This window comes from Sander vitreus, chromosome 12 (assembly GCF_031162955.1).
Source record: "Sander vitreus isolate 19-12246 chromosome 12, sanVit1, whole genome shotgun sequence".
In the NCBI taxonomy this organism is placed as follows: Eukaryota; Metazoa; Chordata; class Actinopteri; order Perciformes; family Percidae; genus Sander; species Sander vitreus.
Window position 1 is genome coordinate 7,346,197 of NC_135866.1, and position 144,179 is coordinate 7,490,375.

A 144,179-nucleotide genomic window follows, 5' to 3' on the forward strand; every position below is an offset into this window, starting at 1 on the left:
TTCATATTCAGATTCAAATTTCACATAAAAGCATATGATGATAAAATACAATACATTGAGATTAAACTGGTGGGAAACACCCTTACACTTACACTTACCTTCCCATTAGCAGTTTTACTAAACTACCGTAAGTAGTTAAAACTATTATCAAGCTACATTAAAATGCAACTTACATACTGAGTACTTTTACTTTTGATACGTTATGTACATATTGTTGATAGGTTCTTTACTTTTGCTTAAATCCAATTTTGAATTCTGTAATTGTACTTGTAATAAAGTATTTTTACATGTAAGGATGTCTTCCACCACTGTGACTAAGTATACATTTACTCAAGTACTTGGACCTTACTTGAGTATTTCCATTTTGGGAGACACCAACCACATGTCAGATAACTATTGTACTTTAACTCAATCATCCAATGCCTGCATTAATACTTACAGTGCAGATTAAATTAAAAATTGAAAAACTCTTAAAACACATGTACTGGAACTGTTTTGGTACTCTGTTATAACCTCATTTAATTCAAGAACATTTTGGGATATCTACAGTATGTAGTTTTTGGAACACATGGTTAACATGTGAAAGTTGGGACTTTTGTTTCAGAGTATTTTTCCATCAATGCTACCATAACTTAAGTCAAATCTTTCAATATTGTACTATTTGCATTAAATGATTGATCCCTGTAACTTCACCGTGAGGTAGGTGTGTATCAACCAGAATGAAGCACAAAACATCTTTGGGTCATAAAGGAATTTAAAGGTGCTGTAGGTAGGATTGCGAAGATCCAGGATTTAGCCAAAAATTGTGTACATCGACAACTTCTCCCAACCAACCTCCCTTTCTGCTAAAGCCCAAAACGTACTCCTAAGCCCCTCCCCCCACAAGGGAGAATGAATGTGTGTGCATGAGCAGCTAGACACTGCCCCCGGCCCTGATTGGTGCATCTGAACAGGGTGGATTTTTGCAAATCACACTACAGGCTGTAGGGGGTGCCAGAGGAGCTGGATTATTATTTTTTTTAATGACCTGCTTCATGTAGTTCTACTGGAACATAGGGTCAGTTTCAGCAAATATGACAGAAAGTTAGTTTTATAAGTCTTACCTTCTCCACCTTTTAAAGGGTCAGTTCACCCAATCGCAAAAACAGTATTTTCTTACTTCCTCTAATTAGTATCTAACCCTTTAAATGCTTTGTTTTATTTACCCAGGTTTTGAGATATCTAATCTCAGAGATACATATCGCAAAACCTGGACAATTTAAACCCAAACTGTGTATGGCTAAATACCACAAGAAGTCCCCCCCCCCCCTTAACCAATCCTTTAAAAATATACCGTGTTTTTCGTAAGGAAGTATTATACAGAAGTGTGCAGTAATGTTGTAATAGTGCAACTTGTGGACTGCACTAAGCCAATACCAACTGATGTTTGTGCATGACCTTTAATAACCGAGAGCTAAACAATGATCGACTGCTGCAGAAACATTAAATAAATCCCGATAAGGAATACACATCTTTATTACACCGTATTCACACAAACATAGTTCTCAATAAAAAAAAATAATAATATTCCACTGGCATAAAAGATTATACCACAAGAAAAAGTATAGTCAATACCAAATGTTATTCAGTCAAGGTACAAAAAACACCCATTCAAATCACAAATATGCATAAATAATAATCTTGGATTGATCAAATATAATTGCATGATTGGTTTGCATATCAATCAATATTTAAAACTGATTCACTTACACACTGACAATAACAGGAGTCCAGTATTCTTGCTTGGAATGTTAAAAACTTAACTTGTGTTATTGGATCCACTACCCCACCATCTTTACTCCAAAGAAAACAAGCTTAACTCTAATTGGACTGGTTATGCAAACAAAGGAAATATTTTCTCTTAAAAAAAGAAAAAAAAGAAAGTGAAATGAATGAGAAATGACAGAATATGAAAAGGTAAGACTAGTTTGTTCTAAAATTGTCATCTGTCCGAACAACCAAAAACGTTACTATTGTCCGTTACTGACCAATACTGAGGGGATGATACTGAAGTAACCACCAAATGTACATTCTCATTCACAGGAATTACATTGTTTATACAGATGATTCAGCAATTACAGATAAGATTTTTTTTAGTAACTTTTACTTTTAGTTTCATGTTGCCCTTACAAAAAATAGGAACCTCCCTTTACGAACGAGTGAGTTAAAAAAAAAAAAAAAAAAAAACACTGACAAAAGAAAGAATAGTAGGGCTTTGGCACATTAAAAGAAAATCCTTGGAATGAAAAAAACAAACAACAAAAAAAAAACTAGCTAAGCCAAATAGATAGGCTTTATGGTCACTTTAAATACAAAAATCACAGGAATGCAGTTCATCATGATATGTCTAACATTGGTTTCGCACAAACAGGGCTAAGAAAACAATTTCATACAATAGTAAAAAAAAAAATAAAAAAAAAAATAGATATGACCAAAACAAAAAGGTGCAACATCCTGTGGATATAAAAATAAGCCCTTAAGGAGTTTCAGCTTTCTGCAGAACATGCCTCCTTTAAACAATCTCTCTTTCCCTTCCTCAGCTCCGTCCTTCCTTCTAGTAATCTGTCCCATCGTCTTGGTACACCTGCTCTTCTTCCTGGTAACCTTGGTAACCCTCGTCGTGGAAATCTGGGAAGTCACGGGCGATGCCTGCCCCATTTTGATCATCGGCAACCTCTCCAGCTTTAGGACAGTACTTGGCGTCATAGATCTGCCGTCCCAGGCCAAAGTTCTGGCCTTTCTGGGTGGCTCCTTGGCTGTAGCCCATCTGTAGGGACATGGTGCTGTTGTCACACTTGTCTGTGCCCAGCTTCTGGTCGTAAATGGCACGCCTTGTCCCTGGAGCCGTCATCCCAGCCTGTAGTAGAGACAGGAGACAAAATAAATAAATAAGAAAAACATTTTGTGGTGCTATAACATTTAATTCTTCCTAGTAAAGGCATTAAACCAGGGGCTTTGGCTTGAATTGTGTACAGTGGTAGGAAGAGGAGCTGCGTTGTCCCATCTTTCTATACAGTCTATGCTCTAAACAAAGTGCTGATTTCACTGAGCCAACATGATAGGCCAAACCGATCAAGTGACAGTCTGGCCTTGCTCAAGACAATCCAGGAGTTTGCATCTTTCTACAAGACTAAACAGTTTACAGCAGTGGAAGGACAGTGAGGCCCGAGGCTCATTTCCACTCGAGTCTTATTTATGATTTCATGAGAAGTTGACTTATGTGTTGCATTACCTGGCTCGCTCCCTTGTTGGTTCCCATTTGCAGGCTGATGGTTGTGTTGTCCATTGGGGGCTGGATTTGAACTTTGGGGTCATATAAGTGCCTCCTGGTGCCATATGCGTTCATACCACTCTGACTGGCGCACTTGTTGGTCCCCATCTAAAGACCGAGAGCCACAATACATGGTAGTGAGACTTTCTAAACACTAAGTGAGTGAATCATGACACTAGGCAAACATACTTTCAGTCAAACTAAGTTCAGAAATGACTACCCTATACTGAAATGAAGACAGTAAGTCGTATTGCAAGTTTTTCTCATTGTGTTGGTAGCCCTCATATTTACCTGACATATCTTGGCAACGGAAACAACAAAAATACAAGCCTCAGAGGCCGTGAGAACAATGAGCAGCATTAATACTGAAGTATGCCAAGCTTGACGTGACATCATGACAAAGTCTGGGTTCGACACATGCAGTATTGTGCTCAGCTTTCCAAGCAGGTGAAGTGCCTCACCTCTGTCAGATGCAGCCAAAAAATATCAAATTAATAAGCTGCAACTGATTTTATGGAGTAATAATTCACAGTTATGTTATGGTTTTTCCCTTTGAAACTACAAATAAATAAGTAGTCTAAATGTAGAATGTGATAGGTATGGAGATGTTTGGCTGTGTGCACATAGCTGGAGTGAGTGGATGCAGAGTTCAGTTTTTTTGCTGGTGTGATCACAGTTAGAATTAGAATTATAGGTCTGAAAGTAACTGCTGCTGACTCTTCACATTTTAAACCCTGCAGGCAGCTCACCCAGGAATGTCCCAAAAAAAAAACTATACCTGTAGGCCAATGACGCACTGTCCAGCCTTCATCTTCTCATCATCAAACATCCTCTCCTGCTTGTCAGCGTACTTCACCCCAATGTCCACCCGTGGCTGGCAGCCCTTGGTTTTGGCCTGAGAGAGAAGACATGGTGGGACACTCTCAAATCTAATCACTCACCATAATAATTTAACATTACTCCCGCCACTTGGTGTCAGATTTTAAAGACTCACCATGCTAGCGAGTGCGAGCAGCGTTGTCTGGACCTGCGTCATGTTGCCGTTCTCAAACAGGTCGTTGGCCTCGAAGAGATCATGAGGCTTCAGGCCATACGCTGTGGTGGCTTTGATGAAGTTCGTCAGGTTCTCCAGCTAAAACCATACCAATTTATACAAGGTCAACAACAATGTGTGCACGATTTAGAATGCCAGAGGTGTGATTAGTTCTCTGTTTGCATATCATCTTAATTTCCTTTTAAACAAGGAGCAGTCCTGTCACTGTGAAAGCACTTTGTCAGCCAGTCTCAAATAAGGGAGTGGATTTGTTTACTGTGACTGGCTGTAACTCGGTAAAGGAACCAGTTTCAGAAATGCCTCTAAGCTGTGGCTGTAAAAGCAAAAGAAGCTGTCACTGCCTATCAACATGACCTAGCATGATTCAGTGCACTGACATCCTAACTGGTAGAAAACACTCAAAGCACAATATGACACCACAGAGAGCGTTTTTTTTTTTTTTATGTAGTATAAAGTATCCAACTATGTACAAAAGCAAGTCTCTAACCTAGGGTTGGGTATCGTTTTGATCTTTACGATTCCGAACCGGTACTTTTAAAACGATTCCTAAACCGATTCTTGAAAAACTGAAAAAAGTGTAATATGTTTCCTAGCGATCACGTGCAGTGAATGGTTAATATGCTTTTACGTCCGTTTTGGTGAGCCCAGAGAGGAAAATATGGCATTTTAAAAGTAGCCTACATTTACGATAGCTAGCTAACGGTAGACTACAGAGAAAGTGTGATATTTTTACATTCGTGTCGGAGCGACAGAGGGAAAATATTTCAGTCGACGCATTAAGTAGAACCGAAATGAGGAACAGAAATTTGCGTTATAATCTGGTCCGATTCCTACCGGTTGCGTAGGAAGGGTTTCGGTACCCAAACCTACTCTAACCATCTCTAACTATGTACAAAAGCAAGTCTCTAACTGCATGAAACATCATTGCTAATTAGTATAGTCAACTTTTATTGTATAGGGCCACATCTGTATGTATTATTTATAGCTAAATCCCTTTCTCTTTTTAGGGTAAGCTCTAATTCTGGCACATTTACTTGTATGTATTATTAGTGTACATTGTCTCTGATAAATAAATCTGTTTATAAATAAATGTAAATGAACTGGTGCTGCCAAAAGACACTAGTTTTGCACCCCCCTCAATTGGTTAAAAGCATGTTTCATCAACTAACTCACCTGATGCCAGTTCAGCGCTGACTGGTTGACCTTTTTCACAGAGCCTGGGGCAAGTTTGTTGATAAGGCTGTGAGAGAAAAGAGGCAAATACTTTCAGTTTTCCCCAACCACTGTACATCGTAAAACGGATGATCAAAGCCTTCGTAGTGTACCAGACAAGATTTGATCTCCGCTTACTCGCACAGAATGACTCCACTCTTCAGGCCTTTTTGGAAGTCGGGGCCGATAGAAGCACCGGTGGTGTCTTCGATCCAGACCCTCAGCTCCTCCTCTTTCTGGTTGTCGTACTTTAGTGCGATCTGGTTGGGCAGAGAGGTTAAAGGTCACATGTGTTCGGTTAGCAGCCACTAGGTGATTTCATTTTTAAACAGTAAATGCATTCATCACAGACTTCTTCTTTGTTACCAAGACACACACACACACACACACACACACACACACACACACACACACACACACACACACACACACACACACACACACACACACACACACACACACACACACACACACACACACACACACACACACACACACACACACACACACACACACACACACACACACACACACACACACACACACACCTCAGTGTAGTAGGCTACGTCTACAGAGGGGGTTTTGTCTTGTTAAGCACACACACACGTCCTGTTTGGTAAACTGCTAAATTCTCCCCTGAAAACACAGGAAGGCAGTGGCTGAAAGTGGAATGGTGGGGGGCAGATTTAAGGGCCTTAACATGGCACAAAGATTGACTTTCTTGTAAGGGTGTCACATTGAGGTGTTACTTTGGTTTACAAGATTAGTTTTTTGACCGATGACATAAGTGTGAGAAACACGTTATGGTGGCTTTCGAAGAGGCCATTCAGGAAGAGCATTATGATTATGAACAAGTCGTTTGTCGTGTGACAAACTGGGGGAAAATGAGTGACGACTGAAAACAGGTATAGATGTCTTCCCTTCTAGTAAAGGGCAAGGTGTTCACCGAGCTTCGTGCAAACCCACGAGCAGCTACCAATCTCTCTCCGCCCCGAGGGCAACGAGAAGCTGAACCGCAGAGTTTAACCTACCATTTACATAGAAGCTGGCCGCACTTGGCTCACAGCTGGTTGTACTCTTAAGGAATGCCTGTCCTCTAATTACATTTCCTTCATTCAGTTATCCCCATATTAAAAAAAAAAGAAACAAAAAAAAACAACAAAAAAAACACACTAGCCATTTTAATTGCCCACAAAGAATCCTACAAATGTAATTTATAGAGACAAGCTGAACGCAAGGAATTTACCCCACACTGGTTGGATGAAAAGAGCTGCTAAAGCAGAGAGAGGGAGCACAACTCTGTGTTGATCCAATGAATGAATATAGACCATTGCTTATTGCAGCTGGTCAACTTTGAGTTCATGGTTTTCTAGATCTCTGGGGGGGGGGGCTAGGAGGAGTGCAAATCCTTTAAATGCCTCACATTTCACGGAGGAGGCTACGTCACGCTGACAGGAAACATCACTCAAGTCAGCATCTCTTTACCCCCCCTCCCCTTCAAGGACATCAGTGGTAACAGACAGAGGAAATCCATGTGTTTTCTTTATGTCCAGCCCATGTTGTTCTGTAGAGATTTGAGGAGGAGACTTGACTCTTTCTCTTCCATACAAGGGCACAGCCAAGGAATGCAGATACATAGAATAAAAATCAGCTAAAAAAGGTGAGTTCAATGGTAGGTGTGTGCCGGACCCCGGAGAGCTGAGTGAGCAAAACCTTTGTCCATATGCAACTCATACTATCCCCCCCCGCCCTTTAAGTAACAAAGGGGAACCATGCAGGCAAGAAAATGATGGCCAAGATTTAAAAAAAAAATTTAAAAAAAAAAGTCAGTCACCTTGTGGTGTCACTAGTAATAAGAGGAATTAACAGTATTACACAGTAACAACACAATTACAAGGTTAAGTTTCCACGGTCGTTCCGTTACAGCTCAGTGTGATACACACGGCCAGAAAAGTAATCTCCAGCATCAGCTACGGTATTTTAAGTGGATCCGGGTGTGCAGAGGTCCAAATAAACAAGGTGCTTTCCCTCATCAAGGCCGCACTCAACAAGTTATACATTACCACTAAGTGGGTCATTTTAGAGACCGTTTTGTTTATTTGCCTTCGGTGTACACAAGGACTTACTCTGCAGAGTGAAAACTAAGAAGAAAACAAAAATCTTTCTGATCTGACATGATTTGAGCGAAGAAAAGTTGTAGCCTATCACGAGAAGCGGAACGACACCTTACCACAAGGGGGGAAGTAACGGTAGGAAACTATTCTTGCCGTTTGAAGAAGCAATTAAAAAAAAATTTAAAAAAAATAAAGAAAAAAAAAAGACACAGGGAAGGGGAATAATGGATGACATCCAATCCCGGGACTAATTACATTATCTACTAATGCGGGTCACAACGCCGGAAGCTGCACGGGGAATAGAAAATGCTGGAAAACGGGGATAACAGTTTTGCCACAACGACGCTTCTTTGCCAGAGGGACAACGCCCATAGTCTGTTGTGTGTGTTTTTTTTTTTTTTAAACTTTGTCTAAAATACTTATTCTGTTTAAATTTGAGATGTAAGCTAAAACTCAAAAGATTAATATACACTTTAAAAAGTTCACACTCAACGAAAGTTTTGTGAACATTCTAAATTCCGCTCATCTTTCGATAAACACGTTTAAATCTCTGTAGACACGCATGTACCAACCGACCTCTGAATAACGTTACCTGACCTGAGCACGCATATCAAAATGGAGGCCAGGTGCCTCCGATGCTCGCGGTCCGAGAAAAGCACAATGAGTGGATGATGGGAAGAAAAGTTAAAAAAAACTTTATATGATAAAAAAAACAACTATTAACACCTACCTTGTTTTTGACTTCCGCTGATAACCCGTAGGAAGGACCCTTGGTAAAAGCCATTGTCAAAGAGTTGAGGTTTTTCTGTTTGGGTCAAAAAAAAAAGACAGCTACTTGAGAATAAACACTGATCTAGCTAAACAATCTTCGACTTTCTCTTCCAATGAAACCTCGGAGTGAACTAAATACTTCCTTTCTCTTTTACGGCCGCCAATTAGAGCGAGCCCACAGTTTCTACCAAAGAGCGTCAATTCAAGAATCGAGATAGTTCACTGCTGATGTGTCACTGAACGGAGCAATACAAGGGCGCGAAAACATAGTGGAGACCGGACGTCTCTTTACAGCGAGGCAATCTATCAGTGGTATTGAATGGAACAAACTCTTAAAGAAACACCCCTGATTGATATTACGTCAGAAGTTAATTATTTGATGACATAGCATACCATGGGAACACATTTTCAGTATTTAAAACACAATGTGTTTATATTAGACTATTTTTTGTCCAACAAAATGACAACTAGAAAAAAAGGATTTAGCTATTTCTCGCCCTCATATTTTTAATCCTGGCAGGGTTGTTAGAGAAGGCTTGGAAACAGTAGTTAGACCTTTATGTTGGAAAATAAAATGCATAGGCTATGTGAATGTCTATTCCATTATATTTGTTTTAAATTAGGCTAATCAAGTGCAACACACACCAGCTGCATTATAGAAAGTTGTATCACTTGTTCAATGAATTTATGCAAGTAGCGCATAGAGTAGGCCTAATACCATATATATTACAGGGTTTATAAGCCTACACTCAAAACAAAAACTACCCATTCCTCCCCAGTATAAACATTGTAGAGAACAGTTTCAGAAATCACGGTGGTACGCCGATAGGACTTCTCTTGCTTCTCCTGTATACTCTTTGGTTATACGCTTCGTTAATCGATAGACTCCACCTTTCTCCTTCTCTTCTTTAGATCGCGATTGACATCAAAAACTCCTTATATGGAAGGAAACTTCCCAAATTCCTGAATGGTGGGAGTGATCCACCGTTCCCACCCTGCATACCGTAACCAGACTCGCAGCTACCAAAAACTGTCGCACTCTTTTGAGTCAGCGTCGAAAAGAAAGAAAAAAAGTTTTGAGGAACTAAACTAAGCACTATTAGCTACTGAGGTGACGTAATGTCGGGGCTATGGGGTGTTAGATAACAGATGCAGCTTCCCTTCACACGCCAGAAACGGCAAATGTCTGATCTCAACAGGATTGCTTCCTTCTTTACATATTAATGAAAGTAAACATCTTGCTACATTACAGTGTATTATTTATCGTTCCTCCGAACGTGAACATCTGGAGAAAACATATTAATCATATAGTAAAGAAAGAGTTACACCAACATATATTTTCTAAAAGGAAGAACTGTCCCAGTGACCTCCTCACTGGGACACACACCCTGTTGTTTCCCCAGACCAGACATAATCTAGTTATGGACAATAGGGCTATTTGTAAAGATAGAGCTATTGACTATAATTGGCCAGTCAGGAAAATGAAATTGGCCAACAATTCAGCTATTTACCTTAAAAATTGACATTTGTTTCAGCTAGTCTGGTTCCGTGGTGCATTTACTTTTCCAGCAACACCTGAATTAATTTGTGTTGGACGTGAAGTTGGGTGTCATCAGGAGCAAAAGCATGTTTGAGTTTAAGGAGTTTATGACGGAGAGGTTTCATACTGAAAACAAATATAGATTAAACACTGAAAGGGTGTCTGTAATATACACACACACACACACACATATATATATATATATATATATATATATATATATATATATATATACATATATATATATATATATATATAAGCTCCATTTTTGTCTCATCAGACCACATGACCTTCTCCCATTCCTCCTCTGGATCATCCAGATGGTCATTGCCAAACTTCAGATGGGCCTGGACATGCGCTGGCTTGAGCAGGGGGACCTTGCGTGCGCTGCAGGATTTTAATCCATGACGGCGTAGTGTGTTACTAATGGTTTTCTTTGAGACTGTGGTCCCAGCTCTCTTCAGGTCATTGACCAGGTCCTGCCGTGTAGTTCTGGGCTGATCCTCATGATCATTGATGCCCCACGAGGTGAGATCTTGCATGGAGCCCCAGACTGAAGGGAGATTGACCGTCATCTTGAACTTCTTCCATTTTCTAATAATTGCGCCAACAGTTGTTGCCTTCTCACCAAGCTGCTTGCCTATTGTCCTGTAGCCCATCCCAGCCTTGTGCAGGTCTACAATTTTATCCCTGATGTCCTTACACAACTCTCTGGTCTTGGCCATTGTGGAGAGGTTGGAGTCTGTTTGATTGAGTGTGTGGACAGGTGTCTTTTATACAGGTGACAAGTTCAAACAGGTGCAGTTAATACAGGTAATGAGTGGAGAACAGGAAGGCTTCTTAAAGAAAAACTAACAGGTCTGTGAGAGCCGGAATTCTTACTGGCTGGTAGGTGATCAAATACTTAAGTCACGCAATAAAATGCAAATGAATTATTTAAAAATCATACAATGTGATTTTCTGGATTTTTGTTTTAGATTCCGTCTCTCACAGTTGAAGTGTACCTATGATAAAAATGATAGACTTCTACATGCTTTGTAAGTAGGAAAACCTGCAAAATTGGCAGTGTATCAAATACTTGTTTTCCCCACTGTGTATATACACACAAATGATGAAAAGCATTTTTTGTGGTCAATCTGCCAGCAGAAGTGTGTTGCATATAACTAGAGCTGAAATGATTAGTTGATTAATTGATTGACAGAAAATGTTTCAACAATTATTTGGACAATCAATCTTTTCAGGCATTTTTCCAAGCAAAGAAGTCAAACATTTGCTGGTTGTAGCTTCTCAAACATGAGCTTTTGCTGCTTTTCTTCATCATATGTGATAGTACATTTGGATTTTGTATTGTTCGGTTGAAAAAAAAAAAATCAAGCAAGAGGACATCTTATAGACAAAACAATTAAATCGAGTTAGCGAGAAAATCAGCACATTAATACAAAATAAGCTCTAATAACCAATGACATCATTTTGATTTCATGGACATGCACATCTTCAGCGTGACGTAGGTGGTGCCTGTCTCAACAGATTCTGATGACACAAGGATGTCAAATGTTGGAAACTATTAGTGACGTAAGCCCAGGTGTCTCTCCTCCATATCTGGTCATAAATACATCTGGATTTCAGAGGGTGCATGTGGCAGGGGATTACATCATACAGGTGTGCAGAGGACTGACTCAGAGTCTGAGAGAACACACCCGAGGGGGGGCAGTTAGTCATCCTGATATCTGTGATGAGATTACGTCAGCACGGAGTGTCGTAGTTATGATTCCCCTGAGTATATCAAACAAGGGACCCATAAAAATTTTACTTTTGCGCACACACACACACACGGCTATTTCTTTACTGTTAGTGTTGTCAATTCCAGGCTTCCACTGATGGAGAACAAACTAAATCTTGAGTATGATTATTTTATTTAAAAAAAGAAAAAAAAGAAAAGAAAATAGGGGGCCATATATTCTTTGTTGGCCTTGAAATCAAAACAAATCTGACCAATTAATTCCCAGTGAACTGAAACCAATCAGCCCACACTGATGCAGACAAAAGAAGACAAATTGACAATGTGCACCCCCACATGGACGAACTGCGCAAGTACAACAAATTACAGCATAATGCAACTTCCGACAGTGAATCGCAAAACAAAAGGCAGAAGTATACAGCACTCCCAACTGACCATTTAACTTCAACAGGGCAAAAAATATTCAAGGATGTTGAACACAACGGCACCGTAAAAGACCCACGAGTCAGTTGACGGAGCTGAAGATTTAGATCATTTTTATTTTTCAAACAATTGAGAGATGTTAAACACTGAACAAATAAAGAGCCCCCCCCCCCCCAGTCAAAACTCCAGAAAACAGATTCTTATCAACCAGTTTAGCATTTTTCCTTTATTGCCAGCTGCGTTGTGCAGTTACTCATTGTCTGCAGCTTCAGTCTCTCTAGATCAGTGTACAAAAAGCAACAGAAACGGTGCATATACCAGCGTCATATTGATCATGGGATTTGCAATTCTCGTACATAACACCCAGCTCCACGGACAGGCGTGTTTTTTTTTTTTTATTCTGAAGCAAATCCAGATTAACCATTTTACCAAGGCACATTGGTAGGGATGAGTGACTGAAAGAACGAATGGAAAGAGGCTGCGCAGAAGCCAATCTCAATTTAAGTTGGGAGAAAGAGTGGTAGTGATTTGTGAGTATAAAAGGGAAATACATTTTAAGTATTAGATGTCACATGGAAAATGCCAAAACTATCTGATGCACACAGCTTTCTCTCTCGCTCTCCCTTTGCTGTATTGAAAAATGGAAGCAAAAGAAATGCTCCTCAAACTAAATACTTTCTAAACTCTCAAAAGCAGCTGCAAAAACATTGAATGCGTCTTAAACTCTGAATAAACTGTGGGCACAGATTGTGGGAGCATCAGTCACTATTCACATTTGAATTAAGTCAGTGATAAAATGACCAACAAGATGTAAATTTATGAACAAGTGCATTAGAGGTCTCAATCCTGTACATTCGTCGTTAAGGCGGTTTAACTCCGAAAAACATTGTGATGGAATTCCAGAAGGCCAACATTATCTAAAGGAATAGGAAACAAAGCGAGTCCCAGTATTCAAACATTTCATTGTTTTTGTCTCTAAAAGTGCAATTATTGATCAGCACCGTCCGATTTGACATTCTTTAATATTTTACGCTTGGGAGAGAATCAGTGTGAGACGCAAACATTTTTTAACTTTTAATTTTTTAACTTTAGGTGAATTAACTTTAAATTAGCACCACACTATTTTTGATGAAACCATTTTTTTTTATTTTTATTTTTTAAACCAAATGATTTTTCTGAAGAAAAAAAAAAAATTCTTGAGAGTTGCGTTGGGATTGGGCATAAAGGAGCTGTGTGATGAGATGGAGTATGGAATGTCAATGACCAAATGCATTGGCCAGTCTTAAAGAAAGACCATGCAAAAACACTTGTACGCGCCTTCAATATTGGAGATTAGGCTGACAGTATTGTGATGTAAACAGGGGGGAAAAAAAAACAAAACAGAAAAAAAACTGTCTCAGAACGTCCCATAAATGAACTGGTCAAAATAAATACATGTATACATGATAAGAAATTTATAATTTACTCTTTTATATCTCACATAAAGCTTCTTGTAATGGCCTAATACGACCCAGTATTTCTTAATCTGGACATGTTCGGCTCTACCTGTGCTAGATTTATCAACACCTTTCTGGGCACCAACATGGCGGCCTGGACAGGACAGCTAAACCCCAGTCTTCCCTCAAATGTAACCCTAGATTGGAATTCCTCATTAGAAACTAGAAGGTAAGAAAAGAAAACGGTATCATCCCAGTGAGCCTGAAATAGAGGTACAATTCAGAACATCATAAATTGACATAACGCCATTTCTGGTCGTCTGGGATAAGTCTGTCCTCTACTTCTAAGCCTTCAGGGTTAGTAGCAGCATTCTGCAACTAGGGCCTCATCATTCCTGTGGCTTTCAGTTTGAAAAATAAAACAGAAACAGCCCTTGGTATTACAAACTCAACTATTCTTTTAATCTTTACTCTTACCAACATCTTATTAGAATAACACAGAAAGAGTAGGAGGCGGGGGGGGGGAGGGGGAGTTTAGCAGTCCTGGCTTTTGCCGAACTCACAGTGGACAAACAAAATCACAAAGTATCTTGTCTCTGTGGGGAGACGAAGAAAGGAGTGGAAAAGGAACAGCAACCTTCCCAAACCCCTCAGTCTAGGCAAATATATGGCAGGATGTTCAATTTGCTTTCATCCCCATGAGGGTCCAATGATATGCACTCTGTCCAATCATACCAGGTGCCCTCTGTGTCATAACAACCGTTGACACCCGGCCAGTGCTGTGTGTGTACCCTGTCCAGGTCCCCGTCTGTCACCTCCCGGCTCAAGCCCGGTAAATCCCCTACTGAGCTGTCCTTCTGCAGAACATGTCTCTTCCGTGAGTCCTTGATCTCCTGTTCTTCTCTTTTCAGATACTCTGACATGAAGAAGTGTGCACTAGGGGCCTGGACACCAGAGGAGGTGAGCACATTACTCTGAAGGTTCAAGTAGGACTGGATGATTTCATTTCTGGACAGCTCTTTCCAGTTTGTTTGACAGAAAGGGTTAGGGCTGGGACCTGGGGCTGGGGCCGGGGCTGGGGCCAGGGCTGGGACTGGGACTGGGGTAGGGACAGCGGGCTGTTGTACAGTGCTTTCAGTTCTCTGCCTAGACTCAGCAGGGTCAGGAGTGGGGGCTTCCTCTGTTTGAGAAGGTTCTTTATGTACCAGGTGTTTAATCTGACCTGTGACGGGGTCAAATGTTAATCTGCGTTCTTTTAACCGTACAGGTTTAGTCGTGTCCTCTATTTTCTGGCCATCTAGGTTGACAGAGTAGTCTCTTGACCTGTACTTCCTCCTTTTATGCTCCGAGTTGGGAACTGTTGTCCCTTCTGTGTCATCAGACACAGACATGGCTCCCTCAGATGTCGGTCTTTGTAGTTCTGAGTTGTGTTGGGGTTGAGAGGGAGAAGGGGAGACTGATGGGGATTCCAGTGTTGCGGATACGTCTTGTGGTGGGCAATGAGAAGGGACTTCTGACGAACTGACCCAGTGCATTGAAGACCTATGAGAAGAATGTGGCAGCTTGTCAGCGTAAGATGCTTGAGCTGGGGAGGATACAGGCTGGGCCAAAGAAAAGGTAGAGTCCCTAGAGGAAGGGCTTGGGATAGGTGTTCCTTTAGGTGCATATGCTGAAGAGCGCTTGGTCACTGTGTCTTGCTTCAGGCTCCTTGGACTGGTAGTGAGGCCACGGGGACTTTTGGCTTGATAAAAGCCCGCTCCTCCACCTCCTTCGTCCAATCTGGCCTGTTGCTGCATCACAGCAACCTTGATCATAGAGGAAGTGCTAGGTAGTTTGGCAACTCCAGGGGAGCTGGGGCGAGGCTTGACAGCATTTACCGGAATTCTGTTGATTTTATCATTATCAAGGTGCTCTATCCGGGATCTGTCAGGAGACGGGACGACTTGCTGGTCAGGCAGGGCATCAGGACTGCCTGTAATCCCATTGGTGAGTGGTGGGCGAAACCGAGTTATCAAACGAAGACATCTTGGAGATTTTCTCTGGCAAGTGCACCCCACTGTCTCTGTGCTCTGCTCGGCGTTTGCGGCTGCTTGATTTCTCAGCTTTCGGTGAGTATGTGTTGTGAACATCGTTTCGGATTTTGACTTCAGGGACACCCTTCCCTGACACAGAAATGTCAAGAGGGGAGGCATCCGTTCTGCAGGGATGAGAACTGCCATTGGTAGACCCAGGGGCACTGGCAGCCACAGCTGGCCCAGGTTCGATCAGCTTTTGCCAGGCCCGTAAGAGTTTTTTAGCACGCTTAGCAAGGTCTTCATTCTTGGTCTTCTTCCTTACATCATTGATCAATTTTCCTAGTCGAGTTTCCTACATAAATAATGTGTGAGAGTTAGAAACAAATTAAGCAACACAATTTCTACATGAAGTTCTAGTTCACATATAATCAACTGTCTTACCTCAAGTGCTTCTTTGGTGATAGGGTATTTTTCAAGACAGGAAATTACCTCCAATACAGCCACCATATTGCTTATCTGCAGCGAGGACATAACAAACATTTTGTATTAGGCTACTTCGCCTGCACCGGTGTGCAAATATTTAGCAGTAGCCACTATTAAATGAAAATTGTAATGACAGTCCTGATATATAAAAGATACATATATCAGAATCAGATTAATGACCAAGCAGATTTACACTTGCACAGACTTTGCCTTGGTGTAGTAGGTGCATAGAGTAAACAATAAACATTAAGATTCAATTATTTATTGCCATACAACTTAGTTGTTAGGAATTTCCCTTAGTGTGCTTATGACAAAATACCAGACAATCGCAGTATAACGGTGAAGATGCATAAGAAATAAAAACACTTAATACATAACGTCCACCCCATAAAACATGACATGCATCCATGGATGAAAGATACAGAATACAGTACAGAATCAAGTGTCAGGTGCTTTAAAAACAGTATAAGTTGGAGCAAGCATATTAAAAAAAGGGAGTAAACTATACATTAGAAGACAATGATACTCACATGCCTAAACAAGTCTCCTATATTAATGTTATGGCTAGAAATGCTATTGAATCGTGGCAATCGTGCAACGTGTGTGAGTATGGGGGAAAGTTAGCTTGTAAGTTAGCCAGCTTCTGAAACATTAGCTTAACTGTACGCTTCAGATCGACGTTGAAAAGTAACAATGGCAAAGTGTCAACTCCAAAAAACTTCCTCATTGTAAACGTTTTAACAAAAGTGTGGCACTGGATCAAAAATTAGAAGCAAAAAGCGTTAAACTTTAATTTGAGCGAGGTTCTTATCCTGTCGTGGAAGTCAATCAGCTTTTGAGTCTCGGCAGACTTAGCAAACCCGTGTTAGCTCATTTGGCTACTGCTAGCATTTAACAAACTTGAGAAGGAAGGGTCCGACTATTTCCTAAAACGTAGCTATTCAAGCTAAAAGTTAGCTAGCTGGCTACCTCTCGCACTTCGGTAACGAGGGCTTATTGGCGTGAAACGGTTTACAAGGAGGCCAATTAGTAGAACATACAGTTCATTTCGGAGTTAAATGCGTATTTCCAGGGCACATGTAACGTTATGTATTATATTCCCTCAAGCCATGTAATACTCTAAACCCGCTTTAGCATTACGGCTAGGCTAGCAGCTAGCAAGCTATCTACATAAACCAGCTAACCATGTCTAACCAAGGTATAGCGCTTGTGCTAAGTTAGCTAGCTTGCAAGCTGTCAAATCAAGAGCTCAGCGTCTCTCCATCTTTGGCAGTTACTCGACAGGTCGGTGCCAACCCAAATCGTATACCACACATAAAAAAAATAAAAAATAATTAAATAGTAAATGTACAACTGTTGTGTGAACTGCCTTGTTGAGTTTGCCAGAGTGCAGGTAAACAAGCTAGCGTTAGCTTCCTAGCTTGCTAGCTTCACTCACATTGCTGTTGGTGTCGATGGCCTGCAGCAGCCGGTCCCTCAAATGCTGCGGGGTTGCTGAGACCGTTGTCATTGCCTGTTCGGTGCGATCCGGAGGATGGAGGGAGGAATCCTCCAAAATGAAAACCGGGTGACAATGATGACTCAAAAGCCGCTGCGGTAACACGACAGGCGTCCGAACATCATCTTTTTCTGTCGCCTGTAAGGTAGACGGTTCAGTTTTTCTCTCATCGAGTGGGAAATGTGTGTGCTGTGTTGACCGTTGGTTGCTGCCTGCTGGGCGCTCTAGCAACTCACTACCAGCTGCTGGATCTCTCGTCGGCCTCCTGTTGCATGCTGGGATATGATGAATGCGCTTTGACGTCTGCACGTAACCAAGTAAACATGCCTGCTGTCCACCTACACTCCTGGGTTTATCCATTAGTCTATTTGTGTTGAGTAACCCAAAGTTTTATGTTGGGAATGTACAAAATGGGTCCCCAGCATAAGAAACTGCATGAAATTAGCATAATTAGCAATAATGAGCATAATCGTATATATATATATTTGGACAAAATTGGAGTGGGTAAAAAATGTTAAATTCAAAATGCCGTTGGGCCGATTTTGATGGCTTTCGAGTCGATTTTCGGAGTTTTAGATGACACTGAACCGATTGGATTAAACAGTTATGTTTTTGAAATAATTGAAATAACTTCAACTCGTTTATAAATTGTAGGATATAGCCTATTTCTGAACACAATTATCCACATGACGCAGAGAATGTAATAAAAAAAAAAGAAAATTATAATTCACAGATCTTTACACTCAGAGGTGACTCACAATGGGGTATTGGAACAAAGACAAGTACCATACCAAACTAGAATAATATAACTATGGTTAAATAATATCCTCATGAAAAGCAGAAAAAGGGATTATAACATAAGAAACAGGTACTTCTTGGTTAATGTCCTCCTGATCTGTTATCATATCATATATGGGTCGTTTGTTACCGAATTTCAAACAATGAATTAAAATATAAGGATAATTTGAAGAAACGTTCATTATAGCAATTCATTTGTGGTTTTATTTAATTATTCAATTATCACTTAGTCTAATGTATGAAAAAAAAAATAAAAAAATAAAAAAATAATATATATATATATATAAATAAAGGCAAATGTAATTGAAAAGGTCCGTCACAGTCTCCCAGAGCCCAAGTGATGTTTTCAAATTACTTATTTAGTCTGACCAAGAATCCAAAACCCAAAGGTATTTCATTTACAGGGATATAAAAAGTAGAGAAAAAATTCTCACAATTTACAAGCTGGGACCAGATCACGTTCGATGGCATTATTCCTTGATTAACAACTTAAACAATTCTTCAGCAATCAAAATGGCTGGTAATTAATTTTCTGTCGATCAGCTAATCGCTGAATAGACTAATCATTTTAGCTCTAAAGTGAACCACAGACAAAAGAAATAGAAAACACATAAGTCACATGCCAACCTCAAGAGAAACAGTACAAAAGAGAGCACATTACTCATTTTCAATCATCTCTCAGTTAGAGGTCTACAGGTTTCACTTTCCCTATTCCTAGAGGAGAAAATCATATTAAAATATGTTGAATTATTGTCAGTTATTAGATCAACTTTGGCCAAAGGTTCCCCCCCCCCATTATTGTATCAGTAACCACACACACATTCCCACACACAGCTTGCACAATCTCTCAGCTATCAGACATCCCTAGTACATTTAGAACATTACCAAAGGTCACCCTCGAGGCAGATATTCAAATAAAAGTGTGATATAGATGATTTTACCACAAAATGGAAGTTACTTTGAATGATTGATATTGTGAGCTTTATATTGCAGCATTCCACCAGTAGATGGAGTCCTTCAGTTTCCTAAAGAGCAGCTGCTGTATCACTGACCCAGATTGGTTGTAAGGTTTTAAAAAAAAATGAAAACAAGTGAAATTAATAATGAATGTAATGTTTTATTTAGCAGAATCACATTGTGCTGTTCTATCCTATCCAATATTTCCAAGCAGGCTTTCTATGCTGTATTCTGACAAAAAGTCCACCTCGGACAGACCCAGGCTCTTGGTAAGCGGTGTCTGACGGTGCTGGTTGGGGGTGTGACGAACCCTGGCAATAATAGTCATAGTAAAGATAATGGATCAGTGACTAGAAATAGTAGTTGTAGTAGTTCATGGTGTAGCAGGGCACTGCAGGGCATAACAGGACGTAGCAGGGCACAGCAGAGCATAGCAGGGCGTAGCAGGATGTAGCAGGGCACAGCAGGACAACCATGATTTAGGTGCCACCCTAATCCAAGGAAACATGCTGGGCGAAAAAAAAAACATAGGGACTCCAGGGAATAAGCTCCCCAGAGCTAGGTTAGTAACAAGCATTTCTGGGACATGGATGCACACAGATGGAAAGAGAGAGGAGGGAGGAGCTCAGTGTATCAAAGGAAGTCCCCCGGCAGTCTAAAACTATAACAGCATAATTAAGAGAGACAGGTTAAGGAGAGGAGCCTGGTCGGGCTAGAACTCTCCCCCGCCGGATCGGGCCGTACTGGCCTGCCTCCCTCTACTCTGATTATGTTATTGATTATATGGTAAATGAATCTGACGACTATGAAGAGAAGCAGAGAAGAGAAGGGGTGCCGCGTCTGCAAGCACACATTCTCCCCCACCGGTCTGGCTGAACGCTGCAACTCCTCACTCCCTAACTATAAGCTTTAATCGAAGAGGAGAGTTTTATGTTTACTCTTAAATGTGGTGACGGTGTCTGCCAGCTGTTTCCTAAGCTAAAAGTCATTGTCTATATTAGTATTAGTATTGGGGAAGCAAAACGGGGAGAGACATACACATGACAACATAATCATGAACCTTACATAGTCAGTGTAGAAAATACAGAAATCGTTCCACCAGTCATCTTGGCCATTACTTTTGTCATACCCATCCCACATGCAAAATGTCATTGTCAGCTCAATAAAATTGTTAGTGTGGACAGAGTGGGAGAGGCAGGGCAAATGCTGGGCGTGAAGCTGTGGAGTGGGTGAGAAAGCCTAAGTTATGCCAGTTATGGGGGCTGTAATCATCACGTAACTGCCGTTTTAGTTAAAAACGTAATAGTGCTTTTTTGTAGTCCACCCAATGACAAAAATAAGATTAAAGACATGTCGTCGCTTAGTCAGATATATTTATTTTCATTTCATTTACAAATAATAATGCAAAGATACAAAGACAGAAGCCTTCACACAAGAAAGATACATCAGGTACAGTTCAAACAGAAGCGCATTACATCTTTAATATAGCACACACTTACAGTCAACTTGGATTCTTTTGGTCCGATTTGACAGTTAAAATAGAAAACACACATTTTGAAGAACAAGGTTTGAACCAGTCATTTTTAAAGGGTTAGCTAAAAAAAAACGTACCAACTTGCCAAGCTGTGCTGCAGAATGCTAGATTTTGCATATTCTATTCTGTTGCTGCGAGTGTACTGTAGGAGCATAGTGCACCCCTTCACGGCAGTAAAATGCATGTGCATTGTTTAGAATAGTATCACTGTACTCAGAAACAAAATACGTCGTATAACAATTTAGCTGCCATTGTATGAGGCTTGAACCAGCAGCAGGCTGTTCTCAAAATGCACACAAAGGATTCATAGATGTGGGTAACCCACTGAGTGACAGAACACGACTCGGTTTTCATCTTCCTGATTCAGATTATATATATATTATATATATATATATATATATATATATATAGAGAGAGAGAGAGAGAGAGAGAGAGAGAGAGAGAGAGATGGATATATAGATATATATAGCCTGACTGTACAGTATTTGTATTTGCTATTTCTTAGGTTGTTTCGCAGACAAGATGTATATAGTAATATTGACTACAAAATAGTGCTTGACAGCATATTTATAAAACGAGGCATAATTAAATACTTAATTTAAAGCAAAATACAATATGTCAAGGTATTTTCTGAGATATTTTGAAATGCAGCATCATGCAGAAAAGAGATTCCCCAGATTAGTGGAGAGAATATGTCAGTCGCATCTCTTTAAGTTATGCTGCGAGAATTTCTGTTATTATGTTCAATGTAAACAACGCATTGATACGTTCATAGGTTATATATAGGAAATAATTCGTACCCCAATAGAATATTTTGGAAAACAAAAAAGGGAGAGGATGTGTTTCAACAGAAGGATAAAATGTCTAAGTATTCTCACATGTATGGCTGTTTTGAACTTTGGCTTTCTGGTTCAACTGTTGGTTTAACACCAAAAGAGAGAGGAATATACAGTGCTCATGACAGATTTACTATAACATTAAATTCATAAAATCTAAATAGTACCTACTCTGTAAAAACACTTCTGATAGCATGTAGCTGCTCATAGCAAGTACATAGAAAGGGCAAATTCAAATTTATAAATTAAATAAAAAGTGCTTTGAAATGCACATGAAGTCCAAAGGAAATAGAATTCAGTCATAGAACTTCAAACCCTCATGAAATAGGATATATTAATATGGTCATCGTATTGAAATTGCATTACTGATTCACTGTTAACTTTAAAAAGCAAAGTCATTTTGCTATTCTACACTGCAAGTGGTTCATATGTAGTCCATTAGTCCTGACACAGTATATAACAGACATGTTATATGAAGAGAAAAACAAACATTGCTCTGTTGTAAACTCTTATCTCTGTAAACACTGGCATCATACCAATGCATACCTCAACGCTGTCGCTGATGCATAAAAAGGTGGGAGTAACAGGCGACACATCACTCAGAGCTATCTACAAGAGCACGACAAAAAGTTCAAAAGGAATACCGAAACAGAAAACGGACCGACAAAGATGTCAGGCTCACTCTTAAGTCTGAGGTCCAGCAGAGAACATAGAGCCACAATGACATATTGCAGCACAGTATTTCTCAGTGCATTTTTCTCACTTTGACATCATATCACATAAAGCACGAAAAACATTGTTCCTACCATACAGCAATATACAAAGCTAGTCTAGATTGTCCATGACATAGTAAAACTCTGTGGGCGTTGCACAGAAAATAAGCACACACAGTATATTGCAGTGTAAAACATAGTACCAAACAGCTCGTACATGTTCATAAAAGGCTGATTACCATATTTTCGATGTTTTTAGGCTTCACGTAGCAGATACATTAGCCGACACATGAGGCTGAATTAAAAAGAGACAAAGGGACAAATTACCAAAACAAAACACTCGACAAACAAAGCAGACCCCCCCCCTTTCAAAGGAAATAAAACCAAAGTCGTAAAGGGGGAAAACATGTCCAGATATTCATGCGGTCACATTACTAAAATAGGGGGGAAACAAAAAAAAAAACTGTATCAAAATTCAGAAAGCAAATGCATCCAAAACAATTAGAGTATTTTCTTTTAAATAATCTTCAAGCTTAACTTAATGCCAACTGATTCGATCCACATTTATCAGAACATTTTTGATTGACATTATGTTAGAAATGATGGTGGAATATGCTAACACAGGAGGACCTCGACACACATCAACAGGAATAATGTTGCAGCTACAGAATAGTCTTTTTAGGAATAGGAATATTTATATTTTTATATATATATATATATATATATATATAAAGTCTATATAGTGTCCTAGATATTAACTTATATTTCATTTTATGGTAATTTTAATAATAAATATACCTGGACTGGAATTACAATATATAAATTTCATAAAATAGTTTTCAGGGACTGGTTGATCCCATCTAGCACAATATTTTTTGTAATATGCAAATTTTAAAATGAGAAATCACACTGTACCTGCTTCTTTAAATATTTTAATAATAAACTTTGAATTTGCTAATCGGTATTTAATTTTACTTTTTTTTTTTTAGTTGATTTAGTTCCATTTTCTCAAACCTGCTTTCAAAAGCAGAAAGAGCTGCAGCATCAGGAACATGACCGACACGCCTCTGATCATCACTGTCCCGAAATACAAACGGTTTTCCAAAGTTTTTGGAAAAACTGTGTAACAGTAGACAGCTAACAAAATACTCACTCACTTTAATTGCGTAAAAACAGCTCTTTTAAATAGACCATCTGTATATGAAAAAATAACTATAATTTAATTTAGCTTTTTTCCATATATCTTTTCATTTTTTTATTTTATTTTATTTTTTTACAAGAAGGCAATTTTAATCAAAAACAGGGCAAACAAGTCCAGTGCACATAACAGTCAAGGGGGGGGGGGGGGGTGGGGGTGGTATATAAACTCTCATAAATCTGTTTTAAATAAATGCATAAAGTGCAATATGAGAGATGGGACACAGTTCTAATTGAATCCAGTGAATCACTGATTTTTACAGCAAATACACAAAGCCATATAAAAGCAGAACAAAAGCCCGGAGAGAAGACATTGAACAAATCGACAAGGGGCACAGACACACGAGCATGACGAGGAACGGATATATTAGTGTCACTGTAGTGCCAAGGAAACAAAAGTAATAATATATAAAACGTAAAACAGTATGCCCCATTTCCTTTGCAGGAGAAAAAAAAACAAACAGGTGACAACTATTTTGGTCCTACAGTCCATGAAGGCTAGATATGAGAGGCAATGAGGATGACAAGATGGCAACAACACAACTTTACAGATGTGACCTAAATACATTCTCATTGCATCAACAATGCTGTTCTATGTAGTATAGAGGCAGTTCAATTGTCTGGAAAAATATATATATTTCAACTACACTGAGGTCACATCTTTGGGAGTAATCCGGGAAAGTTTCTACTGTATGACACACGCACTGAGCATTTTTTTCTCTAGTCTGAAAGGAAAATGCAAAAAGTAGTAAAAAGAAATATAACATGGCACTGTGCATTCTATAAGAACCGTGCACACTGGCTTCCTTTAGTAAGGGTTCATTTTATCTGTTCCATTTTACAGTCCTCATCCAATCGCTGTAGTTTTGCATAGATACCATTTACGCAAAATCTAATCACATTCTGTACATGTAAAATATAAAACAAAACAAGCCTGTAAACATCTATTTCATAACAAAGGACTCGTATATCCATTTAGATTTGACTGATGAGTGACAAAATGACAAGGTCGTGACGATGGATGAAGTAATGAATAAAGATCAGCGCACCCCAAAAGTACAACTACAGTAATACAACGTTGAATTACGTAGGCCAAACCACCTGTAAAACAGTAAAAATGACATTTTTTTCCCCCTCTCATTTACATATTAGTCATCTTTGCATGAAAACCAAAATGTCAAGCTATTAAGGCAAAACAAGTATGCACAGTGATTTGTGATGTCATGCATAACTGATGACAATGCTATTTACCACGGTAAAAACCCCAAAGAAATCTGCATCGCCTGAAAATAACTTAGGTGGCAAAATAATGACCGTCATTCAAGACTTTAAAAGGAAATTTGGGCATAATCAAACCAGGCCTGACTTTGGCTTCTATGACACACTACACAGGGAATAGCACTAAATAAATATCCAAACTATATGCACTACTGAGAGCAACCAGCTTGGCACGGAGGGAGGTCAAACTTGACAGGTGTTTCCTCTGAGTCATAAAGCTACTCTGTATTAACAGGGGTGTGACAGGTAGATTGTTAACGGTATGCTCTGCAGACTTGGTTTAGTCAGTCACTGATGGAGAATAAGAGATCCGCCTCCTTCTGCCCTCATGATATTTTCATCAAGCTCCCTCGAAATGAAAACTAAGCATCTAAATAAATCAAAATCGAATGTGTCATTTGCGCACGCAAAAAGTAGTGACAGAAACACGAACATCATTCATACCATAACTTGAGTGTCATCAGTTGTAAACCATCTTTCCGGTTTTAAAAACATTACAACGCATGTTTCTTTTAAAAGCTCTCTTGTGGGGTTTGATTGGGTTGGTTGGTTGGTGTGGAGCCGATGCTCTGCCCAGACGAGGTCTCGACCAGCACCAACAAATCTGCTCCGTTTGGGTTTTATCCTCTCTGATGCGAACCCCCTCGCTCCCCCCCCTCCCCCACCCAGGGCAGCAGCGTTCACACACCTGTGCATGAGCATGTGGTGGTGTGGTTAGAGCCGGTCAAGGCGGAACGCGTCCTCTGTGGCGGCGTCAGCAAGGATCATGTCCGGGTCATTGAGCATGTGCAGGCCATCAAGCGTCAGCGGGTCGAATTTCAGATCGTCCAGTGGGAACGGAGAGTCGACATCGAAGCTGACATCTGTGGACAGCGAGCCAGTCAGGTCCTTGGGCAGGCTGGGGGGAGACTCTCCGCTCACTGAGCAGAAGTAAGACAGCAATTAAAAAAAAAAAGGATAGTAGTTAAAGGCATTAGTAGGCAAATATTAGTCTCGCATTGCCAGACCTTCCTCCACGGTGCTGCAAAGGAGGGTCTGGCTAGTCCACACAGCATTCCGGGATGGGAGAAAAAAACGTGCTCTGGTTTATTGGCATTTCTTTAAACCAATCACAATCGTCTTGGGAGATGCTAAGCGACGAGCGGAGCCACGGTGCCGCTGCAAAATAGCCTCGAGAAGGAACTTGTTTTGGTGGAACATGTGTATGTTCAAAAGTTGTTTTTGGCGTGCAACAGAAAACTCAGATTGGACAGATAGTCTAGCTAGCTGTCTGGATTTACCCTGCAGAGATCTGAGGAGCAGTTAACCATAGTCCTCAGAAATCCACCGGAGTATATCTCTGTGAGGTTTTTTACAGGACCGGTTCCCTGATTAAAATGAGAAAATAAATCAATGGCAGCAAGAGGAGACAGAATGCTGACATGTCTGAGTTATGATTTGATTCTGTAGGACGCCTGACATCTTAATGACACATTTCCATTAACAACAGACACTGCTAATTGTCACAAACAACTGAAGGGTAAACCGGGCGGGGCTGAAAAATCTAGTTACATATAATTTGAATAGGTTGATTTTTTTTGTTGTTGCTGTAACTGTCATTGACGATAAATTTGACAGTCCCACTCGTATAGATTCCCCCCCCCACACCAAAATTCTTTTTATACCGCGTCTTCTTTTCCGGCTTCTTGGGAAGGCAACTGTGTGGACTGTTGAAAGCTCTGTCAGGATGGTGAATCATATGTTATAAAGTTTAGTTCTTGTTGTCACAGTATCAGAGAAACTGTCACTATATCAAGATATACAAGCAAATATGAAGCACAAGCTTTATTCTGATATACATGAAGGGTTTTAACAAAAGCAGCAGGGCGCCACAGTCTGAAAGACTTAAAGGTGCAGTAGGTAAGACTTATAAAAACTAACTTTCTGTCATATTTGCTGAAACTGACCCTATGTTCGAGTAGAACTACATGGAGCAGGTCATTAAAAAAACAATCTGGCTCCTCTGGCACCTCCTACAGTCTGTAGTGTGATTTGCAAAAATCCACCGCTCCCTGTTTAGATGCACCAATCAGGGTCAGGGGGTGTGTCTAACACACACATTCATTCTCCCTTGTGGGGGGAGGGGCTTAGGAGACCGTTTTGGGCTTTAGCAGAAAAGGGGGGAGGGCTGAGAAGTTGTCGATGTTCACGTTTTTTTGGCTAAGTCCTGGATCTTCGCAATCCTACCTACAGCACCTTTAAAGTGAGCTAGATGATACGTGGAAGCAGCACCTGTGAGAATTATGTTAGGGATGTTGCCATGGCTACTGTAGCCCAGCTGCTGCGAGTCCTGAAGGTTGCAATGGCCAGTCAAACCCATCATAAGTGCCTGGGAGTAGTTGAGGGTGGAGGTCTGGTTATACAGGCTGTCAGAGCTGATGGGGATTTCCATCATGTTGAACTGCTCCAACTGGCAATCACAACAGAAAGAAACATCACAACTGCTGCATCGAACACGTAAAGGCTCCAAAGCAAGAGTAGGTTGAGAGCAGAACTAAACATGGACATTTAGGCTTTTGTCTGCCACAGACAGAGTCTGTACCTGTTGTGAGAGAGCACTGGCCTGAATGGACGGGAGCTGCTGGTCGTAGAAGTCTGCAAACACGCTGCCCAGTATGGAGTTATGCTGCAACAACAAACAGGCCACATCTGTTTATTAAGATTCTGCTAAAAAAATGAATAAAAAAAAAAAAAAAAACCCTAGTGCCGAACATCAACCATGAACATAATCTATCCAGGCTGCAGAACGTATACATTTAACATAAAATGTGAAATAAGAAAAAGACACAGTCAAAGCAGCTACAGTGCTGGAACAACAAAGTGCTTAATATCACCTCATAACATCTGGAAATGTATTTTTTGTGTGATGAGTTTGCTACTTTAAAATTCCCTATCTCACAAAGTTAACCAAAGTGAAAAAGAATTAGTGTATCCGCCCGTGATTTAGATTTGCTCAAAAATGTAATGGTTTCTGTCTTGGCAATTCAGGCCTGTAGTTTTTCCATAATCCTACTGTCAGACAAACAAACAAAACCAAAGCAAAAACATAACGTCCTTGGCGGAGGTAATAAATAACTGACTAAATGCATGAATGAATGAGGAAACAAATGAAAACATAAAAAGGGACTTGAAATTAATTACAGGAATGAGTACAAATCCATAACAAAAGGTAGCTCCTTCCATAGGAGCTTCCTGGGCTGCCTTCTGGCCTTGGTGTTTTAATTAACACGAACCAAATGGAATGAAATTCACATGAAATAAAGGGAATCGCTGAAAATATAATCCCCTTTGTGACTTTATTCTCCCTCCACTGACTCATCTAGTGCAAGCTAATTCTCTTCTGAGATTTTCATTTGAGTGTCCTCATTGAACCAGCGACAGAAATTCTCCTATTTCATCGTGGCCTCTTAATGTATAAGTAATTGGATCATATTCTCAGCCCGTGCTCCTCCTAGTTCAAAACCAAATTATCTGTGTGCGCTGCAGATGTCTCCACAGGGCAGAGCAGCATAATACAGCACACAGCCTGTCAGTTGCGTTTTAGTCCGTGGATAACCTCGGCACTACGAGTGAGCCACTTCAGCTCAGGACACACACTGAGTAAGCAAACAGTAGGACAGACATGTCAAAATAAATACATACATACATACATACACACACACACACACACACACACACACACACACACACTCACTTGCCACATTTCTCTGCATCTCAAAAACACACAAAGTCACACTTACAACTCAGTAGAAGCAAATGCGTATTTAAAATGCTACCCAACTCTTTGGTTGAATACTGAATCTAAAATAACATAGTGTACATTTAAACGTGTTTTCCAAAAAAAGCAGTTAACGACTTACAGTACCGCTGCCTTACCAGGGTTTCAAATCTCAAATGCTCATGCCGTGTCCGACGCAGATTAACAACCCTGATCCGTGTTTACCTAGGGTGTGTTTAGTTTATAAAGCACAACCCTGCAAGCAAGGTTCAGTTTGTTGAGATTCAACCGTGGGAGTGATTAGAACTCCAGGGTAATTACCATCTCCCCTTCCATGCTACCTTAAATGCCCATGCTGGTGCGGGACCACAATAAACAGAGATCTGATGAACATAAAAAACAACAACTCTGGTACAGAATCTGACATATAGCAAGACTGGGGAGGAAACAGTGGAGATGCGACGCAAATATCACAAAAGCATCAGAGAAGGAAAGTCAGGGACACAGCTATATAACAACACATCAATGACACGGCGTGTTTAAAGAGCCTGCTGGTCAGATCTGGGCAAAGAGGTACTACTTAATGTTACCATCTATTACTGTAATCATATTGCATACATTCCATGGTTTAAAAAAATATATTGTGATTCTATTTAGTTTGATTTTATCTTCAAGAATTTTTCCTGAAAGATTTGACAATGTTAAGCTTGACTTCCTTTTTATCATGTCATAGCATGAAAACCACAATCAGTTAAAGACCATAAACAAATAAACAAATGTTACTTACTTACAAGTGTAATCAATAACAATGATTATGGTGGCATGTATTAACTTCCCCTGAGAGAAAACACCTGTGAATTTCCTGCTATGACACATTCAAATGTCAGCTGTGAAAAAGTTCTACAGCCGCATATTGATATGAGGAGATCCTCTTGTCAACATGATCTTTGTCCTTTTTCCCCCATCCAGATTTGTAGAAGCAGAGTAAGTAAACAGGTAAATAACTATCGTATAACCTGTTTTGATATGTGTTGCTCAAGTGCCTGAGATAAACTGACAGACATACTGTACTTCATTTTTTTCTTTTTCTTTGCCCAGATCTGCTAATGTCAACACAATACAAGCAGCTGTGGGAGGGATGGGGGTGTGGGTGCAGCCACAGAGTCCTGCTCGGCAACGATAACCACAGGACTATGATGCAGGGAACGGTGACGTTTAAACAGAGCGAGCCAGCAGCTCGCTGGTTCACACGCCCTTACTTGAGGCGAGCCTCCAGGTGAGAAGCCTTGATTGGAGACGGGGGAGGTTGGAGACTGATTGGCAGAGGATCCGACCCTACTGCGGTACTGTTGGAGGGAGGAGGCCTGATACAAGAGGATACGTTGGAGTTATTCACATTCTCTCGTTCTTTATTGGCGTCTGTGTGTGTGTGTGTGTGTGTGTGTGTGTGTGTGTTTCAATGTGCTCATTCTGGATATTAAGCTTTGCTATTTGTATGCCTGGTGCTTGTATTCTGTGGGTTATCCAGTTTACCAGCAGCATCAGATCAGCTGGAAGTCATAAACAGCAGACACCCTGACTGAGGAATCACTAAAATATTGATTCACTGTTTTTAATGGCCAGCATACTAGCATCTAATGCTGAAATACAATTAAAAAATACATTACAGTCGTGCACACACCATGTACCACAGCATGTCACGTCAATGCATTAGTAATACTGAAAAGGATCTGGGAGAAACAGAGAAAACTACAGGGGATTAATTAGGAGAGGAAAAATGTTGCCAGCAATCCAAGCTAAGCTACTCAATACTGTAAAACTGGAGGATCAGAGAGAAGCGTCTCTCTTTTTGTTCTGTTCTGTCATATCTGCTCTTTTCAATCTGCTCAGCCAGCAAAATCAACAGAAGAATAGTTGCACACACTAATACAAAAACAGCAGTGTATATTCTGATCACAATATCAACTTGACTTGAGCGATCCACGACCATAACTGTGGGATACAAAATATCAAGGTTACTATCATAGTAAATAGATAAACTATCAAGTCACTCAGATTTAGAGGTGTATCAAACGAGACTGATAATCTCTTATCGCTCCAAAGCCAACCAGAGTTCAAACCACCACATTCCTAATCTATTCATAGATAGATAAGATATCAAAATATTGGTAGCATGAGATAGAGAAGTGATAAAGCAGTTTAAGGTCTCTAGACACAGATATAAACTAGTGCAATGATCATGTCTGGAACAGACCTGAAACTTTATGGAGTATTTTCCATTATCTTGCTATGTGTGTGTTTTTGCTTTAGACCTCAAGTCTACAGCTCAGGAATGGAGGCAAACATCTAAAACCATCTCTATATAGGCTAGAGAACTGTTCGATGAGTTTGGTATTTGTGGTTACGTTAACAGAAAGTTAGATCTAACCTCGCAATGTGTCACTTGACCCCACACACAGTGCAATAACTGGGACCAAGAGAGTGTAGGCCACTTCATTTCTTCTTCTGTTATCCAAACACATTCCCACTGAAGCAGAAGAAGAGCAGCGAGAGCCAAGATCTGCAGGATGTGCAGGGCCTTGTAAACGCATTCAGATTCCTTGATATTCTGCACATTTTGTTAATTTATTAATTCAGTAGTTTTTGCTAAGTAAAAAAGATAATAATTTTAAGACCGTAAAGTTTTGTGTTTAAGTATACATTTGAAATAAAAGAGAAAGCACAATTGCACGGTCATACACACTTTATAGACAGTATAGTTTTGTTTTCTTTTTTTATGTTAGTGATCGCTATACAACTTACATTGTCCACAATGACTGCACTTTGGGGGAAAAGACTTTTGGGGGAAAACTTTATATCACAACAAAATGAGCCCGAGTACTTCGACAAGGCAGTGTGTATATTGTCGAGATCAACACACACATCGAAGCATTTTCAGGAAAGACACGAGCAGCAGCCAGGAAGAACCAGTCATCACTGCGATACACTGATGTGAACAGACGCGCCCAATGCTCACCATGTTCATGTCCATGGTCATGTCATGTTGTGACGACGTCTGGTTGTCTGACGTGGAGCAGCAGTTCACGGAGGACTGCAGCTGGACCAGACCTGTCTGCTGGGAAATAAAGAGCGGGGTCATTAATGCATACAGACATCGTGCAGTCAAGTCATCAAGTATCACTTCTTTAGAGTTTCCACAGCACCAAGGCAAATTAATGGATTTGCAGATTCATATTTGCTTCTCTTTTTTTTTTTTTTTTACAAAAAATGTTTTCTGGTGGGAACTCTGCATGTGACTGTAACACAGTAGTGTCTGCTCAGGTTCAACCGAAACTCGACAAGAAACTCCTCAACAAGAAACATGACAGAGGTATGTGCCCTGCTGATAATTTGAAACTAAATTTAACATTTAATATTTAAAGGATTTTATTTTAGTAACAGACTTGTCTGCCCTTTCTTTGGATTAATACAATTATTATTGGGGTCAGGACACACCATCTTCATTGACAGCAGGGAGCCTGTTTTTGTTTTATTTATTTTAAATCAGATGTTTATTCACATCTGGATGTTGTCATTCTTACTCTTGTAAAGAATGTGCTGGTTGTTCATAAATGACTGAAATGAAGCAGATGTACAGGAAAATTGCAATGCACAGTGTTGGGGGTAATAAAACCCATTAAGCATAAATAGATGTGCAAAGAGGACATTTTTTTCATGTTTAAAACATTGTTTTTCAATTGGACTATTGTTTGCATTAAACAGCAGTGACTGGTGAAATCAAGCTTTCCAATGTAACCACTTTGGCTTTGCATAAATACTGCAATAATTGGACAAAATAAAAAACAATATTGCATGTAATTCACGGAGTAGTTAAACTGTATAGTTGTGAATGCGAGCATTAAGGAAGTGATGAATAGAGTGCTGCTGGGAAACTCACTTGCTGGCTCTGGTGGGTCTGGGACGACGGCTGCTGGTTGAAGAAGGCATACTGGGACAGCTGCTGCTCAAGGTTCATGGCGTTGATGGCCGCCTGGGGCGGAGTACAGCAACATACAAGACATGAGGTTCCAATGCTCTCTGGGAAATGCATGTATTCCTGCACAGTTGAGTGAGTTCCCCTCTATATGTTATACATCAATCTTTAAAATCAATTATTTTACACCTACCTAATGAGAAATGGCTTATTCTGGGCATTTCTTACACCAGAAACTTAACCTCATAACCCTAGCTCGCTAGGAATTGTCTCAGATAAATTCAATCAAACATTCAATAATCAAGTAAGTTTGAATGATTGATTCATTGATTCAGGTCAGGTCAGAGACCAGGCTGTACCTGAGAGAGGGTGAGAGGTGGAGATGTTGGGGAGAGCTGCAGGTTCTGGTGCTGGTGGGAGTCTCCTGCATTCAGGATGAGAGGAACCATGTCCTCCTGCTCAGGCTGCATTTCCATGGTTACTGTGGGCTGAGAGGTGTTCACTCCTACCCAGCACACAGAAAACGGCACACTTTTATAAAAGCACACACAGAGTCTTAGAGAAATTGGCACCGGAGAGTGCTTAATGTCGAAACAAAAAGTCGTTAATATCCTGCACATAACTATGGGAAAATCGGAAGTTTTCTAATTTGTTAAATGTGAGCAGACCACTGTCGGTGGTGTTACCTTGCGTGTTAGCCAGGGTCTGTGTGCTGTTGGAAGAGCTGAACGAGGCGGCCACTGCATCATCTGAGTCGAGCGGGGTGGGAAGCGGAGGAGGAAACTGGATGTTAGTCAGGTCAGGAAGAGAACCGCCAGTGTTGTGGGCTGCTGGCTTTAGTGAAGCGGTCAACTGCTGGTCCGGAGACGGGAATATGCTGCAGAAAACAGACGGCCACAGTGAACTCATTAACGACGACAAGCTATAATACACTCAGCTGGCTAATGTCAATGACGAAATGGAAGAACAGAAGCCCAAACACTGAGTATTTTATGCGATTTACTAAACTACACAAGGAAATGTTGTCCAATACAAACAACAGAGATATTTGGATATTGTGCATTTGGCCAGCGGTACTTTTGCAAATGCTTTGGCTCCGCACTCTTATTACTTTGTCAAAGTAAATGAAAATTATGTTTAATTACAGATGGCTTTAATTTTAAGCTATGTTGTATTCATACATCATCTGATGTGCGTAAATATGCACTTAGTTTGAAGCTGCCTGTGCAGACTTAATTGCCATTTATCACTTCACCATCCAAGATAGGAAATTAAGAAAACATTTCCTCACACCAGTTCCACACAGGAAAACCAGTAAAATACTTACTGGATCCCTGGAACTTTGCAGAGCTTGGACCTTGAAATGTTCTATAGAGAAGAAAAAAAAATTTTTTTTTACAACTAGAGTATTGTGCAAACCATGGATAAAAACTGATAGAAAAAAACATGTATGCATGTGTAGGAGTTCCACCTTTTTGCAATCCCAGTTCTGGTTTTGTCCATCTTCATCAACCTCTTGTTTAATTGCTTCAGCCTCTGGTACATTGAGCAGGAGAACTGGAGAGATGGAGAAATAACAACAACAACAAATAATCTCCTTAGTCTCTTGGGTTTCCAGATGTCCAGACCGTTTGAGCTTATAATAATCACAGCCCGCATGTCCTCGGTTAACGTGACCAAGTCATATTCGACTGCAAAACAAAAAGGACAAACAAGAAAATAGGAAGGAAGGAAGGAAAAAAGGAGGCAATAAATTAATAATAAGACATTAAAGGTGTAGTAGGTAAGATTTAAAAAACTAACTTTCTGTCATATTTGCTGAAACTGACCCTATCTAGGAGACCGTTTGGGATTTAGCAGAAAGGGGGGAGGGACTGAGACGTTGTCGATGTTCCAATTTTTTGGCTAAGTCCTGGATCTTCGAAATCCTACCTACGGCACCTTTAAGTTAAAAGATAAAAAGAAAAAAAAAATACTTGGATAAAAAAGAAGAGAAAAAAAATGTGTGAGATACAAATTCAATCAAAGTGCTCCTGTATTTGAAATAATCAGCCATTAGCAGTCAAATTCACCGGACACTTGGATGAACTTTGTCTTCTCTGCAGTGATTTTCCTCCTCTGCCTTCAAAGACACATTCAGACCCTTTCATCACAGACTGGAGGGCACTCGACTGGACCGCCAAGAGACAGCAGCAAAATACCCCGAAAAAGAAAAAGGCTGACAACAAAACAGTCCCACCCACAGATAATAAACAGCAAAACACCTGAGCGGTCTGGTTCAGAGCTGACTCATCAGAAGCAGACCTGTTTAACAGCTCAGTTTCTACAATATGAGCTTATTGTAATACAGTTTAACACTTATCTCAACCCACAGGTCTATATTTAATGAACAGCATGTTACTGAGCATGTTCTTACGTAGCCTGACTTCATGGAAGTTTGAAATTAACAACTTTAAAATGAAAATCCATTAAGATAATGGCTACCTCTTTTTGGCTGGAGCTCCTGTGATCCTCTGATGAAAGAGACCTGCTGTACAGGAGTCAACGTGCTCTGGTGCAGTGCTGAGTCAGAGTTTGCCCTGCAGCACAAGAATTAAAAATTTTAAAAAAATCACAGTGTATACATTGTATTGTAATATCGGACAAACAAATACTGTATCATGCTGACGGATTTTTAAGATAAGGTCATGTGCAGCTGTCACACAACTATATCAAATGTTGGATTTTTAACACAAGTATCCGGAATAATCTGAATGTGATCCTGTATTTTTTTTAATAGATTATGATTACAATCGAAATGCAGCCTTTAGATCTGTAAAAGTAGGTCGCTAACTGTTTATGATTATGCAATATGTTATCATAAATCAGCTAGGATTTAAACTGTCCTGTGTAGGGCTGGGTTTAAAACTAATCAATTTTCAGATTCAAATCAACCTCCATTTCAATGATCTGATATAGATTCATAAAAATCTCAAAAATGGATAATTTAACCCGCGTGACCGCTGGCGATCTCGGCCAACATTACGGTCTTTGAGACGTTCGGTTTTAAAGCGAGTGTAGATATTTTTGTATCATATCACATCAAACTAGATGGGAAAGGGGCTAACTAATGCTCCAAAGCAAGGCACTAGCATGGCAGGATGATTAGCTTTAGGTACAGTATATACAGTCTCTGCACCACACCCTCTGCACTAAAGAAGGCACTTACAATACCATTTTTTCCTGGTCACTCCAAACTCAATGACTTGCACTTTGTGTTGACTGCTGTAGTGTATTCATGTTAAACAGAAGTGCATTAATTGAACTGCTTTGGGATCAATTCTGTAGTTCTAATGTAAACTTTAATATTGTTTTTATTATTGTACCAGGTTAGGATACAGCATTAGTTCTCTGAGAATCTCTTTCATATCCAAGCAAAATTGGTTTTGTAAATGAAATATCCCAAATACAATCGATATTGAATCAAATGGCGTTACCCACCCCTAGTCTTGTGTTATGTTCCCAATTTGTCTTGTATTTCTCTGACCCTGCATCTTCACACTGCAATTCATAGCAGTGTGCATAGCAGTGTGGTACAAGTCAGAATGATCATGGCAGGCCGTGTGAGGGCTTTATTAGGATCATAATTAAAAGAGTAAACACTAAAGAAAACCAGCCATGCAGGGACAGGGTTTCATCCTGAGGGGCTGTCTTACCTCCTCCAGCTGGTATCGGGTGGTGGTGACAGATACACTGAACCATATGGACAGCTGTCAATGTGAGATCACAGGTTAAGAAAATACAGCTGGAGACTGGAAGTCTGCACATTCAAAGCATTAACCTTTCGCTACTAGAATAATAAAATGTAAAGTGAGATGAACAAACAGAGACGTTTATATTTTTTTTTAGATAAAACAGATGTTGACAAAGTTTTTTCCTCTGAGGATATAATTTGAATTTGGAAAAAAGGTAATAAATTGCAATGTATCGCAGAATATCGCAATATGTTTAAAATCGCAATAATACCATATGGTGATAATATCGAATCGTGGGTCCTCTAGTGATTCCCACCCCTAATGAACAGCCTAATAAACAGACAGTCCTGAAGGATATCTGGCGTCCATGTTTGTCAATAGACAGGGGTTTTTGGTGGGGGGATGTGATGCGGTTCCGGTCCCGGTAGACTCTGTCCACCAGCCCATGGTGTCGCGTCGCTCTGTTCGTGTCCAGTCCTGAATTCTGACAAACAAAGACAGAAAACAATATTATTAACTAGAGATGCACCGATAGACCGGCCGGTGACCGGAATTGGCCGGTTTTCACGTGCTCGGCCATGACCGGCGACCGGCAGGTCAGTCTGACATATGCCGATTTCATGCCGGTCAATGCTACAATTAACTGACAACATAAGTTATACGTGTTACAGTTTTCAAGGATGCATGCACACACGGACGCGACAGCACAGTCTCTTTTTCCTTTCTCTCAACTTTTCCGCCGTGTGTCGCGCGTACCCGCTCGCGGTGTGAAGCGCGAGTCGGCGCTATTCTCGCACATGTAGGGAACCTCGTGAATTAACCTGCAACATGTCAGCTGTTTGGAAATTCTTCAGCGTGTGTGCAGAAGATAACAAGTTTGCAATATGCAACACCTGCAAGTAAAAAGTAGGGCGTGGAGGGACGACACCAAAAACCAAAATCACATTTTTTTAGTTGGATATTGGATGTGAAAAGAAGGAATCGGAATCGGCTAAAATCAGTATCGGCTGGCCTAACTCAAAGAAAATTGGAAATCGGAATTGGCCTAGAAAATTGTAATCGGTGCATCTCTATTATTAACTGATTAAATTGTGAGCATTATATTCCAGTTCCAAGTCACCTTTTTTGTTGTTGTGTGTGAGGGTTTCTCTAATCAATCCACTGTATTAGACAGTACTGAATGTGAAATGCAAACACAACCTTCTTCTTCTTAAACTTTGAAGTCATTAATGAAAAAAAAAGTATTTTTAACAAGTATTGCACTAGTTCTGTAGCCCAGCACCAGTTACACTGTCCTTGTGTTGATGCTAGAGCTCTGCATACAGGGATGAAAGTCAATGGCGCTCAGGGCAAAAGTGACTATAGAAAATTGGAAAATACATGTGAAACAGATGAAGATCTGAGACGTGCCCGTTTCATTCTGTTGATAGGAGTATGTTCTTGAGTAATAATTGCACGGGCCATTACTCATCAGCTGATTCATGGAGGAACTGAGCCTTGACAGGGAAACAATAGTCCTAACTCCCACCATCCTCTGTCTGTAGAAAATTCTTGATTTTTTTTAGGTTGTCAATGGGAGGCTCTCAGTGAGATACGAATACGAATATGAATACGAAAAACGTTATTGTCCACAGATGTGAAAATTTGTCTTCGGTTTCACCAAGAATACAAGAATACAAGAGAGACAGGACATTACAAACAGTACACAGCCAAGACGGACAAAACAGACAATTCAACTTTATATCTCTGTTCCCCACAGAATCATATTTCTTCTACTGTACGTGAGTAAAATAAAAGGGCTTATCAAGCTGATGTCAATAAATTGATGTCATTAGATTTTACTTTGTCTCTTTCCACACATGTATCTCAAAGACAATACTGTATATGTATACATTTATTTTAATATGGAAACATAAAGATATATAGGACAAAGGTTTTCTGCCCTAGTGCACTGCAGTGCTAGATGAGCATTCCTGCTACACAAGGAACAATAAAAACGGTGAAATATAAAGGATAAATAAAACTTAGTTAGTGTGTTAGTTCCCAGCATTGGAAATAGCATGTGGAATGTGAATAGAATAGCTTGATTTCAACTGGCTCAACCACTTTTTTCACAATTTAGGTTGGCCATAACATTAAAAAAGTGTGGACATTATGCAGATACACTATAACAAGGATGATATTTTTTTTTAATTAAGGAAAGCCGGATGAAATAGGACCTGTTATTCACAAGCTTCAAATCTTCCTTCTTTTCATTTTTTAAAGATTAATTATTACGCAATTTCAAAGTTTCCCCCACATTTAGAGAATGCCAATAATAATTTGTCATTTTAACTTCATAAGCTTATTATTTTCCCTTCAAATAGTTTGCTGACAGTTGCTCTTAATAACATATGTGTACCGAGTCAAACGTTCTCTGGGATCTGTTTTCATGCTAATCGAATGTTTGAAATGCTTGAAACTAGCTACCGCAAACCGGTGTTTAGCTGCTAACGCTAGCTTTCGGGGCATAGCGTAAATCACTATTTCTACACCACTAACAAAGCTCAAAATAGCACTACACTTAAACGGTAGCATAATGAGGGTCCGTGCAACTTACAAAGTTCTCAATGCTTCGGTTTGCATGTAGGGACCCTCATTATGCTACCATTTAAGTGTGGTGCTATTTTGAGCCTTGTTAGTGGTGTAGAAATCCCTGTGCCCCGAAAGCTAGCGTTAGCAGCTAAACACCGGTTTGCGGTAGCTAGTTTCAAGCTACAGACACATTCGATTAGCATGAAAACATGTCCCAGAGAACATTCGACTCGGTACACAGCGGGTGGCGCTAATCTGTATTGTCGCCCAAAAAATGAAAACCGGCAGCTGATTGGATGAACCCGTCACGTGGGTCTGGCTGCTCCCGGATTTTACAACCGAGCATAATGGCGGCTCATTCGGAATACGATCTCATATTTTACAAAGATAGTTCACCGAAACGTGTTTCTGAAAACATTTTAAGCGAGAAATAGGCCATGCACTTTCTGAATCTGTCTTCATTTCAGATCAACAAAGGTCAGTTTAAAAGATTTTCGTCAGATTTTGAGAGGCGTTAGTCACGCTCATCCCGCTCGTCATTTCCGGGTGAGCGCTCCACCAATCAAATTGAGTCCCCCTGCCCGCCTTCCGATTCAACAAGTCAAACCGGCCCAAATGAAGGACGAAGGCTCCTCCGACTGACAACGGCACGGAACACACCAAACAGACTCGAGTCACTGACCTCGCCAGATTGTCCAACGGCCGATTATCGGGTTAGTGTGTCAGGGCCTTTAGAGACAAGGAACACAAACCTGAGGCTTATATAGCCTATTTACTTTTGCTGTAACACGGCACATCGTTGCTTTATCTCAGAAATAGCAATATCAGCAATGTATAAAGTTATGGTTGAATTGTCTTTCTCAAGACTTTGGACTGTTAATTAATTAAAAGATGCACTGTTATTTTGACAAAGAGCTATGTAGAGGAGAGTGTGGTCCACCAACAGACACCTACTGTAGACTGTGGGTTGGTATATTTACTCTGCCTTCTCACATTTATTCTATACAAAGTGCTCTTGTTGCTTGCATATGTAAACAGTAAGTATGTCACTCCCTGTGTAGCAGAGTATTTATCTCGGGAAACAAGGATCTCATTAACCAGCTGTTTAAAAAAGTGACTCAAATAGAAAAAAATTTATAGTGCGGCCACAGGTTGAATAAATATTGCAGGATATTACTTAGCCACGGATATGGGTGCAGTGGATATTAATTTATATGAAACAGTTGTGGATGATTACTGTAGAACAAATAAAATGTTCATTCGCCAACATTCAATGCAAAGGTACTCTTCATCCACACAGTATTTCAATTGTTGCTGAAAAGCTGCAAAATAATAAAGAAAACACAAATAATCCCTCACCTGGAAAGACATATCCATAGCGCTGTTTCCAAGCTGATTGACATTTGGCAAAGAACCTCCATAGTACTGCCCACGGTTGGGTCCCAGCTGCAAGTACTGAGTTTTCTGCAACTGTAACTAGAAGCACAACACCATGTTAAGACAAGACACCATCATGTGAACAAAGGAATACATATGGCTGTTTCTCAGACATGGAAAGTTCAGGCTCCAGTGACAGAAAAACAATAAACTGGCTATAAACACACCATTAGACTACAACTCACTCTCACTCTCACATCTCTCCATTAGTGTGTGTATATAGGTACTGAGCATGTGTGTGTAATTCAGGCCTGTGTGTAATGTGTATTATGATAACAACAGAGTGAAAACATTGTAATTTCCATGCGGGATTAATAAAGTATAAATTATTATTATTATTCAACAACAAGATGGAGTCAATAAAATCATTACTAATGACTGCAAAAACAAATGCAAAATACTGCACTTTTATGGTAATCCAACATGATTCCCATGTAAGTACATATAATTGTGTGGTTGTGTTCTACAGACGGCAACAGTGAAACCACTATGCTTATTGATGTTTTCTTTATTAACCACCAGTTTGAGATAAATGCTAGATGTCTTCTGCCAAAGTTTGACGCAGGATGCTACATTTCCAGCAGTCATCACAGCAATGTGAATTTAATGACTTTTACATGTGAAAACTTTCGTGGGAAGTAATGCACGTCAGAGATATGTCAACATTGACAGAACTTGCACATGGTTGAAATTACAAAAGCAAACTCCTCAAAGTCTTACAAATGTTTATTTCAAAACGACCTCCAGTTCCATGTCCCATTAGAGAACCCATGACCGCTCAATTACATTTTCTCATGCAAGCCCACTGCTCACTGTTGGCAGGGCAGAAAATCTAATAATAACAATTACTACGCTTGCATCACTGGTGTATTTTGATAAGCCTCCAACCTCAGAGTGCATCTATTTACCCACAATCATATCTACTCTGTTGACAAAAGGATTACTTATTGTAACATTTCAGGATCAGGAAGAGTACAATCCAAACTCTTTCAACCACAGCAAGACAGGTACAAAGAGAAGAGAGGCTGAAGGGGAGAGGGAGGGGACAGGGTGAAAAGGATGAAACTCTAAACCAGGGGCCCACTTTCCACACATCTAACTTTGGCTGAGACAAGAGCTTCCTACCATTTGTCAATGCATTCAATGAAAACATAATCCACAACAATATCACCCAAGCTGACTGACTAACCTGTCTAGACATGTATTCTGAAATACATATGTATAATGTATGGCAGGCGCTACAGATCCCTGCGCACAAAAACAACCAGACATAAGAACAGCTTCTTTCCCACTGCCATCACTCTACTGAACACTTGAGTAAGTGGGGTCATCCCCACTTTGGCCACTCACCCACTTCCCTACACATGACATGCTTATCATTCCAATATGCATCTTGCACACTACTTTTCACTATTACTTTTTGCACTTTACATCCCACTCCATGTGTACTTGTCTTGATATTATGTCTTATTTGTATTTTTATATATTATGTTGATATGTGCCTATATGTATATTGTTGTCTCTATTGTACAGTATGTTACTACTACATGTCTATTTATAGAGTTAACACCAACCGAAGTCAAATTCCTTGTGTATGTAAGTATACTTGGCCATCAAATCTGATTCTGATTCTGATAACATGTTAGTTTTGATGCAACTGAGACATCAATTAGTCTATAGAAAAATTCAACAAATAAATTACATTTTTGCAGTTTCATAAGTCGCGGTAGTTGTAAAAATAGTAAGAATCCACAAACCGGCTAAAGCTTCATAAACATGCCTTTTTCACAGCAGACATTTTGACTTGTCATAGTTGGGGAAGCACATGCGCTGCTAATAGAGATGTATCAGCTCCGATACTGCTTAAAACGCTGGTATCTGTATCGGGAAGTACTGGAGTTTATGCACTGATCCAATACCATGTAATAAAGCCCTAAAGAAAATCTACGTTAAAGTAGTTTATTTATGTTCTTTTTCCGTTATAACTGACTGTCAAACTGGATAATAAAAAAAAAAGTTCTGTGGCATTCACTGTTTGTGTTTGTTCATGTTTCACAAAGAGTTTAACCTGAGCCAGACCGACAACAAAGATAGAAATAATATCACATCCATACAAGGATAGTAGTATACAGTTGTTAAAACATAATAAATTATATGACACACTGGTATCGGATCAGTACTCGGGATCGGCCGATACGCAAGTTCGGGTATCAGAATCGGTATCGGGAAGCAAAAAATGGTATCGGGCCATCTCTAGCTGCTAATAACATGAACTAGCTATTACGCACAATTCCAGGACCTTGAAACCAAGCAAAAAAACATTCATTTGATTAATTACACCTGTGGCCTTCCTACTGTGACATGTCAAAATGTCTTTTGTGGAAAAGACCTATGGAAGAGTTGTTGCTTTTTTTGTTTTTGTTTTAGCCTGTTGGCCAGAGTAAATGTGCAGTTTTAAGACATCGAAGAAACACAAGCATACACAAACACTGCAGTAGCTGCTGTTTTGCTGTATAGTCTGTCTATGACAGTTAAAGCATATACACGCAATGCAGCAGCTGCATGTTTTCCCGTCTGTCTACCCATCATGCTTTCACCCAGCAGCAGTCACTACTGAAGCCCTGCCTCCGAAGGATTTATTTTGGAGGCCTGTGCTGCATGTGGCTTGAATGTCCACACAATCTGCGAGCCTTCAAAAGCCACGGAGCACGCACACATCACCATATGTCACTACCATACATAACACATACGCTACGAATTATGTAACATTACTAAATATACGTATATTTCTAAAATAGTAGGTCACATAGCATCGTTTTGTCTAATCGCCTCTTCTCAGAAAGCACGAGACGAGGAGAAAATCATCGCTGCAGTTGGGCGCGCGCTGTCAAATACGCATGCACGCCCCTTTGCCTTCCACTTGCGTGGGACAAAATATTTAACGTTAATAACTTTTTTTTTGGACGAGGGTCCCTGTCATTCATATCCACATTACAGGACTGTTACCTCCTGCCAACTCTGTTGGTTGTCAGTCGTGGTAGAAAAAGGCTACAGCTTGCAGGAAGCGTCGTTTGTTATTGTTTACCTACGCTGCCCTGGCTGCGTGCGGCTCGAGCTACAAATGCATATTTGACAGCTCGCCAAAGAGAGGTGGGGGGGGGAAAACAAGAAGCGGTGTCGTTACCCTCGCTGCCCGGGTAATGCTGAGGTCTTTCATCACTTCTTCAAACGCCGCTGTCTCCTCTGCCTGCTTCTGGTTATGCAAAGCGATTTTCTCGCTGAATTTCCGCGGATTGTTCGAAGTCGCCATGTTTCGCTCTTCTGCTCCGTTTTCCTTCAATGGTCAGTATCAAGAGACACGAAGTGAGGACACACAACTTCCGGTTAGAGGGTTGAAATAAGTAAAACAAAACAGCACAGAGTAAGTATGTACCATTTAAAGTTGTGTTAAGAGGTTTTTGACCACCACGGAACAAGTTGTGGTCACAGAATCACTATCCTGATATACCAACCATGGACTGTTAATATTTACAGTCTATGATACCAACAGATAATCAGGTTGTTGTAGCTAACATGCTACCAAACCAAACATTTAGCTACTTTGCTAGCTCTTTTTTGGTCTTCAACTCCTGACAAATATTTTTTTTTAACGTGCTCGATGTGAGAGGTGGAAGGAACAAATTGCATTCACTCTCGTTACTGTAACAAAGTTGTTTTTTTTAGTACTTTTTTTGAGTTTTAAAAAAAAAAGAAGCTTTTTTTTTACTTTTACTTAAGTAGCCTACTTTTTATCACAAGTACATTACTTTGCTACATTTCAAGTCACATCTGTTACACAGAGTGAAAATGAAAAGTTGTAAGTCAGCTGCAGCCGAGAAGAAGCTGCAGGAGTGTCTCCAGCTGCAGGAGGGCACAGCTTGATAGAGCTGACACTCCAGAAGAGATATACCTTGTAGCCTAAATGTTTACGTTCACCAGCTGAGTGAGTGCGAACGACGGGCCGAATGGGCCTAGTATTTAGTGAACATTGCACAACAATGCAATCAAATTAAGGATCACGTCCTTATGGGTTATGATTAGCATTGTTGTACCTCGGCATAGTTAAAATGAATGGACATGTACATTTTAAAGGTGCTGTAGGTAGGATTGCGAAGATCCAGGACTTAGCCAAAAAATGTGAACGACAACTTCTCAGTCCCTCCCCCCCTTTCTGCTAAAGCCCAAAACAGTCTCCTAAGCCCCTCCCCCCACAAGGGAGAATGAATGTTGTGCATGAGCAGTGATTGACACGCAGTTAGACCCCCCCCCCCCTGGCCCTGATTGGTGCATCTGAACAGGGAGCGGTGGATTTTTGCAAATCGCACTACAGGCTGTAGGTGGTGCCAGAGGAGCTGGATTTTTATTTAATTACCTGCTTCATGTAGTTTTAAGTACCAGTAACCTACTTTTACTTATAGCACAATAAAGTCCTCTTTCCACCTCTGCTCGTTGTGTACCATTGTGTTGTTTCCTGAATGGGAGAAAAACATGCTGTGGTTTATTGGCATTTCTTTAAACCGATCACATTTAGGGCGGAGCTAAGCACGGTACCGCTGCAAAATAGCCTCTGGAAGGAACTTGCTTTGGTGGAACATGTGGACGTTCAAAAGTTGTTTTAGTAATGCAACAGAAAACTCAGATTGGACAGATAGTCTAGCTAGCTGTCTGGATTTACCATACCAATACCAATTACTTACAAATCCACCAGAGTTTAAAATTACAACACAAACAAAACAGAAGGTAACCGACATCCGGCGGAAAAAAAGTGAAATCCGGCGGAAGTGGAAGGTCGTGGATATAGTATGTGCCTAGCAAATACATAGCCTGGCTCTGCCCTGCTACATACTTCCGCTCAATTTTCATTTCCCTTCAGTACTCCGTCTAGGTTTGCGGTATATTCTTGGGTTTTCTCCGGCCAAATATTTGGCAGTCCAATCAGCGAACAGAGGGAGTGGCTGAGAATGATGACGTTAGAACGTGCGCTAGAAAGATGCGAGCAAACAGACTGTCCCCGGTTTCGGTGACCTGTCCCCGGCAGGAGCTGTCCCCGGAAATGTCCCCGGTTTTCACTGTGACTGACAGACCCGAAATTGGAATGAAAGAAAGAAAACATTGACCAAACATATAGTCACCCTACACGCGCAAACTCAAGCCAGAGCAAGCGCTGCTCAGAGCTCAGATATGTTCTAGAATGTCCATATTTTACGATGCTAAAATTACTGTTTATTTACATGGAGTCTGGTGGGTTTAGCGAACGCAATTTTGCAGACTTTTTATCTTTAAAAAAAGGATCTTACTCTAACAGAAAGATCGACCTCCTTAGAAATCCTTTCCATAATGTTGTCAGACACTGTCAGCGGCAAAACGAGCACTTTTATGAACGTAAATACAAGCTGGACAATTGACGTCCATTAACTTACATTGTAGCTTAATTTCGCCGTTGTCGACTGCGATCTCGTTTAATACTGGACCAAAGGAAAATATTTCCTCAATAGTTTTAACTGTATCTGATACTCAATGAGCTGTTGCAGAAACAAGCCCAGCGTGAAGCAATAAAGCAAAAGCTGTCAGATAAATGTAGTGCAGTAAACATTACAACATTCCCCTCTGAGGTGTAGTGGAGTACAAGTATGAAGTAGCAGCAGGGGCGATTCTAGGATCAGACCTTTAGGGGGGCTCAGCCCCTGATGAGAATGTGACACGGATACAGTGCATGCAAAAGTGTTAATCTGCGCCATGAAATTACCAACTTCTTCACAACCGCACACCTGCTCTCCCTCTGACAGAGAGAGACTCAGCCAAAGGCGTGAGTCTGGCACAACCGCCTCAACAGGAATCTAAGCTTTCCAATGATATTAGTGCCAGGTTTGCAAGAAAATTAACATTGAACTTACATGAAATGTTATCATATTTGCATTCTGCATAAATCTCTGCACACCATTACTCTCTGTGAAATATTTCACAAACTCTTCACTCAGCACATGCATCGGTACACCAAGCGGTTCCCGGGTAATCTGGTTTTGAAATTGCAACAAAATTTCGACATGGGACAAAATTATAATGTATTCTCATGTAAACTATTTATGTCAGCACAGACATTTTTGTAAATTGCTTAGCCAGTGTATCCCACTATAATGGTTATTATATTGCCAGATTCAAGACAATCCCACTTACAAATATGAATATATATGTATACTGGTATGCTTCCTATTGACATTAATGCAGAAATATGAAGAAAAAACTATTCAACCTGTGTGTGCATGGTTAAAATTCTGAAGTGCAAAATAGTTCAGGCTACAGCACAAATACAGTATTTACATCCATTTTACCATTTACCAGATTGATGCATTTAAACGTTAAAATAGACTAAATGTTCTTACAAGGGAGCATGCCCATGGACCCCCCCCCCCCTAGGGGGGCTTGTGCCCCAGTGCAGCTCTAGGTCTTGTGATGCCCCTGGGGCAGTGTCCCCGTTTTAAGTTTTACAAAGATAAAAACATTACCTTTTTTGGAGGTATTTACGCTTCTGAGCCGAAAATGTCCCCGGATTTTGTCTCAGAAATCTGGTCACCTTACTCTTGTTGCACACGCGCATGACATACGTCACGACCAAACGTTAGCGATTGGTTATGGCAGATTCAGAGTGGCTCTGGGCAGATCCAATAGTTTTAAACTTTAACAGAGTACCCGCCTTCAAGGAAGTTAACACTTATTAATGAAGAGTGGCCAGACTCTCTGTACAAATGAAATGTACCAGAGTCTGGTAGGACCAGGCTAGCAAATACAGGTATTGGTAAAAGATTGAAATACGCCTATCAACACTGCAGCTGACCAGTTGTCTGTTGAATATGTTATTATTTAGTCAACCAATAGCTAATAGCATTTTTTGTTAAGCTAAAACTGAATTAGCTTAGTATGCCTTTTTTTTTGTCAAAAGGCATACTTTTATTTTGAAGCCAATATCTAGTTTCCGGTATCTACACAGTTGTCTCTGGCCGACTTGACGCAGCTGCCTCGGTGAAGCTTTTTACGTGCTCACGTCGCTGCGCGGGGGTGTAGTGGAGGCACACCGCACATCTGGCTTGCGGAACAACCGCAAATTTCACTTTTTTTTTAATTTTTTGTCACTGAAGGTGATAATCTCACCCAGTGTCTGTTAAAACACGATTATTAGTGGCACCAGATGGTGTATTCTGTCAACTTTTTATGCACCTAGGGGGGCTTGTGAGGAAATTGGGGATGTGTTTAATTATAAAGCTAAATTCAGCTCACTTGCCTTTTTTATTTTTGGAAAAGAATTTACCTTCCTTGTCTGGGTTCGCCTAAATGTTTGTGACATGAAGTCTTAGGCCAGAAAGTGGCAATGTCTGCCTCCTCTGGAGTTGTATGTGCACCCCTGCTGACTGAAGATAAAAACAGTCACAACAGCATCTCTCCTCTTCCACCCCCCCCCCCATCCACTTTACAGATGAATAGATTCAAAAGGTGAATAGACTTACTCATGTGGAGACAAAATGAGCTCGTAGGTGAGAGAGAAAGATGTATTTCTGTCACATATCTGTTAATACTTTCCTCCAAGGAATTATATGATAAATTAGTCCTAAAGACATTTGCGTGTACATTCTTGTTTCCTCACTGCAGTGGGAGTTTCACTTTCAGCAGCAGCAGACTGTCTGCCGTACAACAGCAAGAGGGAGGCCTGTGAGCTTTAAAATGGCTGTGATAATATATCAGGCTCTGTAAAAACATCACACGCATATTCAAAATCCTAACAACACATACAATATCCCAAGATTTTTGGTTTTCTGAGTCCGAACGCCACACCTACAATGATTGTTTCTTTTTTTTTTTTTTGCTTTTGTTTTTGCAGGCACTGAAGGTGCAGTGGAGCTGTTTCACCTGCCAGGCGAGTGTAATTTGGTTGTAAAGTAACCATGGTAACATAGAAAAGGGAGCGACTTCAGGGCAGGTGCAGGGAAGGAGTCTGTGGTGGGGGGGGGAGAGCCTTGAAGTTGAGGAAAATGTTATGTTATGCAGCTGTCCTTAACCATATCTTCTATTCAAACACGCTTTACTAACATTAGCAGCATCATCTCAGAGGCTTGAGTTTGCAGCATCAGAGAGGAAAACTTTCACTTCACTTTCTCAGTTAAACCTGAACGTCTCTCCTTTTTGGTTTTTTTCTTTTTGTGCACTAAACCACACTTTTCAGCCACTTTGGTTTTCATAAATCTTATTTGTGGTGTACAGGAGGTTGTTAGAACAAAAAAAAATGGATGTATTGCACTATGGAGTGAATGCATTTGAGCAACCAAAAGCCGAGAGTACAAAGCTCATTGTTGACTATTCTTCACTGTGAGCCCATAATGTTACCATTTCCATTTTCATGTGTATACAAACCTTGTTTCTGTGTTCAGAAAACCCAAATTCACGCTTTTCTCCTAAACGTAGCAACACTTCTGTGTCACCGACATTAGTCGAATTTGTTCCTCTGTCCCAAATCATAAAGTTAACCCTGTCTAGTCTATATAAAATATACAGTACAAGAGCCAGATATGAATTATCTTCTGATTAAATAAATATAGCCCTTTTTTTTTTTTTGCACAGCAGGCATTTGAACACCCAATGATCCAGTCAAAAACATAAAGCAATAGAGCAGGCACCTCTGTCATAGTATTGGCTTGATATGAAGGTTCAGTGAGGAGTTCAGCTGACAGATGGACCGACAATAGGATGCCTATCTATCCTGCTTCTTTTATTACTGTTGTGTGGTGTGAGATACAAGATCACCACCTGACACCCTCACGTGTGTGACTTTTGTTAACCAACAGTGAGAAAGCAACCAGACACCGATGGTTCAAGTCACCAATTTCTTGTTAGTTTACAGTTCAAATTCTGCAGATCATATACTGTATGGTGGGAATTGTAGTCCAAAAGTAATGTAACAATTTGAGCCTATAATCTGCATGTGGGGAGTGAAAGTAACAGCAGGGGGAGGTGAAAGTCCTGTTGAACCAGTGTGTGTGTGTGTGTGTGTGTGTGTGTGTGTGTGTGTGTGTGCGTGCGTGTGTGTGTGTGTGTGTGTGTGTGTGCGCGCGTGCACAAGCGTGATGGGGGTTGTGGCACTTTATCAGTGCCATGACATTATCTCGTATCATTTATTAATGTAGCTTGATTGGCATGCAGATGAGATATAACACTACTTAAACTTTGGATGAACTTGAGCTTGTTTTAATCCATGTGTGTTTATTGGGATAATAAACAAAACAACAAACATAAACTCTGCGACGTTTACAGCATTAACATCGCATCCAATAATAAAGCAAGAAACTATGACACACACGATGAATATAATTACAAAACTCTTAATAAAGTAACTCAGTTTTGGGGCCAATTTGAGACGTTTGAACCAAAGAAAAAAAAGTAAGAAATACTAATTTAGCCAAAACTTGTTTTACCGTTCACAATCAACTACACCCACATTTGTTTGCCAAATAATGCCATTGAATGAGCACTGTAGGGCAGTGGTTTCCAACCTGTAGGTTCACAAGATTAATCTGAGGGGTTGTGAAATGTCAGATACAAGTTAGAAAAAAAAAAAAAAACAGATACCAGATACTTTGATGTCTTCAGGCTCCACTCAAGCTACACTTAGAACTATTTCAGTGCTCTGATTGGAAATGTGTCTATTGAGTCACATGGTTTAATATATAACATTAATTTAGCTCCAGTCAGCAGCTGTTTATTTTCAGAAGGAGCTTTTACAGGAAATCTTTTAGTTTCAGCATATTCATTGTCCAGTTCCACAATTTCAATAAAAAGGGAACTTCACTGTTGCATGTGTGCGTTGTGAAAGACAAACGACATGACTTCACTCAAGACTCAGACCTTGACTCTACCAGCGTTGGACCCTTGTATGGTACGTTCACTGTTTTTATTGACCTACACTTTGACATAAAAATTGTAAAGTGTAATCATTTTGTTTTAAATTCAATTTGATTATTTTAAACCTTTTTCTTTTACCTTAACTTTGTTTTGTTTTTCTTAACCTATTTTAACCTTTTCTATTTTTTAGGTGATAAGACTTCTTGGATAACTGTTATCATGAAGCAAACTGTTTATGTTTTTATTTATGTAGAGACCTTTTTGAATAAGAATAAGCAATACTACACAACTAAAAACTTTTGAATAAATAATCCAGAAATGTGAATTGTTACAAATGACTATATATAGCCTATAGTAGCTTGAGCAATGCCATGCAGTCACTCACTTTCATTCGGTACCTTTCATACTTTCAGATCATGATTATCGATAACACTTGCGTCCCTGGAAATGACACGGCCCCATGTCCGGCCACCAGCTCCCCAGTAGGTCTGGCCGTTGGGCTGACGTTCTTCTTCCTACTGCTCGCGATCGTAGCTGGTGTAATCGTGTACAAATACCACAGTAAAATGAGGAATATGCTGCAGTTTGTACAAACGAGAAGCCAGAAAAAATGAGGACTATAGCGAGACATCACAAGAGAATTCCAATCAGTACACCGATATGATCAGAGAACAGTCAGCAGGAGAGGGGCCTATTTATGAAAACCTGACAGCTCGGACTACTGGACACAAGAGGCCTGCAGTGAACAAGAGAAAGTAAGCTGTACTTTGTGCTACTTTATTTTCATACTTTCAGCAGCTGTCCAGAAAGAAGCCACAACGGAAAGAGAGTGTGTGTGTGTGTGTGTGTGTGTGTGTGTGTGTGTGTGTGTGTGTGTGTGTGTGTGTGTGTGTGTGTGTGTGTGTGTGTGTGTGTATGTGTGTGCGTGCGTGCGTGCGTGAGTGTGATTTACATTTCCCCATTTTGCACACTCCTGATAAATATTGGCACACAATTCGGCTGGTGTCTGTTGGTGGTGATCTCTTCTGTTGTTTCTTACGATTTAAAGTCTATTAATCAAACGTGCCAGCTGATGACTCAGTGCAGGAGTTTTTTCTGCGAGCAAGAATAGAAACTGGGAAAGAGAAATCCACACAGTTTACATAATATGTACCTTGTGTCACAATGGTTTTTACATCAGAAAAAAAAGAAGTGCTTTCATTATCTGCTACACTTGATATATTATTGTTTCTGTGCAGGGCGTCCCCTGAACCTGAACCTGAACCTGAACCTGAACCTGAACCTGAAGAGGATGTGTACTTGCAGTGTGATTCACAAGATGATGCAATATACTGCAATGATCCGTCGTGCAACCTCTCCATCCTCCCAGAATGCCAGGAAGAAGACGTGTATATCGTGCCAGATTCATTATAGGATACTATCTCTCTCTATTCATTGCTCACCATATCAATTTTCATTTTTTTTGTTTTACAAAACTGCTGCTTTTGACACAGCTGAACTGTAAACAAAAACAAATACTGCCGTGTCTGTAGCATCTGGATATAAGTACACCCACATACAGTATATTTTATAGATATATCTTATTGGTGTACATCATCTGTAAAGTTAGGAATGGAATTATAAGCAAACAATCCAAGTTAATCCATTTTTTTAATTTTCTTATAAGATATGTTTGTTTCACTGTTTTCTCTTGATACGTCTGGAATTTCCGTTGAATCACTTTCCATTTTGACTTTTAGAGAGCAGAAGTGGCACCATTTCTTCACACTTAAGAAGGTTAAGTTGGAAGTTGTTAAAAGAAAGTTGTTAAAGACTGCATTTATGCATGCCAATACACATTTTGAATATTTATCAGCCTCAAAGTTTGTCATAGGAGGCCTCTGTTTACAACAGCTGCATCACTGATTTCCGCTCTGTATGGTCACCATAGAAATGTTTTATACATTTTTATTACATTAAACAAATGTAAATGTATCATGTACTAATTTGGAGGGTTTTATTATCTGGGTTAAGTTTATGAAGATGAAAAATAACACAATATTTAGAACATTTTGCAATTGTATTTTAATTTGAACTATGATGTTTCCTTATTAAAAGTCTTGAGCTAATAGCCACCTGTTCTGTGTCTTACGTTTTAGAAAAAAATGTGAGAATAGACAAAAAGAATTGCTCGAATATCCATAAAATACTGCAAATGCAGGCAAAACATATTCAAAAATGCACATGGGTGTACCAAAAGCCATTGCAAAGCATGGTTCTCACACACAGCACACAGTCAACAAGACTTGCAAAACATGCAAAAGTCAGCGCTTTATGGGTTTTGTGGTCCATTCGTTTTTCAGAAGAGACAAGCAGAGAGGATGTGAAGCCATTTCGCATAGATGAAACCAAGATTTATCGTCTTATTGCTTAAAAGAAGTATGGGGGTGGAGAGAGAAAGACATCAAGCTTTGTCCAAATGTAGAGGTGTGATTTGTGCTTCTCTGGGCGGCTAGTGACAAGAGACTGGCAGGGAGGTTTACAGACCGGACTCACTCTTTGCTAACATTTTTGTCATCCTGGAATTAAATTAAGTAATAGTTTTCCGGGAAAGGCTATACGTGAGAATTAAAACCAGGAGAAAGCCAAATACCAGAGGTTAATGAGTTCATGCTGTCTATCTTAGATTATACACACAGAAGGTCCTTGATAAATACTGTCCCTATTTCTTTTATACGTGTATACTTTGGGTGGTACTGCAACTCAGGACCTTTCAAAATCTAAGATTGAAGACCTTTACATCCACCCACAGTTATGTATCAACCGAGGATGTCATCCCTGAAACAAAGAGTTATAAAAACAAAGAGGTGAGTGAGCTGTTTCTGGGCACAGGTCTGAATTTATACCTTAAGAAAAGTAATTACAGTTAGCATTTGTGTCTGCAGCTCTGATTAATCGCCTATTTATTCATCTGCCTATTTATTCAGTCGCCCAGGGTCAATCAATACGCCCCACTCTTTAATACATCTACTTTATTAGATTGTACAACAACACATGCTCATATTCAGGTGACCTTTATCCACGCAAAGATAAAAAATAAAATAAAAACTATTAAGAACTCATTAGGGGTGGTGGTGTCACTGCTTAGAGTAATTAAACTATAAACATTTTAGGGGAACATACTACCAAATTCAGTTCACTTCAGGTGACTCACAGTTGAAACATGTCAGTGTTAATATCACACTTAATATTGTAATATCACAATTAATAGTGTAATATCACACTTCAACATAGTGCACTGTTTATTACCAAACCCTTAAGTTGCACTTTGCATGTTTTAAGCTCCACTCACGAGCTCTTTTTCTAATTTGAATAACTTTTTCTTGCCTATATACTTATTGTAGGATATCTCACATAATCGTTTGTTCTTTTTTTTCTAATAACTTATCTCAAGAGCACTTAAAAGTAAATATCACAAGCGTTGATAATCTATAATGAAAATGCATTTACAGTATCATCGTTGATATGCAATCTGAGCAGTCTGAGCAGTCTGTCAGAGTTTACACAGCAAGCTGCTTTTTTGTGATTCTTTTGCCTTTTTAAATGAAACTGGTGATTGTGTTGTTATGTTATGTTGGTTCCATATTAGCCGGTCAAGGCCAAGGTCAATAACTGGAGATTAGAAGTTATAGAAGATAGAAGTTATGTATCTTTATATGCTGATTCATCTGGCACACCGTGACCTTTGTGATCTACAGCGGGTGATAGATAGATCGCTTTGGATGAATGACACATACAGTATGATTATGCTGTTGTGTTTATTATGAAATGAACATGTTGATATATTCAAGTGCAACAGTTCAGTGTGAATACATCAGGACATTTATTTAGGTCTTCATATTTAATTATTGAAATGTGTAAGACGACAAACAAAATATATCTAAACCATGTGCCTCTTAAAACAATACAGTGCTTTAAATAAACAAGTGACGATGACATTGAATGGTACTAAAATATGCTGTAACATAAAACAACGATAATAAACCCCCAAAAAATGATAACTGTAGGACCATAAATAGAACTTTAAATAAATAAAACTATGAATGAACAGATTCACTGCTTGATCCACAATGCAATACACAACTCTGTACAGCAGTAACGTGTTTTTCTTTATTTAAATAAAAATTTATTTAATTGAGTTAACCAGTGAAAAACACCAATGTATGCAGCGGTGATACATGATCCTTTGAGAACATAATCAGCATGTAGCATTTTTTTTCAAGGACAGTTCCTCAGGCACAGTGACATTTACTGACAATAAAGTCGTTGAAAGGAGTCAGCTTCAACTTTCCCTTACTGTCATAGTGCATGAGGACCATGGGCTCATAGGCGGCCGGCACGCAGCAGGGGCGAGGTGACCCTCCTTTGGTAATCTGATGCAGCCGAGACTTCACCTGCGTGTGCATGCTTGCAGGCTTGTAGTTGTGGGGGCAGGTGCCGTCGCAGAAATGCATTGTGTACTCAGTTGGGGCCACAATCCAGTCCGTCCAGCCAATGTCTGTAAAGGACACAGTGACAGACTTCCGGCAGCACCATCCTCGCTCATCGCAGACGTCCTCCTTGTTGGAGCGAGGCAGCCTCGTCTTCCCGGCTGGTTTGGGCTGTGTGAGGCCTAACTCCAGAGAAATGCTCGGATTTGCCCTGAGGGCATCTTTGTCACCCACAGCTGTCCCAACATCCACTAACAGTGCCTCTCCACCATTAGTCGTCATCCACCTCTCCACCTCAGGACTGATGTCCAGCACCACGTCTTGAGTGCGTGACGCATTGGCACTCGCTGGAGAGTCTCCATGTGTCCATGCTGCAGAGTTCATCGGCTTCATCCAGTTGACTTTAACTTTAATTTCTCGTCTTGCCTCAGGCTGAAGTGAGGTGGGTTTATTTAAAATCTGCCTGGAAATCTTCAGCTCGGCCCGAGCTAGTGTCAGCTCAGTCTGGATATTGGGGTTCTTGTGGAAAACAGCTCTGTACCAATACATGCGTTGTGGGTGTGCTCCCCTCCCAACCACTTTCATTGGCTCCACTAAAACGGGAAAAAAGCTTAATTAGAACCAAAGTTGACAACATCCTACAGTGATTTGACCGAGTAGGGAACATCTGGAACGACTGAGAGCGGAAAAACAAAGATAACATTTTTAAAATCATGTACTTTTAATTTGAATTCCAATGCTCTCAAAGTCATAATTTGGCTTATCATTGATGGCATTGACAGATGTCAGAAAGTGCAACATCAAGTACGAGGTGTGTCTGCGTGTCTGTGTCACGCTCATGACTTCTAAAAGCTTGTAGGAATGTGTTTGCTTTGTTTACAGGACTGTTTGATTCTATTTCCAACCATTTGCATACGTTCAAACTCTGCACAGATACATTCCAGGTAGAAGAGTTATTTACAGCCACAACGGCACCAAAGCTTTTGTCTGCATCTCGTCATGTAACGTTCTTTCCTACTCCCACTCAAACTTTCCAAATTGGCTATTCACATCAGTCATTTAAGCGTGACAATGATTAAATTAGGCCTAAGTGTCTTCCTGATGTGTCCCTGTCTAACAAATACTGTATCTCACCTGTAGCTGGAAAGAGCACAGTAGACATGGTGGATTGCCAGGTTTCCCTCATCGGCTGGCTGGAATTTCCTCTCATCTCTCTCTGTTTTTCCCTGTAGAGCTGATACATCTTTCTCAGCTCTTCCTCCGGGGCTTTTTGAGTTAGCCTGGGCTCCCTGTCCATACCCAACGAGCCGAGGATCCCCGTCTTCACCGCCTCCAGAAGCAGGACCTTCTGGCTGTCTGTTCTGTCCACATCAGGTGTGCCTTGGTGGGCCACGTGAGGCCGGCTCTCCCCTGAGCTGGAGAGGGAGGCGAGGAGCAACAGCGTACAGGAGATGAGCTGCTGAAGTGTGCGTGGTCTGAGCATGGTGAGCCTGCCAGGTAGGTTTGGTTTGAGAGTGCTGCAGCTCAGTGGATGGGGTTTGTCCAAGTTATGAATGAAATTCTTGACATGCTTTTATTTATAGAGCTTCTGTGTTGCCACACCCCTGGTTAGTCAGGTGAGCCTTTGATGGGCTCAGCTAGAGCCATATGTCATGATGTGGCAACATTTTGCAGCATAGTATTATGTGTTAACAGCACGTGACTTATGAAATTAGAAATCTGTGCCATTAATGTAAACATTTACAGCTTTTTTTCCAGTTTTATTAGCACATCAATTAGAGGGTAGACACATTAGAGATAGGAGAGACATAAAATAAAGGGATTTCTGGGTGAGATTTGGTTTCGTCCCGAGTACATGGTGTGTACCTCAGCATTCTACGTCACCATGATTGTCCAGTTACGCGTCACTTAATCAAATAAATGGCCATATGTCTTACAGTTACTAGTTCTAAGGAGGCAGACAATGGGGAATTACATTAGTTCCCCCAGGGTTAATAATAATAATGTGATAGTTCATTGATCCATATAAGGCTGTACAGACCAAAGAGGCATTTAGAGTCTTGTTCACTCGCTGACTAGACACTGAAACCTGGGAAGGCCCATCTCCAAATGCTATAGACTACCTTCCTGCCAAAGACTGCAAGCCACTATGAGAACAGCCCAGCCTTGCCATGTACATTTCTATCAGCTGTCTGTGACAACATACAATAAACAAAGACAGAAAAAGTGGAAAGAGTGAAGTATCTGTATGTTACCCCTCCCTCCTTAGACAAAACCACAAAGGAAATGCCTCAAGGTAAAGAAAAACAAAAAAAGACTAGATAAGGAAGTTGTATGTTGAAAGAAGGAAACTGTCCGAGGCTTCAATGACAAAGTCAATTATCTCCGTCTTTTATTGCAGCAGCATCATGAATTTGATGGAAGGCAGTGGTTCCCAAACTTTAAGGACCACCCCACTTTGAAAACCACTGAAGCTTGTCAGCGTTCTCTCTTTATGATTAAAATAGACTGAAAAACAAGCGACGTACCTGCTCTTTTGTTTGTTGCAATTGTTGGGACGGAGCTAAAGAGCTAAAGATAGGCTACAGCTGTGTCTGCACTGTGGAGCGTTATCAGCACATGAAAGCCCTCGCTTCTATCAGTAAATAGGGTTAGTGTACCGCTTACTGTAATAGTTTCATGGGCGTCTGTGTCATTGACCCTATTATTTCCACATGAGGGTATTCCCTGACCGCAGAAGCGATTGCTGACTGATGAAGATTAGATTTTATGGAAAATGTCCATGAAAGTGCATTTATGACTAATTATGAGCTTGGAAGTGGAACATAACTTTTCAGCAGCCAGATAGTAAAACCGTTAAGCCATTAGAGGGTTACAGTAATTCAAATCTAATTAAATGATAACATGTACATCATAATATAATAAAACAATAAAAAATGATTACCACATAACCGTAAAACTTACTATGCGATGGCTTATGCAAATTTGAATGACATTACCGAAAAATGTCATAATTCCAAGCTCCTGTGATATGTGTAGGGGGTTTACAAGATAAATGTGACAGTTCTGTTGCACAAAGTGTTTGCTATTTTTACAGACTTTTCTCTCTTTACATGTGAAATGCTAGATACTTCCTATTTAGGTATTCAAATGAAACAAACTGAGAAGGGAACATCACTCTTTGGTGGAACCTCTCACAGCTCAGACAGACTGTATAAGTAACCTGTGATAGGTGGGTAAAACAAAGGGTCACAAGCATAAATGGTTAAGAACCAGAGCTTTAGATGGTCTTGCACCTGTCACAACATGAAGAATAATCTTTTTTCTCATTTCTGAGCACTGAGTCACTGAGGGGATGAAGCAGTCATGTGCTTTTCCAGGTGAGTCTACATTGCAAGTTGAAAGTGTGTGAAAGGTGTAAAGTGACTCACGCAAACGGTCGTTTAAACTGTCATGTGCGACTCGCGCTCTCTTCTTCTGGCTCTTTCTCCTTCTCTTTTCATATATTTTGTATTTCGTCGCATGGGAGGAACAGAGAGGAAACCTCTGACTTGATTTGTTTGAATTTCCAATGCCTGTTCCTAGAAGAGCTTTTATGAAACATAGTCACATTAAAAAACATACAAGCACATGAACCTACAAGGCACATACACCTGTACTGTACCTGTCCTCACCCCCACCCCTGTGACCACAGGTCTGATTATCAGACCCTCAAACAGATTATCAGTTACAAACGTCTTCAGTTTCATTTTCAAAAGCTTATGATTTTGTATTGCTTTGAGGTCAATGGGCAGCTCATTCCATGCTTTAGCTCTCCTAATTGAGTAGGATGTCTGGCCAAGAAGGGGGTTTTCTGTATATAGATGAATGTGTTAATGGCAAATAAACAGGTGGAGAAAGTAAGCTTAACTGCCATTCTACCATCACTGTTCATTCTTTCATGTAGTCATCCATTAATTAATTAATGTATGTTATTGTATGTTATTTTCTTTTCCCATTACCTTTAATCACACTGCATTGAGAGTGCCAAGGTACTGAACCATTCCCAGGGTGCACAGGGCAGAGGACCGGTATCCTCCCTACAGGGTTAACATAAATAGACCAATAGCTCCACTGCGCCCTCTAGTGGCCATAAAGCTACAGTACAGACTTCAATTGGCTAAGTACAGCTTTATTTGGAGTCAGAAGGAGCATACAACGTTACCGCTTCTCTTCACATTAAAGAAGCTTGGGTTAAAGACACAGGAGAGGAGATTTCAGATGGGCTATGGTCATTGGCATTAGAGAGAATCAAGGCATGTTCTATCAATGCAGACCGACTGCACTTTTCAAAAACTAAACTGAATAGGATTTTCCCCTCTGTCTCTGTTACTTGTGATAAATGCAAGTCCAGTGATGGGACTCTGGGTCCTCTTTTTTGGGCATGTCCCAAGCTCATAGTTTTTTGGGGGTGACATTTTTCAGCTGTACAGTGCTATATATAAAATCCCATTAAGATCTGACGGCCTCTTGGCAATACTGGGTTGCTCCCCTTATTCAGTGACTCTCTCTATAGAATTACAACAGGCCCTTATGTTTGGTATGGTCATAGCCAAAAGGGTTATTTTAAGGGAATGGAAATCAGCATCCCTACCTTGCTTTAAGATATGGTTGAACGATATGGCATCCTGTTTGTACCTGGAGGAGCTGCGCTGCACTTTCTCAGACGCAAATTCCGTAAGCTCTGGGGGCCTTTCACAGACCATATTAAGAGAGAACAGTCTCAGGATGGGGTTTAATGGTTTAAGATTGTGTTGTACTGTATGATGTGAATTGTTTTCCTATTCTCATGAGGTGAATTGCTGGCAAATGAACTGGCAGTTTATGTTATGTTTTGTTTTGATTTGTTTCATCCTGTATTTTTGGTGTTTGTCTGTTCATACTCCCTTTGTGACTGTTATGCAGAAAATGACCAGGTTGGTGATTTAACCCCTCAACTAAGAAACAGTGACTGTGCCAAACTGTCATGGATCATAGGTCATTTTAAACACTAGTTACCTTGATATTTCTTTCATCAGAGTTGGTTTCATTCATGATTTTATTTTTATTATATTGTATCTGTTTAATTTTATTCTGTTTTTTTTCAGTTGACAGAATTATTAAATCCCCAAATCCATGATATTTAAATATATGATAACTGATATTTCTAACTTTCAGCCTTGTAATGCAGGTAAGTCAGGTTCAGATCAGAGAAGATAAAGCAGGAACAAACAACTGTAAAAAGAGGAAGAGCTGACTTTCATGCCTGACTGGTTTCACTAACGAGCATTGACAATTTGAAGATGACCTACGCTGGATCACATGGAGAACATGACAAAAAGGACACATGAAAACTCCACAGTCTGTCCTTTTGTAGCTCCAAAATCATCAGTCTGTCTGGTGAAGAACAACATCTAGATGTTTCTAGACATTTCATTTAAAGAATGCTGTCTTAGTTTGTGATCATGTCTGTAGCAGTTACAGTGCAATGCTGACCCAGCACTGTGAAGGTCTGGCAATGCGTGACGGCAGTACAGTAGAAACATTTTCTTTGTCACCTGGGTGGAACTCTTGCAAAATCTCTTCATTGCATGAAGCTGACTTCTAACTCTAATCTTGTTTGGTGATGAGAAAGGATAAAGGCTTATATAGATTAATGGTGATCTGCAACAGTAAACTCATCGATTAAAAGAATGTTTGAACACACACAGAATTGCTGATTGTCTCTGCAATTGCAGACTCCTGCCGTTCCTAAGTGACAGGTTGCTGCTACAAATGGTAAACAGCCTTCAACAAGAAGATATTTTTTTGGGGGGGGCTTTTTTCCCTTTATTTCAGAGTGAGAGACAGCGGATAGACAGGAAAGGTGGGAGAGAGATGGGGAATGACACGCAGCAAAGGGCCGCAGGTCACATTCGAACCCGGGCCACTGCAAAGGACTCAGCCTACATGGGGGCGCACGCTCTTACTGGGTGAGCTAGAGGTCGCCCCAAGAATGCCAAATTTTAAACATGGGATAACAAATTGTGAATTCCTCAATTCAATTTTCAATCTTTCAAAATAAAAAGGCAGCACAGAAAATCATTGGCTGCCCTCTCCTGGAAGAACTTAAAAAGGCCAAAACCATCCTACAGGACTCATCACACCCTGGTCATACACTGTTAGAACTACTGCCGTCAGGCAGGAGATACAAGTCCATGAAAACGAGAACAAAGACTACAAAACAGCTTTCCAACAGCCATAAGTGCAATGAATAATGCTGCTAAAGTATAGCTCCCACCCAGTGTTGGGAAGGATACTTTCAAAACGTATTCCGTTACAGAATACAGAATACATGCCCAAAAATGTAATTTGTAACGTATCAATCTGAGTAATGTATTCTGACTACTTGGATTACTTCCACATTGAATTGCATTTTATAAGTGTAGGAATGCGGCCATCACATCCAGCTTACTAAACAGGCCTATTATGGTGTGTTCTTCTGTTCCAACTGGCTGAATGTGTACCTGAACAAGCAGATAGATTGTTGTATTTGTATTCGCGAACTGCATGGTTGCACTGCACAGTTATATTTTATTCTCCCTGTTCTTTCTTTAATGTGAAATGCTGTTTGAATTTCCAAAATAGAAACTCATTCCTGCCCTGGCTCTGTTGTGCCGGTTCCCGCTCTATCTCTACCTCTATCAGTGGAAAATGAAGCTTGTGGGAAATGCATGGAGTTGCCTTAATTTATTAAGTATTATTATTAGAGCATCATCTTCTACTCAAATACCACAAGATACAATAGGTCAAACATGCTTTATATACAAAGTAGTCCCTTGAAACAAATCTTGAAAACCAACTGGGCTGCTTGGTTAGATACACTTGCTCTGTAGATGCTTGATTTTCAACACTCAGAGTTTTCAGTGTTGGCAGTTTAGGATAAACAGTGAACTTCACAAGAGAACAATGAAGGATTCATGTCCCTCTGGCCCACAAAAATTGACAAGTGACATCCCAGGAGGACAAGAGACTACCCATTGTTGCGTATGGAAAACAAACACATCATGGTACCACTGGGTGATAGATCAATCACTGCTATTCAGCGTGACTTCAAAGCACACTTGTTCTGCATCCTCTCTGTTATTCCACCACACAGACACTGGGTTAGTTTACATGATGGGTGAATATGTATGTACCAAAACATATGGAGATGAGTGGATTGCATGTGTTTCTGGAGGGATTATTTACAATTGCAGATTATTGCTAAATGATGCAACATCATGGTGACCATAAAGGTTTGTAAAGAACAGGGGCAGAGCAAAGGGGTGGCTTATGGGGCTCCAGCTCCAAATGTTTTCTCAAAAGCCCTGAATCTTTTAGGCCGACTTTGCTGTCTTTCACAGGCTGTATAGTGGGCTCAAGTTAAACAGTTATAGAACAATTAGATACAAAATAGGATGAATGCTCTAAAGCACATGTGTCAAACTCAAGGCCCGAGGGCCAAATCCGGCCCCTCGCATATTTTGATCCGGCCCGCATATTTAGGTCCACAATAAATTTTGGCCCACTGAGTTTTTGTCACTTTTTTAAAATGTTTTGTTGCTTTTTTTCTACGTTTTTGCCACTCTTTCAGAGGTTTTTTTTGTGCTTCTCAAAAGGGGATCATGCCCCCCCTAGACCCCCACCCCCCCCATGTTTGGGCGTAACCCTGAATGTTTACAACATCTGGCTCCGCCCCTGGTTGAGAATATCCCAGAGGCTGGAGCTTTGCCAAAATAGGAACCAGAGATGGAGTATGGGGAGAACATGAAATGATGAGGAAGTGAGAGAATTTTTGTGTAGGCAACTGGTGTATCGATGGTCTGAAAAATGTCCATTACACCCAGTAAAACCAGTAGTTTGCATTTATCATTTTTATTATTATTATTATTATTATTGCTCAGTGACTGTCAACATGGTTTTCTGGCTAAGAGATCAACCATGTCGTCGTTACTACTCTTCACTGAACAATTACGTGACTCTCTCAACAAAGGTCACATCACTGGAGCTATTTTTATTGATTTTCGTAAAGCCTTCGATACAGTGAACCACCAGATTTTGCTAAACAAACTTCACTCGTCTCCATCTGTGATAGAAATGCTCTCTTCTTATTTGACGAACAGGTTGCAGACAGTCAAAATTAATCATGTCATTTCCCAACCTTTAGTTTGTGACATGGGTGTTCCACAAGACAACATTCTTGGACCCTTACTTTTTCTTTTATACATTAATGATTTCCCTCGAGTGTGTAAACACTCAAAATGCTTACTGTACGCTGATGATACTGTGATTTTTCTCTCTGATTCAAATCCTAATGTCATAAATTCCAAACTGTCATCTGTTCTTCACCTCTTACATGATTGGTTGAAAAAGAACCATCTGACCATCAATGTAAAGAAAACTGAATGTATGTATTTTCATTCACCCAGAAAAAGTCTTTCTTTTACTGATTTTATTACTTTTGCAAACCAAGATCTTGTTGTCACAAAGACCTACACCTACCTTGGTGTGCTACTTGATTCACACCTTACATATCGGGAACACATCTCTAAATTAACAAAAAAGTTGAATCAAAAACTCTATGTGTATAACAAGATTAGACCATATCTTTCTTTTTCAGTTTCTGAAACCTACTTACATGCCATTGTGTTTTCAACAATGTCCTACTGTCTCCCAATCTGGTCTTTTACCACTAAGGACATTACTGAACCAATAGCACGACTATACTACTGAGCACTTAAGATCTACAGTAATCTTCCAAAGTGGTCTCATCATTGCAGTGCGCTCACATGCACAAATGCTTTGACTTACCAGAACTACGTAAACAGCCATGCTATTGCATTTTATTTTCAGATTCAAAATAGCTCTTTACCAGCATTTGCAGTTCTTCTTCCGACAAACAATATGAGACCACTACACCTCACTAGATCAGTCTCACAGGCACTATGGTCTACAACTACGGTCAGAAATCCTTTTTCTATATTTACACTAAAATTTGGAATGACATTCCCCATCACATTCGAACACTCGAATCACTCATCACATATTTCAAAAAGTCATATAAACTGTTTCTTCTTGATAGTCATACTTGCACACACTGATTGTTCATGTATTGTTTTTAGTTTTGTTTTTCTGTATTTAATGTTTTATTTGTTTGCATCTGTTTAGTCAATAATAATGTCCTGTATAAATGTGCCGAAATTGTGTTCATTGTTCTATGTTGCTGCAGAACAGGAACCTGCTGTAAACCAGTTTTTAAACTGAGTCAGGCCCGTTTATTGTTGCTCTTAAATTTTCCTGTATAATAAATGAAATGAATTGTTATTATTATTATTATTATTATTATCTTTATTTCAGGCTCACAAGTAGGTCCATAGCAGGAAATACACAAAAGAAATATATAGAAAAATATATATATACATAGGCAACATACAAAATATTCATCATATTACAAATGTTAAAAATGTGTGTGCAAGGTGTCATGCCAGCGTTTTCTGAGTTCAGATGAGAATCGAAAGCAAGCTCTTCCTAGGACTTGTTAGAGCCTCTGTGATCCTAATTTGACAAGTGATCACAAAATATCAATAAGAGGGTGGGGTCAACACGCCTTCCCACTTCATTACTCGGTGGAGGATAACATAACCCTAAACCCCACCGCCTCCTCCCTCCCCTCCCGGCCAGGTGATCAGCTGACTGAGGTGGCCACCTTTTCGGGGCCGGTTGTACAGCTCGCTCCGGGGAGGAGGAGGCGTTGGTTGTGAAGCAGAAGCAGCAGAAGCAGCAGGAGCGAGGAGGACTGTGTTCATGCTGCATGGAGAGGACAGAGCGCAGTATGGGCTGACTGATCGGAGATCCGCTTTGGGCTTTTTATTGTCTTCAATAATGGACGAGCCCAATATCCTGAGACGCCGCGGTCTACAGGTAAATAGAGACATGTCATGACAGCTCGGATGTGGCTGTTTCCAGGCAAACGGGATAGTATGGTGATGAGGATGATGAAAATGAACAGTTGGCGATGATGCGAGGGATTTCAGTTCATTTTATACTAAAATAGCCTAAATGATATTTAGGCTATTCTTTGTTCTTTCTGATAATTAGCCTTTAAATCATCTTGGAAATATTATCTGTCTATTCATTCAAACAGGCGGTAGCCCCATGATGAATAGTAGCTCATGATGCAATTAATGAAAGTAGGTCTTATGTGTTTATTTTGGAGCTGTCCATTGGTACTTGTGTGAAGCTGGTTGCCTTGGTGATAGGAGCTTAAAACCCAAGGGTGCCCGCATGATTGGCAGAAACATCCCTTTAATCTTCTCCTGGGTGCCATGTTTATCACTATTAGGAATGTCCCGAATAGCAATTTGTTTCCCCTCCCTGTAGTTCATTCATGTGTATATTTTCTGCATAAATGAAGTAGTGAAAGCTGTATTGTTTCTACCCCTGGTGTGTTATGGAGGAGGTGTTGTTGTGATGAAAGACTCAAACTGGGTGTTCCCATTCAATTACTGTGATTGGTTTCTTTTTTCCGCCTAAAATTAATCTGCAATTTAAATGTAAGTGCAGTTACGACATGTTATGTTGAAATTAGTGTCCCTTGAATCAATTCTTTTTTGAAAAAATACACAACATATGTTAGTCCAAATTGATATGTTCTGATTAGTGATGACGCTTAAAGTACAGTAATAATTAAAAAGGTATTTCCCTGCAGAAATGACTTTGTTGTAGGTATGTTTTTACCCACCTTGTTTTTATATGTGGCTTACATTAACCAGTCACTTTCTGAGACGTGTCTTTAGAAAAATGGAGAGGATAAAATCAGTGAAAGTAGCCTCAGAATCATTTTTTGCCACCCTTCAAATCCCGATTGGCAAGAATATAGTTTTGCAGTTGCCTGAGCTCAAATGCAGTAGCCATGGGCTAGTGAGGATTTGTATCATTGCTGTTAAATGTCTGGAAGACCCACTTGTCGTGCAAGAAACTAGGCCATACTGCAGCTAATAAGATGTACACTGCATTAAAAAGACAATATGTGGGAGTGACAGAGAAGGGTAAGCATTGTAGGGAAATCCATCTGAAAAAATGTTGTAACCTACGTTTTTTAACGAACGTTATAGGTGCCTGTTATGACCGCAAAAAAACGTCACATTCCTCCCTGTTTATTCTAAGCAGTGTGCTTTCATAACAGCAGAAACATACAAAGATATTCAAAAATGAGAACAGTACCCTGAAAAGGAAATATATATTGATTTGTTAAGCCAAATAGTAAAAAATAAAAAAATAAAAATAAAAAAAACTCTGCTCAAAGAGCAATAGCTGTTAGCATAAAGACATGGAAAAGGGATTTATTTAAGAAGATATTGACATTTCTATATTTCCCATCTCTTCTGTTCTAGAAAGAACTGAGTCTTCCTCGCAGGGGAAATGTGTAAGTATAATAAATTTAATTATTCTGTGCGCTCTCTCTCTCTCTCTCTCTCTCTCTCTCTCTCTCTCTCTCTCTCTCTCTCTCCCCGCCTCCCTTTGCCCCCCTTTCTCCTCCTCAAACCAGACCAGCAGGTGCCTGTCACTTATCAGCTTTATTGTGCATGCATGCCACATGTCACACCAGTGAACTTTTACTTTACTCTCTCCTGAGAGACCAGAATTTTTGAAGATGTTAATGAGGATTGCCTGAAAGTCTGCAATGTCTCACCGCTCAGACAGGTTTAGAGAGGGAGAGCAGAGATAGAGATAAAAAAAAACAGTGGAAACAATGGTATTGCTAAAAAGGCATGCATATTGTGAATAAACAATGACTATCTGAACTAGTTGTCCCATTTAACCACAGTAGAACATGGGTGTATAATAAAACAGGATGTTCGTATTTTCTTAATCTTTTTCCTGTTCAGACTTCAGAGGCAATCACTTGATGATCTGTGAGTCAGAGGAAATATCATTCTAGATTACAGGTGACAGATGTAAATATTTTAGAGAGTTACGGTAAATATGTTTGTGCCGCTCACATCCTGCTTTTCCTCTGCCAGTCAAGGTGTCCGAAACAAAGAAGGAAATTGTCATTGTAGGTGTATCAAGGGCAGTATTTCTGCTTTCCACCCTGTATGTTTGAATCAATCTACAAATCTATTTAATTTAAATAGCTTACTTTATTGTAATACTAGTCTGGATAAACGGAAGTACACTTCCAGGATAATTGCCTGAGATCTGGAGCATGATGTCTATTACCTTCCGCCAGGAGCGTAGCACAAAATTCTGGGCCCTGTAGAAAGGCATTTTCTATGGGCCCCACCCCGCATCCACAGCTATTCATTCTAGCATCTTTTTGGGCCCTCCTCACATGAGGGCCCTGGGTACTCAGTCCCCTTCCCCCCCAGTCCGACTCCCTTGCCTTCCGCTCTCTGTGTGTTGCCGTTCTCAAACTCCTCATGTAATACGGCATGGCTGCTTGTTTCTTTCTGTGAATGATTGTAAAGATTTACAAAGAATATGTTTACGGCATTTACTCTCTAAACGGGACGTTTTGGGACCGATTGGTAGGGGTTGCTATGGACGGAATCAGCCTGGTCGCACAGAATTCCGTGAAATGATCACGAATTGTTAACAGCGCATTACGTGGTAGTGGCACGGAATATGTGAAAAATCGTGTGGCCACCACGGAAAACAATGCCAATGTAAAGAAGATGACGTAACATTAAGAGCGACTATGGTAGCCAGTACGATGTAAGGCCGAAATTCCGCGTAAGGAGGTTGGTTGGGGTGGTGGATGGGTCAAACAACACAGGACTTTCACCCAGGAGACCAGGGTTTGTGTCCCGCATGTCAAGTGTCAGAAAGTCGCTTTCTTCTTTTCCGTCCCCTTCTTCTCGCGTGTCACGGAACTGTAAGCCCACCCATTTAACGGAATTCTTCCGTGGGCCCATCACAAAATCTTCAGCGATCCTTGTTCATTTCACGGAATTCTTCCGTGGGCCCATCACGGAATGTTTTGCGATTCTGTGAAACTGCCACAGATTTTGATTTAGGGGGCCGTGTTCATTTCACGGAATTCTGTGAGATCAGCTTGGACGAAATACACTGGTGATACACTGGTAAGAGTAAATGAGGTTTAACCATGTATCCAGCTATTTTAAATAGCTCACGTTACTGGATTGTGTGAACAGTTAACTTAATTTAATATTGTATGTGGAGTTTTCTTCTGCGGGGTGCAACTGTTCCTTCCTGAGACTATGCTGCAGAGCCACCGTCGCTGCGTCCGGAGTTTAGCGCCGCCAAAGATGACCGTGATTGGTTTAAAGAAATGGAAACAAACCAAAGCGTCTTTTTCTCCTATCCCAGAATGTATGTGTGGTGTAGCCAGACCTTACTCCACAGTGCTGTGGAGATAGGTCTGGCAATATGCAATATGTGAGTCATAAAGGTAAGTGGTTTCTCTACAAACAAAACACTCAAATATTTCAGTCGGGACTTGTAGTGTGTCTGTGGAAAAGCTTAGTAGTAATCTAAGTGATTTGCTAGGACGGTGTATTTTTAACTGTTTAATAGTCTAGCAGGGCTGGATTAACTCACTAGGTGGCTAAATTAGCTGTGGGCCCCTTTTGACCTCCTGTTTGTTATTTAGTTTTAAAAAAGGAATATGCGTGTACATTTGGACTTAAGCACACAAGTCATTCCCAAACACATGTGCAAGTAATCAAACTGCCTGAAGGTCTGCATACATTATTATATAGTATAGCCCTGTTTTTGAAAAAGAGGCTCTGACACATTGTCGAACCTTAGATTCAGAAGGAACATTGCAGATTCTGTCCTGGTCATGAGGAGTGGACCAGCTCTTTATCTTTGCATGCAGGGTGCGATTTGCTGGGGGGGATGGGGGGGATTTCCCCCTTTCTGGTCTACATATCCCTGCCTCTGCTGGATTATTTTTATCCCCGGTTGGGGGATCCCCATCCCCCTCAAAGTGATCACTACAGTACTTCACCAATAGACCATTATATACCTAAAATAGAAGTATTTTAAGCTAAGTAAAGCGCTGTAACATAAACAGCCTATAGTGCCATAGAACGATAAAATCCAAGCGGCAGTTGCTAGTTGTATTTAGCCGCTACAGAGCTCCGGGACGCCGACTACCAGCAGCTGTTGTTTAGCCGCCAATAGGTGACTGTGAGCCGGCTGCAGGCATCACCAGATGGCGGCCCTTTCAGGGGCCATAGTAGCGGAGTTTAGCCAGAAAAAATGAGCATCATGCGGCGATGACGGTTAAGTTTAGGCACCAAAACGACTAGTTAAGTTTAGGAAAAAGATTGTGGTTTGGATTAAGACATTCCCGAGGAACGAACGAGTGTTTCCTGGGTGAAAGTATTTTGTTTTCGCCGCAAAGTCAACTCCACTCTCCGACTTGAAAGCGCTGTATTTTCCATTGAATATTGAAGTGCATATTTAAGTGTTTGGCATGCCTGGCCGAGTGGCACTATGTCCATGGTATTGAAAGGGGGATTTCATTCTTGCATATTTTTGTTGTTGTTGTGCAAGATCAAAAAACAAATTGCACCCAGGGTTACTAGAGGGGTAATGGCAGTTTGCCCGTCCAGTCTACACATGTTGTACTGTGGAAGTATGTGGTACCGAGGCCGTTGCTACGAGCCACTCGGTCCCATACAATCTGAGTGATAGCTGTGTCCATATTCTCGGCAGGAAGCCAAACGCGTTTTCAATGCGTGTTGGGCTCCGCAAGGGTTGTCCCTTGTAACCAATTTTGTTTGTGATTTTCATGGATAGGATGTCAAGGTGCAGCCGGGGGGAGGAGAGTGTCTGGTTTGGGGACCTCAGAATTGCTTCTCTGCGCTTTGCAGATGATGTGGTTCTGTTGGCTTGACTTTGAGTAGAGCCTCTGCTCCCTCACATTAAAAGTAGCCATTTAAGGTGGCATTCCTTTGGAAGTTACCAGGCATGTCCAATTGGTAGAAGACCCAGAACAAGCTGGAGAGATTATATATCTCATCTGGTTTGGGAATGCCTTCCAGGAGGAGCTGGAAAACATTGCTGGGGGGAGGGACATCTGAACTACCTACTTATCCTGCTGCAGTGGTGGATTCAAAACCTTACTTAAGTAAAAGTATGTTAGTATAATCAGCAAAATGCACTTAAAGTATCCCTACTTAAAGTACAAAAGTATTCATTGTGCAGTAAAATGTTTCCTGGCAGTGTTTTACTATTACGTATGATGCTGTTGCATTGATATTCCTGCTGCATTAATGTGTATGTTCAATTTTACTACTGCAGATGTTTAAGATTGTGCTAATTTTAACTCCTTGTTGGGTAGTTTAATCCACAGCAATGCATCATATTCAATAAGATCATCATATGTTTGTAGCGTTGCTCTCCTGTGAGAACCACGTATGTCAACTTTTCACGAGTTTAGCAAAACTGCCCTGTTTTCAGCTTTGTGACGATGCATTCAGAATGGGAAAAAAAAACTAGTTTAAAAGTCCCCAACCGTTTCACATACACAATTCCTCAGTTTTCTTTATGTTTTTCGCTGGGTGGTTAGTTTGTATTCGAGTCGTTATCGAGTTAGTATATTTCCGACAGTGCTTGAAGGCATCATTAGTCCCTCCTCCGTTTGGCACGCGCTGACGCGACTGCGCAGTGCGGCGTTGCTGGTGCTGTTGGAAAGTTTGTATCACTCTTTACATTTTGGCGAAGATATCACTCGATAATGTCACATCACACAGTAGACGGACTGTTTCGGACATTTTGCTGGTAATAGGGAGAAGGAGCAGAGCGGACATGGCCGTTGCAGTCGCTCATCATCACCGTGCTGCCGCCGGGTACCGTGGGTCTGGGGTCAGTTTGAACCGAATCTAAATGGAGTTTCTGCCGTTGGACACTGCGTACTGGCCTAACCGCCACCAATAACAACTCTTTAAGAGAGACTGTATACCATGATGCTCACCCTTTAACAAGAATACAATTCTCATACCTGGATTGGATTTATCGGTAAACACCATCACCATGTCTGACCAAAACTACTATTGGACCGTGTTGCCGAGCTACAAAACTAGTTTTGTGACTGGGGCCATGATGAAAAGATCAAAAAGGTAAAGACAGCCTGTTTTGATACTAGCTAACGTTAGCTAGTCTTTCTGAATATGTAGCTAGCTAGACAACAGTGACAACGGTACAGCCTTGACTGCCGCCGCCCGCAAAGCGAAAACGTCTGCTGTCCTGTAGTTATCATCAGCTCCCCACTGAGCTGTGCCATTCACTGTCTGGCTAACAGCAATTTGTTGAACGTTTATGTTGAGCTATTCGATTCACAGCACGTAAACGCAACCCCCACAGTGTTTGGTACGATTATCAGTGAACAACTCAGATTGATAATGTCACTGCTGTCTGTGATAGCAGACAGTGTGTAGCTGGATGTGTCGGCTAACGTTACATCCGCCCTAGTTTTTGTTTCCGACGGAGAAACGTGGCCATTGTATAGTGTAGTGTATGGGGGCAGACTGCATTGTCTGCTACCAGCTGTCGCATAAAGCGACATAGACTGAGTCCCAGTGCGGATCGATACACTGATGTTGTTAGTGGGACTGTAGTGTTGTTGATGTGCCTTTATCTGCGAGATAAATGTAATCAGCCCTGACAAAGTAAAGCAGTATCATTTGCCTTTCATGCCCCGCAAGCACTCAGTGTGGCTTTGGCAATCAGTGAGTTCAAAGTGCCCTAATCATTTATGGAATTTGTATTTCCCCTCCCTTGAATCGTGAAATGTTTTGTTGTGATTCTAGTACAGTATGCATCTAATATAGCTGCTGTCAATGGCATACACTGCAAGAACCATTACTAAGGATCGAAGTTCTGAAGGAAAACCTCATCTTTTAAATATATGTAATATACATTTATAACTATTAACAAGCTGCTAAAGGCATCCTGTGGAGCATTAAACTATCCACCTTTCCCGTGGAGCTAGGGAACATGCCTCAGTCATGTAACCCATAAATCACAGAGTGACTTTGAATGGAGCTCAGTGAATAAATGCAGCCCTTCATCATCAGCAGACATGTGAAACATGCATCTCAGTGGCCTACATTCATCTATAGCTAGATGGCTGCCTGCACAGTCCCTACAAACCACAGTTGTATGAGTAGCCTTATCACTGCCAAGTGATATAGTATATAGATAGTTAAAAAAGCTCTCTTGTGATCATGGTGTGATACAGTAATGCTTCCATGCCATCCAGGCTCTCTATAGTGTGAAAAGGGTGTCTGTTTATTTATTTTCTGATAAGAAGAAAATGGTGCACACTCACAGCGTCACTCTGTGATGACGATGTTGGAGCCAAAGTCAAGCATTTATTGGCTCTCCCTTCTCTCTGTTGCTGTGCCGTCTCTGCCACTTGAGGCTTTTTAGGTTGGGGGGGCCATATACTGTGTGAATCTGCCTCAGCACCGACCCAGAAACGTCAGGCTCTGTTGTCGTCTCAGCCCCCCCCCCATTATTTTAGATCATTGTCGGAGAGATGACATCGACATCATCTGGATGAAACGGAGAGCATGATGGGATGGATTACATCCAGTTTGGTGGGGAATGTAAAAGCCAAACTAAAAAGAAGCCCACATTCCATTCCGGGTGAAGACACATAGAATGAGCACCAGGCACCATATTTGCACAAATATACAGGAAGTGGACAAAATAACATTTAAACTTAACTGTGTCATAATAACACAGGCATTTATGAGTCATGCTTAGAGAAATGTCACCTAGTATTATCTGCCAGCTTTTAAACAACTCTGCCAGCCATCCCTTTTATTGTGGGACTTTTTCTTAGAAATAAGTTTCCTTAAAGGAGCTACAAAGAAGTTGACAAAATATGCCAAGTTTGAACAAAGCTTGTCCAACAAAGAGGAGCACTGGTTACAAGTTTAAGACAACCAGCATGGCAGAAGTAAACCCTCTTTCATCAAAACAACACAAACGAACAGGTTCGAAATAACAGTAGCTTTTTATATATATAGAAAAAGCTTGAATCCAAAGTTGCATCAGCTGCTGAACCTCTGACTCCGTACAATGGAAAAGCAATCTGATCGTTGATTTTCCCACCTATAGGTCAGTTTGTGTTGTGTACCAACAGATTGCGTTCATCCGTGGATCTGTAATGGTGTGGTCTCAGTATGTCATGGCCTGTGCCGTTATGTTATGGGAGTCATGAGGTCCACTCTTTGCGTCACTGTATAACAACCGGCCAAGGCTGCTTTTTATAGGATCAGGTGCTCCCACTGGTACGAGCACTGCTCTTCCCAGATGTTTCCCATATTCTCGCATGAAAATACTTCCAGACGCAGGAGACATTAGCGGATATTCATTGATACTTTAGTGCAGGGACAGCCACCTTAGGCACGCATGCCACCATTAGGGCTGGGGTATCGTTACATTTTCTTCCGGTACTGATACCAGTACCGTGTGTTCGATAATGGTTCCTGAATGTAACTTTTTTTTCAATACCAATGTTATCAAATTCATTTTAACAAAATAAATTACAAAATTACACATTACGGCGCATATCTTCTCATTTATTTTTCAGCTCCTACTAAGTGAGCCCCGTCTCTGTGTGTAACGTAGAGTTTTTCCTGCGTGTCTTTACAACGCGTTACGTTAGACAGCCAATCGCCAGCATCATTAGATCTTGTTAGAAGCATGCTGCATGCTTATTGGCTCACTGCTCTTGATGAGGTTTACTCCTTAGGTATTGAAATTTGGTATTGAATGACAAGGCATTTTTTCGATACTCGATACTAAGCAAGCAATTCGATCGGTGCCTAAAAAGTCGTCTCGAATTTGGTACCCAGCCCTAGCCACCATTGGCACGCAGTAGCTCGACCAATGGCACTCCAGCAATATGTTTGCAAGAGAGTTATTCGGAAATGTTCCAATCCGCATACCAAATGACCTCTTTACATCCATTGGCAGGAGCACAGCCTATTATTTACGGTAATTTGATTTACTTTTTCCCCATATGCATTCCACGAAGACCCACCCTACTCTGCCTCTGATTGGCTAGTACTTGGCCTTCTTCACAAAATGCATCAGGAAAGGGGGGAAAAAAACAACACTGCCTGAGCGGGCTCGGTAGATGATGGCAGGCTTAATGATGATACCAACAGATTACATGTTAACACTGATTAACATGAACATTTTAAAATGTCACCATATGTTAAAAAGGTTGTCGACCCCTGCTTTAGTGTAATACCTTACCACACAGTGCATACTCATTATTCACTGGGTGTTGATTTGTTATTTGTTATGTATTTCAGAAATACATAATGTCAATATTTCCATTATGTTGGTAACTCTTGTAGTCAGAAATACTTCTATTATTGTTACATATATTTACATACAAACATGTTTGTAGCTATGCATGTATGTGGATGTATAAACACCATTGGCCTACCTGTATCATAACAGTTATCAGTGTTTTCCTTATCACGATCAACAACTCCAGTTCACGGGTTGACTCTGTTTTATTTCACCCGACTGTTTACTGCACTGATAAAGCAGCATTGCTGAGTGGCCGTGTCTGTAATTGTCTTGCATAATCAAATGTTGTGTTTGTTTTTGTCCTCTCACAGTTCCCGTAACAACAAGAGAAGGAGTTTGGCAGTCGGGACCCCGTCGCCCACGCTCTCACGACCTCTTTCGCCTCTCCCGCTTGCCACAGGTACTTGTGTTGTTTTTTAGTTGCGTGTCTGCTCGGCTCAGTGTGCGATGTTGGCAATTAGACCGGAGGCTCATCACGCATACTTTACATAGACACGATCCCATGGAAAACACAGGCAAGCGGGTTAGGATAGAATGATGAGCCCACCACATTAGCTTTTCTGTTTAGTATATGTGCTCTCAGTCTAACTTTCTGTTCTGTTGATGTATGTCACAAGACTAGCACTGGTTTCCTTTATCAAGTTTCCATTGCCTTTGCACCATAATGTGCCCACAGTATAGTGCACAAGACACACAGAAGTTTTCCTTATGATGATATTTTTTGTATAGCCTCTTCTAGGTTAGTCATGTCTTCATCCAGCTGCCTGAAGTGCTAAATGGAGACTCATTGATTCTCTGCACTCAGGGTGCGTCAGTGCTTTGCTGGCATGAAAACCCTTTAGTGACCCTTTCAAGAATATGTGGTGTGATCAACAACAGGACTCTCTGCTGTCTGCACATTCTTTTTTGATTAGGCAGGGAACATGACTAGTTAACTTCTGTGGTGGTGTCGTTGTGATTTAAAAAACAAAAAAAAATGTTTTAGATTGTTTCAGGTTGAACTAAATCGGTTGCAGAGTGATCACTGAGTATATTTCTAACTGATAATGTAAAACAAGGGGACAGCTGCTGGCATGATTCATCATATAAATAGTCACATACATAGTATTCATATACATATTTCAGCTTGTACTAATTTTTAATGTCGTAACTGATTTAGTTTTTTGTCTCTCAGCTGGCAGCAGCCCTTCAGAAAGCCCCAGAAATGTCTCTGCAAGCACTTCTGCTAACTTTCAGTTTGCCCGCAGGTAAGAATGAACTTAACTGCTTTTTAATGTGGAGTTGTTCTAAGGCACTTGCAGCCACAATTGCAGCAGTGGTATTTCTCCTACCTAATATAAAAAAAACAACTGGAAAATTGTTAAGACTGATACATTGCAGTTCAAGATGCCTGGATTAAATGCATATTTTAACATTAGAGTAGGTTCATCTTTCTTCCTGCAAATATGACAAAACTGTAGAAAGCTTAAGTTCAAAACATAAGGAATAAACAGCAATATTTTCGCATAGAGGTTAATGCCCTACCGATCCAAAACAAAAACGTCAACATTTTTAACTTATTTTAAGCTAAATACAATAAAAACATGCTAAAAAAAAAAATAACCTAAGAAACTTGGTTTTGGAGGAAACTGAGTTGCATGAATAATGAACATGCCCTGGCTAGTTCCCTTTTGCCCCTGTGGTGGGAATGAGGCAATGGAGAAGCAAGTCCAACCAGCTGAAGGCCAGGGCCACTTGCTGGACATGGGTCTTGGCATTTGTCAAGCCAATTAAGGCGGAAAGTCGGTGCACACACTCATTACTCAGGGCTTCTGTGATTACGGGGAAAATTGCAGAGCTTGCCCTCTCATCACACTTCTCGCAGCTGTGTATACACTCACTGCAATTTAGAGGAATAGTAGCGGTAACTGGCACCCTCGTTCAGTAGCAGAAAATAGCATACTTTAAATGTACTGTAAATGTATGTGCTTATTTCAAATATCACGTGTTATGAATTTGCATTTGATGTTGCAGTGCAGTATGGCATATTGCACCATACGCTTGAGGATGGAGAGGGGAAGCCTCCTGATAGAATTGCCTCGCACGAGCCTGCATGACTCATCTAAATTTATGGAGACTATTTAAGCTGCAAGTGCGGAGACGGATGCTGTGACTGCACTTTTGAGTCTCCTCTGGGTGTATTTGTTATTCACACAAGCTGTGATGTCATTTATGAGCTGTGAATTACTCTGTCATGTAAACATGGAAAGAGTCAAACACACAATAGTTAGCATTCATTCACATGAAGAATAAATAAATCTTTTTTTTTTTTTTTATGCAAATGAAGGACTAACGTGATAAGGAACCACCTCAAGGGTGAGGCATAATCGTTTAGCTGCAAGCTCCCATTTCACCAGTCAAAATGCCAACATTTTGGTTCACAATAGTTTATTTCTAACATTGATTCAAAGCCTTGTTTTTAATCTTAAGCGTTTGTCCTCTTAGTCTTTGCAGGGCCTTAATAAAACAACCTAGCCTCAGTAGTAGGGCATTTAATAACACATAGCGGATGACATACATGTGGGATATGAACCAGATGGGAAAACAAAATCGTCCCCCCCGAGTAATCCTCAGATCTCAGTCACACTCAGAGCAGAACCATCCAATTTCATTGTGTCAGTCGTGGTTTAGCTGCGTGTCCCCAAGAGTTGGCTTGTGGGAGAAAAAGTTTGACCATCCTCGGCAACACAGATTGAATCAGTGAGGGAAATTGGGCCACGTCCTCAGAGTGCCATATTGGGTGGAAAAGTAGGGGGACAATGGACATAGAGACACTATTACACATGGAAATTTCACACATAAAGGTTGAGGTTTAGTGTGTGTGTGTGTATGTGTGTGTGTATGTATATATATATATATATATATATAATGAGTCATGAGTCAAGTGTCTGTGGGTCTCAGTGCTGCAGTATTATGGCAGCTTGGCAGATGCTCAGCAGCAGTGCTGTGAGAGACAAACAGTGCTATGACTCTGACAGCCAGACTTACACTGTCACTATCATTAAACACTGTTTATTTATTTATTTCTCACTTTGTCTCTCCGCCTGCCCTCTTCCTCTCTTTCTCACTCTTCTTCTCCATTTGTGTCTTCCTCTTCTTCTGTTGCATCGGTGTAGCCAACTGGCCCGCACTGAAAGGTAAGAAAACGGCCGTCTGGTATCTCTTTTTTTTTTTATTATCTCTTGCACACACAGTTTCAAGCATCAGATGTTATCACTTTCAACTTGCATGGGAAGATTTAGCATAAAATGAGAGTTGCAGGTGTAGAAAGGCGAAGCTTTGAAGATTGGAGTGAGTCAACAGGATGTGTAGATTTCGTATGTGGTGGGGAGCTACCACTGAGCAGTCTGTTTCTCTGTTTTGTTTCTTGCAGAGCGGATGGGCGAAGGTGGTCTGTGGCGTCCGTTCCCTCGTCTGGATACTGCACCAGTGCACCCAGTTCATCGGTATCTGTAAGCTGAATCTCTTTCTGTGTTTCTGAACTTTTCCTGCAATCGTCAGTGGCAAGTGAAGTCTGTCTCTTTCCTTCATCAGACATTCAACCTCTCTCCGAACCACTGCCATGGAACCGTTTACTTGTACGCCGCGCATCCATCAGTTTACAGGGCCCGTGGTGTCTCGTAAGCTTATGGTGTTGACGGACTGACCTGTAAATCCCATCAGATTAATACACACAGTGTAGGGAATACATCAACAACCTATAAATGCTTGTTGATTTACAGTAGACCCCAGTTTACAGAGTGAGTTCTTTTATAAAAGCGCTCTGCACCTGGGCCATATTTAAGATGAGCTGTGAAAGTGGTGTTTTATACCTTTTTGACAAACGCCTCACAGCAAAAGACGGCAAGCTTCTTTAATATCTTGAGTAACATGATTCAGCTTGTCATGTAAAAGCGCATATTTACTAGACTGGGTAAACCCCGCCCGATCTGCCGGTGATTTGATTTCGCCCTGCAGCTCAGGCTGGAAACCTGTTCGTTTATCTATCCTGCTTCCGTTCACAGTTTTGCGGGGACCAATCACAAACTGGCTTATCCACCTGGCGCGCTATCGGCGGGTTTAACACGATGGCGATAGAGAAGCGACGGCAAGCAGCTTTTTGTTTACATTCAACATGACGGCCACCGAAGCGCTGCAACCCGTTGATGCCGCTGTCGCTGCTACGTCACCCGGATCGTTGGTCTGATTGGTCGAAGGACTATCAAATTGCGTACATTGAGTCATTTGAACTGTGCCCGTTGATCACGCCTCTCGTGCAGTAGAAAATACAGAGCAGACTCCCCAGACTAATGTTCAATCTTAAAAGATTGAGCTTGGTCTGGTGATAGCCAGACTACATATTTACCATATTTTGGCAAAAAAAAATATAAGTGCTTCAAAATGACTGAGCATGCAATAGACAATGTTGCTCTTGGTGAAGAAACAACTTACTCTTTGAAAACCGCTTTATATTCAGCTTTGAGTATCACCGACTTTACAAAGGCCTTGTAGGATCTGCAGAGCTAACTGTACAGTTGAGATCGTTTGTTCAACCGATGCAATGTGGAGGCGCTGAACGCGTTCTCCGAGGCGGGTGAAAAACTTCACACCATCACAACACCGTTGCGTGACATTCTGGTCGACCATAGTCTCTGCAGACAGTTGATTTATCCGAAACAGCTGACTGGAAAGTGGATGTTGTGTACTTTAAAGACTCAGTCATAACAGGATATGTCTAACGATGATGCATCGCTCCATCAGCAGCCTTTTTATCCACAACAGACAGGAAATAGGAAGGAATCCTCAGATGCTTTTCCCAGAGTTATTCTAGAAGGTTTTATAGTATAGATGGACAGTTTTATACATACATGACAATTACAATACACAGCGTTATACTACATATGGTCTGTTTTTCTGCCTGAATTTAACAATAAACTTTTTTTTTTTTAGTAGAACCAAAGAGTGATTAGGTTATTGTTTTACCATATGACCACCGAAATGATTTACTCTGTGTAGCCGCTTTTGACCGAGGGAAAGTACAGGAGGTAGTCTTATCGCTAAAATAACACGGGTTTTGTTGAAATGCATGGCTTCTTTTTCCTGGATGACATCACACATGAGTAGGGACTGTACAGCGTTTCACATTTCCCTACTCTGCTTATCATTTCGGGGAAAGTCAAAAGGCAGGGAGCGCGACGTGCTGCCCAGCTACACCCATCAGCTATTTGTTGATGGTTTCTCTGTTCATCATCTTGAGAGAATTTGCCTAGAAAGTCATTACTGAAGCTGCAGTTGGCTGTAAAAACAATACCTGCTCTCCTCTGTCACGGCTGTAATTTTGTATGGCCAGCCACATGGCTTGGAGACGGTGAGGTCAGCCCTCCCCACACAATGCTCCTCTTTCAGGCTCGCTGTCAGTGAGGTCTTTATGCTGCTCTCGCTCGGTTCTGACACGTCTCTAGTTTCCTCCTCGGGATATCTTCCCCCCCCCCTCGTTCTATCCCTTATTTTTTTTCCTACTCCTGTGTGTTTTTCGCTCTGTTTTCCTTTCACTTTTTTTTTTTCTCTCTCTGTCCGGCTCGTCTCTTTCCTCCTGTGAGATGAGCTACTCTTCTCTTTGCTCTTCCTCCAGTGAAACACAAGAGCCCAGCCAGATGGGAGTTCTCCTAAATTCCAGGCTGCGTGTCACACATTTTGTCTTGGAAAGAGAAAACTGATGCATGCATTGCCAACACAACAGCCGTTGCTGCGTACCTCAGGGCATGCTGCAGCAGGGAAAGGGGGGAGCTTTAGGAGAGCAGAACACTAAAGCTCACTGAGTAATTTCCTAAAACTAAAGGGATTTATGATGTTCTACTTACTCAGCATGTCCTTGTTAAGTGTTACATCTAATTTAGATCTATAGTTGAGCAAGAAAGCCTGAGCATTACCAGATAATGACTGAATCTGAGAGAGCAGTGGTGTGACTCTCTTATTAGAGCATGCGTTTTAACACAGGATGTTGTATCATCAGAGCAGCAGAAGCACAACCTGACGTTGATACAAATGTGCAACTAAAAGAAGACAAAAGTGGGAAATAAGTTTGAGTATTCAGCCACTATTATTGTTTTTATTGCGTATTTACAGATTATAATACGCTGACCTTCTGTACAATATCCTTTCTCACTCTCTACTTCTCACATTCCCCATTTCTCTTTAGTCCTCTTCTTCCCAGGAGTTATTGCACCAGTTGCCCTTCCAGCCCACGCAAGATGATCTCCACTTCCTGTTCAAACATTTCCGGAGCACAGAGAGTGTGGCGGACGAAGAAGGAGCACACGCCTCGCCCCCTGTCAGGCTCCGCTCACGCAGTCTCAGGTAGCCTGGATTTGAATCATACAATAACTATACTGCGTGATGTATGGACTACACAGACATTTTTTGTAGCACTGCACTCCACTGGGAGAAGTGATAACCTTATCAGATTAGTTTGATTTGAATGGGAAGCAAAAAGCCACACCTCTGCTGGCTAATGCTGTAGCGTAAGGTTAAAAGGAATGAGAGAGGATCATGTCATGAGGCCTGGCAATGAAGTCCAACGCTGCTTACAGGGGCGAATATTTGTTAAAGGCTAAATTATGTGTGTCAAACCATTCTGAATGAAGTATTGTGGTGCTGCAGAGACGTCCCGGCCTACAACTCCTATCCTACAGACTAAAAGAAACAAATCTTTGTCTGGTACAGATCCTCGCAAAAAAATCACACTAGAATCATTTTAATGTTTTTCATTTTACAATGAAAATGAGAATAATGATAGAAAAATAACCATTCCCTCCAATATCACATGGTAATCATGTAATCAACATCACATCGCAATTGCATTATCTGTCAAAATAATCGCAATTAGATATTTTCCTAATATTGTGCAGCCCTAGCGTGATTACAGTTTTTTAAGTATGTCAGTATACTAGCGGTATGCTGAATGTTGTAGCCATTTAGACTGTGTGTGTGTGTGTGTGTGTGTGTGTGTGTGTGTGTGGATGAAGAAGAAGAAGTCTGTGATGAACTATGAATGCATTTACTGTTTAAAAATGAAACCACCCAGTGGCTGCTATCCACTTTGTTTGTTTGAATGGTTTTGATCACCACGTCACCTGCACACCTGTGTGTATGTGTGCTAATTACCACAATCAGAGGTTAGGAACAGGGAATCACAGGTGGGGGGGGAAGAGAATCAGGGAATTAGGATCTGGGAGGCCACACAGTTTGTCAACCTTAGCTGTGTGTGAGTGATGTTTTAGATCCAGACTGCTCATGAACAGAACAGTCAGTTGTTGTTTTTTTTGTAGGTGTTTTGAAATGCATTCATAAAAGTGAAGTGTTAAACTCAAGATGATGGCGGATCTCATCATTTGCACCAGCAAGCGTTGAAAATGCCTTCAAAATTCCCTCCAGTGGCATTTTTTTGTTGTCGCACCGAATGTTGTTGTTTTTTGTAAGCGCAGTGTCGATGGACACTGCAGCTGGTGTGGCTAAAATGCAGTCAAGCCCTTCTGTGTTACCTGGGTTGGTTAGCTAGTTAGTTAGCCAAACCAACCCTTCTAGTTTAAACAACTCATGGAAGCCTATAGTTCAATAGGTAACCTGTTGAACATCAATGCCCTGAGTGTGAACAGAGGGGAGAGTAAAAGCCACGACCGTGCCATTTTTAGTTTTCATTATGGAACCAAAGTTTCTCCTCTGCCATTATAATTTCCCTGTTGGCTTGGCTAACGTGTACTTGTCAGTTCTTTGGCCCAGCCAAGAGGTATGTCTAACCATAACTGCAATGTGATGCTGCGCTGTTTTTGCTCCACTGTGTTTGGAAACTTCTGCTGTACTAATTGAAGATGCTAGCTGTGGAGCTCATACTGTATAAAGCATTCCACCTCCAGAAGCTTTTAGGCAATACAATGAGCGGGGGTGACAGCCTCCTGTATATTTTCCTCCATTACACAGCTGCTTACCCAAACATGGATTTGAATTTTTCTTTTATGAGAGACAAACAAAATACTTATTAGTAGCAGAGCTCTAAACAGAAGTGGAAACAAGCACATTTTATAAGAAGGCAGCTTAGCCTCAAATCAACCAAAGTAGGGCAATTGTTCTGTGAAGTCTTTCATTTTATGATTCGAAAAAATGAAATACTAGCTGGAAGGATTTCAAAATGGCGTGATCATTATTTTATGTGGTTCTGGGGGGGAAAAAAAAGCCTCTGTGCTGGTTTCTAGTGGCCCCGTGGATTAGAATATAGCATTTCCTCATCATTTAGCATAGCTGCTCTCATTAAATGCTTACACAAGCCCTCTAAATTCTAAATAGCTCTTGTGGTGGAGAGTTTTGAGGTTGCTGGAGACTTTTATAATGGGCTGTGGAGGGTGTTGAGGAGAACATTTGAAATGGTCCAGTGTATAGTTAAGTCAAAAGTTTTTACAAGGATGTAGGCTTGTTAACATTGTAGTTTGGTCAGTTTGGTTGTATAAGCAAAACGACAAAGTTAACAAGCAAAGGTACTTCTCCATCCAGCAACGCTGTGTTTTCTGTTGTCTGTTAATTTGACCACTGATCAGTTGTTTACAGATGGAACAAACCCTCTAAAAATGCATCAGAAAAAGAAAAGAAACTCCACCAGGGTTATGCTTTTAAAAACACGAAATGACTGCACACATGACTGTGGATTGTAAAATGTCTGATAAGTGTCTACTATTGCTCTCAAATAGCTCCAGAGGGTGTGTAAAGCGTTTCTTATTGCCCTCAAATAGTTCCAAAGGGGTTAACTATTGCTATTGCCCTCAAATAAAACCACTGCTGTGCAACTGCAACTGTTGTGCTTACCCAGAAATAGTAAAGTCACATGTTGATATTGTTATTTGTAGTTATGTATACCCGGGGTTGCTATTTTTAACATGTGTAATGACAGTACATTGATTTGTAATGCGAATGGACAGTTTTAAAGGTGCCCTCTCGTAACTGAAGCCCTGTGCACACAACAGATGTGGCCATGGATCCTGCACATGAGAACCTGATCTGAACCACATTAGTGTTCTATTCAAACATGCTGTGTGTTTATAAGCCGGGACGGCAGCAAACACACAGACATTTTCAATTTACTCGTTAGAAAAATGTGTAGATCTTGTGTAGCTTTTAATAGGACAGTTTTGTGACATTGTTTTTTACGGCTTCAATATATCCGTGTTTAGTATTTAGCTGGTGCAAGTATTTCACTTTAAACATGCTTCTGTAATGTGAGGCCCGTCCCATCTGTCGCTACTCCATCCCCTGATCAGTTCCATTGTTTTTTTTTAATGATTCAATTTTAGCATTTATAAATTCTTAACTTTTTGGCTGATCTCTTTTTTTTCTTCTTCTCTTTTGCCTGGTTCTCATGCAGCCCTGGACGGACCTGTGGAACATTTGACAATGAAATTGTCATGATGAATCATGTCTACAAAGAACGCTTTCCTAAGGTATAGTCAGTGTGTGTTTTTCTCTTTCTTTCTTTCTTTCTTTCTTTCTTTCTTTCTTTCTTTCTTTCTCTCTCTGATCTGTATCTGCTAAACGGCTTTAGTTTGCTAATGCATCTCCGTGGGAAAAGACGATCTACTAACGTGTGAACAAGCTTTTTTCTTTTTTCTTTTTACACACATAAAACCAGGACAGGAGAGTATACAAAAAGAATACAAAAAGATGTTTATATGTCATTTTGACACAAATACATTTAATAAATGACATTTTGATGTTTGAAAGTCTCTAGGTTTTGACATAATTGCAGCTATAAATGTAATTTAAGAAAATAATAATAAATAATTATTGATTTTCAAATATTGCACCTGTCAATACAGAACGAAATATTCTGTAGCCTATTTTCCCGTCAATACTGCCGACGTTGTCTTTGCTGTAATCAAATCAGTATTCAATTGGATTCTGATAAAATAATAACAGATGGACTTTATTATCTCAGGAAAGGGAATTGGAATATAAAAATATGTACATCGAAATATGTGCAAACAAATGTACAAACACAAAAATATTGACAAAATAAAGTTGAAGAACATGCTATTATTTCATTTCATCAATGGGAAACATACATGTGTACAGACGAGGCTAGCAGCAGCGCCGCGTCAGACACGTTTCTGGTGCGCAAAGACAGAAAACGCCGCACAGCCGCCACGCAACAGAAACGCCACGCTCACGCCACGCAGCCAGTGTGCAGGCTGCCTAATGCTACTGTCACCATTTGAAATGAAGTATTACATCTTGGTTATCTAGGCGACAGCCCAGATGGAGGGTCGGCTGCTGGACGTCATCGCAGAGTGTTCCCCAGACACTGCTCTGCCCCTGGCTGATGGCGTGCTGGGATTCATCCAGCACCAGCTGGTGGAGCTCGCCAGAGACTGTCTGGACAAGTCCCAGAAAGGCCTGGTCACCTCCAGGTACTTTGTGGAGCTGCAGGAGAAACTGGAGAAGCTGCTGCACGAGGTGAGTGTTTTCTCGCCTTTTTAAAAGATGTTTTTCCCTCCGACTCTTGAAAACACGGACACCGTTTTGGTTTTGATTAGTATTCAGCCGTGCAACTGTCCAGCCGGTGTGTTTGTTCTTTCCAAGACATCATCAGTGGATTTGTGATTGTTGGTATAGCTCAGATTGCCCTCTGGGACATTGCATGCTGTGCTGTAGCTTCACTGGGAACATTGAATTGGATGTTTCCAGTTCATTGGACAGTAATTGTGTTGTCATTTTATATCATTACTTAGACCTGTGCAAGTGTTTGATTATATAATGATTTATTACATAACCTTTCCAGCTACAATGTTACTGCAGCACATGCTGCCTTCTGCAAAACAGATTACAGCTTCTTCTCTTTTTAATCAGAAAGTTGGATAAATTATCTTTTTTCAGCTACAGTTAGTACAGTCGATGCAGTGCTTTCTTGTGTTCATTCAGTCTCCTAGTAACTTAGTTTATCCTACAGTTATGACATTTTGTCTATATTTCCACTAAAGCCACATTTCTGTAATTATTTTTCCATCTTGCCAATGAAATGATTTTCCAGCTCAGAGAGAGAGAGAGAGAGAGAGTTTATTTTAAGCAAATTGTCCCTACTTGTCACATGTTCAACCGTTTGAATTAGTCCCTGTGCCCGCTGGTTCTTCTCTGGAATTAGAATAGCTGGTTTGTAATGCTGTTTCTCTTTACAACTTTTAGAAGACTATACCTTTTTTTTTTTTAAACAAATCTTGTAACAGGTTTGACAGGGTAAGACACAGAGCCGGTTACAAAATGGTCAGCTGTCTGACCCGAACTCTGACTGACGTCATCACTCTTACACCACCTTTGAAACACTGACTCTAAACCTGCTGTTTGACCATGGCACGGCAATGTTAGACTAAGAGATTTCATTTTTTTTATTGTTTATCTCAAACATAAACAATGCTGCAAAAACAAAAAAATTTAAATTCAAACGCAAACAATCAGAATTTACCAAAGACAAAAAAAATAAATAATAAAAAAGTATAAGTTCGAGAAGGAGCAGGCAGAAGCAAATAGCTTATTAGGTCCTGCCCCGACTTCACAATATCATACAAAAACAAATAGATTTGCATATCTATTTGTTTTTGTAATAATATGATACATACATAATACAGCATACAATCTTTCAGGTCTTACAATAACTTACAACAATACCTTTACATTACAATTCCATTCCTATGTTTCGGTCTATTCTTTTCTGTATTGGTCAAGTATTGATTTCTTCAATGTATTTTTGAACTTAATGATATTATGGCTCCGTTTTGATATCATTGTTCAGTCCATTCCAGAAGGTCACCCCACAAACTGAATGGAGACAGTAAATGTTAATAAAAGTGTATCCGCAAGTGTTTTCTATTATTTATAAATCTGGCAAGGCAGCAAACCGATACGAGTATTGATGCAAGATGTTGAAATAACAGCGCCGATCTATTGAATCACCAACAGATAATGTAAGAAGATGAAATGGATGCTAAAAATAAAACGGGCCAAAGTGCAGACAGCCTCTGTGGGCGAGATGCGCTGCCTCACGGCTCTCGTGCCAATTGGATTAAGGCGCAATAATAATCCATCATCCTTTTGTTCTTTCCCGATCAGGCGTATGAGCGTTCAGAGAGCGAGGACGTAACCATCATTACCAAACTGGTCAAGAAGATTCTCATCATCATCTCCCGACCTGCCAGGCTCCTGGAGTGTCTGGTAAGACACAGTACTGATCCTGGGTACAGGAGTGACACAATATCAACATGATGCTCATCATTCTTATCAGCTTAGAGCCTTATACAAAATATCTGTCCCTTTTTTAAATGCAGATGTCACAGCTCGGTGACTCGCACACATTCACATTGATGATATGGTGTAGTAATGACAGTTGTAGCAGTAATAATTAGACAGGTGCATGTGGACTAAACAACAGCAGGTTTACTTTGCTGGACAGGATGATGTCTGAAGTTGTAGTCCTTTTAATAAGCCATTAAATATTGACAGTAAGTGTGTAATTGATAATTAAAGTTTCCAAGTACTAGGAAAAACGAGCTGGATTTGCTTTTTCAACCTTCTTTCTTACCAACTCTGTCATCACATTGCAATTGTGTTTCCTTTTTTCCTGGCCTGTAGTTTGCAGCTTTTCTGTCAGGGGACTACGTGCATTTCTTTTGCAACACTTTCCTGCCCCATTGTCAGGGTTTTCCCTACCATTTTAAGGCTAACGGGCAGCACCCAAGTCGTTTTGGGCACCACCTAATCCGTATGAATGTAAAATCAATGTGAGCGTCAAAACTAACTAAAGGTCTTTTTCTCAAATCTAATGATTGTAGTCGGTCCCCAGTCGACTTCTCTAGCAAGTTTTGTCTTTAAGCCTTTTTGAGTTATTTATTTATTATCTGCTCTAGCTTTTCCAGTGTTTTAGACACAGATATAGTAATATTAAGGGTCCAAAATGCATTTTCTTTTTAATTATTGAAAAACGTAACATTTTCTTAAGGGAGGAGCCCTAAACCCCCCGCCAAATATGTGCACCTAAAGTCTTCCACAAACCCAGGGAAACACTGCTATTGTAGTTTTGTTTTGATTTACAAAAGCCAAGGCCAACTAAATGTTATTTTAAAATGCAATGCAACCACAGCACGTCTTTTCTTGCTTCTCTACAGGAGTTTGATCCGGAGGAGTTTTACCAACGTTTGGAGGTTGCAGAGGGTCAAGCCAAGGTGGGCCAGGGCATCAAGACTGATATTCCCAGATACATCATCAGCCAGCTCGGCCTCACCAGGGATCCCTTAGAAGGTGCAACGCTGATTTATTTATTTGATTACTTTATAATAACTGTATTATACATTGTAATAACAAAACAAACGCACTATTCATAAGCACCCAGTGCCATTACATTAGATAACAGGGGAATCATTTTACCTAGAAGTCCTGAAAACAGTTCCAAGCTGCCCATCGACTCGCAATATTGGCAAAACACGAGACTGTTCCCACCCGCCAACAGGGTCAAGGATTTTATAAAAAAAAAAAAAAAAAAAAAGCAAACCGAAAAAAACACACAGGTTGGGGACTGCCAGAATATCTGTCCGTATGCAGAAAAAAAAACAGAGTTTGCACAGAATAAAGATACAACATAGCAGCAGAGCTCCAGTTACAGTTAGGTCTCATCAAGCATTGTCAAAAACAGCATCCAAACCTTCAGGAAATAGTTTTGGTAATTCCGTTTGCTAAAACAAATCTGCTCCATCGTAGCAATAGAAAGCATTTCATTGCGGCACCTTGTGAAAAGAAGGGACAATGGAGACTTCCAGTTTGGTAATATAATTATTTTAGCTACCTGCCTTGAGAACCTGCTTTTGATGGGTCCTTTCAAAGCAGCTAAATGTTGCCAATATGCAGTCTGGCAGAATGTTTACTTTATGGTGTTTGGAAAATCAATTAAATATGTCACACATAAAAATGACTTAGTACTGGACAGTGCCAGCATAAGTGCGATAGTGATCCTTCAGCATTACCACATCTATCCCACATGGGAGAAAAGGATTGAAATATTTGACTAAGTTTAGTTTTAGAGTAGAGTGTGTGTCTGAGTCTGTGTAAGACTTAAGAACTGTATTAATCGATATCTAGAATTGATAGAAGAGCTCTGTAAACAGGACGCTGTTTACTGGACAGGCCCTCCTCCCACAGGTCATCTGACACTGGCACACCCAATTCTCGAGATGACTGGCATTTACTGGTACCGCCGAAGCAGTGATGTAGTGGGAGATCAAATGTTTAGAATTTGGCTGTGAAAATGCAGATTTCTTTTTTTAGATTGTAGTATTTCACCTGCTAAACTGTCTATTTAGGCATTTTAAAATACTTTGTTGTTGGATGAATTGTACTGCATGCTCCCTATTTTATCACAATTAAATCATGATTTTCAAAAGATCTGTTCTCTCAATACGAGATCTCTGTCAAGTTTAAATAACATGGGGAAACAGTAATGCTAATGGCACTGTTCCTGCTGCAGTTTCTATGTCAGGAATGCAGGAGTCATTGTTATTTTTACGTAGAATTTTATGCGTAGTATTGTTTTGAATGAAAACGAGGCACACCCTTATGTGTTACTGCACATAGCATTCATTGCACTTTACCCAACTTATTGCTAGCACTGTACTGTCTTTGTACTTTTCTTTTATATTGTATTTGTTCTTATTGTGTACACTATGAACGAATGTTGATTTTCGTCACGTCATTAGACCAATATTATAAACTAATCGCGTGAAATAGAAAATGCCAACAAAAATGCTTTGGATACAGTGACTGTTCAGTTCTGTTAAGCATCATAAGTCAGTTAGGAGGATGATTTGCAAACCGTTGTATAAGCAGTCATTGATGTACATTAAGGGCCCTATCTTGCACCCGGCGCAGCGCAAAGCCCGACCCAAGTGTCTTTGTTAGTTTAAGATCGACGTAATTGTCAGTTTCCTGTCCAGCGCCCGCGTCGTTTAAATAGCTGCGCCCATTTTTGCGACCGTGGGCGTGCTGGTCTTACAGGGAGGTGTGTTCAGGTGCATTCTTGGTGTATTGCTATCTTGAGGCAGCGGGAAGTGATCGTACCATTGACCAACAAAAACCTGGTCTAAAGTCAATAGCTCAGCATTTCATTGTTATTTTAAGAGCAAATTAGTAAAATGCGCCTAGGCTTACGCACAGTGCGCGCACACTATGCTTGTTACACACACAGGGAAGCGCAGCAGCACACAAACATGCAAAAGATTACAAATAAAAATATTACGGTTCAAATCCGCCATCATAATAGCAAAGCGCCGAGGTACAAACGCGCCTGGCTTTTAAAAGGGAATGGGAGATGACACTCTGATTGGTTTATTGCATGTTACACCCAAAGCACACCTATGAATTAATGAAGACACTAAGTACAACCCTTTTGAACCATGCGCCCGGCACACGGACCCTTTTTTCCGCCATCAAACTAGCAAAAGTGGATTTGGACACGCCCTAAACGCACCTACGCCATGCGCTTCACGTCGTGCGCTTAGATCGTTAAAATAGGGCCCGTAAAGTGAAAGGAGTTTGATCTGTGTGTCTGCTGCTGTTACAGAGATGGTCCACCTGGAGCAGACGAGTCCAAGTCACAGAGCCGCCAGCAGAGAGTCTGATGAGACGGGAGAGGCCACACCTATACAGGTACCAGCTTACATTAAACAGTTATTAAGTAGTTATAATGAATTGTAATGTGACTCTATTTGACCGAACAAACAGTGGTGGGTGAAGTACTGGCAGTTGTATTGAAGAAATGTAAAACCGTACTGAAGGGGTTGCTTAGATAGATACAGTTTAAATGGCGAGCATAGCACTTGTTAATACAGGCAGACACATTATCACAATAAAGTGTTGAAGTGCTTGGATTCACGCTTTCCAGATGTAATGCAGCAACTAAGTTCCTGTTATTTTCTGTGTGTGTGTGTGTGTGTGTGTGTGTGTGATTCAGAGCCGAGCAGCCTGCACCCCTCCTCGCAGGAAACCACTGGAGAGCGACTTTGAGACTATCAAGCTCATTAGTAATGGCGCCTATGGGTGAGTAAGACAGACTTCTTTTGTTGTGGCCGACTGGCTCAAGTCTTTGTGGACACCGCAGAGAGCCCAATAAAAGCAGGAAGGAAAGTAAAATAAGCATGTGTTTTGGTAGTATTTTTTGGTGTTTACACTTAGAATATGTCTGGGCAGTTTCATTTCAAGTCTGAACTGATGTTCACTAGTAAGTGAGGTGTATGTTTTCTAATCTTCTCATCCCTCCTTCTGTCGCTCAATGCATCTCTCTCCGTACCTGCCATTCCCTTCCAACTCTCCTATCCCCGTTTGTCCTGTCATCTTCCTTCTTTCTCTTCTTTTGTCCTCCTCCCTCCCTTACCCTGTCACGCAGGACTGTATTCCTGGTGCGCCACAAGGAGACCCGTCAACGTTTTGCCATGAAGAAGATCAACCGGCAGAACCTGATGCTTAGGAACCAAATCCAGCAGGTGTTTGTGGAGCGAGACATCCTCACCTTTGCTGAAAACCCATTTGTGGTTTCGATGTTCTGCTCTTTTGAGACGCGGAGGCACCTCTGCATGGTCATGGAGTATGTGGAAGGTAAGGTTGGTTTTGAATTGTTAATGCATGCATATTATGTCTCGTTAGTAAATGATTAATCGCCAGGAATAGGGCACACAAAACTATGTTTTATTTTATGCCTACTATAAATGCAAAAGGACACATTGTCACAAACATTCGGAAAGCCTAAACATTGCATCCGACCGTCTTTGTACTTAAAGGTGGGGATTGTGCCAACCTACTGAAGAACATTGGCCCCCTGCCTGTGGACATGGCTCGGATGTATTTTGCAGAGACTGTCCTAGCTTTGGAGTACCTTCATAACTATGGCATTGTACACAGAGACCTCAAACCTGACAAGTGAGTCCTCATTATCTTTTAATCTTTGTCTGCTTTGAGGCAGCACCTTATTACTTTCAAGCATTTGTCATTTTTATTAGACTTGCCAGCGTCTTTTAAAAGCCTGGTAATCTTTTTGAAGTTGGAACAGAATTTTAGCGTTGGATCTAATATGAAACATTTCTGTTTCTTTCTTTTGTAGTTTGTTAATTACCTCCATGGGACACATTAAGCTGACAGACTTTGGGCTGTCAAAGATTGGTCTGATGAACATGACCACCAACTTGTATGAAGGACATATTGAAAAGGATACCAGAGAGTTCATCGACAAACAGGTTTGTCTCAGATCTCATCTCTTCTTCTCTTCATCTCGTCTGTTGTGTTGATGACCTTCACCGACATCGGCCTTTGCTCTCGTTGTCTGTTTTTCCTCTCTACAGGTGTGTGGTACTCCAGAGTACATTGCCCCAGAGGTTATCCTGAGGCAGGGCTATGGGAAGCCAGTAGACTGGTGGGCTATGGGAATCATCCTCTATGAGTTCTTAGTGGGCTGTGTGCCTTTCTTTGGAGACACACCAGAACAGCTCTTTGGTCAGGTGGTCAACGGTAAGCGCACTGTTACCGAGTCATCACATGCAACTTCTCCACGCACAAATCTTGCATAATGCAGCTCTTAAGTTATTGGCCATTACTCAAATGTTATGCAATGTTTCCGTTTAATTAAATCCCTTCATTGGATCAATGGTAGATGACATCATCTGGCCAGAAGGGGAGGACGCACTGCCAGCTGATGCCCAGGACCTTATCACCAGGCTGCTGAGACAGAGCCCTCTGGAGCGCCTGGGAACAGGTTGGTTGGTGGCAGTGTGACTGATGATGAATGGGTGAACAAGGTCCGGAGTATAGCTCGCTAGGTCCCAGGTTGCACAGCACTGTGGCTGGCCAAGAAGAGGCACTTACAGATTTTCTTGTCACCTTTACTTGTACAATTTTTTAGAGGCAGCAATGACATTTTACTGGATTTTACTAGAGAGCGATAGTCGGTGCGAGTCATATGTGGAGAAATGTAAAGTTTTGAAAATATTTAAATTTGCTTAGATGGGCAGACATGAAAGCCAAATCTGTTTGTCTGATTTATTTATTTTTTGGTCTTCAGGTGGAACCACTGAGGTGAAAATGCACATGTTCTTCCTGGGTCTGGACTGGAACGGCCTCCTGAGACAGAAAGCTGAATTCATACCTCAACTAGAGACTGACGATGACACCAGTTACTTTGACAGTACGTGGCAGACCAGTTAGCTTCATGGACAGACCCACACAATGCCCGCCTTTCATGATCTAGAATGGACTCACCTAACTACAATACAAATATGGATCTCCGTCTGCACGCACACAGACAAGCCTAGGACTGTCAGAATGGAGATGCTTTTTGACCGGATTTTACAGCAATGCCTGGTGATCATTTTTAGTTTTCATTGTGTTTCCTACAGCCCGATCTGAGCGCTACTGTCACCTGGACTCAGATGACGATGATGAAACCAACGATGATGAATCCTCTCTGGAGCTCCGACAGTTCTCCTCTGTGGCCCACCGCTTCAGCAAGGTACTGCTCTGCTTTTTTTCTTCTTTTTTTTTGCTCTTCACCTATTGATTATTTCATGTACTACAGTGGCTTGCATAAGTTTACACACCCATGCTAAAGTTGACTAAAAAGAGGAATAACTAGAGACCTAGAGATTGGCATGGTTTTATTTCAGTTAGTCTAACAGCTAGTTTGATTTGCATTGAGAGATGATCTTATGGAAAGTAGCCCATGCCAATCTCTAGGTATGGTGAAGGGGATGTGATGATGTGGGGGGGGGGGGGCTATTTTAATTCCAAAGGCCATGGGAACTTTATCAGGATGCATAGTATCCTGGATCCATGAAATAACTGGCCTGTCTGCCTCTATGGGAATTTAACATAGGGGTGTACTGACTTATGCCCCCTGTATTTTAATGAAGAACATTTATTTATTTATTTATTTACGATACATTATTTTAATTAAGGCATTAAGATTCATTTCCAAAAGATGATTTTTTTATTCCTCTTTTTAGTCAACTTTAGCATTGGTGTATTACTTATGCTTAGCACTGTAGCTATATAATTAAAAGATATATCTTACGTTACAAAACATTGGTGTTAACTCTCTGAGGAAACAGTCCACCAGATATCTTGATTAAACATCTACACTTGACCCATTTCCTTCCTTCTTAAACTCTAGGTGTACAGCAGCACAGAGCACCTGTCCACCTCCACACCGTCCAACCAGAGTCTGTCGTCGTCGGAGCGGAGCCACAGCGAGGAGAAGGAGGAGCGATGGGAGGGCAGGGGAGTCCTCTCCCCTGGCGATGGACACAAACACTTTGCTAGTGGAGACAGAAGGGCAGATGGACACAGGGGGAGGTGAGAGCATGAAACGTGAGCGAGCGATGAGGAAAAGAATTACAGCCAGCCAGCCCTCGAGTAATATATAAAGTATAATATTCTCGCTCTCGTTGAATATGAAGCAGTTTATATTCAAAATTAGCCATTTTTATGAGATATTGTAATAAACCTTTGGAATACTATTTGTCATTCTAAATGGTTAACACTGTACCTCCAGGTAACCCAGGTTTGATTTCTATATCGAGTTTGTATGTGTGTTGATGTGAGTTTTCTTAGTCGATCTGTCTTCCTTAGGCTTTTGCATTGCTCTAAGGCATTTATTGCTGTGTCATGGTCTGTGCTTTCCATTAAGTGCACACTGGGAACGGCCCCAGGTCCCCCTGTGACCCTGAATAGAGTTGCCTGTTCAGACACGAAAGACTGGACTAATCTCTACTGACAAAATTGTGGTATTTTAGCTGATAAAAACTGCATTTTAAAACTAATGGGGGAAAAAAGGCTACAAGGTAATGTTTTTCCTCAAAATGACTGTGACCAAGGAACTACTGGTCGGGAAACATACCAGAGCTCATTTACCTGCACATATGGTAATGCAATGCAGACTAAAACGAATGGTGTAAAGCTGGATTTATGGATTTATTTATTTTTTATATCCAAAATTGCTCCGTAGTTCTTCACAGGAAAATGCTGGTTACTTCACTTATAGTTACATAGTATACATGTTTTACTGAAATCCTGCATGTTTCCCCTGCAGTCTGCGTCCCCGTGCTTCGTCCAGCTCGTCCCAGTCAGAGCGCAGCACCAGCCCACTGGTGATGAACAGCACCCAGAGCCTCGACATCATGCCTCGCTTCGCCATCTCTGCCGAGGAGGAAGGTAAGACTGACAAACGCGGACCACTGTGTATTCTCTTCTCCTGAAATGTTGCGAATTCAGAAACGCCAGTGCTCACGCTCCGTACCTCCCGATTCTAGACGGAATGGTGTCCAACCTGCGCCGCATTCGGCTCCGGAGCAACAGCACAGGCACACGGCCGTCCTTCCGAAGAGGGGCGTCCCGGCGCATCGCCCACCAGCTGGAGACCCCGGAGAAACCCAGATCCCCAGCTGTAAAGGTCCCCAAGTCTGCCTCTGTCTCTGGCCTGTCCCTCATCATCACCCCAGGTAGACAGGGTGATAATAATGTCTCCTATGATCTATAATACTTTTGTCACTTATCCTAGTTTCTATTGAAGCTGGTATATATTCAGCTGTTCAAATTCCAGCCATAATCATGTTTTTTTTAGAGGCACCGCTGTAGTCTGTCCGTTTGCTAAGACTATTTGTGTGTTTATAGTGCCCTCTGCAGTCTGATGCTGTGTAATTTACACAATAAACACAAACCACAAATATCAATACTGTGGCCAAGATAAGAAAATGTCTTTATAATGTTTACGCATTTCAATTCTAACTTTTTACTTTTTAGCATTGCTATCATGTTTTTTAGTAGTTTTATCAAATACCGAATGATGTACAAGTATAAGAAAATATCAGACATACTATCCATAAACACTCATCTGATGACCTTTTCTTACCACCTTCTTCTCTCTGATCCAGACGACTCAGCGGGTCCTCCCACGAGCCCCAAATCCTCCCTGTCCCTGTCGTCCAACCCCTCGTCCAGAGACTCGTCCCCCAGCAGGGACCTCTCTGTCAGCGTCAGCTGCCTCAGGCCTCCCGTGGTCATCCACAGCTCTGGGAAGAGGTTTGGCTTTGCGTTGCGAGCAATCCGAGTCTACATGGGAGACAGCGACGTCTACACTGTTCACCACATGGTCTGGGTACGTGTCCTCAGCTGTAGCTGGAGTGTAATTATGAAACACGCACATTTAGTTCTAAAAATGACGTTTTAAAACAACTTTCGTGATGGTCGGATTTAAAATAAAATCAAGACTATGAAGACTCACCTTATTGCGCCAAATTAACTCTGTATTTTGTAGTTTTCATGAATGCACTTTGACTTATCTGATGCTGTGCATACATGTGTTAGTGTTTATTTGTCATTTATTTTACTTCGTAGACATTGGTTGTAGTAATTGCATAGGTGAATCACTGTCAGTCATGGCAACAGCCGATTAGATGGTTGCGTGACTTGTAATTTGAATCTGAGGTTGTTTGTGCATTTGTGTCCACAGTGTGTTGAGGAAGGCAGTCCAGCCCACGAGGCAGGATTAAGGGCTGGCGACCTCATCACTCACGTCAACGGGGAGTCGGTCCAGGGACTCGTCCACACTGAGGTGGTGGAGCTCCTGCTCAAGGTACAAGAATAACTTTCATTTTTTAATTTTTTTCGCCATATATCTTATATATGTCGGTGATTACAATGTGTTTAAGTCGGGGAAAAGTGTATGCGAATGGTCATGTGAAAGGACAGAGATCATTTCTGATACGGAGCCTAAGAGCTTGTGAGGACGGAGATCATTTTTGGGTAACACTTTACTTGACGGTATCTACATAAGAGTGACATGACACTGTCATGAACACATGACACTGTCATGACACAGTCATGACACATGAACCCTAACCCTAACTTGTCATGACAAAAACCGAATGACCCTTACTAAAAGAAGCGTTATGTCATAAACGTTTATGACTTGTTTATGACACGTTGTCACTACCCGATGTGAGTCGAGTGCAGATGTGAGTTGCGCATGCGTCACTTTGCGACAATGACGATTTCATGCAGATCTGTTTTGCTGTTAGCCACAGAATAATGAGATAGGTACATTACATAGCAGTAATTTATTATTTAGCGTAAGGCGTCACATTTTCACGGCATGATCCCTGATGTCAGTTCTAGATTAGAGGCTGAAGTAGCCTACAAGAACCTGCTAACGAGAGACTTCTGTAATGTCAAAACAATAAAAATGGACCTACGTAACGAAGTTCGTTCACTGCTGGCTACAAGTTGGCAATCAAACACAACAAAGGCTGTCACTTGAATAGCGTTTTGAGCTAACGTTAGCAATCAAACAATCATAGATAGCTAAATGTGTAAAATGTGGTATTGTAGATGTAGCCTAAGAGAGAATGCCTTCTAGATAAGGTGTTTATGTTAATGATCTGTTCAACAGAGTGGCAACCGGGTGACCCTGCAGACTACTGCACTGGAGAACACTTCTATCAAGGTGGGCCCTGCCAGAAAAGCGAGCTACAAGGCCAAGATGGCCCGGCGCAGCAAGAAGAGCAAGAGGAAGGACGGACAAGACAGGTAAATGAGGGGAGAAGCCCAGGAAAGAAGTCCTACGAAGCAGCAGCATTACTGTTAGAAATGTGGAACTCCTGTCTGAAGCTCAATATTAGATTTCAGATAGACAACTAAAGCTTGATTTATACTTCTGCGTAAAATCTACGCCGTTGCCACGTACATAGGTACGTGGAGAAACGAACCTACGCCGGACCCTAACTACACGTTGCGGTGACGTACGTCGCTCGGCCGTGGCTTGGTAGCGTTGCATTTCCCCCCGACTCATTTCCTGGTTCTCCTTCTCCATACACAACATGAAATCAAGGAGAGGGTTAACTTTTCCTGCTACTGATTTCCCACCGTGGTCAGAAAGAACAGGGAGACACTTTGTTTCTCTCACTATGACTCTAGAGTCGCTACTCGCGTGGAGCCTCCGCAGAACCATAAATCAAGCTTTAGACATCATTTGCCAATGACTACAGTTAACAGTCATACATTCCCATTCTCCAAGTCTGTTTCTTCCAATTTGGTCTGTCTAAACTGCATCGGATTAAAATCACACCTATTTGTTGCTTCGACCTTAAATGGCTCATTCATGACTCAAAAGAGAGAGTTGCACTAATGAAGCTTTGATCAAAATTCCAGTTATATGAATTGCCATTTAATGGATCTTAGCTTCTGAAAGTTGTGTCTTTTTCTTTGGCTTTTTTGTTTTTACTTCTATTGTTTAACTTTGGCTCATTGAGACAGTGTCTTTATACTCAAGTAAGCATGCAAAGAAGAATATTTTAAACGGAACATTTACCTGACACCTCTCTCTTGCGCAGCCGACGTCGTAGCATCTTGAAGAAGCTGTCTAAGCACACACCTCCTCCGCCCATGCAGAGCAGTCGTAGCTTCTCTTCGGGTTTCCACCAGTCATCTAGTGACAGCCTCTCCGGCTCCCCCACGCAGAGTCTCTCTCCTGGGCCGTCTACGCCTTGTCGCTCACCTGCTCCTGATCACTCCGGAGGTGAGTGAGGATGCCAGGGCATCAGTTGCATCCCCAAAAGGGAGCTGTCACATGTTACGTCTTTTGAAAAATATCTAATGCCAAGCTGTTTCATTTCATTTCTCTTTTTGCCAGATTCAAGTTCTTCTCCTTGCTCCAGCTCCCCTAACTCGCCTGTACCACAGGCCCGTCCCAGTTCCCTACACGTCTTGGGCCGCTACACCAAAGCTGGCCGCTGCAAGTCCACCAGCAGTATTCCTCCTTCGCCGCTGGCTTGCATCCCACCTCCTCAGCCCCTCTCTCCCCAGTGCTCTCCATCCTGCCTCCCCTGTCACCCCAAGTCCCTACAGGGTTTCCACGGCAAGACATTGTCCCCTCCCACTATCACCCGCCATTCTGTGCGTCCCCGCAGCGCAGAACCGCCACGCTCCCCGCTCCTCAAGAGGGTCCAATCAGCAGAGAAGCTGACAGGAGACAAGATGACGGGGGGCTACCATGGAGATAGGAAGGCTTACAGCACCCGCCGTCACACCATGGAGGTGCCTCTGTCAGAAGGGGAGGGGCTGGAGGACTTGGAGGGGGACACCGCGACCGGGTTCGTCTGTGTGGGTGAGCACGGCCGTCAGGGTCTGTACATAGGAGGGCAGAGAGGCCACCAGGACGCAGCCAGCGGAGGCAGCGAGCACTACCGCTCCACTGCCTCGCCGCAACACCGCGGCGGCAACCACCACTCCAGTGAGGTGGTGGTGATGAGGAAGCTGGCGCTGTCGGACCGGAGGGACTCCTTCAAGAAACAGGAGGCCGTGCAGGAAGTGAGTTTCGACGATTTGGAGGAGAGAGAGGCGACGGCGAGCCCGGCGCTTCCTGTCACGCAGCCCAAGGCATTCAAGGCATCCTGGATCAACTCGGCCCAGTCGGAATCCGCCGTGAAGCTGGAAGGAACAGGATCGCAGGGTACAACAACACCGCAGAAAGCCAAGTCAAAAGACAAAGAGAGGTTTTAGTTCTGTCACTTTGCCAGGGATAACAGGTCAATAAAGAGACAAGAGACAAGAGAAAAGTGAAGTCTTTGACCTGCTACTGTACCTACATTTGAAGGCCTCGCACGTGCGTCTAGAAAACTGTGACCAAGTTCCCAAATCATCACAGGGAACCGCTTGAAAGACTGAAGAACAAATTAACATCGATGTTTCTCAGTAATATATATGCATCCTGCAACACTGTTAACAGTAATAATGACTGTCAAAACTATGTTTACTTCCTAGTTGCTTGTTTTCTCCATCGGTTCTCAAATCACTGTGGCACCTGCAACTGATGTATTTTGTAAATATCTTTTTGTTTTAAATGAAGAAACTTATTTATGACCTTTTTTTTTTTTTTTTTTATGCTCATCTTGTTTTTTTGTTTTTTTTGGTTGCTGAAAATGCCTCGGATGCTTCAGCTGTTCTTAGTTCAGGAATTACACAAAAGACGAGCCACGCAGTGTGGTTTTACAGCAGGTGCAGAAAAAGACCAGCTAACATCAGTCGATATTGTACCATATATATCTATTTATTTTTTTTTAACCTCAATGCCTGAAGAACTGGGTGTTATTTCGTGTTCAGATTGGGTCTTTGAAACAAAATTGCAGTGTTTGTCCTTCGACATTTTAATGTATAATAGAATTTCAGAAGATATTCTGCGCTGCCTCTCCATCATACGGATTGTGGTGGCGACCATTTGGACTCATCAATCCCGAACACAGGCCTTGTATAAACATTTTGAAATGACAGAAATATCAACATCTCAATAGTCGGAAGCCTAGGTGCGGTGCCAAAGCGTGGTTTAACCATAGGAACCATTTAAAAAGAGGTACTGTAGTTGTACATAAGAAGTGTCATGCATGCATGCGCTTTATCACTTTCTGTCTGTCCTGTGAAAAAGTGTGTCACTCCTCTAGCTGTGTTTTAAATCATAACCTATCAACATACTGGTGTGTGGATAAAGCTTTGTGACTACCTTGGGAACCCAGGCTGTTGTCTCTGTCCTCTAATACCTTTTTGAATCAAGCCTCCGTCCAGCTCCTTACAAACCTAGTCTAGCTGAAGTGTTTGCACAATGTGTAGTAGCCGTATAACAGTTAGAGCAAATTTATACTTCAAAGATGATTTCCAAAACTGGTTTAAAAAAAAAAAAAAAAGAAGTGTGTTATGAATGAATGTTTACATTTTAGTGCAAATATGTGTGTGGACTTTTTTGTTAAATTATTATGGAGGAAGAAAAAAGAAAAAGGAATGATTTCAACCAGAGGCCCTGAGTAGATGAAGAAATGAGTAAAGGTGATATCCTTTTGTATATTTTGATATGGAAACAAGTCTTGTTGCAGTAATAATAACCTACGCTGTTGATGTATATTGTATAAACAATGGTGGACCTTATAACAGCTGTTGATGGTGTTTTTGAAGTGACCTTGTAAGGGTAGATGGACTCGGATACATTCTATAACGTCACTTATATGTGGCAGGGTCTTAATCTCATGTTGCGATCAGCCTCAAAGGATTGTGCATGCTTCACAACCCAATATTGTATTCCCACAATTTAACCTTTTTTTTCTTTTTTTTTTAGCTCTTGGAAGTTATTAATCTTATCCAACAAGCCTTGTTTTTTTTTTTTAAATATGATGCTAATTCACTGATTTAAGCTTTAAAATATCATTTTTGTTGAGATGTGAACACATGAAATTTGGATTTCAGCTACTGCATGTATTCTTTATTTTGTATTTTTGTTCTCAATATTGTTTTTGGTCAGGAACTGTTTGGATCAGTAACCAAAAAAATGCTCCCGGTCTTATTTCAGATTATTTTGTTACACAGAAGAAGTAGCTTCTTCTGTGTAACAAAATAATCCAAGCCCAGTGTTCTTAAGTTTTATAAAGGCACACATTTATATTTTGCAGAGTTGAGGGAACTGTTAATGTGGGAATTTATAATGGATGTTTAGCACATACTAAGCCTTGAACTGTGGTTCTAAATAGCCAGGGTTCATATTAAAAACTAGACGTTTGTTTGTTGTACTTTGGGGAAAACTGTGTGTCTGTGTAGGACTTATCGCTGTATTTCTGATGCAATATACATCTTGGTATGTTCTTAGGATTAGATCTTTTTTATTTTGTACCCCCCAACCAAACACTCATAGTATCATAAAAAATAAGTTGTATCATCATGTTATACTTGTGATCTCAGCAGCAGTCAGTACCAGCGGTTCGGCATCACATATCAAATGAAGCGACTCTTCTCATCTCTCTTTTTGCCAGTGTGTGTGTGTGTGATAAGCTTCATGTTTTCACATGGGTGCTCAACTGTCATCCTCCATAATTCCAACACTTGTTTTAATGCGTTTGTGTGTTTAATGTTGTTGCTCTCCATTTGACCCCTTTGTCCCCAAATGACAAACTGGCCTTTGTAAAATTCCTACCTATGTGGGTATCTGATGCAGACTGGTGTAACATTGTTTTTGTTTTTTTTATTGACTTAACAGTGCTTGAAATAAATGCATTGCAAAGGGACTACAAAGTCCAGGACAACAACGCGTTTGTACTTGTCATTTGTCCCTCATACAACAGTTGATGCAAGTATGGCACTCTATACACTGATGAACACATATAAATAATACAATAATGATTACTAGGTATGATAAATGTTTGACTCACTGACTAAAATACATAATCTCCAAGTTTTGTCCTTTTCAGTTGTCCCTTTTACTGTTTTCCAATATTAAATCGCAGTGTTAGAAATGTATGAAGAAGTAGATGAGCTGAAATAATATTTAAGCTTAGAGAGGTAAGATATTATTGGTAAAAAGGGACTGGAACTGAACATAAGAACATGTTCCTAATGTAACTCAACATGCGATCAGACACGGATTTAGCATGTAGTCTGTTTCATATGAACAGGATTCTTTGCAATAAAAAAGGTCTTAAAGGATACGGTCGGTTGGGGGAAAAAGCAGCCTTGCAGTGTAAGATTGTCAGGTTCAAATTTCCATTATGGGCCGAGGCTATTTGGTGACCCCTCACTAATCATTCGGACTTTTCCGCTCGAGTTCGTCGCTTTCCGCGCTCTTTATATTAGTTCCCACGCACTCTCCTTCCCTGCGCCGTGCTGAGCTGGAAAATGGCTGTGTAGGGGAGCAGGGAGTCATGAACGGGAAAAGAAAGAAAGAGAGCGAGCGAGAGAAAGAAAGAAAGAAGGCGAAGCCATAAGTGAACAGAAGGTTTGCTAGAAATGTATTGCACACCAAGAAGCTATCGTCCGCAGAGAAGACACCACACGGACTCTTGTCTGCTACTTTGAAGTGCTTAAAGCGCAGCAGCCAAAAGTGGCGAAATATCCGCGGGTGAGTTTTTCCAAGTTATTGCACATTTCCAGTACAGCCACTGTACTGGAAAATGGTGGAAGCGCTGCAAGTGTGCTTTGCGCACGCAGCTTCATGCTGTTGACTTGTGCCCTAGTTTGAAAGTTTCAACTCAAGATTTGTTCCGTGTTCATTTTTATTTGTTTGCGCCGTAACGTACAAATTGAGCTAAAGTGTAACGTGAACGTTAACATTTACTCGTGCAGCACGTTGCTGGGTGCTCGCGCTTGTCGACAGTTGACGTGTTTCAAACGCTGAGCCTGTGAAGTTACAGAAACATTAACATTTATTTTCCGAAGTTGCTTTACAGTTGAATTATTTTATTGTTTTTATGTTTGTCGTTCATTCTTAATATGTCCTGAGAATAAGGAAAGAGGACTTTTAAACCGGCTAGTATCTCTTAAAGTTGTCCATTTATGCACAATTTAAACCCCCGAGTTCTGAGTTGATGGGGTTTTTTTTCTTACCTAAATGCTAAAATTCAATTGTATTTTTTAGGTTTAGAGGTTGCTAAAATTGAAAAAAAAGTTTAGGCTACTGTCTTAAACACAACATATAAGCCAAAATTACAATGTGTACTGTGTGTATAACATTGGTAGTAGGCCATACGTGACACTATAATGCCTTTACAATACATTGACTGCAGACTATAAGAGGCCGTGCAGTATGGAGGCCCAACACAGCTGAAGGCCTGTCATGATGTGCGTGTGTTACATCCCTGGTTTGGGGATTTAGCATGCATCAAGGAGTTAATGTAAATTGTGCCACTTGCATAATAAGACAAGCCACTCAACTGTGTTGGAGACCCCATCTTTTTCTCCCGTAATTACTGAATCCAGCATAATGCAACCAAATGTCAATCCTCCATTATACTGCTTTATCAATGTGAAGCATGACTTGTGGGAAAGCCTTCATTCTTCTTCTAAATGTCTTAAAATGCTCTGAATGACTTGCAGCCAGGGCTTATGTTAAAACTACTTCCAAAAGCAGTGGAGCTTTCTCAAAATGCCAAGTGTCACTTCTCAGAGAGGCTGAATAAAAAGTTCCACCAGAAGCAGTAGGCTACAGCTGTGGTTATTTTTGTTATATGTCCTTCAGCTGGGGGGACCCAGTATAACAGTTTTTTGATGGCAATAGCAGCAGAATAAGACTTTAAGGACAGTTAAGATGTGGCTCTACTAGAAATGCTGCAGACGCTCAGCTGGGATTTGTATCCAAGAAAAACCAAACCTCTGATAAATAACAAAAGTATGATTTCCTTAACTTTTTCCGGGAGATAAATGAGCCTATTTGGACTCCTGGGTACAAATGTAGTTATTCACTTGTAATACACTTTTTGGAAACCTCCACTTGGATGTGACCAATTGCTGTGAAGTGCTGACAGGAGTTGGGAACATGTCACTGACTTATTGACTTTTTTTCCCCCTCTGCCTTCGCCCATGATCCAGGAATAATATTTCCATCATAAAACATTTTTATTGTATCTGAGTGTCAAGTGGTAGACTGAAAGCCAGAGAAATGCATCAATTGGCAAGTTACGTTAATTTGATGTAGGTGCCACTTTATTTGAATTACTTCATCACCACCAAGTAAAAGCTGTTCTTTATTAATCTCACTGTGTTTCACAGTAGTAACAGATTGGTTGAAATGCAGGTTTATGCATTTATAGTGGACTTGTGAGGGGTAAATGGGCATGCGTAAAGTATGAGGCATATTAACCAATTACATGCTAACTACGCAGCAAAAAGGCTTGTGGTATTTTCAACTGGTGCCGATTTTGCAGGTTTATCAGATTTGATATCTTTGTTGCAGTCAAAATGTTTAAATTTAACTGGTTGCATGGACTTAGGGTAGCATTTTGAAATTAGCTGAGGCGCTGAATTGCCTGCATCTTATATCTTCTGATAAATACAGTGAGTCCTCTTTAACTGTATAGCCTCGTGGTATAGTTGACTTTTCAGAAGAGTGCCGTTTCAGTGCTACATAATCTTCGTAGCAGATGTTTCTACTTAGCGAAGGGAGCTTTTCAGCGTTGTTGAGGACAGATAGAATTCAGGTGAACATAACTTAAATCATAAAATGCCTAAGCCCCCATTTTATGCTGTGAAAGTAGTCCTCACAAGCTCCTGTGTTGTTGGCCTGTCCTCGCTGCCTGTGGCGCAGTAGATTTTTCAGTTCCATGTGGACAGATGGCCCGAGGCCAGGCTGCATGCGTGGTGGCTCTGTAGTCAGCTCATCGCCAGCAGGGCCTATGCATACATACACTTTAAAGCAATAACTGGTTGTCCACGTATATGTTTTATACAATGCATGTAGTTGCCTTGGTGAAAGTCACTTAAGGACAGCAGAAAACGGCATTATTTCTTTTCTTGATGCATGAAATACATAAACTGTGTCCCTGAGGCATACAGCAATCACTTTCATCCTTTTTTCTTTTATAAAAAAAAGTGTACAAGCTATTCTTAAACTCAATAACCCATCAGCTCTTTTTGAAAAATAATCCCAACCGTGGGGTGAACTGCTGCTGACATTTGGACTGGAATTGCAAAGGCATTTGTGTCCCTTTTAAACTTTCAAAGAAATAGTCATAATGATGGGTTCACCTAATTACACAGACCTACATACATACATGTGACTGTTGCTGTAACTAAAAAAAAAAGTCCCAATTGATGATAATGATTGATGCGGTAGGGTGAAAAGTGAAAAGAAGATGTACAACACCCTCAGGTTTTCAGAGAAACTTGGATCATCTGCATTGGTAACTGATAGCTGGGTGATAGATTGACAGGAGAAATGAATTACATAGGCCTACATATATTGAGGAGTGTTTTTACGTAGCTAATTTCATATTTAATATATAGAGCTAGACCGATTAGTTGTCCAGGCCAATAGATCGGCTGATATAAGCTTGTTTTGGAAATATAGTTATCGGTAGCCTATATACAGCAAGTCGGTACAGAAATGACACAAAGCTTGAGGTAAGAAACTGTGTATATTGTTCATCCATCATAGATAACTGACAAGTTAATTAATGTACAATAACATGATCAATATCTCATTATAACATCACATACAATGTGTCAAAAGATTTTATCCATATCTCTCACTTCTAATATACTAGTATATATACAGTATAATATAGTAGTATATACACTATACTTTCAAAGTTAATTTACTTACCAGTTACTGTCATGATTAATCGTTTAGCCTACATAGTCTCGCATTGCCAGACCTATCTCCACAGCACTGTGGAGTAAGGTCTGGCTACACCACACATACATTCTGGGATAGGAGGAAAAAACTCTCTAGGTTGTTTGGATTTCTTTAAACCAATCACAATCTTCTTGGGCAGCGCTAAGCTCCGGGTGCAGCGACGGTGATTCTGCAAATTAGTCTCGGGAAGGAACTTGTTTTGGTGGAACATTTGCCCCCCGCTAAAGAAAACTCCACATACAATATTAAATGAAGTTAACTGTTCACACAATACAGTAACATGAGCTATTTAAATTAGCTGGATACATGGTTAAACCTCAATTGCTCTCACCAGTGTATCACCGAGTGTATTTTGTCCACAGCAATCCCACCAACCGATCCCAAAACGTCCCAGTTAGAGAGAAAATGCTGTGAACATATTCTTAGTAAATCTTTACAATCATTCCCTGAAAGAACCAAGCAGGACTGCCTTGTTGTAAGATGCAAATTTTCAGTTTCAGCACGATTTATCCTGAATATGTACTTCCATTGATCCAGACTAAGCTTATACAACATTGGAAAATAGAGACAAATGTCTAATTTATGTTTTGTTCTGTCTGACCAACAGTCTAAAACCCAAATATTATTTATTATAAAACAGAGAAAAGCCGGACCCATCAATGTTTGACATTTTTGCTCGGAAAATCAAATTAAACAATTCATCAATAATTGCTTATTCTTTTTATTTTTTCTTACCAATCAAAAAATCTGTTTATCGACTCATTTTTTCAATTCTTAGTGCAGGTTATTGTATGTATAAATGAATCACTAAATACCTAGTCGTTTTCATGTTAATATTAAAAGACCAACAGTAAAATAATATTTTAGTTCAAATCAGTATCTATTACAAACAAAGCAAGTGTAGTATAACCAAAATAAAATCAACAATTGATTAAACACATAAGCAAAGATGGTCTGTTAGTCTTCAAGCTAAGTCAACAGCTCCTGTCTGACTCGACTGTGTTAGTGATGCTCTGAATAGCCTATTTGCCATTTTACATTATGCATACTGGTGTATAATGAACAGGTCAGAGCTCCACTGGCTGACTAAACGCATCAAGAGTCCTTTGATGTCTGCAGACAGCAGAGGAACATCTAGATGCCATTTTGAGTTCAATCTAGGTCTCGCTTTCTCCCACAGTTACACAACATGTCTGTAAAATAAATAACAAATATGAAATCAAAAGAATGACTTACTGTGACTGTGGAAGTATATATATTAGGGGTGTCAGCATTAAGCAGGATTAAGGGTTGAGCATAATGTGTTAATTTTTTTCAATCGTATTAATCGCATGCCGCCATTTATTAAAGTGCCCATATTATGAAAAAAACACTTTTTCTGGGATTTGGGGTGTTCTTTTGTGTCTCTGGTGCTTCCACACACATACAAACTTTGTAAAAAAATCCATCAATGCTGTTTTGAGTGAGCTACAGTTTCTGAATGTGTCCTGCCTTCAGTCTCTGGGTGAGCTGTTCAAAATCGGCACGGCTTGTGACATCACAAGCCGAAACGAGCTGGCTAACTGCAACCATTAGCTCGTAGCTTTTTAATGCTAATGCTAACGCTAGCATGCTACCTCGTTCTCAATAGCAAAGCACTGCTACAACACACACAAGTTCACCATAATCTACAAAAGAACTACTTACATGTGCGCCCTCATTTAGAAGTCTCCCAGGTAATCCTGCCTTGTAACTGACCGAAGTTGGAGAAACAGCCTTTCTTTTACTGTCTATGGAGCTAGCTAGCTGACATGATCTACATCTGAGCTACTGCGCATGTGCGAGTGCAATCAAAGATAGTACAGAAGAAGAAGAAGAAAAGAGGTCTCACTCTGTAGCTAAAACAGAGACCAGGTGAAAAGAGGATCTGCAGCAGTGAGAGAGAGCGGTGCAGTACAACAAAAATATGGTGTTTTTTGAAAATTAAACCATGTAAACCTATTCTGGTACAACCTTAAAATACAACTATGAACCTGCAAATGAGCGTAATATGGGGTGCTTTAATTTATTTTCACTTCACTCGGCTTTACGTCGTGCCTAACAGGCTACTATTTTGCCGTACTTCCTCGTAACACATCCTGCTGCTGCAGGAATAGCAACGCGGATTTCGGTGCCTCATTCCGGTGCCACTGATATGCCTGCACTTCTCTCTGATGCTCTGAAACAGACGTTACAGGCAACAGAAACATTGCTGCACATGACGCTAGTTAACACTACACTCGACAGCAGCTAACGTTAGCCTGCCGCTAGCTAGTAGCTGGATTAAACACGGTTACAATGCTGACAGCTAACGCTAAACGGTGTAAAGTGTGTCTGTATTTCACTGTAGAGGATTCAACACCGGGATGTAACAATCTGCAGCTGCTGTTGTCGGAAAAATACAGACGTTGCGTTCAATGAAACTGGTAATTTACAGCCTCGTGGTGCATTCAAAGTTGTTGTTAAATTCAAATGTGTGACTAGATTAAATATATAATAAACAAATATTTTTTTTTAAATCAAGTTCATAAAGTCACTTTCTTTGCATTCATTTGATTCCCAATCAAGATCCACTGGTAAGAATGGCTTTCCATTGTTAATATGTACTTAAAAAGCATTCTGAAATGCAAAATAATAGAATTTTAATCATGTGATAAAACATGCGATTAATCGCGATTAACTATAGAAATTCAACGATTAATCGCGATTAAGAAAATGTAATCGTTTGACAGCCCTAATATATATATATTTTAGTGAATGTTGTCATAGTTTCTCACAGTGCTTGTCTTTTATAAAGGCCAGAATGTATTTTTCTTTCTTTTAGTGCATATAGTCATCACGTTTATCATTCAGCAAAACAAACATCATCTCCTTTCATCTCATTGCACGACTTCAACATGACTCATTCAATTCTCTCCAATCACACACAGCCTTCAGTTTTTCTATGTTATGTTTTCATCATCATCCTCCTGTGTCAGTTTCATTTGATTTAAAGCATCATTTCATCACAGATGAGCAGTCGTGACGGTTGCAAAGATGAAAAAAGTCAAGTGTGTGGGAAAAGGTAGGGTTGTTTGGGTCAGATGTTTTGATCACTGCCTAGATACATTTTCTAATATTAGAACATTTCCTTGATTTGCCCGGCTTCTCTAGTGACTGGGGAGCACATGGCGAGAGCTGCAGCCAATCAGAGTGCAGGATTAGCTTTCCCTCTCTCTAGCAACAGTGAGTTACTTGCTGCCTATTCATTAATTATTTTCCTGTGGTCTCCCTCAGCCGTTTGGACTCGCTGATAGCGAAGTGCTCCGTCTCTCAGTCTCACTCTGTTTTTTCCACTGCTTTCTGTCGCTCTCTCTGCTCTGACTGAATAAAAAGTCTTAAAAAAGGATGGATCCAGTGACGCTGAGCTTGCCAGCTGCTGCTGCTTCCCTGAACTGTGAGCTCCTTCAACAGTATCAGACCAGGACTGTAGCAGAGATGACACTTCTCTCACCTCGTACGACTTTTTCTGCTGTGGAACTAAATAATAAAAAAGGATTTCTGAATAAGAGCGTTCCCTGCGCACTGCTTTTTCTTTTACTTCGTCTTCATCTTGTTTTTGCCTCTTTTGTGCAGCAGGGCTCTGACTGCAAACAAATCAAACATGGCAACTGGAAAAACGACTGGACTTTTTCGCTGGCTGAGGATGGGGGGGGGGGGGAGTGTTGCCAGTTGGAGGCAGGACTCTGTGTGTGTTTGGGGGGGCGGATTGGAGAGCAGGTGGAGAGAGGAGGGAGGGTGGGTTTAGGGTTTGGCGGGGGGAGTTTATGGTGGTGTGAGGATTGCGGGCTGTGGTTGGGTATGCCAGTGCCACGTGTCTAGCCTGGCACCTCTTGCTTCTCGGCTCGAAGGATGTTGGACCGAGAGTCTCGCTGAGCCTGTCCTGCTTCTCTCTGAACCAAAAGTGGGGTGAGTGTTGCACTCTGCTGCATCCTGTTGTCACGATAACTCTTAAACCTTTTATCAAAAAGATGATATTGTTACTCACGATGGTCTGCAGTGAACGTACAGTACATTCGCTTTCAAAATGTCGTGGGGAGAGAGAAAAATCTAGACTTAAGGTTCGGAAGCATGCACTTTAGCTTACAAAGATGCAAACCGGAGGTTTAGGTGGATTCTTTTTTATGTTCTCACCTAATTTTATTTAGGCGTCTGCAATGCATCAGTCAAAACATTGTCCATTTAGGAACGTTAATGAAATGATTGCACAACATCGGGCCTCGCGAACCAGGCCTATGATTATTTGGATTTGGATGTTTCGGGAAATTGCCCCAAGTACTTTCTTACTCCTGCCATACAAGACCAGAACCTCCATCCACCTTCCTGTCTCTTTCACCATCCCTCTCTACCTGCTCCGTCTCCTCACTGACATCCCTTCATCCCGTCTAGAGAGTTAACAGGACCATTGGTTGGTCCACAGATGTACTTAATCTGGAAACCCTAATCTCTCTCTCTTCCTCGCTCCCTGTCTCAGCTCTCAGTATAGTTGCCATTTTGAATTTTAACTTTTTAGCATTTTTATTTTATTGACCCGCTCAAATCTTTAAATGGCCAAAAATGATACATTATTTTTTCCATATTATGCTCTGGATATAATAATCTTGTGTGCCCAGCCCCCTAAATTAGGATTTTTCTAATTGTGTGTCTGATAGATGTGAATAATTTGGTTTACTAGAACCTTTTTATAATGATAAAATCCAGCCTTTTGAAACTGTTATGTTGCTGTTAGTTATACGGTGATAATTGCGCACTTTTATTTGCACTTGCAATCATCTTTATCAAAGAATATTTGTTGAATGACCTTTTTGCTGTATATAGAAACTATGATACAATTGGCTAAAAGTAGTGTGATATTATGCTTGAAAACATTTGCTTTTAAGTGGTATTTTCTGATATTGTGCCAGGCTTTGACTGTGCATTTCAGTATTCTCATCTTGAATAGACTTGGCAAAGTATGATTTAGCTATTTTGACAGAATGAAGCCGGAAATATTTCTGAGGTAACACAGAGCTGCCTTTTTTCTCTCCTACGGAGAGGGAACTGTTGCAAAGGGGTCTGCATGTTTCAGAAAATTCTGGTTTGCCTTATCACCGTGATGCAGGTTAGTTTTCTTTGCATGCTCGTATTGCGAAAACATTTTCTACGTCATTTTGCATGAATTTCTTTACCGCTCATCGTGCATGTTGTTGTGTAAGTTGGAGGGACGTATATTTCGCAGTGAAACTTCTTGTTCCTGTGGAAACTGTGATGCATCAGTTCAGGCTGTAAATGTGTGAATGTAGATTGGAGGGAACGGAGGCTGTCCAGGGACCCAGTCTGCTGTTGGTCATGACGCAGCAGCATCATCCGATCTCTCTGTCCTAACTGAAGAATGCACAAGTGCATGGAGCTGCCGCAGTTCGCCATTTTCTTGCACCGCTTTAAGCTTTGTTTCACATAGATATGTGCCGCTTCACTTATGGTATTTATCGAATACAAACGACGATGTATTGGCAATTCATTTGTGTTTTTCATGATTGTAGTTTTGGGTTTTTGTTATAGTTTTTCCTTTTTATTCATTTTTTTTTGTGGGTGTTTCATGTCCTGCAGGTCGGTCATAATCCTTGTCCAGAACATGTGGTAGCCTGAGAGAACCGAAGAGGATTAAAGACCTTCCCACTCTTCCTCCAATCAGACAACTTGATTTGACCGTGGCGAGTCAACGACGCAGGGCCGTCGACTGGCAAAATCTTTTACCAGGCTGCTCTAATAGCCACAGCCAGCAGGTTTTCGCTGCTTGAAAGAGCATGTTGCCAACGCTCTCCCTCTGCTCCATCATCTGGCTCAACCGTGGTATCAAGCTGAGGAAAGTGCACCAGTTCACCAACACCGGTCAGGTCTGAAACCGCTACCTCTGCAGACATAGCAGCAGCAGAACACTACCTTATCGACTTTTGAAAATGCTTCTAAGCTTTGGGTGACTCCCCCTCCTCCCCTCATCCCCCCGACCCCCTAAGCCACCGTACCAGCACCAACACCAACACCAACACCAGAGTTTAGTGACTCAACATCCTTTTTGGTTTCTGAGGAGAATTTCTGTATAGGCGAACCTCTGTTGTTGCAGTGGGACTCGGGCTGCACCATCTAATCCTCTATTCAGTGGCCATTTTGATTTTTGCCTCCCTAACAAAATGGCGATGGAAGGTTTTCAATACCTTGCGCTCTACGCATTTACCAAGGACCAGGAAGAGGACCTGGATCTGCAGCCTGGGGACCTTCTGACAGTCAGCAAGGCCTCTCTGCTGTCCATGGAGAACTACCAGGAGGGCTGTGTGGAGCAGCCTGAGCGCCTGGGCTGGCTCCTCGGGTACAACGAGCGCACCAAACAGAGAGGCGACTTCCCAGGGACGTTTGTCGAGTATGTGGGCCCCGTGAAGATGGCGCTCTCATCGAGTCAACCAAGGTCCCAGCGACCCCTCCCTGCTGCTCCAAGACCCGAGTTGTCTCAAGGTAAGAGCCTTCTTGTATATATGATGCTCTGTCACATGGTTTTTCTCAGCAGTGTAGCTGCACGGTAACTGCCATTTATGTAATATATTGTAGAGGATGATGATGTGCTCGTTTAAATTTAAGGTGACCTTAAAATATAGTGTTGCAATATCATATCAGACCAGGACAAAAAGTTAGTTGATTTCTCAGTATGTAAATTAACAACAGAGCCTTTTTGTTATTACAGTGTGGTGTATCTAAATTATAAAGCTGGCACTTATTGTGAGTTTTTCAAAGAAACCTTTTTTCTGTATGCAGCTGTTTATTTTTCTTTAAAACAAATTCTGCCCTTTTCAAAATTATAATTGAAAATTCGTACATAATATATTATTCCAACATGTTCGTTTTATTTTGTTAGTAAGCCCCTGGTATGCAGAAAGCTAATTTATACCAGGTGTTGTTCTTTTATAAATATTTCTGGATCTGTCTTTATTCTTGGGAGGTGTGATTTCTTTTTTCTTTTCTTTTTTTTACATCAAGTTTTATTTATTTTTAAATCAAAACAATTACAGTATTTCTTTTTTTGACACAGTTTTGAATGCAGGACCAGACCATCAACACAGGTTTAAAAACAGCTATTGGCTGTTGGTTGGTGCAGTTGGTGTGTTGCTGGTCAACCATCCTGGGAGTTTTGATAGGGCTCTCACATTTGGCAGTGACCTCGAGCTGACCCTTTAATCTATACTTAAAACACGTCATAAGCCTTACCTCTTTGGAAGCACAGCTAACCAAACTCTCTGCTGTATAATAAAGGGCTAATCCATCTACTTACTGGACTCTCCTGTACAGGTCTGGCATTGATTCTGTCCGTCTGTGTGGCCCCCTTTACATTCAACATTAACATGTGTCTTTGGCATCCAAACTGCATCTGGGATTATCTTCACAAAAATGCTTGACTGTCCTTTGCTGTGACTTGTTATTGACCCTCTACTCAGCTATGGGTAAAAGATTCACAGGCAGGAGGGGCTGCAAGTACTGTTGTCAATTGTGCAATGGCCAAGTTGGTGATATTAGATATTTGTGTGCATTTGTTGGCACTCGCATGTTGAACTTATTTACTGACATTTTGAAAAAGAAATGGTTTAATAGGTGTGTTTTATATTTTATGCAAATTGAGAGTTATTAAACATTTCAGGGAATGCAATCACACGTTTTACTCAGAGATAGTTGCTCTGTTCTTTCACACCTCACTTTACTCCTGTGAGTTTGGGGAAAAAGGCACGTCATATTTATTCATAATGGTAAGCGCCTGCTTTCAGCTGCGACAGCGTCCAACTTAAACATAAACTTGGCTTGGAGTGGTTGACCTTAGCAAGCTTAACTTCAAATAAAAACTTTGATTTGTTACCAAAATTCTTCCACACAAGATTTCCATAATTTTCTCCTCATTAGCACTCCCTTGCTTTTGGCTTCAGCTGGTTAATTTATTGCTTCCTTGTATGGGATGCCAGAGGAAAAGGTGCAAAGGGCCAAAAGATTAATAAAAGTTTTTATATCATTCTTCATATACAACAACACATTCCTCCACTGTCAAACTATATTCTCTGTAATTCCCCGGTGTTTTTTTAATGACAGATGGGCCAAGTACCACTCTGAGCACGTAGGCTGTGAACTCTGAATTACCTCTGGTTGAGCTAAACGGTTATTCATCTTGTACAACACAGTACACTGAGCCTCATTCAAATTCATTATTTTGAATTCAACTTTCTGTTTCTTTTTTTTTCTTTTCTTTTTGAAAAGTCCTTCAAAACAGGGAATATCATAGCTAGGGCTGGGCAATATATCGATATATGAGGCTAGATATCGTCTTAAATGTTGGATATTGTAATATCCTGATATGGCATACGTGTTGTCTTTTCTTGGTTTTAAAGGCTGCATGTAATTTTCTGAACTTACCAGACTTACTAGCTGTTTTATTATTTGCCTTTATCCACTTAGTCATTGTATCCACTTTATTGGTGATTATTTATCAAAATTCTTAATATTTTGTGAAAGCACCAATAGTCAACCCTACAATATCGCCGCAATATCGACAGTGATATATGTGGTCAAAAATATTGTGATATATAATTTTTTTCCATATCATCCTTATCATAGCTGCAGCACAAATATCTCAGGTTTACTTATCATATGAGAGATCATATAATAATATAATAAAAATTGAAGGGGATGTGTTAGTGATTGAGCACTAATTCTTTCTCCAGTAGAGGCAGGCGAGGAGGACAACAGTATCCATGTGGTTTGATAGACCGTGAAACAAACCAGTTGGGCAGCAGGCGTTTGTGTCTGTGATATGGAGAGACAGGGCCAAATGAAACCCTGAGAGTGGGGTGGGTGGCAGGGTAGTGGCTGAAGGAAGGGCACCTTGGCTTAGCACCAAAAGTGCATTGTAGATTAGAAATGGTCAAGCCAAATTTTACAAATATCATCTTCATTCCCCTGAAAGAACCGAGGCCCTGGATGTTGTGTGAATAGAGCTATTGTTAGTGTGGCCCATTTAATATTTGCAGGGATTCTAACATTTGGTATCGAGGGGCAGAACCAGTGCCTGGTGATCAGGGAGGTTGACCGAGTTACAGGTTTAATCCCAACCTCCATCCTTTAACATTAACAACATTTAACTTTATTTCTCACTAACACCTCATCAGATTTTTACAAAATTTGGCGGGTACCATCTAGGGCCACTCCTGAAGCCACGCTTACAATGGTGTACTGATTCTTCAAAGTGGGCGTGGTCTATTGGAACCACATTTGGATTCATCAGGGTAGATGTACAATGCGTCATAGACCTCACATACCAAAATTTACATATATTACATATATCACACATTATATGTAATCAAGAATAGACCTAGAACTCCCACATTACACATCGCACATTTGAAAACCTTACATCCACGCGTTCCTTGAATTAACCTGAATCACCCTACATAGGCCACGCCCATTTCCGCGAAGAGTCTTTTTCGCACAATCATGAAATGTGCAAAACCTACCTCCTAGGGTTTTGTCCGTGACAAAAAGTTATCGAAAGAATTTTGCTCAGTTAAAAAAAGCGCAAATAAGGAACAAACATTTTTGTAGCTAGCGACCAAACACAAACTTTTGCACATCTCGGCCATGGTAAATGCTATCAACACGAAACTTGAGATTCTTGTTTGCCATGCCACTCTGAGGCTACATGTTCCTTTAGCCTCATTGCATTTAAAACAAAGGTCAGGTATATTACTGTTGTATTTATTCAATTTAACAGGAGTTGTGTATGTCTGCATCAGCCAATTATATTGGAGTAGTTTAAAATTAGAGTTTGCTGTTTTTTTTCTTCCATCGTTTTCTGAAATGTCCTCTTTGAAGTCCGCCCTCCATGTCTCTCAGATTCTTTTAAGGATGAGAGTGCAGGAATCCCGACTGATTGGTTTTGCATAGGAGAAATAAAGTTCCTCACTTGGAGATACTTAGACTTAACTTAGAGATTTCTTCAAAGGTCATTAGACTCCCTTCTTTAAAGAGGTCAATTACCTACTTATTCCTTTCTTTACCCATATCTGGAATCCTGCATCCAGCTTGCCTGGTGTAAATGAAACATTGCCTCACACTGGGCTGAATTGTGACAGAGAGTCCAATATGTTCATATATTCTTTTACCTCATACCGTACATTAACCATATTAAGAACTATAGGATGAGCAGTATGTGTTCTTGAGTACTTTAGCTTGGCTGAATACAGGTACAAATGCAAAAATAGAACATTATAGTTCTCAATTGTGTTGCTAAAAATTACTAATAAAGATTTGGACATTTTAGCCCCCCAGTATCAAATGGAAGATACAGCAGAGATAAGTGGACTCTTCTAACTGTTATTGTGTGTGCAAAATTACTCATATTCAGTAATGTTATTATTCTCTTATTATTAGTCTCTTATTCAGACTTTTTTATTTAGGCCTAAGGGCCCTCTCACACCTACCTTGTTTGGTCCGAACTTTCGTACTTTTAATTTTGATCCGAACCAAAATTACACGTGTGAAACCTCCTGCGGACCACAGTCCGGACCAAACAGCCGAACCTTGGTCCGATGACATAAAGTAGTTTGGGTTTCAAATTGAACCATGGTCCAGTTTGGTTCTACTGTGAAAGCATTTTTTACATCATTTTGAACAATTGCAGGAGGTTCCGTCAGGCCAGTGTGAGTTTTAGTGGGACATTTGGATTTAATTTGTATACAGCTAGATATAGCTAGATAATAACTTTCTTTACCCCACACTGCTGCTACAGCAATACTGTGTCAGTCTAAAGTCTTTGTCATGCAAATGCATGCATGTAAACCTCTCATTTGAAACCCAGTTAAGTGTGCAGATTGCCAAAAGATTAAGTTTTAGCAGAAATGTATCTGTTAACTGTTTATTTTCTTAATCCCCTCACACAGATTAAGGAAACCAGGTTTCTCATTTCCATTTCAGAAATCAGGTTACTGCAGAATGTCGACAACAACCCGTCTACTCTAGTGCATGTAATGCTTGTTGCAATGCTTTTCAGCAAAATGCAAAGTGCGGATGTCTTGTTGGCCAAAAGATGCAAATGGCTCAGCTTTTCTTCTTTCTAAAATGACATAGTAAGAAGATACTGGGTTGGCCGATTAAATCATATTAGTGTGAATATTGGTCCAAGGTGGACTGCAGTATAATGGACTCTGTTCTACTGATGCAGCACTCACCTACACACAAGTGTTTTGTGTAGAGTTTGTATCTAACTAAAATGGAAGGAGTGTCTGCCTGTCTGTCTTTCTGTATGTATGTATGTTTGTCCTTGTTTTCGAGAACTGTTCATCCGATTGACTTTACATTCTCCGGGTGTATTTTTGGAGACCCAAAGAAGTGCATTGTCGAGTGCAAGCTCTTGAGATCTATGGGACATATCGTGTTTAATTTCTATGTGCACAACAAAATGTAATCCACATCACCCTGTATAAAAGCAGTTTATTTTCTTTTAGTGTGGTTTCAGCCATGAAACAGGCCATGCTTTAAATAGAGTATTAACAGTATTGTTACTACATTGAAAAAATTGTTAGAATGGATTTTGGCTGTTAAACAAACACTTATCTAGCTTTGTGGTGCATATATGGCGTCAGTACAACTTGGAGTGATAGATGAAAGTACACTTTTTGAGACAAAATGTAAGTAAAAATCTGTTTTGTTCCCCAGGAATGGAGGCAAAACGTTTCTCAACTTGCAGCAGAAATAATTCAACAAACCCAGAGAGTTTTTTTCTTGTTCCCTTCTTTTCTCTCCTCTCCCTGGCCTCACTTTAACTGCCTGCTGGCTGCTTGGCATTTTTGCAAACTCCTCCCTGCGTGCTCTCTCTCTCTCTCACTCCCTTCCTCTCTCTCCCTTCTCTCTCGCCCTCCCTCCTTTTTGCAGTCTCCCTCCCTGATTCACATACATGTCTGATACTGTCTCTGGGCAGCTATAAACCATGTTAGCGGGGCCAGTTCTCAGAAAGGAGAGGCCTCCACTCACTCTCCGCTCCCTGCGCCTTACCAGGAAAAATACTTTCAAAGAACCCATGGAGGGGGGGGTGGCGGAGAGGCTGAGGCAGTAGAAGAAGTGAATGGTAAAGATATGGAGAGGCTAGAAAGGGAGGGAGACGAGGGCTGCAGTGTAAGCAAAGGCCACCCTATCCAACTGCAAATATAGCAATCAGATGTATTTCTCCTCTGACTGTTGTATTATTTTGTTGGAGTTTAGTAAATTTAGCATGTCACACTTTGCAAAGCTATAGAAAATGTCATTTTCTGGAGCATTTCTTTAGTGCCAGAGCATGAATGAATGCATAAATGGGAACTCATTTAGGCGTGAAGTTGTCTTACTAAACACAGTAAAGTACATTTTGTGCAGCTGCTTAATGTAGGCAGGATGTGAAATAAAATCATGATTCCCATTTGTTTCTACAGAATGATTCCATGAAAGCATTCAGACTTGACTATGGGTATTTTTTTCATGACAATAATGATAATAATGCGAGATAGACTATAAACAAAATTAGACTACAAAAGCATGGTCTGCTGCTCCTTTCTTCTGAGGGCCAAATCTCCAAGTCAGCATTTTGTGCATGTGGATGGTTTAATGAGCTGAAAACCTCTCATTGTGTATTTAAGGCCAGGTACAAAGTAGCTTCTACAAAAGTATCGACCGACCATGTCCAAAGGCAAAAGTGTTTATAGCTATTCAAAATAGATGCACTCGAAGGTGGGTTGAAAAACCTGTCAGTGAGAGGGGCGAGACACAAAAGTCGGGATAAAAAAATAAAAATGAATTGGAAAGGCATGGGTTGGGGTTTTCAGACTGTGTTCAACAATCTGACAAACACTTTGTTTGACGCCACTGGCCCCATTACTTTTAGACTGCAGAGAGTCATTGAACACTGAGTCCAGTTGGACACAATGCTTTGTCGTCATGCAGTTACAGATGACAATTCGCCTGTTTATACAGTCAGAAGCTACACAAAACATTTACAAATATGCCAACAAATGCAACACCATTTGTTAGCCTCATATCTAACATTAACACAACAATATTCAGGTACATGGAAATCATGTAGCCTAGTAGTAGACAGCCCTGCTTAAGAAAGACTTTAACTACAGAACTACCGCATTCAATGTATATAGATGGAAGAGAACACAACGCCAACACTAACAGATTTGCACACTGGATTCTGCTGGACAGTTGAAATAGCTGGAATAGCGACACAAACTTCATTGATCAAATGCCCGCTCAGGATAGCCCCATTGGTCAGAAAATAGGACCTGAACGCGCGAGCATGGACGCCTGGCCAATCCTAGTGCTTGAATGCTACGCAGGGCGTGTCTTGGCAAGAACAGTGTTGGAATTCATAATAAGCCTCAATCAGTCTACTATAACAAGTGTTATAGCAAATCTCTGCATTAATATTGTTTCTCAGTAGTGCCTGTAAACCAGATCCAGCGTTGTGTAGAGATTACATGTGTCTTACATGGTTGCAAGGGCTCAGTCGTAACTTTGAAGCATGTTGTGACAGAGGAATGGATGGTCATAACGCATTGCCCGTCTACATAGTTGGGATGCAGTGAGGACATGTAGCAGTGAAACCTGACCAGCAGCATGCACACTGCTACACACCATCCATGAGCCAGACACCAACTGGTGTTGTCACCACTGTACATAAGAAACACAAGCTTTGAGTAACTGACATGGCTTTTCGATAAAGATGTTTACTTTAAATGTAGCCTTAAATTAGTGCATTTGGAGGATGGTGAACCATTTAACCAGTTAGTTACATCTGGTGAAATAATGCAAATAAAAAGTAGAAAAAAGTATTAGTGGAAATTGACATATTTAAGTTAGTCTTTAATACCCAACAGGTGTTTGATAAGGATCCAGCATCCAATGATTTGGGTACACTGAACATGCAGAGCTTGTGTTTCTACAGCTTATAGAAACCAAGAGTGTTAGCTACGGTGGCCGACAGGGGCAAACGCCCTGCAACTTGAGAAAACACATACAAATACATAAACGCGCTGCAAATACACACAACACAATCAAAAACACAAAGGCGCTGCAAATACACACAACACAACCAAATACACAAATGCGCTGCAAATAAAAAACGTTGCAAAAAGAAAAGCACACAAACCCCGAAAACAAATGCAACAAAAAATGCTGCATCCAGATTACACAATGGAAGTTCTCTAGACGGAGCAGCTAGTGGAACAGCTGGATTTTTGACCCCACAGAGAGAGAGAGAGAGAGAGAGAGAGAGAGAGAGAGAGAGAGACTTTCAATCTCAGAACGGTGCACACACAGTTTTTGGTTGTGTTGTGTGTATTTGCAGCGTGTCTATGTATTTGGTTGTGTTGTGTGTATTTGCAGCGTGTCTGTATTTGGTTGTGTTGTGTGTATTTGCAGCGCGTTTGCTGAATGCTGCGCATGTGTTGTCAAATTAATGAAGTTGTTTTCTTAATTTGCTTGTGTTTTGTCTATTTGTATGTGTTTTCTTAAGTTGCAGGGCGTTTGCCCCTGTCGGCCACCGTAGTTAGCCCTCTTTGGGGTATTCAATTACACTGGAATAGAAGGAAAAAAATCTGCAGTCTAAATTAGTTGTTGGGCATCAAAGTTTATTCATTCACCTTTGCTTAGTTTGACAATCTTGATCTTAATGCAGGATAAAACGTAAATGGATTAATCAAGCCGACTGTACTTCTTAACCATGTTATTTTACATACTCTAACATTCATATTTTATTCATTTTTTTTTATTTGTTTTTTTTAATTACCCTTTATCATGATCACTTTGGTTATGGCATAGTAAAAAATATAATAACATTTTTCGGCGGTAACTCCGGGCTTGATTTTTTTTTATCATCAATTGCCTAAAATGTGAAAGAGAAAGTGTTATGTCAAATAAAAGAGAGTGAAATCTAACCACATAACAAATAGGGGTGGGGAAAATTTTATTCTTAGATACATCGGCATTCTTACTTAAAAAGGTTATGTCTCGATGCAGAGAATCTAATAATCAGAAATTTAAAACCCAATTCTTGACTTTATGATCTCCTGTAACAGTTAAAAAGAAAACGGGCCGAATGTTCCGTAAGGAACGACACTGGGCTGAACAAATTGGATGGTGAAACTTAACAGACGTAAACATGTGCGTCGTGTTTACGTTCTAAGCTAGGCTACCTCTTGAGTTTTGGTGAGGATGGCTGAGCGCTAGCAACCGCAGATGGATACAATCTGACCATTTCTTTCTTTTCTCAATTCAACCTACTGTTTCTTTTCTTGTTTCTTCTAGAAGCAAGTTTCTACTAGTATTGTATTAATACAGATAGTAAAAATAAATTCATGTTTATTTTAATTATAGATTATTACAAATATGCTATGTTTTACAAGTAGCAAGTAGTGATACAGTGAGAGAAAAAAAAATCATTTTGATGATCAAAATGCATCGATAATCATTTTATAATCGCATTTTAGCTCTGGGATTCAAATCGGATCATGAGGTGCCTTAAGATTCCCACCCCTAATAACAAATTATATTTTGTTGTAGTGGTAGTTGAACTGCATACTCCAATTTCAGTACAGTTCAATAAGACATTCACACAAAAATCAGCACAAATCCAAAGTGTTGGGAGTGTTGGACTTAAAGTGAGGAAATTCCAGGTTTAATTTGAGCAGTTAAATCCTGTGAATGAATTTGTACTTTATCTCTGCATTTGGAGAAGCTCCAGTTTCTGACAGACCTCTGAGAGGGAGAATGCAGCAGAGCCAGCTACGTATTGCATAAGCATACTGATGCAAAAGATACAGAGCAAATATTTTACTTCACACAGCGTTGCTTCATCCAGTCTACTTTTGCCTGTCTGCCGCTAGCCTTGGGTTGAGCGAGCGACTTGGTGCAAAAACACAAAGACAGGATCTGCAACATTCATCCGACCATCACGGTTCCAGCTTCATGTGTCAATGGTTTTTTCATCAACACAGATGTTGTTGAATGTTTTTGTTTGTCTTTATCAAAGCATATTTGAAGAAAACCTGCAAACGCAGTCATGAGATCTAGCCTGTAGATCTCTTACAATGAATGCATACATAAACTAGACTTATACGCCGTTAAATGCACCGGGGCTTACTTGTTTAAGTGCAAGAGTGCCAAACCACACTCTGTCATGCTTTTTTCTCTATATCTCTCTCTCTCTCTCTCTCTCTCTCTCCCTCTTTCTTATTTGTTCCTCCCATTGGCTACATCTCAGGGCATGTCAAGTCATAAGCCTGTCTCCCAGTGTGTGCAATCTGCCAAGGAAGTGGTTCTAATTGACTAACAAGTTGCTGTTACTGTATCTCTCTCTCTATCTCTCTCTCTCTCTCTCTCTCTGCCTTTCATTCCTTTTCTATACCTTTCCAAAACCCTGAGAAGACTGCAGGGCTTCAGATGTTTTTGGCAAGAAAAAGAAAAGAAAAAACACTTCCTTGCACGAAAGTCAAAGTTTAATTTTTTTCTGTTTGAGTCAAGAGAAATATATAGTGAAATAAAGTGTTTATGTTTGTTTGCATGTATAAGTGAGAAAGTTCCTTCCTCTTGGGGAAAATGTGGCAATCAATGTTTTCTTCCTACTCCCCTACCAAACTGTTGGAGAGCATTCATTTTGCGGTTTTATAGCCTATATTTGTACTTAATTCCCGGTTTTATTTGATTTCCACCTTTTTATTGCTTGCATCCTGCCTAAACCCAAGTGCATAAGAGCTCCATGAAGATTGACTTTTGCTCTCTTGTACTGAATAATTCATAAAGCAATAGCAATTGCATTTTGCTGCATCTGTAATTATGACAATCCAGTCTTATTTAGACAGTGTTCAATTATTCTGAAAATAAGGTTTTAATTAAATGAAGGTATGGAATTAAGCAATATGAAGAATGAATTGGTCCAAAGTATGCTTGTTACGGTAGTCGGTGTTACTGGTGTTACATGGTGTTTGGGCATACACTGATTACATTATTTGCCCACCGCCCCCAGCTCCCTCTACATTATCCCTTACTAATGTTTACCTGACAGAGACTTCTAGTGGCAGTGTAAATTCTGAGTCTTGTCTGTCAGGAGCGAAGGCAGAGGTTGCGTGACATTGTTATAGAGCCGCAAAACCTCTTAGGCTGCGTTCAGACTTACATTAGCACTGTGTAAAAAAACACAGCCATCTCATTCATTTCAATGAGACATCTGTGCTAGCAAGACGGGGTTGCAGACACTGAGGGCTACAGCGAAATATATACAGGGTTGCCCGGCAAATAAATTTAACCGTGCTCACCTTTTAAACTTTTGCAATATCATACGTCAACGCACCAATCAATAACGTGCAAGCTCACATCTGTGGCAGATTACTCTGTAATGTGAATGGGTTACTATAGGTATGGCTATATATGATATATATATATATAAATGATAACTCGTATTGTAATACAAATAATTTTTCATTGGCGTGGTGTATGAAAAGCCTTTAAACTGTGATCCCTTACTCTTACTGGACTTACTGGATTGTATTTCATCTTCATATGCCCCCACAAACACACTCACTTGCGTTGTTTTAACTCCATGCTGTTTTTGGTCTGAAAACCATGTCAGAGAGGAGAAAAAAACTGCTGTGTACCTCCCGTTTTCATCATTACTTTGTTTTAACCAGGAGCACAGTCTGTCCCTAAGTCGTTTTTATACCTACAAATCTTTTTTTGTAACAGTCATAAAGGGGTTTTGTAATACACTACACTATGTTGTCTTGTCAATAGGGGAGCCAGATCAGAAATTGCTCATATGAGTTGTTTTGGAAGGCAATGACAGGACGTTATTTGATGTTTAGTTTGGGTTTGTAATTTTCTTTCTAACATGTATGTAAAAAAATTGTACTGCACACAAAGAGGGACACTCTGTGATGAGAGAAGAGGGGGGAAGGGCACAACCAGCCAAAATGGCCAACAGGGATAAGGAAGAGGCCGAGAACTGTCTGTGTGCTCGCTAGAGAGCTGGAGACACTGCCAGGCAAAGTTTCCATGTTTAACCAGAAGGCATGGAGACAGGAGAGAGAGACACAGACAAACAAAAAGAAAAAAAAGAAAAGAGAGATCGAATTAAAACTTAGGTAAAAGAGACCAAATGGGAGTAAAAAAGAGAAGGAGCAAGAGAGAATGTCCAGCAAGAGTAAGAATGCAAGAGAGCAAAGGACAGAGAGAGGGAGAGAAAGGGAGCGAGACATCCAGAGAAACTGAGAACAAGAACGAGAGAGAGAGCGAGAGAGAGAGAGAGAGAGCGAGAGAGAGAGAGAGACGGGAACGGAATGTGCTGACGCTGTGTTTCTTGTCTGAACTCCCCAAATTAATAATCAGCAGTGGTTTAGCCGAGCCGTGCCAGGAACAGGACTCTACTGCCAAGCCCCGGCCAGGCCAGGCCCTCCCTGCTCCCAGCGTTACCCCCACTCCTCACCCATACCTCCTCCCCTCATCCCCCAGCTCACAGCCCTGCTTTGGGGCCGAATAGGAGGCACTGCCCGCCTGTCCGGGCCAGGCCGGGTCGGGCCTGGCACACTGCCACAGGGCTTTTGCTTGTTCAGGAGTTTTGATTAAATCCTTTATTGTGCTCCACTCACGCAAAGAGCTAAGGCGAAACACCAAGCAGGACGGAGCGGAGGGGAGGAGAGAAAGCGAGAGGGGAGAGAAGAAAAGGGAAAAAAGGAGAGGGAGGGGAGGGAGGGAAATGGGATCTCTCTTTTTTCCCTCTTGCTTTCTCCTTTTCTCTTTCTCTCGGAGTGAAAAGATGTTTGATTTGGTCTATGGGGAGTTGTAAAGTAGATAAAGTTTTTGCTCGCCATCAGCAATCTGTTTTTTCTCTCTTTTTTTTGGACTTTTTTATTTACGCTCCTCTGAATAAAGCCTCTTTTCATTCTTTTGTACGTTTACTAAATTGTTCTGGTTTTCTTATCATATATCGCATCAGCTAGACTACCAGACTACAAACTACCACAGTAAGATGCATCACAAGCTTCAAGTGTTCTCTGTGTTTTAGGTTTTTTTTTTTTTTTTTATACTTTCTCAACAAATGCAATACAGAGGACTAACTGCTGCTGTGCTTTTTTGCAAAACAGGTGTGCTTCATGCGAAATGGATACTAAAATCCACCTCATCATATTTTATTGTGTTCCTCACAGATTTTATATATGCTCACAACATTATACAAACTCTGTATCCAACTGCTCCTAGTTAACTGTGCCCTTGTCAGGGCTGCAGCACCCCCATGGTCTTTCAGAGGCTTTGTGCCAGAAGTGTAACAGTGATTTGTGTTGTTATTTCAGCTGTTTCTGTGCCGGACCTGAGCGAGCAGTTCACACCGCCAGAGACGGCTCCTCCAGCCCTTGTCAGCCTGATCCAAGCCATAGAGAAGAGAGGTATATCCATGTCAATCGGCCAACATTTTCGTCTGTCTCGCCTCTCCGTCTTTTCGTCTCCGTGCAACTGTCTCCCTCCCGCCATCTGCCTCTTGCTCTCATGCCAGCCTTTGCACAAGTGTAGACATATACATGTGGGTCCAGTCAGGCAGTCACACAGATAGGTAGAAGTGCACATACATTCACAGCACACTCACAGTAACTCTCAGTTAGTCAGTGACTTGATATAGATTTCCTACACTGAAGTTGAATGTGGTTTAAGTCAGAACAGTTCACATTGGCCTCACTGAGAGTCCTGCGCAGTGCGTTTGATTCACACTATGGTATTAACAAATAGCGCTCAGTGGGACTCCATTCACAGTTTTGAGTCTTTTTTCTGTCATTCCTTTTTTAGTCTGTCTATCTGTCTCGCGCACACACACACACACACACACACACACACACACACACACACACACACACACACAAACACACACCTAGAAAAGCACAAACATGCATTGACTCTGCTCTTGTAAATATTGCTTGTGCAAAAGCATTTCAAGGACCAACTCTCTCTGTTGTTGGATGTGAGACTGGAATGAAAACAACACACAGCTGAAAGTTTGTGCGGCGTATTTCCAAAACAAATATCTGTCCATGTGCTTTGTCACGTACAAGTTGTTGCTTATAAAATGACATTGTCCAGCCGGTAATACAATGTCTGTATTGAGTGTCTCATACCATTGGCTTCCATGTCTTTTACATCACAGTAGATTATAAAGTCCAAGTCAGGCAGCCGTAGAGTCATCCCCTACATTAGAGTGAGCTTCTGGCTGCAGTGAGGGCTCGGCTCGCATGTGCATTTCATTTTATGGATAATTGTACTATTAAGTACTATTGCTACCTTTAATTCCCCTTCTCTTTTCTACTTTGCACCACTTAACTGGGTTCTGTTTTATATACTTGACTACATTTTTTGTTAGCTCAGTTGTGCGAAAATGTACTCAACTGTTTTTTTTTGTCTTTCTCAGGTTTGGACTGCAAGATATTGTACAGGCCAACTGTTTCCTCAGGTTCAGACAGCCCAGTGTACAGCCTGAGCTCTGGTGAGTAAGTCTGAGTCAGAAATGTGCACTTATTACTTTTTAAATTACTGTTTGTTATTGTATTGTTTAAACTGTCAAATATTAATTTCACTATCATCTTTAAAAATCCAGTATTGGTTGAGCTATACATCAGATACTAAAGTGACTTACAGAAAGTTTCATGGATATTTATGGAATGTTTTCTAAGCATGCACACTGTTTTTTCAGCAATGCTCTTCGTGTATCATAAGGTTACTAAACATATTTTAAATCAGTGAAAGTGGCCATCTACTGTTGGCCATGTACAGTACATCTCACCTGCCTCATATAAATTGGGAGAGAATACAACCCACAACAGAATGGAGCGTTCAGATTCAGCTTTCTTTCTGGTTGATTGAGTTTGGTGTAGAGGTGTTCCTGGCTAAGAATTTACATAGTCAAATCTGATTGGTCAAGCGTTGCCTATAGTCGACTCATTTTTTTTGCTCATTGATATATATTCTCATTTGCAACTGAGAGAGAGAGCGAGAGAGAGAGAAAGCTGCAAGCCACAAATAGCTGTTTCTATGTGCCTCCCCCTGCTGATTTAAACAGAGAAGTGTTCATAAATTAAAAAAAAATATTTAGCGCTTATATTTAGCGAATCTATTCGAAAATAGGCTTTTTATTATGATTTATTGGGAAAAACCAAGCAATTCTATGTAAAATAATTGTTTCATAACCACATTTTCCCGTCACTGTGATGATTCGACTGTGAAAATGTGTGTGAAAGTGTGTAAAAAATTAAGTTAAAAAGCTAAATAGCTTTGTATTTCTTTGGGCTCCAGAGAGTGAGATGTGTCAGAAAGATGTGGGGTACCTGTCGGAGTGTGTCCTGAACTACCTGAGAGACCTCCCGTCCCCCGTCATCCCTGCCTGTATCTACGCTCACCTTCAAACTGCTCTCACACTGCAGCAGCAGGTCCTACAGCAGTCAGCAGGTGGGTCTCATCTCATGAGGAAATGCTTTAAGTTGACACTTTTATTGACTAAACACACATCTTTCTAATTAGGAAAGGGTGTCATCTTCTATGTATCTCTGTATGGTAAGGGTTTGTTAATGGGACATTAGCTGAGGTTTTAGCTGATACAAATCACAGACTCTGTACATTACTGCCGTGTGCTTTTCCAAAGCACACCGTTATTTTATATTATTATTTTATTTATTTAAGGGGATTGCAGTTTACGCTGGTTCAGATGACCTTAAAATTCCTTGATATAAATAGGCAGTTCACCAGAGGGAACATTTTGCCATTTTGTTCTTCTTCCTTCTCTTTCTTTGTTTTTTCTTTGTTGAATAATTAATTGTCAAAGTTACATTATTGTCGCCCGGTATTGCAGTTAAGAGATGGAGCTGTAGCTGCCATAAAGTATTGAACTGATAATCTGTATTGTTGGAAAATCACACACACCAGTGCGGAACTGCTTTTAAGACTCCTAACTATATTACCATATGACCATAACATTACTTTTGCTTTTGCAAAAAGCTCAAACCGACTGCAAGTTGATGTTCATACATTTCTACCATGAACTGAAACCAGTGGCGCCTGGAAAATATGCATTTATCAATCTAAAAACCCATGGTATGCTCTGGAAAATAGTCTATGGTAATGCTAAGCAATTTGCAGTTAATGGGCTTAAACATGCAAAGCCACCAGTATATTCTTTAGAAGATCAACTAAAGTTATATTGTCTTACATCTTTATTGGTTTTTGACTGCTTTAAATCTAGTATTGTGAAAATAACACTTAATTCTAGAAGTCGACCTGTACTTGAAACAGGCGAAATAATGTCATGCTCTTGGTATTTTTTTGCTTGTTTTAAGAAAATATTTTTTGGACTCATTAGTAGAAAAATGATTTATTAAGATTCAGATTTTATGCATGGTAGACAAAAATGAGCTATGTGCTTGTGTCGTTAGAAAGGCACCGTTCATTGCTTCCCTAACTGTAATTTAAGTAAAAGAATTGCACAAGACCCAAACTGAGCCTTATATGCAGCTGATCGAAGTCAGTTGCATGTCAGCGTTGATAGAATAGAGCCAAACATCGGTAGAGGATGAGCTCACTGAGGCATGCTAGCAATTCTTCAGCTGATTCTCCTCTGCACAAGGGACTCTATGATTTAATTTCAGATATATACTAGACCTAAGACTTGATGGAGATAAAAGTGGGAGTCAGGATGTCTCAAATGCAGGCTAAACAGTATGTACAAAAACCTAATCTAGCAGCATATTCTTTGTTAAATATCTTGACTCTCCTGAGATTCTCCTTATGTGATAAAACCTGATAGAATTGTGACAATAGTTTTATGTATAGATCATCTTCATGGTTATTTGAATACTTTTTCCAGATGGTGCAGCTGCTGGAAGCCATGACAGAGAGGTAAGCCTGGTCCTGGAGAACTCCACCTCCGTCCCTCTCCATCACCGTCTCACCCTGCAGTACCTCCTCACACACCTGGCCAAAGTCACCCAGGCGCAGGCCAGCGATGGCCTGGACACACACACACTGGGAAAGATCTTTGGACCACTGTTGATACGGACAGGCCCCTCCACCCCTTGGTTAGTTTTGGTTGATTGATATCTTCTACTGTACAGAGAAAAACCCCTGTACAGTAGAGAAAAAAACCTGGATTTGTCAGTTCTGTGAAACATTAGGCTACTAAACTTAATATGCAAATCTAGAGTCTGAATTGATCAAATTTGTCAGATTAGGAGTCTCAGCTATGTATTTTTAAACTTGCTATTGATCGATTGATTGATTTTCAGGTTGTCAGTGGATGAGGAGTTCCCTGCCCTTGTGGTGGAGAGGCTGCTGATAGAGAGAACTACAGAGCAGGACCTCACTCCTCCAGGTATGTTATTCTTTAGTAAGGCTACGTATATAATTTACGTTATAATTCAGCTTAAAGAAATGTTTATTTATGTGCAGTAAAATGATGATTATATTAGCTTTAATACAATATAAGGTATTTCTGTCGTATTTTTAAAAAGTTTCTTACAGACAACTCGATATGTGTAGGTACATTTTAAGCAGATGTGTTAAGTGACTGTTGGAATCCATGCCATTAGTATAACATGCTTTTCATGTTGATATTTGTGTGTCTATGTGTGTGTCTGTTTCCAGTTCTTCCAGCAAAGCCAGTCAAGTCAAAAATGGCACCATCAGCCATGACAGACACAAGCAGCCTGCTGAATGATGCTGAGTGGTACTGGGGAGAAATCTCCAGGTAAATTACCAAAATAGATTATTCTTACTGATTTTGATCAGCGGTAATACTAAGTTTGAATATACACAAAACAGCTTCCAGAAATTGATGTTCCTCATTTGACCTATTTATGATCGTGGAAATGATGTTATTATTTAGCTGTTAGGGTGCAGCTGATCAGGGTTAGTGTTCTTGAATTATATACTGCATGTCATGGTATTTGCAGAGAGGAGGTGAATGAGAAGCTGCGAGACACTCCAGATGGCACCTTCCTGGTCCGAGATGCCTCTAGTAAACTGGAGGGCGAGTACACTCTCACCCTCAGGTACAGAAACACTACTGTCTCCCACACCAGTTAGAACCGCACTTGAATAATTACTATAGAAATAAAAAAAAAATGTGGCATTCAATAAGAAAAAAATAGACCTTTGCTGAAAGTTAACATTCATCATGTGCAGCCATATGTCCTGTTATTTTCTTTTTTTCTCATTTGGCTCCTGTCTCCCCCTGCAGGAAAGGGGGGAACAACAAGCTTATAAAGGTTTACCACCGAGACGGGAGGTATGGCTTCTCTGAGCCACTTACCTTCCTGTCTGTAGTGGAGCTCATCAATCACTACCGCCATGAGTCCCTGGCCCAATACAACGCCAAACTGGACACCAGGCTTCTGTACCCTGTCTCTAAATACCAACAGGTTGGTGACTTTGTATCAACAAATTCAACTACAAGCAAAATTCCTCAGCAAGCCTTTTGATTTAAATTTTTTTTTTATGAATAACAACTGAATTATGTTTCATTGTTTCGATTATCAAAGCGCTGATGTTGCTCTCATCTGAATTTTGCACGGCTCAGTTAGTGAAGGAGAACAGTATAGAGGAGGTGGGAGAGCAGCTGAAGGTCTATCACGAGCAGTACCAGGAGAAGAGCCGCGAGTACGACTCTCTTTACGAGGAATACACACGCACCTCACAGGTATGAGTTCAACACACACACACACACACACACACACACACATACACAACAGTATGATAAATCATACTTGGTCTCCTGTTTGTATTTGTCATATACTGCACAAAATATAATCATTTACATGTCTTGAAAACCGATACAGTATATCCAGACAACAAAACAATAGTTATTCTACTTTAGAAATCTGGTTATAGCCATAATAGCAAATTAAAATGTAAATGAGAATATAGTTAATTTGAGTTACATAACAATGCAGCAGTTTGTTATGAGAATATATTCAAAACCCATTAGGTAAAAAGATCAGATTACATTATGAATGTGTGCAGAACTCCAGTAGAACTAACAAAGACAAAGATATAAATAAGTGCTGGGTATATATGCAATGTGAAAGAAACTTATCTTATTAGAGTAAGACAGCATACTAATAATATAATATAATAATAATAATAATAATAATAACTTTATTTGTATAGCACCTTTAAAAAGAACAGCTTACAAAGTGCTTTAACAGAAGAAACAAAAGCATAAACAAAATAAATATAAATATACACAGCACATCAATACACATAACTATACATACACAACAAAAGATTGGGCAGCTCTAAAGGACAGGAAGGAGAAAAAGAAAGTAGATCGAAGATAAGTGGAAATAGCAAGTTATAGGAGGAGAGTCAGTAAGTGGCGATGAACAGAAAAAAGGCAAAAGGATAAAAAGATAAAAAGACAGCATCACATAAAAGCAAGTCTATTAAAATGTGTTTTAAGAAGTGACCTAAAAGAAGTCACTGATTCAGCATGCATGCATCCGCCTCTGTGTTACCTTTTATATTACACTAGTAACAGTAGAGTGTCTCAACCTGAGTTTTAACATAAGCAGTTAGAAGACCAGATATGTGTGATAGCAGCAGCTAAGGAATAAATGACTAACACAATAAATCATCAAATGGAGTCACAGTCTGTTTCTCTGTTACTATTTCCCACAGGAGCTGCAGATGAAACGCACAGCCATTGAGGCCTTCAATGAGACCATCAAGATATTCGAGGAGCAGTGTGAGACTCAGGAGCGCTACAGCAGGGAGTCTTTGGAGCGATTCCAGCGCGAGGGCAACGAAAAAGAGATTCAAAAGTAAATTCATCTTAATGTGCATGGCGATTCTTGCTGATCCGTGTGCAATGCAACGGATGAATATAACTTGTTTTACTAAACCATAAAGTTGAACCAAGGTGCTGATTTGGAATAGGATTTTGTCACAATTCTTTATTTAGCATTTGCACAACACCTTCATAGCCAATCTCTCAACTCAGGATCCAGAGCAACTCGGAGCGTTTGAAGTCTCGTGTGAAGGAGATCCACGACAGCAAGCGTAAGTTAGAGACGGACCTGAGACAGCAGGTCTCTGATAACAGAGAGATCGACAAGAAGATGAACAGCCTCAAGCCGGATCTCATGCAGCTCCGCAAAATCAGAGACCAGTACCTAATGTAAGAATGAATTAAAGATTTACTCTGTTGGAAGTACAAAACAATGTTGCAAATATAGACATTCAAGCACCCCAACACATTCACATACAAATTTAAATACTCACCTATTAACTTCATATCTTGCAAATGATTGGTGAACTGTCAGCATCAAATCTGTGGTGTTCTGGCTTTGCAGATGGCTGACACAGAAGGGGACAAGGCAGAAGAAGATTAATGAATGGTTGGGCATAAAGAATGACGCTGATGAGTAAGTCTTTGAGATGAAGTAACAGCTCAGCTGTGCTGTGATGACTGGGTGCTGCAGTATCTCCACCTATAATTTAGAGAGAGTTGCTGGAGGTCAATGTTTTAGTCGTTATATGACCTGTGATTGAGTATCTGCTGCTTTATTTCTGTCTCCAGTTCCTACTCACTGGAGGAGGATGAGGGTTCACCCCACCATGACGAGTGTACCTGGTATGTGGGTGACATCAAACGCACCCAGGCTGAGGAAATGCTGAGAGGCAAATGTGACGGGACCTTCCTCATCCGTGAGAGCCAATCACAGAAGGGCTCCTACGCCTGTTCTGTAGTGTACGTTTTGTTATTATTTTCTATGTTTTAGTATGATAATCTAATTATTTATCCACTTAAATAACTGACCAAATGTAGAAATTGTTAGTTTTATAGCATATGTGCTAACAATCCAAACTCGGGTTGTCCACCTTAACCCAAATTTGTTACACGCCACAAATGTTTTTGACGCATTAATGCAGGTTCTGTTATAATTGATGATGAAGCCCCTAGACATTATGACTGGAGAGTTTTAAATATGTCGGATTTCAATAGATTTTCCTGGTAATTGTTTTGTCTTGTTAATTGGTTTTCAATAATAAATAAACACACATTTGCATGAAGAGTATTAAATACTTGACATATATACCTTTTAAGGTACATTTTGAACAGATAAAAATAAAGTGAAAAATGTGATTAATCATAATTACTGTAAATATTTTGATTGAGTCACAGCCCTAATCCAAACACTGTAATATTCATTGTCACTGTAATCTTCTAGCTATGATGATCCACTGCATAGTTTCTCACCACCCTGAGGCACTAACACCTCAACACAAAGTGTTGTGTTTGAGAGTGGGTTATAACCAGTTTGCAAGCAAGCAGAAAAGTAAAAAAAAAAACACATTACATTAAACGAGTGGTGACGTGATTGCAAGTTCTCACATTAATTCCCACACAATTACAATTATTAATAGACCTCTTTCACGGCAAACATTTTGACTCGGCATAGCAGGCAAAGCCAAATTGCATCAACGAGGACTCCATCAAGTGTGCCAGTAAGGCCTGTGAGCAAGCATGCACAATACTAGGACCCTGGAACTAGATCAGCTGAATGGAATGCATTCATTTTTAATGTTATCACATTTCCTCCAAGAAAAGCCAAAACGCCTGCTATGAAAAAGTAATGTATAAATTGACAACATTTTACCTAGGCCAATGTGGAGCACCTGTAACAATGATCTCTGTCTTTCTTTCCAGTGTGGAGGGGGACACCAAGCACTGCGTCATCTACAAGACGGCCACAGGTTATGGATTCGCTGAGCCCTACAATCTGTACTCATCCCTCAAAGACCTGGTGCTCCACTACAAAAACGTCTCCTTGGTCCAACACAATGACCAGCTAAATGTAAATCTGGCCTACCCAGTCCTGGCCCGTTCTCAGAACCAAAACCAGCACCCCAGATGAATTATCCACCATCAGTGTACACGCCAACCAGGGTGGCGAAACTGAATTTTCACTCATAATCCTTTGAACAATGCTTGTTCTTGTTTGAGTGGCAAAGAGAAAATAGACTCAACAGCCATGATTTAAAATTCATACATTTTGGTGCTAATTTCCTGCACCAACCCCAGTCCAGAAAAGAGCACTCCTTGCTTCCAGCATGGCTTCAAAGTAAACACACAACTACCGGTATTGAAGCACTGTACAGTTAGCCTGGCTAAGGCAGTGAGTTTTAACTTGAGGAGAGTGGTGCATTAGCCAGCCCTGACTGTACAGTGTCAGTTATGGAAAATAAAACTGTGAGAAATTCACAAGAAAATAAAGCAAACAAAATGTGGTTTTGAAGATCGTGGAGAAGAGGAAAGAAACCAGATGGAGGGATGATGGGAAGATTTACAGGAGGCACTTTTGTTTTTTGCCTGAACACGTGAAAACTGTCCATAGACAAAGGCCCGATCTGTCATCCCCAGACTGCCTGCAATCCCTCTGTAGACAAAAGCCTGAGCTGTCATCCACTGAAAGGACTGGCTTGGCTGAACCAGGCTGCTCGCTTCACACCTAAAGGCGGCTGAAAAACCGTGGACCACAGGGTGTAGTCACTGAAGCCGAGAGGGGCGTGGGAGGGAAAGAAATTGCTGGGGTTGATGTTTTTATGGGTTTTGAAAAGATTGATTCAATTTAAAGCTTGCTTAAGTGCCATAGTAATAGCTTTGAATGACCACAAGCCTGTGTCACTAGAGGGGGGCACGTCGAGGTTGAAAGAAGGAAGGAGAGTATGAATGGCTGTTGACATAGACAAAGCTTTAAAAAACATACACACATATAGGTATATTTTTTATGAAATGATCTTTATTTCCAACTGCTTTGGCTTGTTGCTCTCTCTCTCTCAGTGGGCCTCCTTTTGAATTGACGAGGTACAACATACAGTAAATACTGTACTGCAGGATAAAAAATGCATGGTACATATTTGGTGTATTGTGAATATAGAATTTTAATCACAATACACTAGATGGAGAGGTACATTGATAAATGCAGTTCCACATGATTCAGGTTTCCTTCTAAATGGAAATTGTGGAAAGACTCCAGCATCAAACGTCTCTTTGTTTCAAACTTCTTCCTTCTTTTTTTTCATCCTATTTGATACTGTAGCATCTGTAGCCATTGACTTAGGGCATAACTGTTAGTGCTCCTCTTATGTGTCTTGTTTCTCTATGCTAAAGACACTTGCAGAGCATCAATCTATGTGATTATTGTAACTTCGGTACTGTATTTGCCTTGTCTCTAGTTAGATTAGACTGTTTTAGCGGTACAATGTCTTTGCAGATGTTTGTTTTTTTTAAATGCAGATTTACTTGCGGTACTTCCTTCCCCCTTTCACGCTTAACTATTCATTCATCCCAAGCTTGACTCAGAGCTGTAGAACATTTGATGTACAAAAAAATGAAAGCAGTAATATAACTCATGTACAGTATATTTCAGACACATGCAGTCAGTGTATGTGACTACACAGTTTCATCACTGTGTTTCTTTATGTTTTCAGAATATTTTCTATGCTCTTAGATTCTGTTTAAGGAAGCACAGTACCCAGCTAATGTGAGCCAAATGAAGGATGTCTTTTCATGTAGCAAGAAAGAGGAAAAAAAGAAAAAAGAACCAGGCCGTTTGCCATTTAGCGTGGGCTCTGTGGTCTGAGAGATTATCTAATGCAGTATGCATGGAGTCCTTCATTTGGATTGTTGTTTTTCTTGTTTCACTTGGCACCAGTGGTTGATAATTGTACTTTTTGTACTGCGAATACAGTATGATTTGTGGTAGTACTATGCACAACAGAGTCATATGTGGATAATAAGTTTTTAGATTTACAGACAGTGTTCTGAGGTCAGTCCCCTCCCTCTGTTCTGTGCTGTGGCAGTGACTTTCTCCCATTTCCCTCATGTCCATTTGGCTTGAGGTAAAGATTGTACCATCGTTGTTCTATGTCACCTTCAAAGCACAGTCTGTTTGTGTAGAGGCAGGGTTATTCAGTAATGGTTGTGTGGTCGATAAAAATGAAAGGTGTCACGTGATGCCGCTTTTAAATTTGATTTACATAGTTGATTTCTTGAGAGAATGAATGAATATAAAAAATCTCTAAAATTTCTAACATGTAGTAGACTCAGATTGCCAAACAGAGAAAAAAAATTATTTTTGTAGAAAGGCATAGAAGAGTCACACGTTGTTGGCAACAAAAAGTTTTAGAATAAAAAAAAAATGCACTGTTTTTAAAGGTTGCACATTTGGCATTTTGGATTTGTTTTCATTTTTGTTGGAGAGGGATATAAATTGAAGTGAGATATTCACCTACTCTTCTGGTCATGAAAGTCAAATATGTATGTTTCATCCGAAGACCTAAGCTTCCAACAAACACAATGCTTTTTCCGCATAATACCATTTCTGTTTTTGAAATGTTGATTCACAATTTTCAGGTAGCGACATTTTTCCAAACAGACCAGTCGCATTTTCAAATGATTACCTAACTCGGCCTGAAAAGTTTGAATCAAGACGTCATTTTGATTTCAGTCAGGATGAATCAATGGGTAACGGCAGTGCTTCTGATTAGAGGGCTAAACACGTGAGCGAGAAAGATTAGAAGTGCCTTTAGTCATTGTGATGAGCTCGTATTCTCCTCGTTGTCATTGGAGCATCGCTCTACAAGATGGTGCCACCACCACCACCACCATTTGCTGTGCCCCGTGGTTCACACATTTGCCATTTATCAAAGACTAAATGGTATCTGGCAAATGAGCGTGTGTGTGTGTGTGTGTGTGTGTGTGTGTGTGTGTGTGTGTGTGTGTGTGTGTGTGTGTGTGTGTCAGCTTGAGCAAATCTGAGCACATTCTAGATTTTAGTTGTGCCTCTTTCGTTGTTGCATATTCCTTATGTCTATGGTGGGGGCTGTACAGTAGCTTGGTGCTCTCTCTCACTGTGCACCAAAGCTAGATTTCTTTGGTGTGTTTTTATTTTTTTTATTTGCCTGGTATATTTTTGAGAAATCTCAGATAAGATAGAAATGTGAACCGTACACATCCGTGGCCCAGCCCAGTTGTTTGAAGCTCATTTGATAAGCTCTCAAGTTAATGCATGCAGCATTTCTCAGTGTTTTATATTAAGAGTCAGTTCCTTTGCAAACAGGCAATCTGGTTGAGTCATCCGCCACTGCTGACACATCCATTATCCAGTTTGTTGGACCAACACTTTTGTGACTGCACTTTTTTTTTTTTTTTTCTGTTCCACACACTCGTGTGTCAACGCCCAACAACCATAAACTCACAGACAGTGGTGAAGCTCAGTTGTCAATAGTGTTTTTAGTTGATAGTTTTAGGGCTTTCCATACAGTATATCAGGAGTGATTGACAGTTTTCTTTATGATATACAGTGTACAGTATATGCTTTTGGTATTTTGGCGCTCAACAGCTGTATGTACAGTAATTTTGATGCTTTTGGCTGATTGCAATGTTTTCATTACAGAGCTAGTTTACTATATGGACTGTATAAACTGTAATACTTTTCAAATCAACTTTAAGGAGAGCTGCTGGCTCATTATGCAATTAGTGTCCACACAGGAAAATTGTCCAACTTAACAAGACCAATAACATAGTTTTTTTCCTAAAGGGTCAGTTCACCCAAATCCCACACTTAACTACTAGTGATATCTAAAAATGCAGCTTTTGAGATATCCATCTTTTTAATTTTCCTTGGAACTACTTTCTACTGAAGAAATAGTCCCTAAGAAAACTGTTCACAGGGAAGTCTTTGGATTATCCAGAGTAACCAAATAACGACATATTACTGTTGATTATTTTATTGAAAGTGAACCTAAATGCATGGCCAGATACTGCTAGGTAGGTGTACATTAAGTCAAAACTTTGGTAAACCAACCATTTACAAACATGTCTGGGAAAACCATGCTAATGGGTTGCAGTTTATCCCAAAACAGGCGGGCTTGTTTCAAAGAAGTTCATCAGCTGGTTCTTCTTCCATGTAAGCGATTTGAGTTGCTTAAAGGAAAATAGAAATGTAGAGCTGAATAGCTTCCTGCATCACTTGTTAAGATGAACATTTTTGCAGTGCAGGGAAACACGTTGATCTGCCATATATGTCATGTTAAGCACAGCTGTTCAACAGTTCGAAGCAATGCAACTTTAGTGGCAATGAAACCTGGTCGGGCATTGAAACGGGCAGAAGATGAAGACTTTATTGCGCATTGACTTCGAGTTGAGACTTTTAGCCCACTTTTGGTAGAAGTTGCTCTGAAATGCAAAGCTTTCATCCTGCTCATCTCGTAGATATGCATTTGTGTCGGAGCTTCTCGAGAAACATTTTTCTATATGACAAATTATCATTCAAGGAATTCAATATTTTTTCAGCGGCTTTGGGACACTGTAAATGATACTGATTGAAATGGCCTCACACACAAAGCACATCTTTCACTGACTACAAAGAAACATATATTTGGTGTCTATTACGGTTTGAAGAATGAGAGACATACTAGAGAATAAATATTTTGAAATATATATATACTTTAGATATCTATATTTTTGAATGATGTCATTCTGATTTGGATTGTGCTTGAAAACAAATCAGAAAGAGGCTTTGATGTGACCGTGATCTTTAGACTTCTGCGGGTGCTTCGTATTGAGCAGTTATTACAACGCAAGAATTTTTACTATCAGCTGCAGTGAGCTTCATCCTGATCAGCAACCAACTTTACAGTTTAACGACATACATGTAATCTATTAAGCATGATTATCAGGTTTGTTCAGAGGAAGAAGCAAGCTCATGTACATGTGTTTATATGTACAGAGCTGAGTCTATATGTTAAACGCAGCCTTGGCTGCTTTGCATTTGATTAAATATTAGAGGGGATTTTTGTTTTCTTGAACGTAAGTTTTTGTCATTTGGAAGATTCCGTTTTTTTTTGTGAGTAGACAGAGTGTTAAAGTTCCACCACAACACTTAAAGTAGGATGCAGCCACAGAGATCAACCACAGATTGGACCCTGATGCTGTAACAGAGTGAACCATCTTTACCACTGTATCGTCCTTTGGTAGATCTCTGTGGTCGCTGAAAGTAAAAGTCAAACCTGTTAAAGGAACGCTGACTTATTGGGACTTTAGCTTATTCACCGTATCCCCCAGAGTTAGACAAGTCCACACATACCCTTCTCATCTCCGTGCGTGTTGTAACTCTGTCTGACGCACCCACCGCTAGCCTAGTTAGCACAGATCCTGGAGGTAACCGGCTCCAACTAGCCTACTGCTCCCAATAAGTGACAAAATAACGCCAACATTTTCCTATTTACATGTTGTGATTTGTATAGTCACAGCATGTACAAATAACAGGTTACATGACACACAGCCATCTTCTAACCATATACATACTGGGAACTATATTCTCAGAAGGCGAAGCACTGCTACTTCTGCTACTTGGGCGGAATGATTATTACTCCAACTCTGAGCGAACTCCAGGTGAACACTCTGCTCCTCACCACGGTGCTTCTCAGGTGCTATATAATTCCCAGTTTGTATACAGTGAGAAGATGGCGGTGTCTCATGTGACCTTGTTATTTGTACACGCTGTGACTATACAAATCATAACAAGAAAATGTTGGCGTTATTTTGTCACTTATTGGGAGCAGTAGGCTAGTTGGAGCCGGTTACCTCCAGGATCTGTGCTAACTAGGCTAGCGGTGGGTGCGTCAGACAGAGTTACGACACGCACGGAGATGAGAAGGGTATGTGTGGACTTGTCTAACTCTGGGGGATACGGTGAATAAGCTAAAGTCCCAATAAGTCGGCGTTCCTTTAACCTGGTACATGATTGAACAGTTCGAGGTCACTCCTTTACGCAGATCTTTGTACATGGAAAGTGTTCTTTTATGGTGCCTGAGTATATATTTTTTTTATTTGGCTTTTTAAAAAAGCCGATATATTTGTCTGTCCAAGTGTTGTTTTTTTTTGTTTTTTTTGTTTATTTTAATTTTGGTTTGTTCATATCTGTTAATGATAACCTTACAGAGCCTATAAAGAAAAAAATAAGCTAGCTTGAATTTTGTTTTCCTCCGTACAGAAAAAAAAAGAAAAAGAAAATACAAATGTTTACAATATGTAATTAACCAAATAGTAAATATGCGTTTGAGAATCAATCTGTCTGTCCCTCAAAGTGGCTGTGATAGATTGATTTGTATTTCTTTTATTTCCTCTGTCGTTTTAAACTTGAACATTTTATGACAGTTTTTGTTGTTGTTGTTTCGGTTCGTTACTCTTTTTTTTTTTTTTTCCTTTTTTTTCTGACTTATGAGAACAGTGCTCCCTCAACTTCAAAATAATAACTTGACAAGATTCATGTTTTCATAATACATAGTTATTCATCAGTCTTTGTCATTCTTTACCTGCTGACTACTTCACATTACACTGAGCCTTGTATATGCAGGACTGAATCCTAACTTGAGACGCTGTCGCATCTTTTGCTGTTTAGAATATGTACAGGACGGTAGATTTCAGCACGACTCTGCCGGCTGTTTCTCTGGTAAGGACTCAGTTAAAAGAATTGATATGGGGCGATACCCACATGTTGTGAATAGCAGTAAAAACACGCCACTTGGTGAACTTGCTTGAGTACAGTTTTAGTACATAAACAGAGTTTGGAAATTCAGGAATTACTATCAAGAGCTATCATATTCTTGATTTTTGCACTACAAAACAAATGATACTCAAATGAAAATGGTTAACTAATTTCTAAGACCAAAATGTACCCACTATAGTCTCAGCTTGTGTGATTTCCATATCAAATACGACGTTAACAACTGCACTTTCATTTCCCCTTTTTCTGCCTGTATTCAATCTTCTCATGCCATCACTGCTCAGTCTGCTTTCAGTTTGGACCGGAAAGCGTGCCATTTGTTGGCTTATTCTGATGTGAATGTTAGTGCTTTTCTCTGGTGTACAGTAGTTCATATTCAATACCCAACTCTGAACAAGCAATGGCCTGGGCAACATTACAGAGCAGCAACAATTTCAAACATACATATACACATTTTTTTACACTCATAACAAGGCAACGTCTTGTCTGCTTTGCTTTATCATGTTGCCCGACAAGTTGCCTAATGTGTCACTGCCTCAAAAGCAGCAGATACACGGTTCTTAATGCATAGTTATCAATGATGTGGTCTATTCTTTCTTTCAAAAACAGTGAATGGAAATGAACGGGGCAGTCAGATAAAGCTACTCTACACCAAAGTGCAATTGAACTCAGAGGGAGCACTGTTGTTTCAGCCAGTAGAGACCTATTGGTTGACGTGTGCCCAACCCCTATGCACGAAATTGTTGGTTATTCTTCTCTTCTATTGTGTTATCCTCCCTCTGTTGGTCTGTCTTAATTCAGATGCAACATTTCTTTCTTTCTCTCTCGTGTACAGCTTGCTTCAGAGTTGTGTTTGTCCTCAGACAGGTACTCTTTCATCTGTACGGTTCTTTCTTTAGGCTGATGCAATGATTTTAAAAGACAATAAAAGATATATAAAATGACCTTCGCTGCTGTCAGAATGTTGTGTTCTTTTTGTTCTTTGCTTCATAAAGATGAGCCAATCCTCAACTTATTACACTTCCACATACTGTACTCATATATTCACGTCCTAGTTATACTCTGGCAGACTTTGCTGGACTTAAACATGATGACATCGCTCATTTGTAGCACTTGTCATTTACAGTGCCGTTCTCAAAATGCCAGACTTTTTGTTGGTTTGGTTCGCCCAAATTAAAGGCACCATGTGGAGTGTTTGACCACTTGTAGTGCTATGGAGCAATGTTTTTGGAAGTGGGTCTCCATTTTGTTTGTATTATGCACCCACACAATGACATGTGTGCACGCTCTGCTAACAAAATGGCCAAACAGCAATGCACCTACAAAGGCAGTGAAGAAGACAGCAAGTCAACACAGATAAAAATAAAAAAAAACTTGTAGGATTTGACATTTTTAAAAGTGATCTTGCAAATGTTTTATGAGGAATGGACTGCATTCAAAACGTTTGCCAGGCTTCAAGGATACACACAATGCATTGTGGTGAGAAACACTACAAGAAACCTTCACACAACATCTTTAAGAAAAATCCCTTTCTCAATTTGAACACTTTCATAGGAACTTCTTCCCTAGAAAGCAACTCTAATGAACACTGTTGATACTGAGGTATTTAAAGGTCCAGTGTTTAGCGTGTTTAGTTGTTCATTATCAAAATCTGTCCTTTTTCATGAATATTTACCACCACCATCAATTCCAAGTATTCCTATTGGCTTGAAATTTTACATTTGCATCCGCATGAACTGGGGTAGACCAAGGGAGTAAGCTTCTCCTCGGACCGCGTAGCTCCTATGGCGCCATTTTGATGCTACCAAGCCATCACCTCCCGTTAGCATTCCATTGACTGCCATTCATTTTGGCGCCACTTTGACAGCGAATAACTTTACATCTGAAGCGTTTAAAGACTCTATGACAAATACAGGCTTCATTACCTTGTATCTCACATTATGGCTCCGTAGCAGGCGATTTTGTAAAAATAGGCTAACGATTGTGTCATAACCACGTGACTTACTGTCGCATAGTAGAGAAATTACCGTACAGTACAGGAGAAGCTCGCAGGCAGTTTCGTCTCACATTAGCTATTTAAGTGTAATTACTAATGTTAACTAGCATTTTAGCTAGCAATAATTAAGCCTGTGCCTATGTTATCTCCTTACATATACCTACGCTCTCCGTCTCTGCAAGATTCGGAATGATTGAGATTTCTCTTGGCACAGCTACCAGAAGACTTACAACTTTCAGACAGGTTGCTAACGGCACATTTACGTCGTCTTTCTCAGTTGGAGGCTGCGCAGTAACGCTCAGCCATCACCGGAAAAGTGCTTCTAATATCCTTCACTGGTCTCCGTCCAGAGCAACGGGATCTGTTGGTCCATTATATATATGTCAGTGGGGTAGACGCTCCATATTCATGCGCCATCTTGAAATACGTTAGCCGGTAAGGGACATGCAGGACATACTGCTCCGCCTTTTGGGTTTTCGCTGTCACATGATAAACTCACAGTTGCTGCTAATGCTGCTAACGGGTATCGTCACTTCCCGGCCCCGGCAAGTTTGAAGAAGGAAACATGGAGGACCACACGTATTCAAAATCCAAATTTCAGGAACAGGAGTCTTCTACTTCACCCAGAAAAAGAAAAAGGATATTGAAAAGAGCAAGAGACCGGCTTTTTGAAGCATGAAGGCCACCGTAGCTGTAATACGTACTTTGAACTGCGTGGTGCGAGAGAGTTGATTGTGATATATGATCTCAACGCTAGATGGGAGAAATTCCCACACACTGGACCTTTAGCCAGAGTATCCAGAAAGATATGGTTACTGACTTCCTTTTATTTTTTTAAATTTTTTTTTATAAATATAATTGTTAATGCTGTGAGAACCACAAATGATAATATGCATTCTCTTTCATGATATTACATTGGAGGCACAAACCTTATAGGGGTATTCAATGAAAACCTGGGCAATGAAGACCAAAACTATCTGATACCACAAGAGGGAAGAGAGAAAACATTGTGTGTGTGTGTGTGTGTGTGTGTGTGTGTGTGTGTGTGTGTGTGTGTGTGTGTGACTTTCTCATACAGTATAACACAAATATCCGCACACTGTAGGTAAATATGTAGGCAAAGGCAAACATGTATATAAGAAGTACAGATGAATTACTGTACTGTACTGGTTTAGTTTTATCCGAAATCTGAGCTAAAACAGAGAAGTGAAGCAGACAGAAAGCAGAGTGAGTCATGCAGTTGTCTCTTTTTCCTGGTTTTAGAGGAGAGCAGGGAGTGATCATGTGGGAGTCACCAGGTAAAACCTTTCATAATGTTCAAGGGTTCATAATATTTTTGCTGCAGTGTGTGTTTCTCATGACCCTTCTTGAGCAAGACCTGTGGACTAAGGAACACAGCTGAGACATGCCATCGCTTTGTAATTAGCCGGATGATGTGTACAAGTCATGCCAATAATACTATCCCATAAAACAACAAAGTTGGTGAACTGATCACAGGACTGCAACTCCTCCAAAAAATATTTTCAATTTCCTCCTTTTCCTTTATTTGTGCAAGAACAGTCGCTACACAGGAACTTTTTTTTTTTGTTATATACAGAACATGACAGTTGTGGTTTAGGTATACTCAATTGAACTTCCCTCTCTGTTGGCAGAATACACTTTATCCAGTGTATGTAGGAGTAATTGAAGTACCCTAATGCAACTCGGATGACACAGTAGTGTAATATCAATGCATGTTGTGAAATTAGGTTTTTAAAGCTTTTGTGATAAAATGACTAACTCATGCTTAAAGTTTTTACCCAGTTTCCAGTCTGTTCCAAGATGTGTAAAACCAGTGTTGAATTGCAACTAAGTAGCCTACATTTACTTCCTCTCTACTGGCTCAATACACTTAATCCAGTGTATGTAGGAGTAATTTAAGTACCTTAATGCAACTCGGAGGACACAGTATAGTGTAAAATCAATGCCTGTTGTGAAATGAAGTTTTCAAAGCTTTTGTGATAAAATGCTTAAAGTTTTTACCCAGTTTCCAGTCTGTTCCAAGATTTGTGAAACCAGTGTTGGAATGCAACTAAGTAGTCTGCATTTACTGTACCTGTAGATTACTGCAGTGTGGTACAAGTACGT

General features: G+C 40.5%; 6 protein-coding genes and 2 long non-coding RNA genes across 16 annotated transcripts; 4 read left to right on the forward strand and 4 right to left on the reverse strand.

Moving 5' to 3' along the window:
* Positions 1 to 1,497: 1,497 nt before the first annotated feature.
* On the reverse strand, positions 1,498 to 8,593 carry cnn2 (calponin 2). The gene is made up of 7 exons (XM_078263911.1): positions 8,421 to 8,593; positions 5,715 to 5,836; positions 5,538 to 5,604; positions 4,305 to 4,442; positions 4,089 to 4,205; positions 3,272 to 3,418; positions 1,498 to 2,896 (listed from the first exon to the last, which is right to left on the reverse strand). Exons 1-7 carry the CDS (start codon positions 8,472 to 8,474, stop codon positions 2,594 to 2,596), a joined length of 948 nt encoding a protein of 315 aa, XP_078120037.1. The 5' UTR covers positions 8,475 to 8,593; the 3' UTR covers positions 1,498 to 2,593.
* A 3,302-nt stretch (positions 8,594 to 11,895) lies between these two features.
* On the reverse strand, positions 11,896 to 17,866 carry crsp7 (cofactor required for Sp1 transcriptional activation, subunit 7). Its single transcript, XM_078263926.1, is given in 4 exon segments — positions 11,896 to 15,587; positions 15,589 to 15,965; positions 16,055 to 16,129; positions 17,535 to 17,866. Coding segments are annotated over 4 exon segments (1,863 nt in total). The 5' UTR covers positions 17,607 to 17,866; the 3' UTR covers positions 11,896 to 14,248.
* Positions 17,867 to 23,883: 6,017 nt separating this feature from the next.
* LOC144526194 (CREB-regulated transcription coactivator 1-like) lies at positions 23,884 to 43,745 on the reverse strand. Of its 6 annotated transcripts, none has more exons than XM_078263476.1 (15): positions 43,567 to 43,745; positions 40,305 to 40,415; positions 36,728 to 36,855; positions 36,333 to 36,392; positions 35,122 to 35,216; positions 34,109 to 34,194; positions 33,965 to 34,005; positions 33,324 to 33,514; positions 32,997 to 33,142; positions 32,602 to 32,694; positions 31,681 to 31,779; positions 29,924 to 30,028; positions 27,489 to 27,572; positions 27,179 to 27,356; positions 23,884 to 25,827 (listed from the first exon to the last, which is right to left on the reverse strand). In XM_078263476.1, exons 1-15 carry the CDS (start codon positions 43,690 to 43,692, stop codon positions 25,622 to 25,624), a joined length of 1,749 nt encoding a protein of 582 aa, XP_078119602.1. In that variant the 5' UTR covers positions 43,693 to 43,745; the 3' UTR covers positions 23,884 to 25,621. The 6 variants fall into 6 exon arrangements, with proteins under 6 accessions (XP_078119602.1, XP_078119604.1, XP_078119603.1 ...); XM_078263478.1 differs by having other exon boundaries at positions 31,681 to 31,776; positions 32,602 to 32,664; positions 40,305 to 40,421; XM_078263477.1 differs by having other exon boundaries at positions 32,602 to 32,664; positions 40,305 to 40,421.
* On the forward strand, positions 43,656 to 48,398 carry LOC144526195 (uncharacterized). Of its 2 annotated transcripts, XR_013502740.1 has the most exons (4): positions 43,656 to 43,803; positions 47,890 to 47,947; positions 48,063 to 48,122; positions 48,292 to 48,398. It is a non-coding gene; the product is annotated as an uncharacterized LOC144526195 (long non-coding RNA). The 2 variants fall into 2 exon arrangements; XR_013502739.1 differs by having other exon boundaries at positions 48,063 to 48,398.
* Positions 48,399 to 49,524: 1,126 nt separating this feature from the next.
* On the forward strand, positions 49,525 to 52,416 carry LOC144526975 (uncharacterized). Its single transcript, XR_013502786.1, has 3 exons — positions 49,525 to 50,340; positions 50,720 to 51,061; positions 51,545 to 52,416. It is a non-coding gene; the product is annotated as an uncharacterized LOC144526975 (long non-coding RNA).
* A 1,687-nt stretch (positions 52,417 to 54,103) lies between these two features.
* On the reverse strand, positions 54,104 to 56,338 carry gdf15 (Growth differentiation factor-15). Its single transcript, XM_078263886.1, has 2 exons — positions 55,910 to 56,338; positions 54,104 to 55,368 (listed from the first exon to the last, which is right to left on the reverse strand). The coding sequence occupies exons 1-2, from the start codon at positions 56,256 to 56,258 to the stop codon at positions 54,578 to 54,580; spliced, it is 1,140 nt and encodes a 379-aa protein (XP_078120012.1). The 5' UTR covers positions 56,259 to 56,338; the 3' UTR covers positions 54,104 to 54,577.
* An 8,310-nt stretch (positions 56,339 to 64,648) lies between these two features.
* Positions 64,649 to 100,601, forward strand: mast3a (microtubule associated serine/threonine kinase 3a). 2 transcript variants are annotated; one of them, XM_078263480.1, is made up of 27 exons: positions 64,649 to 64,735; positions 66,208 to 66,239; positions 74,437 to 74,525; positions 75,300 to 75,372; positions 77,538 to 77,616; positions 80,343 to 80,500; positions 83,553 to 83,628; positions 84,431 to 84,640; positions 86,288 to 86,389; positions 87,340 to 87,472; positions 89,784 to 89,869; positions 90,174 to 90,259; positions 90,606 to 90,814; positions 90,997 to 91,135; positions 91,317 to 91,449; positions 91,555 to 91,720; positions 91,863 to 91,964; positions 92,271 to 92,393; positions 92,605 to 92,717; positions 93,378 to 93,559; positions 94,296 to 94,417; positions 94,516 to 94,704; positions 95,137 to 95,360; positions 95,715 to 95,837; positions 96,654 to 96,790; positions 97,594 to 97,778; positions 97,893 to 100,601. In XM_078263480.1, exons 1-27 carry the CDS (start codon positions 64,697 to 64,699, stop codon positions 98,759 to 98,761), a joined length of 4,179 nt encoding a protein of 1,392 aa, XP_078119606.1. In that variant the 5' UTR covers positions 64,649 to 64,696; the 3' UTR covers positions 98,762 to 100,601. The 2 variants fall into 2 exon arrangements, with proteins under 2 accessions (XP_078119606.1, XP_078119607.1); XM_078263481.1 differs by lacking the exons at positions 64,649 to 64,735; positions 66,208 to 66,239 and adding an exon at positions 70,445 to 70,908.
* Positions 100,602 to 101,867: 1,266 nt separating this feature from the next.
* Positions 101,868 to 141,001, forward strand: pik3r2 (phosphoinositide-3-kinase, regulatory subunit 2 (beta)). Of its 2 annotated transcripts, XM_078263482.1 has the most exons (16): positions 101,868 to 102,131; positions 111,009 to 111,908; positions 124,802 to 124,894; positions 125,905 to 125,979; positions 126,786 to 126,938; positions 128,350 to 128,560; positions 128,768 to 128,853; positions 129,126 to 129,228; positions 129,434 to 129,532; positions 129,721 to 129,901; positions 130,060 to 130,179; positions 131,160 to 131,302; positions 131,482 to 131,658; positions 131,834 to 131,905; positions 132,061 to 132,231; positions 133,192 to 141,001. In XM_078263482.1, the coding sequence occupies exons 2-16, from the start codon at positions 111,590 to 111,592 to the stop codon at positions 133,397 to 133,399; spliced, it is 2,211 nt and encodes a 736-aa protein (XP_078119608.1). In that variant the 5' UTR covers positions 101,868 to 102,131; positions 111,009 to 111,589; the 3' UTR covers positions 133,400 to 141,001. The 2 variants fall into 2 exon arrangements, with proteins under 2 accessions (XP_078119608.1, XP_078119609.1); XM_078263483.1 differs by lacking the exons at positions 101,868 to 102,131; positions 111,009 to 111,908 and adding an exon at positions 124,269 to 124,594.
* Positions 141,002 to 144,179: the final 3,178 nt, after the last annotated feature.

Bases quoted from the DNA above. Each gene is read 5' to 3' on its own strand.
- cnn2 (XM_078263911.1), bottom strand. From the start codon at position 8,474: ATGGCTTTTACCAAGGGTCCTTCCTACGGGTTATCAGCGGAAGTCAAA. The intron at 4,443-5,537 runs GTGAGTTAGTTG...GTATGGTTTTAG, and splicing joins CAGCGCTGAACTGGCATCAG to CTGGAGAACCTGACGAACTT. The intron at 3,419-4,088 runs GTATAGTTTTTT...CTCGGTCTTTAG, and splicing joins AGTGCGTCATTGGCCTACAG to ATGGGGACCAACAAGTGCGC.
- LOC144526194 (XM_078263474.1), bottom strand. From the start codon at position 43,692: ATGGCGACTTCGAACAATCCGCGGAAATTCAGCGAGAAAATCGCTTTG. The intron at 31,780-32,601 runs GTGAGTTTCCCA...TTTATTTCCCAG, and splicing joins AGACCCACCAGAGCCAGCAA to CAGACAGGTCTGGTCCAGCT. The intron at 27,573-29,923 runs GTAAGGGCGTGT...TTGTTGTTGCAG, and splicing joins CACCTGGAGGCTCGCCTCAA to CATAACTCCATACTGGGCAG.
- gdf15 (XM_078263886.1), bottom strand. From the start codon at position 56,258: ATGCTCAGACCACGCACACTTCAGCAGCTCATCTCCTGTACGCTGTTG. The intron at 55,369-55,909 runs GTGAGATACAGT...TTCCCGTTTTAG, and splicing joins TGTGCTCTTTCCAGCTACAG to TGGAGCCAATGAAAGTGGTT.
- mast3a (XM_078263481.1), top strand. From the start codon at position 70,823: ATGTCTGACCAAAACTACTATTGGACCGTGTTGCCGAGCTACAAAACT. The intron at 95,361-95,714 runs GTACGTGTCCTC...TTGTGTCCACAG, and splicing joins CTGTTCACCACATGGTCTGG to TGTGTTGAGGAAGGCAGTCC. The intron at 96,791-97,593 runs GTAAATGAGGGG...TCTCTTGCGCAG, and splicing joins AGGAAGGACGGACAAGACAG to CCGACGTCGTAGCATCTTGA.
- pik3r2 (XM_078263482.1), top strand. From the start codon at position 111,590: ATGGCGATGGAAGGTTTTCAATACCTTGCGCTCTACGCATTTACCAAG. The intron at 125,980-126,785 runs GTGAGTAAGTCT...TTTGGGCTCCAG, and splicing joins AGTGTACAGCCTGAGCTCTG to AGAGTGAGATGTGTCAGAAA. The intron at 132,232-133,191 runs GTACGTTTTGTT...CTTTCTTTCCAG, and splicing joins TCCTACGCCTGTTCTGTAGT to TGTGGAGGGGGACACCAAGC.